The 144,179-nt window shown below is 44.5% G+C and overlaps 1 protein-coding gene across 2 annotated transcripts; it reads left to right on the forward strand.

Moving 5' to 3' along the window:
• Nucleotides 1-32,971: 32,971 nt before the first annotated feature.
• On the forward strand, nucleotides 32,972-105,208 carry LOC124552563 (homeotic protein antennapedia-like). Of its 2 annotated transcripts, XR_006967933.1 has the most exons (3): nucleotides 32,972-34,077; nucleotides 100,696-102,740; nucleotides 104,312-105,208. XR_006967933.1 is itself a non-coding variant. In XM_047126886.1 (2 exons), exons 1-2 carry the CDS (start codon nucleotides 33,267-33,269, stop codon nucleotides 100,953-100,955), a joined length of 1,071 nt encoding a protein of 356 aa, XP_046982842.1. In that variant the 5' UTR covers nucleotides 32,972-33,266; the 3' UTR covers nucleotides 100,956-105,208. The 2 variants fall into 2 exon arrangements, 1 of the variants encoding a protein (XP_046982842.1); XM_047126886.1 differs by having other exon boundaries at nucleotides 100,696-105,208.
• The last annotated feature ends 38,971 nt before the right edge of the window (nucleotides 105,209-144,179 follow it).

Below are 144,179 nucleotides of genomic sequence, written 5' to 3' on the forward strand. Positions count from 1 at the left end.
AGCGCTTAACGCTGCGCCACGACGCTGTGGAAAATTATTAATGGTAGATAGTATTTCACCGCAACGGTTTCTTTTAACTGTCGATTTTCTCGACAACGGCTGAGAAGTGCATCTTGGTGCTTTGCCACATTACACCTCTGGCCATGAGCTTTTATTATGCGCAGTATGAATCGAATCTGAATTTCACAATTGGCGGCCTCCCCTTGTTAGTACACAAATCATTTACTGTCTAGAAAGAACCGCTGTGGGATTTAGAACCGTCGACATCTCACAGGGGTGGGGTACAGAAAATGTCGTAGCTTACGACGCGCAAATAACCATAATATATATATATATTCAATATTTGAGAATAGCACCACTTAGTGGCACGCAGCAAACATTACACGTAATTTCAAACATTTACAAGACTTTTTCTCCCTATGACGCACCAGACAATGATGGACGGGAGAAACGTAATCACCTACTACTTTCTCGCTATTCAGGAAGTAAAACTGCCACATCAGAGGTGATGTTTTAATTTATTACCTGTTCACTAACTATATTCGCAAAACATTTTACAGACAGTATTCAGCTATAACACTGAATGTGGCTCCAAAGGTATGTGATTGTACGAGAAGTAGTTTAGCATGTATGGCGTTATAAACACTGAAACGCTTGAAAAATTACCGCGTCGTGCATGATGTTTTAATTTATTACTTCTGTACTTCTATCACTTTTTACAAGACATTTAACAGACGGTATGCGCATATACCATTGGGCATGTAACTACAAAGTTACGTTATTGTATGACATAGTCCAGGAGATATGGCATCACAAAGATTGAGATTCATGAAAACGAAATAGCAGAGCGAAATGCGCTGGAGGTACAGTGAAATGTGTGCACAAATTGAGTGAAATATGTCAAATATATGAGATATATGTGAAATATTTGCGACATGTCCGTATGCGGAAAAAGCCACCTGTTACAGGTCCTCGTAACCTCTGGAGTGATTTCAACGAAACGTGGTACACATGTTACTTACTATCTTGATAGAAACACTGTAGGGGTAAGAATAGGGCAACTTTCTATTGGGGTGGGATTGATAAGTTGGAGAGAGAAGGGGAGAGGAGGAGACAGACATACGGAGGGGGAGATGAAGAGATGGACACAGACAAGTTGGAGGAAGAGATGGATAGACAGAGATGGGAGGTGTAAATGGACAAAAAAGAAAGAGGAGGAGATGAAGAAAGAGAAAGACTGAGAGCGAGGGAGAGAGAGAGAGAGAGAGAGAGAGAGAGAGAGAGAGAGAGAAGAGGATGAGATGAACAGAGAGAGGAGGGAGGAGATGGAATGAGAGAGGGAGTAGGAGTAAGATAAGGTTAATTAGGCATGGTTCTAGTGGAGGTGGTGTGCCGTAGCGTTTATCCGATCTATGAACTGACTTAACCAGTTGAAAGAGACCAACAGTTTGACGTTCACTCCGAAGCATGGTTTAGCTTGTTTTTTTTTCACATTAACTGGCGTTGACAGATGTGAAAGAACTGGTAAGTGTCACATAAAAATCTTTTCACTGTTCGGTAAACGAACCGCAAATGTTTGGATCATCATCGTTGCACTTCATTACTGAGTGGTGCGTAAAGTGTCTAAAATACAGCCTCGCTTCACACGGTAGACTTCTCCTTGCAGTGAGTAAGTAGTGAGAGATTTTAAATTTGTGCGTGGCACTAGGCTCGCAGTTGCAGCACCCACCTTTTGTGTCCTGTGACGTTTCGTGCGTCCTTGCTCCGCGCCGCTTCGGGTGGTGAGAGGAATCTCGCTTCGTTGCTCCTCTGCCGACCTCCGGACATCTCCGCGATTTTTCTCGTCTTGTCTTCTAAGGTACAGCAAGTACCATACAACAGGAACACTCCTCTTGTTTTCATTATAACATTCACTCCTAAACACTGGTGCAGTGTTTACTGTCATACACTGTAGCTATCAATTTCAATTCGCAATTAAAGAGGTCGCAGTCGACTGGACTGCAGAAAGCTTCACACGAAGACACGCGCCGTAACCACGCTTGCAGAAGACGTTTCTTGATCTAGAGTAACAGAACACACAGATAAAACTTTCCGTTACGTGCCAAACTAGTGATATCGACAGTCACTTTTTGTCAAAATCTTTGGTGTACGAGAGGGTAATAATGAAGTTTTACCAGTCACCTACGTAATTAATTTTTTGTTTCTTTGCAGCCAGGAGTCCGAAGTGCTGGTACAAGTTGAAATTCCCATGCCACCGTACCGTAAGCCGAAACGAAATGGGAGAGCCCACTGATAAACTGGTTTAGACTGCCTCGAATCACAGTGGGAGACTGAAACTGTCCACGGCATCGACTCTGGTAACCTAGTAAAAATTCGCTTTTAATGGAATCTCACGGAAAATGATTTAAGTCACCGACTCCTGAGTGAATTTCAGTTTGTCATAAACGTCCATTTTCTACCGATGTCAAAGTGATCTGTTGAAGGTTCAAACAAACTAAATACGCAACTTCCTGATCGTAAGCCGAAACTAAATGGGACAGACCATTGACAAACTGGTGTACGAGATAGTATCACGCTGCCTCGATTCGTACTGGGAGATAAACTGTTTACGGCATTGACTCTGGGAACGTCTTGCGTCTTGTAACGGAATTTCACGCGAAATGATTTGAATCCGCCAATCATCACTAAATTTCACTTTACTATAAACGTCCATTTGCTACCAATGTCAAAGTGATCTGTTGAAAGTTTAAATCAACCAAATTCGTAACTTCTTGGCAGATCCACTCGAACAGTGGACCTCTGTCTTTCGCAAGCAAGTGCTATCCTGCATAACTTGCGGGACAAGCACTCTTGGAAGAAATTGACTTTGCGAAGACATGGCCTACCCACAGCCTGGGAGTTATTTCCAGAACGGTGGAAGTAAAAGTACGAGGGTGATTCTTGAGTAATGCTTGGATAGCTCCGTCCATAGAGCACATGCCCGCGGAAGCCAAAAGTCCTACATTCGAAGCCAGGTCCGGCACGCAGTTCCGACCTGCCGCGAAGTTTCATATCAGCGCACACACCCCGCTGCAGAGTGAAACATACATTCTGTAAACGAAATTTTCGATTAGGAGACAAGTCCCTGCTTCATTCGCAGCTGAAATTCGTCATTGGACGGAAGTACATCAAGGCTTTATCGGTAGGCCTCCTCTATTCCGACCGCTGATGTGGGCTTCGCAAACCACAGGACTAACTCGCCTATTAGTACCAAATTTCGAGAGAGTACTTTCGGTGAAAGGTCAGACAGCATATTACCTCCTCCCACATACGTCTCCCGACACGACCACACTGAGCGAGGTGGCGCAGTGGTTGGCACACACTGGCCTCGCATTCGCGAGGACAACGGTTCCAACCCGCATCTGGTCATCCTTATTTGAGTTTTCCATGATTCCCCTAAATCGCTTCAGGCATGTGGCGAGGTGGCTCCTTTGAAAGGGCCCCGCCGACTTCCTGCCCCAATCCGATGGGGCCGATGTTGTTAGGTCCCCTCTTCCAAACCAACCAACCAACCAAATGACCACAGCGAGGAAATTCGAGAAGTTACAGCCAATACAGATTATTTCTGACATTCAATCTTCCCGCTCCCCATTCCCGAATGGAACAGGGAAGGGGAAAACAGCTAGTGGTGTCAGAAGTACCCTCCGCCACACACCGTCATGTGGCTTGCAGATTATTGATGTAGATGTAGATGATAGTCACCGTTCCAGGTCTACAACCGACTAGACTAATAGTTTATATTGTGGCAGTACTGGAGACTGTCGGGCCACGGAAACTTTCAGTTTTCGTTTAATCTAGACTTCACATCTCAACGATGTGAAGAGCTATCAGGAACGATACGCGTTTCGGATTCTAAGTGAAACTGTAGGTCCCCTTTTCCCCGGTGAAATAGATGGGGTAGGTTATGTATGCTCAAGTCGACGAATAGGCGTCCAATCGAAAGACTTGCAGTCGGCCATTCAGCCACACGAAATTATCATCATACGCTCTGCTTGCTCACGAGAAGCTCCGAGAATACCCAGCGAAACTGAAATCGTAGACGGAAGTTATTCTTTTCGCAAGTACACCGACGCGACTAACGCACACGCAATACCACACGACTCGCACCTGAGGCCGACCGGTGAGTTGCGCAGATACAGGCAGACTAGAGCTCGCCCGCCCGACCCCGAGAGGAAAACGCTCCGATTTCTCTCCCGGCCTCTTCGTTTGAGGAAGAGGGCGGTAAAACCGCAGGTCAGCCGCTATTGTTTTGCTAGCATCTCCGCGCTCCGGTCTCGCTTTCACTCGCAACAAAACGCCCGGCCAACCCCCGACGACGCGGAAACAAGAGTGCAGAGGTACAACAGATGGGAGAGAACTGGACCGCACCCTGTGGCGGGGTCCTTTTACGCGTCGCCGGTTTGACAAGTTGCGTAACAGAGCGGGAAACAAGAGGACGGGCCGCTCCGGATTTTGGCTGAAAAGAAGTGAAATCTGTAGGTGTGAGCACGCTCCGCTGCGAACTGTTGTGTTGTGGGCCGACGCACCTGCACTGCCTATTGTCTCGCTTCCTTCCCACCGACACAATCGCTTCGCCCTGAGTCGACCACTTTCTACTCCAACGCAGAGTGGGATGCTGGAAATCTGTCGCTGCCTCGAATTCGCTAGCAACTAAAGGCGAAATGTGGAAGACCAGCAATAAACGCTGTTCATACACGTATGAGGTACAGAAGAAACACACACGTACACATTCTACATCAGCCATTTGCCATACCCCTCTGGTAAATGTACGTAGCAATGTTACTAATGGCAGCGCCACTGAACAGGTCTTCCGAAAATTACTTCGCAAAAAAAAAAAAAAAAAAAAAAAAAAAAAAAAAAAAAACGTAATAAATATTCCAAATTTCAAATCAAGAACAGTTGCCGGACTTAGAAGTAGATAACCTCGGTGCAATGAAGCAACTTAATCCACGTAGCAAAGGCAGCTCTCCCAGTCTAGATTGCATACCAATTAGTTTCGTTTCGGAGAAGGTTAAGCTGATGTAATAGCTCTATTTTTAAAAATCCTGTACAATTGTTCGCTCGACGGAACATCCGTAGCAATCGACTGGAAAACTGCTCAGGCCACCCCAACACACAAGAAAGGAAAGAGAAGCAATCAGCTGAATTATAGGCCCGTACCACTGACATCGGTTTGCCGTAATATTTTGTAACACATTCCTTTCTCGTACATTACAAAATACCCGGGAGAAAGCGATCTATTGACACGTGGTCAACACCATCAGTCCCCTAGAACTTAGTACTACTTAAACCTAGCTCACCTAGGGACATCACACACATCCATGCCCGAGGCAGGATTCGAACCTCCGACCGTAGTGGTCGAGCGGTTCCGGACTGAAGCGCCTAGAACCGCTCGGCCCCCACGGCCGGCAATAAAATGAATCAAAAAAATAAAATAGATAATTGAGTAAGTGTGTTTCTCTTACTGCTGTAACAGAATTTTTTCTGTTATTAACACTCATATATTTTAAAATCAGATTGTGGTTGGCTCTGAGCACTATGCGACTTAACTTCTGAGGTCATCAGTCGCCTAGAACTTAGAACTAATTAAACCTAACTAACCTAAGGACATCACCCACATCCATGCCTGAGGCAGGATTCGAACCTGCGACCGTAGCAGTCGCGCGGTTCCGGACTGCGCGCCTAGAACCGCTAGACCACCGCGGCCGGCATCAGATTGTGGTTGATAACGTTTCTACGCTATATTCAAAACAAACAAAATGATTTATTTCATTTGTGACTTTAGATCTAAGGTACCGTTTCTGTGACACGACGTGTGCGGTTCCTTTTTCCAGAGTTCCTTTTTGTTCCTGTGGGTCCCAGGTTTGTATCACGCTTTGTTAAGCAATTCGTGGTTACCTGAGTATTGTGTGTAGTATATTTTCATATGTTTGTTTGTTCTTACCGTATCTTACACTCGGTTATCATGCACATAACGAAACGTTTTAGGCCATTCGCACCTTGTTTATTGACAGGATAAAATGTAAATTATCTCATTAACTATATTAATAACTTGTTTTTCTTTCCGGGAAAGTATTTTTGCTTCTAGTCTTATGAAATTTCGTAATAAAATCCATTTCTGCGCCTCTGCTGTTCAATGCATTTTTTTTTAATCCCTGTCCGTGAGCACATTTCCATTTTCTCGCCACAAGGAAACCTGTGGATTTTTGTGTCTTTCGTCAAATGTTTTCCAGACATTGCTTCCGCACCGCCATCTTACACCAAATTTTTCGTGAGAAACCTGCTGGACTTGTGGTGCATCTGTCACTCCAAGCCGGCCGGACTGGCCGAGCGGTTCTGGGCGCTTCAGTCTGGAACCGCGCGAACACTACGGTCGCAGGTTCGAATCCTGCCTCGGGCATGGATGTGTGTGATGTCCTTAGGTTAGTTAGGCTTATGTAATTCTAGAGGACTGATGACCTGAGACGTTAAGTCTCATAGTGCTCAGAGCCATTTGAACCATTTTTGTCACTCCAATCTCGTAGATTTATGATGTAAGACGAACTCTTGCCATTTTACCATCAGTCAGCCACTGCTAGCCCGGTCCGCTGAACTGTTGCGTCTGGCTGTCGTAACACCGCAAGAGTCTATCCTCGACCCTGGCCGCCCAGGGAGATGACGTCAAAGGTCTTCTCGATTTGGCAGAACTTATTCACTTAACTCTCTAACGACTGCTGAGAGGCGCTCTGAACACCACGCCAGCAATTTGTTGCACAAGGCCTATGCGCCACTCGACTTTCTCCCTCATTTTTATTTCACTCCTCAATTTCTTCCCTACCTTCTCCTCATCCCCGACTCGAGTGCTGCGACTCTTCCACTTCCCGCAGCCACAATCAGCGCTAGACCGCGCACAAAACGGAAATGCGTGGGTGCTGTTAAAACTCGGCGAAATCAGTGATAGTGAGACTGGCTGGAATAGTGAGTTCCCCGTGGCGGTGCACGCGTCTGGGTGGCGACACTGGCTTACGCCGTTCGTACCGGTCCATCAAAATTATGCGAGCGTGCAGCTCTGCAAACGCCGGAAGTGCGAACAGAGTGCGCTGACTGATTTACGCGCGGGCCGCCGCTGCAATTGGCCGTTTGTCAACGTCATTGAGTCGCCGCGCACGTGTCAGTCCGCCTGCCGGCGCGTCAAAGTCCGAAAACGCCGCCGGGCCGCGCTTGTTTATTTTCTTGGCTGATATTATGTCCGCCGCTCCAATGGTCTCCCTGATACGGGCCAAGGGAGTCTACAGTGGAATCAGCGGTGGAGCTGTACCTGCTCTTCTATGTCTACTTCTGGGCTCCGGATATCCTTTTGCGAATGTGGTGGAGAGTACTAAAACGCATGCATTTCCCACGTTCCTTTGTTCGATTGTCGTACAGTGCTCGGTAGAAATGGCTGCCGGTTTACGTGCTACAGCGTATATATCTTCAAGGGCATCTCGGTATGTGATCAATAGTATCCGGATACCCCCAAAAACATCCGTTTTTCATATTAGTTGCATTGTGCTCCCACCTACCGCCAGCTACTCCGTATCAACTACCTCAGTAGTCATTAGACGTCGTAAGAGAGCAGAATGGGGCGCTCCGCAGAACTCACGGACTTCGAACGCGGTGAGGTGGTTGGGTGTCATTTGTGTCATAAGTCTGCACGCGAGATTTCGACACTCCTAAACATCTCTAGGTCCACTGTTTCCGACGGGATAGCGAAGTGGAAACGTGAAGGGACACGTACTGCACAAAATCGTACAGGTCGACTTCGTCTGTTGACTGACAGAGGCCGGCCGTTGTGGCCGAGCGGTTCTAGACGCTTCAGTCTGGAACCGCGTGACCGCTACGGTCGCAGGTTCGAAACCTGCTTCGGGCATTGTTAGGTTTAGGTAGGTCTAAGTCTACGGGACTAATGACCTCAGATGTTAAGTCCCATAGTGCTTAGAGCCATTTGAACCGTTTGAACCTGTTTCATTTGAATAAAACCAGTTAGTACAGCTGACGGTGATGTACTTACTGCATATAAGATACAGTAAAAACTTCATTTTCATGGTCGAGCGGCTGCTCATAAGCCACACATCACGCCGGTACCTACCAAACGACGCCTCGCTTGGTGCAAGGAGCGTAAACATTGGACCATTGAACAGTGGAAAAACGTTGTGTGGAGTGACGAATCAGGGTACACAATTTGGCGATCCGATGTCAGGGTGTGGGTACGGCGAATGCCCGGTGATCGTCATCTGTCACCGTGTCTAATGCCAACAGTAAAATTCGGAGGAGGTGGTGTTATGGTGTGGTCGTGTTTTTCATGGAGGGGTGTTGCACCCGTTGTTTTTTTGCGTGGCACGATCACAGAACAGGCCTACATTGATGTTTTAAGCACCTCATTGCATCCCATTGTTAAAGAGCAATTCGGGGATGGCGATTGCATCTTTCAACACGATCGAGTATCTGTTCATAATGCACAGGTTGTGGCGGAGTGGTTGCACGACAGTAACACTCCTGTAATGGACTGGCCTGCACAGAGTCCTGACCTGAATCTTATAGAACACCTCTGGGATGTTTTGTAACGCCGACTTCGTGCCAGGCCTCGCCGAACGACATCGATACCTCTCCTCAGTGCAGCACTCCGTGAAGAATGGGCTGCCATTCCCCAAGAAACCTTCCGGCACCTGACTGACCGTATGCCTGCGAGAGTGGAGGCTGTCATCATGGCTAACGGTGGGCCAACACCATATTGAATTCCAGTATTACCGATGGAGGACGCCAGGAACTTGTCATTTTCAGCTGGGTGCCCGGGTACTGTTGATCACATAGCGTATTACCGTGAATACATCAAGCTGCAACTATGAAACTTTGTGATATAAAAGTAATAGAATCCAACGCGTTGTCCTAGGCTGCTAGTGTTCGTCGGAGACAAAGGTATCGTCATGAGTGCCCCAGAGAATTGTAATAGGATAGCTCTGATTCTTAATACAGTGTACTAAAAGAGAGTATTCCATATTTGGAGAGTTGTGCAATATGGATGGAAATTAGAAAAGAAAGGTGTCCGCTAAACGTAGGCTTTCAAATATATACCTTATCACCTATGGGCACTTGCTTATGTTCTCTACTATGAACCGTATCTCTTCTACAGCAAGTTATTTGCTTTCCATATTTTGAGCGAAGGCAATATGGAGAAAAACAAGAAAGAAAATGTCCAGTATACATGGATTCTAAACTACGCACCGTAAGAGGTATGAGCATTTGCTTGATTGAAGAGATGTTTTTCACAGTACTGAACATGAACAAGTGCTCATAGCTCTTAAAGCATGCTTTTCAGAGCTCATACTTACTGGAAATTTTTCTCCTTTTCTTGCTGCATTTTACGACGTGCCAAAATATGAAATGCTTGAACCTGTTTGCCGCACCGGTACTCGAACCTGGGATCTAGCCAGTACTTAATTATTTATTTTGGCATTAGGTAACACTGACCATACAACCAGCAATAGTTACAACAGTATAAAGTTAACATAGTTTAACATTTCACACTGGAACAATAAACTGAGTTCCTACGTACAAATACAAATATCCGCACAAAGTTACAACGCATTTTTCGAACCGGATTGATACCATAAGAGTACCTGGGCCATATCAACTTACAGTTCAGATCTGTATATCAGCTTATTTTAAATCTTTTGCTATCAACTTTACAGAAGCTCTCCTCCAGGTTCGCAGGAGAGCTTCTGTAAAGTTTGGAAGGTAGGAGACGAGGTACTGGCAGAAGTAAAGCTGTGAGGACGGGGCGTGAGTCGTGCTGGGGTAGCACTTGCCCACGAAAGGCAAAGGTCCCGAGTTCGAGTCTTGGTCCGGTACATAGTTTTAATCTGCTAGGAAGTTTCATATCAGCGCACACTCCGCTACAGAGTGAAAATCTCATTCTGGGAACTAATTTCCTGTTTAGTACTTCTTGTCCATCCTTGTGTTTAATGAATGCCAGTGTTATGTAATTAAAATCTACCACGTCAGATTTATCCTCATCGCAACATTCAGAATCTGGATTTTTTAATCGGTGCTAATATGCGATGTAATAGCCGTGTCTTGGTGTCATTTATGGTGACGTTAACTAAGCTTCATACAGTCGAATCATGGTCGTGGAGAGATGTCCAATTGTATGGTCGTTAGATGTCTCTCACGCCATTCATGGTTGCAGTCAAGGTAAGCTGCATTCTTGATCGTTGGTTTGAGATCAGTGCCAGAAATTGGTGTTACTCGGAATTCGCTTTCAGTTAAGGCCCTTTTTGTTAGGCGTCGACTACTTCATTATGTAAAGTTTCACGAGGTCTTTTTATCCACATCAAGTGGTCGGCAGCGCCATTGTTATTTGCTTGTGTCATGGACTCCTTCTTACCACTTTACAGCACGACACGATGGTAGGGCAGGCGTTGCCCGGGTCAGAACATATGGCATGGGAGAAGGCAGGAGTACCTTTATAGATATGAGATGCATACAGGCATATGTCTCATTCAGCATGTTATTAATGCAGTTGTCCTGTTAGTAAGGTAGTTTGGTCGCTGTGCGTGAGTGTGGGTGATTGTGCTGCACAAAAATTCGCTAAATATGGAGCAAACAATACTCTTAGATGAAGCTAAATAATATGACTTACGCAATCCACCCTTCCTTGTGAAATTGTTTTTATTGTTCTCATTCAGGATGCAATGTTTTGGTGACCGAGTGCTCAACGCGTTTCATCCATACTGTGGTGGGTGGAAGCGGATGGTTATGGTTGGCAGATGTTTCAATATAATGCGCGATGTGTAACACTTTGTTCTGTTAGAAAAAGCCATATTCTCCATGACTTTTTGAACTTTATAGTAGTAGTGGATATACTCGCTTATACAATCCTCGCCCTGTTCCATCCATAGCGGCATTAACATTACTTTACGCAGTAACACAACGGGTCCAATGATAGTTTAGTAATATTGTCTTAACATAATAGTGTTTGAATTAGCGCATTAGCGGAATAACTGACGAAAACGCTCTGAATTATGAAAAGGATTATATTCACGAAGAATAAGCAAAATGTTTACCCCGAATCGCTGTAGTGTATGGCTCGATTATTCACTTGTTTGTTACGAGTATTTTATCTTTGAGTCTATCTGGATTTTTTCTTTGTTTCTCTCTTGATCGTCGGTAAAGAGCGATTAAAAACTGATCTATTTGATATTGTATGACGAAACCGAGCAAGAACCGTATTATGTTGGACGAATGAAACAGTAAGCGCATTTTCAGTAAAGTTCGTAATTCAGAGAGTATATAGCTTTTTCTAAGAGTATTTATTGCTCCATATTTCGTGGATTCTTGCTCGCCACATTCGCACGCTGCCACACAACCCGACCAAACTCCCTTAGTAACAGCATGGGACCAACGCCTATGAACTATGACAACTACGAGCGAGTGTCGGTGGGTGTTCATGGAGAAAAGTCTCTCACTACACACAAACACAAGCCTTTTGTATTTTGATATAGATAAAATAGGTTAAGATTTGGTATCAGATAACGTGTTATTCTTTACCTCATACAGAAATTGCTGCAAATGCGTCGCATTTTAATGTTTTCATTACACATTATTATTGTAGCCAACGGCGACTTGAAGTATAATTGGTAAATAGAGTCATACTGCTATAACACAGTTACGATGTGCGTAATCGTTGGTTGCAAGTGGTTTACTAAAAGAGCAAGAGAGAGAAGACTACGATTATAACGGGGTAAGGGAGAGAGGGAGGGAAGGGGAACGAACATAGGAAAAACGCATATGTGGGGCAGCCCGTGGCGCTACATTTGACGTTCCCGCCTCATTTGGATAGAGGCTCTCACGCGTCTGTTTCGGCCCTTCTCTGTCCTCGTCAGGAGCGCTGAAGTTCGCCCGCTAACGAAGTGCACGTGGCGCCTCCTGCCTCCCCCCTCCCCCCCCCCCCCCTACTTCCCCCTCACGTAGCGGATTCCCCTTTGCTGACAGTCACAAGATGCTTGTCAACCTTTTCCCTCGCCACAGCATTTATTTTTTCCTTGAGTTACAATAAGGAACATACATCGTAGCTGGTAAGCTCCCTGTGAGAATCATCGTTCAACATTATACAGGTTCACATTGAAAACGTCCAACTGCAAACCTGTGTGTGAACAGTTCTGCCAATATCCCTGTTTCTGATTTGCATTCCTAACAAAGCAGAAACAAGAGTAGATGCAGAAACTGGCTGAAACTGAAATACGTCTAGAACGTATTGACCAGTAATGATCATTGGTAATTTTCGTACATTTACGGAGAAGATTAATCAAGAAGTTTGCGTACTTTTCATGTTGCTCTGTTTTTGCACAAAATTTCTTCTCTGTCAGCTCGTTTCTCTGACAGCAGTATGTTTGTTTCGTCACTGCTAGTACTCCAAGTTACTCTTACAGGGTCTTTGACGAAGACTTAAATAGGACATTTGTCATTACGTTGCTGTTCCAACTACACCTGAAGGTATACGAGAGAGAATTGTCAGAGCATGTGCTCCGACAAGAGACAATTGATAAGGAATACCAGTCAATCAACGATAAGAAGATTACAGTATTGCATTGATACCAATGGTCATCACTTCGAACACCTTCTGTAAATGGACGTTCATGCCATCTTTTTGACCTTCGTTGACCGTCAAAGACCTTGCTGTTACACATCATTGGATTCGCCTCGATAGCCGCTATCAGAAAATAAGGACCAAAATACAGCATCCAATAAAAAAAAAAAAAAAAAAAAACAACAAACAAAGTTGACCTTCATATCTCTGACGCGACCCCACATAGCAACAAAAATCAACGTCATACTGTTCCATGCAGTATTTGTCCACAAACTTTTCAACTACTATCGCACTTTCGGAGTTATTCTAGGTGGCAGTAGTTAGTGACTCACCCAGTATAGTCGAATGGAGTAGCTGCATACAACTAATTTTTCAGTTACAGAAAGCAGCGTTATCCAGTACTGTAGCAAGACTAAAGTCCTTAATCTGTTTGTGAGTTTTTATAAGAATTGTTGACCACGATTTCTTTAGCTCAAGGAAGCTTCTACGACGGGCGATATGCCTTCGTTCTATAGGCGATTTAAAAGTACTCGCAGAGAAGAACGTTGCTTGTGTAGAGGTACAAGCAATTTCTGGCTGCAAACAGAAGGTAAAAATTTGATCATGTGGTTCAGAAGATAGCTAAAAAGCGTGAAACAGAAGAATTTCAGTTAGGTCTGTCACTGTAAATATGGCACTCCATCATTTGAGTATGTCTAGTACGTGATTGTTGTGAAAAAGGAATCTGAAAGATATTATTAACATGAAGTTCATTGGTGTCAGTATTTAAATGATTTAACTGGGAATCTTCCTCTAAAAGCTGACCCTCTGAAGCCAAGTAAGCCGATGATTTTTGACATATTTTTGTACACGTAGCTTCCTCAAACTCGTGAGGCTTTTCCAGAGCTTTCCCGTTCCATGGTGTCAAAGAAGCCAAAAATTTCAAGCACAAATAAAAACTTAAAAAAAAATTTCACTTCTGTATTTGTCAACATGGGTTTTATATCGCGTTTAGGAAAGTTTAGGACCAGAGGATGACCAGCATTTATCTGAAAATGAAGTCGCGAGAAGTTAATTAAAAAGTTCAAATCACTGTGAAATATCACACATTTATCGGTATGTATCCTTGCGAACTACATACAAGACGTCAATAATAATTTGGTCTGTGTTACTTCTAACTAGTGTCATTTCTGCTGTATCTTCTGCTTCAGGAAAAGAGCTTTGTAATGATGTTGGGGTTTTGTGCTACAGTTTCCCCTTTGCTGCCACTAACTCCATCTCCTCCGTCTAGCGTGGGACCTCGAACTACCCGCAGACAGGAGCACTTGGCTGCGCCTAAGAGCTTCCGTCAACGCTCCATCCCCGTGATCGAGTGGATCTTTCGGCCTCGGTTGCGTAACGTGATGCTTGCTTGTGTAACATTGCGCGAACACGTGTCGGATATCCCAAAAGGCGAAAAGTCCGCACAGCGCTGGATATCCACGACCGGTCATTCTTTCGTCGTATGATACTGCAGATGTCGTAATGGGACGAAACTTTTTCTGCTTTAAGAATATCCAGCAATCGACGTTAATAAGCGAGCCACGTCCGAAGCGCAGTTTCAGTAGCATCTGACAGTAGGAGCCGGCCGCTGTGGCCGAATGGTTCTAGGCGCTTCAGTTCGGAACCGCGCGGCCGCTACGGTCGCAGGTTCGAATCCTGCCTCGGGCATGGATGTGTGTGATGTCCTTAGGTTAGTTAGGTTTAAGTAGTTATAAGTCTCGGGGACTGATGACCTCAGTGGTTAAGTCGCATAGTGCTTAGAGCCACTTGAACTTTTTACTGTAGGATGCTTGACATAGTCGAGGTAAATGGAAAGTATTTCTTCAGCATGTCACGAGATACGTTACTGTATACAGAGTGAGGCAATGAAGACACTTGTGGTCTTTCACAGCATACCAATTCTTGAAATTGACAACGAAAATCCCAGCAGAAAATTTTCTACAGTTCGAAAGAATTGACGCTCTTTCAAGTGCTGTACGAGTGTCGCAGGGTCAAAATTTTACGGACGGCAGAGGCTCCTAAAATGAAAGCTTTGGAATTGGAATCATTAATCGTAAATGGATAGATCAGGCGGTACGACGTCTTGAATGAGCAGTGCGTAGGTGGCACTTACACCCTATTTGTAATCTGCTTGCGTTTCTATACCACCGTTGGTGAGGCTATATTGAAAAGAAACGCACAATCGTTTACCACCTGTGCGTGTTCTATTTTTTTCTGTTGATTTACATGAACAGCTGGTTGACCGGCTCTTAGCAGCATGTCTCACAGGAAGTGTGGCAAAATTTGACTCCCCGTTGCACTGCACGGGTTGAGGCTGGAAGTCGTCGCTCTGAATGGTTGCTGTGAGCATAAATTGTTAAAAAAATGGTTCAAATGGCTGTGAGCAGTATGGGACTTAACTTCTGAGGTCATCAGTCCCCTAGAACTTAGAACTACTTAAACCTAACTAACCTAACGACATCACACACATCCATGCCCGAGGCAGGATTCGAACCTGCGACCGTAGCGGTTGCCCGGTTCCAGACTGTAGTGCCTAGAACCGCTCGGCCCACCCGGCAGGCATAAATTGTCACTACAGGGTGTTAACTGGCTATGAAAATAAAAAGATGTTCATTTCAGACGATTATTACCTTATATTAAAGCTCTCAGTTAAGTATTCTCGTAGCATATGTCAGATTTTGACCCCGTATGACGGAAAGTAGTGCATCTACTTGAGTGTCATCATCCTTGGCTTTCGGTATATCATTTGTGAAAAGCGCTGGTTGTATTCGGAATCCATACTGGTTGGCGTGAAGGAGATAATTCTGTTCGAGTAACCTCATTACGTCGGAACAAGGAATATGTTCTTAGACTCTGCAACAAATGGATGTCACTGTTACAGGACGGTAGCTTCGTGGATCATTTCTGTTAACTTACTTCATGTCTATGGGCACAAACTTTTATGTCATATGTTTTATAAAACCATGTCCCAATATACTGGAGACATAGTGGCATCGTCCAATACAGTTTTTATAAAACAGATCCGAAGATTATAATAGACATTTTTGGAACAGCGATCAAAAAATTTAAAAAAAATTTCTTATTAAAATTCAGTATTGGTCGTACCACGTATGCAACAAGAACATAGGTGACCGGTTTCGGTCATATCACATGACCATCATCAGACCCATGGCATCCTTCGAAGATGGTACGTGGAGCACTCTTCTCAGCTGCTGTGATGTCAGCTGGTCTAGTTGACATCAGACCAGCTGAGAAGATTGCTCCACGTACCATCTTCGAAGGATGCCATGGGTCTGATGATGGTCATGTGATATGACCGAAACCGGTCACCTATGTTCTTGTAGCATACGTGGTACGACCAATACTGAATTTTAAAAATAAATTTTTTCTAATCCGAAGATGATCACTATCGACCGAAACCGATAGTCTGATGACAAAAATTTGTGCCCATAGACACGAAGCAAATTAAATTTACGAGGGCAGTTCAATAAGTAATGCAACACATTTTTTTTCTGAAACAGGGGTTGTTTTATTCAGCATTGAAATACACCAGGTTATTCCCCAATCTTTTAGCTACACAACACTATTTTTCTACGTAATTTCCATTCAATGCTACGGCCTTACGCCACCTTGAAATGAGGGCCTGTATGCCTGCGCGGTACCATTCCACTGGTCGATGTCGGAGCCAACGTCGTACTGCATCAATAACTTCTTCATCATCCGCGTAGTGCCTCCCATGGATTGCGTTCTTCATTGGGCCAAACATATGGAAATCCGACGGTGCGAGATCGGGGCTGTAGGGTGCATGAGGAAGAACAGTCCACTGAAGTTTTGTGAGCTCCTCTCGGGTGCGAAGACTTGTGTGAGGTCTTGCGTCGTCATGTAGAAGGAGAAGTTCGTTCAGATTTTTGTGCCTACGAACACGCTGAAGTCGTTTCTTCAATTTCTGAAGAGTAGCACAATACACTTCAGAGTTGATCGTTTGACCATGGGGAAGGACATCGAACAGAATAACCCCTTCAGCGTCCCAGAAGGCTGTAACCATGACTTTACCGGCTGAGGGTATGGCTTTAAACTTTTTCTTGGTAGGGGAGTGGGTGTGGCGCCACTCCATTGATTGCCGTTTTGTTTCAGGTTCGAAGTGATGAACCCATGTTTCATCGCCTGTAACAATCTCTGACAGGAAATTGTCACCCTCAGCCACATGACGAGCAAGCAATTCCGCACAGATGGTTCTCCTTTGCTCTTTATGGTGTTCGGTTAGACAACGAGGGACCCAGCGGGAACAAACCTTTGAATATCCCAACTGGTGAACAATTGTGACAGCACTACCAACAGAGATGACAAGTTGAGCACTGAGTTGTTTGATGGTGATCCGTCGATCATCTCGAACAAGTGTGTTCGCACGCTCCGCCATTGCAGGAGTCACAGCTGTGCACGGCCGGCCCGCACGCGGGAGATCAGACAGTCTTGCTTGACCTTGCGGCGATGATGACACACGCTTTGCCCAACGACTCACCGTGCTTTTGTCCACTGCCAGATCACCGTAGACATTCTGCAAGCGACTATGAATATCTCAGATGCTCTGGTTTTCCGCCAAAAGAAACTCGATCACTGCCCGTTGTTTGCATCGCACATCCGTTACAGACGCCATTTTAACAGCTCCGTACAGCGCTGCCACCCGTCGGAAGTCAATAAAACTATACGAGATGAAGCGCGAATGTTTGAAAATATTCCGCAAGAAATTTCCGGTTTTTTCAACCAAAATTGGCCGAGAAAAAAAAGTGTTGCATTACTTATTGAACTGCCTTCGTATTTTCGGGTCACTGTTCAATTCGTGACGATGTCACAGCCTGTGGTTTCTGTTATCTTCCCTGTAGAAGGGCGTGAACTGTACTTACTTTCAGATACTGCGCAAAGTTTTTTGACCGAGGAATCTACGGTGTATTATCGTTACAATAGGGACTAACTTAGCCTCATGTTGCGTACCGAATCTCATAGGGACTCCATCGAGCGTGGGAGGTAACTACGTATGCTGCCGGCCGATAGCTTGCTGATGTGAACATCCGACTTTGAAATATTTTACTCGTGACCTTCGGCGCTTCGAGACGACTGTCACCTTGCGGAGGTCCTTAGCGCGCCTGACTAATAACCCTCGTCCCTCGCGCCAGAGGGCCGTGGGCGCCTCGCGTCATCTACCGCGACGCTGCGCTCATCTGCCGCTTCCTGTGCCGGCGGAAACCGCGACACACGCACGTGCGTGTAGCCTCACGCACCGTGCGAGCCGGTTAGGCCTTCCAGTTCTCGCGGAAACTTCGTCCTCTGTGGCTCCTGAGAGCTGTTCCTCTACCGTGCTACAAGTCCGCGGGCCGTTCCCTACAGCAGCCGCCGCCGCGGTGAGTTGGTAACATATCGCAAGTAGGAAAAAAGTCAGTCTGCCGTAGAACTTTTGCAGCTAGTTTTGCGTTGGCGTTTTACTGTCACCTTTCTGGAGAACGTACATCTTCTCAGTGGATCTCAGAAACAACGGTCGCAGCGCGGGATTAGCCGAGCGGTCTTAGGCACTGCAGCCATGGACTGTGCGGCTGGTCCCGGCAGAGTATCGAGACCTCCCTCGGGCATGGTTGTGTGTGTTTGTCCTTTGGACAATTTAGGTTAAGTAGTGTGTAAGCTTAGGGACTGATGACCTTAGCAGTTAAGACCCGTAAGATTTCACACACATTTGAACAAAGAACGGTTGTGTGAAATCCAGCTCGCTCCATTCGTCCACGAGACCCATTATGCAGTAGATATCGAAAGCTTGGCCGATAGATATTATGACACGCACGGTGCCATATAGACAGTTACTTTTTCATCGCTCAGTACACTAATGGAATACGGCGGAAAAATCAAATTTTTTGGTACAGTTTTAGCCTCTGTCATGCAGTTTACAGTGGCTTCTGGCGTTTATAAACAAATGAGCCAAAACATTATGTCCACCTGCTTCAGGGCATGCCCATCGCCTGTCTTCCTTTCGAATTGCCCATGGTCCACCTTTGGAATGCAATATACGGGGTGGTCCATTGATCGTGACCGGGCCAAACATAAATAAGCGTCAAACGAACAAACTACAAAGAACGAAACTCGTCTAGCTTGAAGGGGGAAACCAGATGGCGCTATGGTTGGCCCGCTAGATGCGGCTGCCATAGGTCAAACTGATATCAACTGCGTTTTTTTAAATAGGAACCCCCATTTTTTATTACACGTAAAGAAATATGGATGTTTTAATTGGACCACTTTTTTCGCTTTGTAATCGATGGCGCTGTAATAGTCACAAACATATGGCTCACAATTTTAGACGAACAGTTGGTAACAGGTAGGTTTATTAAATTAAAATACAGACCGTAGGTACGTTTGAAATTTATATTTCGGTTGTTCCAATGTGATACATGTACCTGTGTGAACTTATCATTTCTGAGAACGCATGCTGTTACAGCGTGATTACCTGTAAATACCACATTAATGCAATAAATGCTCAAAATGATGTCCGTCAACCACAATGCATTTGGCAATACGTATAACGACATTCCTCTCAACATCGAGTAATTCGCCTTCCGTAATGTTCGCACATGCATTGACAATACGCTGACGCATGTTGTCAAGCGTCGTCGGTGGATCACGATAGCAAATATAAAAAATGGCTCTGACCACTATGGGACTTAACTTCTGAGGTCATCAGTCCCCTAGAACTTAGAACTACCTAAACCTAACTAACCTAAGGACATCACACACATCCATGCCCGAGGCAAGATTCGAACCTGCGACCTTTGCGGTCGGGCGGTTCCAGACTGAAGCGCCTAGAAACGCTCGGCCACTCCGGCCGGTGACTTGGTTCAGGGATTGGGAGTGGACACTCGACATAAATAACAGTAAGATATTGCGTTACTCTTTTTTTGTCATCAATCTTCTGACTGGATTGATGTGGCGCGCCACAAATTTCTCTCCTGTGCTTACTTCTTCATCTCAGATTAGCACTTCCAACCTTCGTCCTCAATTATTTGCTGTTCGTATTCCAATCTCTGTCTTCCTTTACAGTTTTTGGCCTCTACAACTCCCTCTACTACCATGGAAGTCATTTCCTGATGTCTTAACAGATGTCCTGTCATTCTGTTCCTTCTTCTTATCAGTATTTTCCACATATTCCTTTCCTCTCCGATTCTGCGCAGAACCTCCACATTCCTCAACTTATTAACATTCGTCTGTAGCGCCACATCTTAAACCCTTCGGTTGTCTTCTGTTCTGGTTTTCCAACAGTCCATGTTTCACATCCATAGAATGCTGTACTCCAAAAGTACATCCTCAAAAATTTCTTCCTCAAATCAAGGCCTATGTTTAATACCAGTAGACTTCTCTTGGCCAGGAATGCCCTTTTTGCTAGTACTAGTCTGCTTTGATGTCCTCATTGCTCCATCCGTCATTGGTTATTTTGCTGCCTAGGTAGCAAAATTTCTTAACTTCATCTACTTCGTGACCATCAGCCCTTTGATGTTAAGTTTCTCACGGTTCTCATTTATGCTACTTCTCATTACATTCGTCTTTATTTGATTTACTCTCAGTCCATCTTCTCTACTCTGTTCATGCCATTCAGCAGATCATGTAACCGTTCTTCACTTTCGCTCAGGATAGCAATGTCGTCAACGAGTCATTGATATCCTTTCACCTCGAATTTTGACTCCACTGCTTAAGTTTTGTTTTATTTCCTTCATTACTTCTTCGATGTGCAGATTGAAGAGTAGGGGTGAAAGACAACATCCCTGTCTTATACCATTTTTAATCCGAGCACTTCTTTCTTGGCCATCCACTCTTATTTTTCCCTCTTGGTTCTTGTACATATTGTATACTACCCGTCTCTCCCTATAGCTTATCCCTATTTTTCTCGGAATTTCGAATATCTTGTGCCAGTTTACATTGTCGAACGCTTTTTCCAAGTCGACTGTACGATTCTACAATTTCCAAAACAAATTCGCACGGTATTTGGGGAAACGAAGTGTCTCATTTTGAATTTTGGATCTCCAGCGGCACGCTGTGGTACTATGGCGTAGGAATTTTATTGTGTACCAGGACAGCAGAAATGTTACTTCCTGGAAAAAAAAAGGATGAGAATAATAATAATTGCGTACATTTATATTTTCGTGGTGATAACTAAAATATGGCGATTACCCCACGCAGGCGAAACTTAACTCATTTTCGTCGGCCACCGAGAATTAGGGTGCAGTCCGATCGTTCAAGAAGGAGCGGTGTGGACTCTGGCGAAGAGTATCAGGATGTGATGTCATTTCAATAGGCAAAAGAAAACAAATGTTACAAAGGTTCAGACTGCTGTCAGGGCAGTACTCGTACGGAAATAGCGCAATCGGGAAAGATGTGGGGCGAACCAGCTGGCACCCCGCAGTTCGTGTTGCGGTAGTCCCGGACGACCCACATATTATGCAGATTGCTGAGCGGTAACAGCCGCGGATCGGCCGATTGCTGGAAGCCAGCACAGGGCGCAAGTATTTCTGGCGCCAGCAGCGGTATGGCGCTCCGTCCCGCTTGCAGCTCATTTTGATGCAAATTCCGCTCCCTCTGCAGTGACTTGCAGGCAGCCGCCAAGTGCGCTGGGATTCCGCAAATAGCCGAGCATTTCCGGCTCGCTCCATGTCGGACATGTAAACGACACGGCAGGTTTCCGTGATCGCCGAAATATACTTACGTTTTCCGCTGCGCTCAGCTTGTTTTGAGGCCACAGTGGCGGCGCACCGATGCGACAGGTCTGTAGTTGCAACGACTTTATGGAGAACGGCGACTTTATTTCCTTCGAGTGAATGCGATGGATTGGAGAACTGGCGAAATGGCAGAATTCTCTGCTTCATCTGGATTTTTCTGCCGAAAGATTAGTAACTAATAGCTCTCTGTTTATCTTTTTTCGTGTGATGATCTGACTTTATCGTCTTCAGGTAGTTACTTCAACAAATATTAAGCGCAAGAGCGGAAACTTATTTATAGATTAAAACTGTGTGTCGGACCGGGTCTCGAACCCGGAAGGTTGTGTTGGTGGGCAATACGATAGGTGTGTGGTTGCAACTGTTGTATGGAGGACTGGCGATTTTGAAGGCTCACTTTCTTCGAATAAGAGGAGCTAGTTGTACAACTGGTATAGTGGCCCAATATGTTTGTTCCTTCCGATGATTATGACGTGTTATCACTAACTTGCGGCCCTCAGTTTTATTTTATTACTCATTTTTTTCATTTTTATTGTGACCTTCGGACATTATCCACTCAGAGAACCTCCATTACATGATATGCTACAATTTAAGAAGTACATCCAATCACATTCAATACACATATATAACAAAGGCTTTCGCAGAATATTTCCATTGTTTTATACAGAACAGTTAAATGATAATGCTTTTAGCTGTCAAAGAGTAACGTACATCTCTATACAATGATGTGTCATGATTAGTGAGTAGTGACTACACACTGGTGAAACGTCCCCTCAGAAAAATTAAGAACGACTCTGCTGGTAAACTTCTACGTTATTTGATTTACAAACAGCTGAGCAAAACTCAACGTACTCAAACAGTTTTCTCTTTACTTATTCAGATCATCACTAAAGTGACACACAATATTTGTTAGCACAACTCAATCTGACTTTCAATAATCCCTACAAAAGAATGGCCCTGACTAACAATAACCTATACCTTTCATGAATCATTTACCTCACAAAAATCTTTGTTACTCGAACTACTGCAATACAGCGAGCGCCAATACTGCCATCTAAATAAAAGATTCTAACTACTGAAGGCACTAACTACTGACAGGCATAGTTAGCAAATGAAAGATTTTGATAGAGAACAATCAATGTATGACATCCATCTCTACAAATTTCCTTCTTCTGGGGGACACAAGTCCAGATCGTCAGCTTATAGTAACCTCTCAAAACTCTGGCATCTCTCCCCACATCCATCACTGCTGGCGGCTCACCTCAAACTGCACAACGCTACGCGCTGTTCACATCCCACTGCCCAACACTACACAAGCGAATATTCCAACAATGAGTTCAACCAGCCACAGACAGCATACAGCGCAGTCAGCGATTTTCATACATAGCGCTACATGGCGTTACCAACATAACAACCTAAACAGCCTACTTATGCTGGTAGCGAGCTGCCTCTGCTTCAAAAAGAATAGACGTATTTTGAACGCGTATATTTATCAAACTGTAAGACAGACAATTACGTAAACGACAATATTTACGAATCTCTCAAATGTAGATTACCGATTAACAATGTGTTCTCAACCAGCGACACGAACAGTATCACATAGGTACCCGAATTCCTCCCATACTGGGGTAATCATGTCCATTGTCACTGGTGTTAGAGTAATACGGGTCCGCTGCTTCAACTCTTACTGGTTCTATGGTATTGTTTATGCATAAACGCTCTCTTTAATGAAATCTCACAGGTAGAAGTCACCGGACGTCATATCCATTGAGCTTGGAAGCCATCTGGTAAGTGCTACATCCGATGTTTAGCCTACAGTGGTTCGAATCCATAAATTGTATCAAATTTTAAAAAACTCGTTGCATCTTTTATCTACATAAAGCAACTACTTGTGATTTCTCACCCTCTTGTTGTGTATGGGCGTGTTTGGTGTCTACTCTTACAAGGGGAGGCCGCCAATTGTGAAATTCAGATTCGATTCATACTGCGCATAATAAAAGCTCATGGCCAGAGGTGTAATGTGGCAAAGCACCAAGATGCACTTCTCAGCCGTTGTCGAGAAAACCGACAGTTAAAAAGAAACCGTTGCGGTGAAATACTCTCTACGATTAACAATTTTCTACAGCGTTGTGGCGCAGCGGTAAACGCTTGGGTTTGTAATCCGAAAGTCGCCGGATCGAATCTCGGGCCATGCAACTTTTTTTTTTTAGTATTTCTTTTTTGTAATTCAAATGTATATATATATATATATATATATATATATATATATATATACACACATATATATATAATTCCCGGCAATCAGTTGCAACAATTATGCATATAATAAGTTGTTGAAAGTCGTTTGTCGTGGAAAAACTGGCAACTTCGAACATCATTATGTTTTCCGCAAACAAAGTTGTATTTCACAAATGTTATTAATTGTCTTCATAATGTTTACCACGTATAGTTAACGGAAGACGTAGAAACGATATTCCGAAACGAATTCGTATAGCGTAAATCAAACGTTCGAATTAGAATAGAGACCCCACGAACACAAATTTGCTGTGGCAGGTATGAAATATAAACTCCGTTACTCGCTCGTTACACTTGATGGACAGATGTTGAATGGGCCGAAACGAGCCGCCGCATAACAGCGTAGTTGCCTGCTAACTTCGAAAGAAGGTAGATGCTGTCCCTAGCGCAACTTAATAACATCGTCGAAAATCAGTGCGGGCGTGAGAGCTTTTGTACACCCTGTTAAACAAACGGAAAAATGAAGGCGGTACAATTGGAGAGCGATCCGCCTTCACCAACATGCATAAGCAATTCATTAATAGTATATATTTGAATTACAAAAAACTAATAATAAAAAAAAAGTTGCATGCCGCGGGATTTGATCCGGCGACCTTCGGATTACGAACCCGAGCACTTACCGCTGCGCCACGACGCTGTAGAAAATTATTAACCGTAGAGAGTATTTCACCGCAACGGTTTCTTTTAACTGTCGATTTTCTCGACAACGGCTGAGAAGTGCATCTTGGTGCTTTGCCACATTACACCTCTGACCATGAGCTTTTATTATGCGCAGTATGAATCGAATCTGAATGTCACAATTGGCGGCCTCCCCTTGTTAGTGTGATGTGGCCGATAACTTGTCATCAAGTGCGTTGCGGTCTGTCTATTTGTTTTCTTCGTATTTTATACCTTAATGCAAGGCGTTAATCGCGCGAACACTGTTCCCATATAGGTTTCACAAACGTATTATCAGCAGTCCTTACCTGCAGAAGCCCGCTATCCACCAAATGAATCGAAGCTTCATGATTGCTTCGTCCATTTCTAGACTCTTCAAAATCGTAAACACTCACATTTAGACGTCCAGAACATCCGCTATCTGTCAGAAAATAACATCGATAATTGGGGTCATTCTTACAGGCGATCAAAAACCGCGGTTGCGACATAGATGACGGTAAGACAATTAATTTGAGACACATGGTGTCGCAAATGTCGGGATACACCCCACGTATTGAACATGTGACATTACCACATGACGTACCTCAACAAACCAAGTAAAATATTCGCGCGCGACTTTATCGTGCGGGGCTCAGGGTTCGAATCTTGTCTCTTGCAGGCAGTATTTTTTTCACAGCGTTATGTTTCCATGTGTTTACATTTAGGTAAGATTTATTATTTGATTACCGGTCTTAGGGTCTCCGTAGTTCTATTGCGGCGGGCTGGAGCGGCCGAGGGGTTCTAGGCGCTGCAGTCTGGTTCTAGGCGCTGCAGTCTGGAGGTGCGCGACCGCTACGGTCGCAGGTTCGAATCCTGACTCGGGCATGAATGTGTGTGATGTCCTTAGGTTAGTTAGGTTTAAGTAGTTCTAAGTTCTAGGGGGCTGATGACCTGAGAAGTTAAGCCCATAGTGCTCCGAGCCATTTGAACCATTTGCAACCGCTGCGAGTGCGGTGAGGTACGTCATCCGGTGTCTTCACATGTTGAACATTTCTCATCCATACTTAGAGTATTTCCCGACATTTACGACCCCTTGTGTCTTATATTAAATTACTTGCCTCAGCGTGATCTACGTCGCTCCGAGGGTTTTTGAAACATTGATAAGAATCGCCCTGTATATCAGAGCAATCAAGGCTATGTAGACATATGAAGCGGAAGAGAGACATTGAAGAGGGGAAGAGGGAGAGGGAAAGAGAGAGAGAGAGAGAGAGAGAGAGAGAGAGAGAGAGTAAAGTAGGAGAGCATAAGGCTTTTTGTGTTCCGCCATTCTCCCTTCCTCTTGCTGAAGGCCAGAAATAAAGTACTGAAGCGAGGAGCGGTGTGTACCCCTTGCAGACACCCATAAATCAATGATGCGGTAGCAATATCAGTTATTTTTGGTGTAATTAAATGTCCCGGCGGCTTAGCTGAGGTCGGTATCCTGCTGTTTTATTGTCCAAGGGGAGGAACACACCGTCGAAGAGAGCGGCGGCGGAATTCTCGGCCTCCTCGTGGTTCCTTAAGGTAGTTCATCGCTGCCAGTATCCGTGTCTCACTATCGATTCGTAGCACCTCGAGGTGGCTGTCAAAATCAGGTCCAAGTGGCCGACTGTAGCTATCTATTCATGAACCCGTATCCTCCAAGATTTTAAGCGAACAAATTAAGAATTCCTTGACCTTTTCTTAGAATATTTCAATTGATGTTTACAAGTGAGTATTAACTAAGTACGTGCAACATTTATGAAAATTTTAAAATGTATCTTATGTATAATCCTATGTCTCCGTCTGCGCTAAGAGGTACTATGAGCATCGTTCAGTAAGTAATGCAACACATTTTTTTCCTCTTGCTGATTGGTTGGAAGAATGGGGAATTTAATGTAGCATGTCCGCAACTCGTGGTCTCGCGGTAGCGTTCTCGCTTCCCGGGTACGGGGTCCCAGGTTCGATTCCCGGCGGGGCCAGGGATTCTCACCTGCCTCGAGATGACTGGGTGCTGTTGTGTCGTCTTCATCATCATCATTCTTCTCCATTACGTTCGGAGGAAGGCAATGGCAAACCACCTCCGCTAGGACCTTGCCTAATAAAGCGGTGCTGGTGTCCCACATCGTCCCCTACGCTCTGCCGAACAGTGATGTACTTCATCATCATCATCATCATCATCATCATCATCATCGTGGAGTATTCGCACTTCAGCCCCTATAGTTTCATGAAGCTCCGATTGGTGACGGCGCTATATTTAGTCTTCAGAATGGTGTCTGTAACAGAGGTGCGTTCCAAGGGCTTTCATTCTGCGCGGAGGGGCCCTCCCCTTTCTCTCTCTTTCTCTTTCCCTCTCCCTCTTCAATGTCTCTCTTCCGCTTGATATGTCCACATAGTCTTGCTTGCTCTGATATACAGGGCGATTCTTGAAAAACCCGCCGGAGGTTCAAGTCCTCCCTCGGGCATGGGTGTATGTGTTTTTCTTAGCATAAGTTAGTTTAAATTACACTACCGACCATTAAAATTGCTACACCACGAAGATGACCTGCTTCAGACGAGAAATTTAACCGACAGGAAGAAGATGCTGTGATATGCAAATGATTAGCTTTTCAGAGCATTTACACAAGGTTGGCGCCGGTGGCGACACCTACAACGTGCTTACATGAGGAAGGTTTCCAACCGATATCTCATACACAAACAGCATTTGATCGGCGTTGCCTGGTGAAACGTTGTTGTGATACCTCGTGTAAGGAGGAAAAATGCGTACCATCCCGTTTCCGACTTTTATAAAGGTCGGATTGTAGCCTATCGCGATCGCAGTTTATCGTATCGTGACATTGCTGCTCGTGATGATCGAGATCCAATAACTGTTAGCAGAATGTGGAATCGGTGGGTTCAGGAGGGTAATACGGAACGCCGTGCTGGATCCCAACGGCCTCGTATCACTAGCAGTGGAGATGACAGGCATCTTATCCGCATGGCTGTAACGGATCGTGCAGCCACGTCTCCGTCCCTGAGTCAACAGATGGGGACGTTTGCAAGACAACAACCATCTGCACGAACAGTTCGTCGACGTTTGCAGCAGCACGGACTATCAGCTCGGAGACCACGGCTGCATCACAGACAGGAGCACCTGTGATGGTGTACTCAACGACGAACCTGGGTGCACGAATGGCAACACGACATTTTTTCGGATGAATCCAGGTTCTGTTTACAGCATCGTGATGGTCGCATCTGTGTTTGGCGACATCGCGGTGAACGCAGATTGGAAGCGTGTATTCGTCATCGCCACACTGGCGTATCACACGGCGTGATGGTATGGGGTGCCATTGGTTACACGTCTCGGTCACCTCTTGTTTGCATTGACAGCACATTGAACAGTGGACGTTACATTTCAAATGTGTTACGACCCGTGGCTCTACCCTTCATTCGATCCCTGTGAAACCCTACACTTCAGCAGGATAATGCAAGGCTGCATGTTGCAGGTCCTGAACGGGCCTTTCTGGATACAGAAAATGTTCGACTGATGCCCTGGCCAGCACATTCTCCAGATCTCTCACCAATTGAAAACGTCTGGTCAATGGTGGCCGAGCAACTGGCTCGTCACAATACGCCAGTCACTACTCTTGATGAACTGTGGTACCGTGTTGAAGCTGCATGGGCAGCTGTACCTGTACACACCATCCAAGCTGTGTTTGACTCAATGCCCAGGCGTATTAAGGGCGTTATTGCGGCCAGAGGTGGTTGTTCTGGGTACTGATTTCTCAGGATCTATGCACCTCAGTTGCGTGAAAATGTAATCACATGACAGTTCTACTGTAATATATTTGTCCAATGAATACCTGTTTATCATCTGCATTTCGTCTTATTGTAGCAATTTTAATGCCCAGTAGTGTAGTTTACGTAGTGTGTCAGCCGAGGGACCGATGACCTAAGCAGTTTGGTCCCTTAGGAATTCACTCACATTTGAACAGGAGCTTTCATTGAGTTTCTTTCGGCGGAAAAGCAGAACATCGCAGATATTAGTGGGCGCCTGCAGAATGTCTGTGCAGACCTGACGGTGAACAAAAGCACGGTGAGTCGTGGGGCGAGGCGTCTGTCATAATGTCGCCAAGGTCGCACACACGTGTCATACCCGTCGCACACAGCTGTGACTACTGCAGCGTTGGAACGTCCGGACACTCTCGTTCGAGATGATCGACGAATCACAGTCAAACACCTCCCTGCTTAACTGGACGTTTGTGTTGATCTGCCCATCCGAAAGGAGCTCACAAAACTTCATTGGACTCTTCTTCCTCATCCATCCTACATCTCGGATCTCGCGCCTACCGACTTCTATCTGTCTGGTCCAACGAAGGACGCACCAGCGCAAGCAGTAGGTGGATGATGGGGAAGCTACTGATGTAGCAAGACATTGGCTCCGACCTGTACGAGTAGAGTGGTACCATGCTGGCATACAGGTTCTCCCAGTGAGGTAGCGTAAAGCTGTCGCACTGAAAGAAGATTATGTTGAAAAATAGGGTTCTGCAACCAAAAGCGTTAGGAACAATATGGTGTATTTGAATCTTTAATAAACGAACCCGTTTTCCGAAAAAATGTGTCGCATAGCTTACTTAACGCCCACATAATAATCAAAACTAGAAGAAAAGATCCTGTAGTATTCTGGAAACCAGTACCCGTTGTCATGTGGAACAACCTGTCCTTTCGTTATCATTTGCCTCTTAGGTAGAAGTAGAGACTTTAGGCGGTGCTTCACGTGGTTACCACGCATCCTGCCTGACACTTCTTTCTGCCCTTCTTCACAGTGGATCACGCACTCTTCCAGATACACCTGGCTCCCTTCGGACTGCGTCACATGCATTGGTTACGACCTCCTGTAGCGTTTGCATGTTGTCGATGAATTTTCGGATCCAATGAACAGGGAGGCCATGCTACCAGGCCTCCTAGATCAGTCAATCTCCCATAAAACACTGCGTTGGATTAATTAATCGTGCAGAAATCGGTTATATGCAGTGTGTGTGTGTGTGTGTGTGTGTGTGTGTGTGTGTGTGTGTGTGTGTGTGTGTCTATCTGTCTAGTAAACATTGGCACTAAAGCGCGTACCATAAGGATACGAACGAACATTTGTTCATCTTCGATACCATAGAATACATCTCATTTACTGTAAGCTCTTTGCTTTCCATATCTTGGGAGGTGGTAATATGGACCAAAACAAGGAAAAAAACTGACCAGTAAACATAGGTTCTAAAATGCACACCTTAAGAAGTATGAGCCCTTGTTCAGTAAAAGAGGGGTGTTCCACAATAGCGAAGATAAACAGGTGCTTATAGCTCTTAAGCCATGTTTACTAGACATTATTTACATATTCTGTATAAGGAACCTGTCACTAAAGTTTGTCGGTGCTTTTTAGGTGTGTGTGTGTGTGTGTGTGTGTGTGTGTGTGTGTGTGTGTGTGTGTGTGAAAGTGTGCTGATGAGGGCGGTGGGGTACGAAACCCACTCGTTACTTGATTACGTCTTGCGGAGCCGAAAACTGCTCAATGAGTGAATAAGGAAAAAAAAAAAAACAGGCCATTTATGTAGCTGATAAGTTTTCGCTTAACGATAATCTCTATGAGGCCCGAAACAATTCCTTTATGGATGTTGCTGGTGGGAAAACAATATTTAATTGGGGATTCAGTAGTATCCATCATCCTGTATCTTAATAAAATGGTTCAAATGGCTCCAAGCACTATGGGACTTAACATCTGAGGTCATCAGTCCCCTAGACTTAGAACTACTTAAATCTAACTAACCTAAGTACATCACACACATCCATGCCCGAGGCAGGATTCGAACCTGCGACCGTAGCAGCAACGCGGTTCCAGACTGAAGCGCCTAGAACCGCTCGGTCACACCGGCCGGCCCTGTATCTTAGCAACGAGGAATTTCAAATGCGCACGCTTAATACAGCAGGAAAATAAATTTGTTATTATTGAATGGAAATGTCTGTAGGAGTTCTCTTGTGGTGTCTGTATCATACACTGATGTAATTTTGGAGATGGCTGTTCACACACACCTGATGCATTTGAAAAGTAGCATGACTCTAAAACTCTGCAGTTCCGTTCCTCAATTCCCGTACCATACACAATGTCAAGTGTCTCGCGAGTTTCTTAATGTCTTCTAATCTTCCACAGATACCATATCCAGAACATAAAAAATGTAGCGCCAAATAGTTTCTTGGAGGTGCCCAATTTGCAAGAAATCACTCATCATTATACGCACAGTGATAGAAAAAATATATAAACCTTACGATTTTTTTTTTTGCGTGTGGGAAGAAACTCAAGTATAGCGGTGTAGCGAAGGCTTGAAACGTACCTTGGTGTGCCCCAAAGGAGAAAAGACTGAGAAACGTGGCTCTGAAGTAAAGTGTGTGGAGATGGAAAGTAATTTGTAGGTTTGTAGCTGTTTGCTTTGAGACCCTCTACAATCAAAAACTATACTCAGACCACTCTACATCCTTGTACATTCGGTACCGCGATCGATTAGCAAATGATTGTGGTGTGGGGAAAAAAAAGGGATAGTTACCAGGTTTATCGTGCCAAGTAAGCTTGTTACTGGCAGCAAACGGAATAAAAATTCTGTACACACCACTGTATGCACATTGGCGGCCTGCCACAGTGCTTCGTAACAGTTAAGGCGAATGCTCACGCTTCGTCGGGAAGCGATTTATAACGATTCGGGCCATGCTGACGAAGCCATTGACTGTCGCTGCACACCCCTCCCCGTGCCCTTTGTAGCGCGTGACGCCGTGCTTTATTTCGCCTGTTTACACGCCGCCCTGACCGAAAACCTTTGAAAAGCTGAACTGGCGACCAAAGTAGGCACATTGTCGCAAGCTGACGTCTCTATTTGTCGATGGCGAAATTTCGCATCCCGCCCCGAAAACTCACCCTCCACATTTTCTCTCGTTCCCTCTCTCTCTGCCTCCCCCCTCGCTCCCTCCTCCCACTCCACCCCGGTCTCTCTCTCTCTCTCTCTCTCTCTCTCTCTCTCTCTCTCTCTCTCTCTGCCTTATCGTACCACACGAATTTGTTTGTTCCCATTCTCTGGCTTTTCCTCCTCTCCAACATTCAGTGCACACCCTCAGCACAGCGAAACGAAAGAATAAGTGAAATCATCCATACCGAAAATCCACCACCCCTGTGTCTACATTCATCTTTTGTACGCGACGTCAGAAAAACAACACACACGGAAACCAGAAAAGTCGCTCGCACCATTGCCTCTTTTGTCGTACCGTAACAGTAAAATTGGTCCCAGTATTGTGTCTTGCGGTACTCAACGTCGGCGTAGCCACGCGACTCTAGCAAAACACACTTCTCACCCTCCCCTAATTCCACACACACACACACACACACACACACACACACACACACAAACATGTGCACGGACACACATGCTGCCCACCTATTCACCATTCTCCGCCAGATTTTCGTGCCTGTCAGATTATTAATTCTCTTTTTGTTCCTTTTTCTGTGTGTTGCAGGGGCGGTGTTGGGTCAAAGCGTCTACGCTATTGGTCGCTGGCCTGAGGACTTCCGAAAGCAGCGATTCGATCTCCAGACACCCCTGCGGGCAGCAAGCTCCGGGTGCCTCGTCACACAGAGTTAAACTCGCGGTTCGCGTCGTGCAGCGACGCTTCGACTAGCACAGTAGCTGGCCGTGTATAGATATACATTCACCTATCCAGATCTCGAGATTAAGTATACTTACTACTGGGGAGGATAAATTATATATATATATATACGTGTGTACATAAAATAAATTCATCCGTCGCCGCCCCGTAGGAAAATTCGGATATATATATTATATATACGTAAATGCAAAAATTTAAAATATTTTCTCTCTCTCTTTTTTCGCACTAAAGATTATACTGCAGGTGTTTTTGTAGGACTTTTGTGAGAGGCTGAGTGTCGAGTGTCGTCTTTCCGAGAAGCGCTTTGTGTTCGTGAGCAGTGGATCAGCCCCTGAGGGGACAGTTTCGCGAGTTCTCTGGCGGGTCCAGCCTAGGAGTGTAATTGTTACAAAGTGTCAATATTAGTGCTCGCAGTTTTGGCCTGGAAGGAATAGATCGTGCAGGACGGTGATAGCGGAGCACGGCCGCGGTCCCTGAAGATGCCAGTCCGCTCGCTGCGAGTGGGGTAGAAGTGTCGACAGCCGAGAGAGAGCCACGTAACGGGAGTCAGGTTCCCCCGGGAGTCGAAGCAAGCCCGTAGCCTGGCGGTCGCCTGCACGAAGCTGTGGGGGTCCCCCACCAACTCCGCCGCCGCCGGCCCGTACGCGCCAGCCGCCGCGGACGCCGCCTCCGACGCCGCCGCCTCCGCCGCCGACGCGTCCTCCGCCGACGCGGGGCCCCGCCCCCAGCAACAGCAGCCGCCGCCGCCGCCGCTCCACCACCAGCCGCAGCAGTACCCCCAAGCCGCTGCCAAAATTTTGGTTTTCGGCGGCAGCCGCGCTGCGTCGAGTTGGGAGACCGAGGACGCGGCTGCGGGGGCGGCTGCGGGGGCGGGGGCGGCTACGGGGGCGGGGCCTGACGAGGACGGAGGCGTGCCGGGGGCGGGCGACGCGGGAGGCGGCGGTCCGGGGGCCGCCGCGGTGGCGCCGCCGCCCAAGATCTCGCCGCCGTGGTCCGACCTGTACCACAACCCCCACCACCACCAGCACGCGCACCACCACCACCCGCACCAGCTGCACCACGCGGCCGTGCAGCAGCAGCAGCACCACCCGCAGCAGCACCACGGCCAGCCGCACCAGCCGCCCCCGCCGCCGCCCCACCCGCACCATACCCACCACCACCAGCACCACCAGCACCACAACCACCACCAAGCCCAGCACCCGCACGCCCACCAGGGCTCTCCTCACCTCGACCCCAGCATGAGTTCCTATTTCGCCAACTCGTACATGCCCGACCTGCGCAACGGCGGCGTCGTGCCCGCGGAGCACCCGCACGCGCACTACGGCGCCGCCGTGCAGCAAGGCCCCGGAGGCGGCGCCGACCCCAGCTCGGGGGCGGGCGCCGCCTCGTGGGGCGGCGGCGGCGGCGGCGCCGGGGCGCAGCAGCCGCCTCAGGGCATGCCATACCCGCGCTTCCCTCCCTACGACCGTATGGACATCCGGAGCGCAGCCTACTACGGCGCGCAGCAGTCCGGCGGCGGCGGCGGCCTCGACGGCTCGCCCGGGGGCGGCGGCGGCAACGGGGGCGGCGGGGGCGGAGGCTACCGCTCGGGTTCCCCCATGGGTGGTGGCGGGCAGACCCCCGTCGTGTACGCGAGCTGCAAGCTCCAGGCGGCGGCGGCCGCGGCGGCCGCGGCGGCGGCGGGGAACGGGGGCGGGGCGGGCGGCGGGGGCAGCCCGCCGCTGGACGTGCCGCCCCACCAGCACCAGCACCACGCGCACCACGCGCCGCCCCACCTGCAGCAGCAGCAGCAGCAGCAGCAGCAGCTGTACGCCGACCCGGCGCCGCAGCAGCAGCAGCAGCAGCAGCCGCCGCCGACGCAGCAGCCGCCGCCGGTGCCGCCCCCGCACCAGCACCAGCCTCCGCTGGGCGCCGGCGTCCCGCCCCCCGGCCACCAGCACCAGCACCAGCACCCGCAGCAGCAGCAGCAGCCGCCCCCGCAGCAGCACAACGGCAGCCCCGCCAACACGCTGCCCAGCCCGCTCTACCCCTGGATGCGAAGCCAGTTCGGTGAGTGTCCCTTACCTACTTTAACGCTCTCCAAGCCATATTTTATCTTACATTAGCAAAAAAGTTAAAATACTATTTTTGACTTCTAGCAACACATTCAACACGATTTCAGATTTTTTTATTAGTGTATTTTATTTCCTAATGGGTCTATGTGGAGGGGTTGGGTTCGGTTGGGTTGTTTGGGAGAGGAGACCAGACAGCGAAGTCATCGGTCTCATCGGACTAGGGAAGGAATTCGGCTGTGCCCTTTCGAAGGAACCATCCCGGCATCTGCCTGGAGAGATTTAGGGAAATCGCGGAAAACCTTAATCAGAATGGCCAGACGCGGGATTGAACCGTCGTCCGCCCGAATGCGAGTCCAGTGTGGTCTATGTGGAGGCAGTATTTATTATCTTGTTGGTGCTCCCATCAAGTGATCTAGTTTATAGGCGCTATGTCACGAATTGCGAGGCTCCCCTCGTTGGAGGTTCGAGTCCTCCCTTGGGCATGGGTGTGTGTGTTGTCCTTAGCGTAAGTCAGTTTAACTAGTGTGTAAGTCTAGGGACCGATGACCTCAGCAGTTTAGTCCCTTAGGAATTCAACCACATTTGTACATTTTGATCTAGTTTACAGATTAGAATGCGATGGTGCCATGTGGGAACACTGGGCTTTCATGGATAATGCAGAAATATCTACAATCTCTAATGGGTCCAATTCGATTCACTGGGCTGGAAAGGGTTAAAAGAGCTACTCGTAGAGTCAATCATAACCACGAAAAAATAAAAAGAATTAATTCATCGTCACTTTTCTGCTCTATTCGCGGGTGCTTTGTGTCTCCCATTGCTTGCGATAAAGCCTTAACTGTCGCAAGGCTACCCCACGCAGCTAAAATATCCAACTTCCACAAAAATGGCTCAAATGGCTCTGAGCACTATGGGACTTGACTTCTGAGGTCATCAGTCCCCTAGAACTTAGAACTATTTAAAACTAACTAACCTAAGGACATCACACACATTTTGCCCGAGGCCGGATTCGAACCTGCGACCGTAGCGGTCGCGCGGTTCCAGACTGTAGCGCCTAGAACCGCTCAGCTACTCCGGCCGGCAACTTGCACACAAATTCACTGCATAATTCTGGCGGTATATGCACCAGACATATCGCTTCCAGCTGTAGCGAAATGCTGCCACCAACTTGACCACGGCGGGATAGACGTGGGTGACGCTGATCGGGAAGTTCAGATCCTACACAACCCATTTTTCGTGCTGTCCGCAAGCTGAAATAAAACGTGCGGAAAAGAGATTTTCGACGCTGAAAACGTTCACAAAGCGGTTCTCGAATGTCTTTGTGACGTAGTACTAGATTTCTGTCGTCGAGATCTGTACGAGAGGCAGAAAGTTCCTACTGCTGTTTATAGAGACTTGGTGACTATGTTGAAAATTGTTTCATGTATTTGTGTGACTTTGACTGGTAGTGCAGCAGTCACTAAAAGTTACTTGGCTTGCCACAATAATGTGTATCTTACTTTTTGAAGTCCCTTCGTACTAAAGCCCTTCCTTTTATTCTTGTTTCATTTCATAAAAAGAACGTAATATGACGGAGTGAAACCTTCTCGTAAACTATGAGAACGTTCAATGCGTGCATCACTTATCGCGTTTCTTCATAAAACTATAACCGCTTTTGAAGGCTACGCCGGCCGCGGTGGTCTAGCGGTTCTAGGCGCTCAGTCCGCAACCGCGGGACTGCTACGGTCGCAGGTTCGAATCCAGCCTCGGGCATGGATGTGTGTGATGTCCTTAGGTTAGTTAGGTTTAATTAGTTCTAAGTTCTAGGCGACTGATGACCTCAGAAGTTAAGTCGCATAGTGCTCAGAGCCATTTGAACCATTTTTGTAGGCTACTGGAGTAGATAACGTAATTCCAAACATCCTAAATGTCACCTTTTCACAATAAAACTCTTCCCGTAAACATGGTCTCCAAAACGCGTACATTAAGAGACGTGAGACCCTGTTCATCTTCCTTACTGTGGAAGACACTTCTCCTATTGAAAAAGGACTCATAGCTGTTTAGGTATGAAACTGTAGAACCCATGTTTACTGGACTTATTTCTTGTTTTGCTGTAAGGAACCTGTCCCACAAATTTTCTAGAAGTATTTTTGAAACACATGTACGGATGTAGACACACGTGTGTGGTTGAATCTTCTAGGAACGTAAGCTTTCAGAATATTTAACAGTAAACAACTCCGCGATGCAACGCCTGTCTTGCATTGTCTGCCACGGTAGTTCATCTGAATGCTGGTAAGCGAGCTTTCCGCGCTTACGACACGAATCTGTCACGAAACGCGCTGCTCTTATTTGGACTGTGTCTATTTTCTCTGTCTGTTCTACCCGATCAAACTGCCCGAGTGAGGAGCAGGTCCTACGAATCCACATGTACCTACACACTATACAATCAGCTTTGAAGAGTGTAGTTGAGGGTACTTAGCGTGGTACCATAGGATACAGTTTCTTCGCGTTCAATGAATCGTATGGGGCGCGGGGAGAATGACTGCTTAAATTCCGCTTTGCGTGGTGCACTTGCTCTTATTTTGTCTTCGCTGCCCCTACATAAATGATACTTAGCTCGACTCAAGAAAACCTCTATCTTCTTCACTTAATAATGATCATGAAATTTTGTAAGTACGCTTTTGAGGGGTAATTTGAGTCTACTTTCAAGAGTCTGCTTTTTCATGTCTTTCAGTATTTCTACCACACCCTCTCGTGAGTCAAACAAACCTATGACCATTCGTGCCGCCCTTGTTTGTTTTTCTTTAATATTCGCTCTTAGTCCCGGTTTGGTATGGGTCCCATATACTTCGCCGGCCGCTGTGGCCGAGCGGTTCTAGGCCCTTCAATCTAGTACCGCGCGACCGCTACGGTCGCAGGTTCGAATCCTGCCTCAGGCATGGATGTGTGTGATGTCCTTAGGTTAGTTAGGTTTAAGTAGTTCTAAGTCTAGGGGACTGATGACCTCAGATGTCAAATCCCATAGTGTTTGAAGCCATTTGAACCATTTTGAAACCTCACACTTCAGAAACAATCCAAGGTGGGGCGCACAAGTGATTTGTGAGCATTCTACTTTGCGGTTTGACTGAATTTTCACAGTATCCTGTCAACGAACCGCAATCTGACAAATCCTCTCCCTACAACAAAGCCTGTCTGATAACTCCATTTCGCATCCCTCCAGATTGTTAAACCTAGGTATCTGTGTGAGGAGTGACCCTAATTGTGACTCGTTGATATGATAATCGTAGGATGCTACGTGTTTTCTTTTTTTCCTATAGCGTGCCTAATTTTACATTTTTGTACATTTCAAACTCGTTGCCAGTTTTTCCACAATTCTGAATAGATTAAAAAAGAAAACCGGCGCACCATAAAAAATTTTCCGAATGGAATGGAATGGAATGGAAATCAGTAAGTGTAATGTACATATACAGTCAAACAAATGATCACAATTTCTACATATACATCCATACTCCGCAAGCCACCTGACGGTGTGTGGCGCAGGGTACCTTGAGTACCTCTATCGGTTCTCCCTTCTATTCCAGTGACGTATTGTTCGTGGAACGAAAGATTGTCGGTATGCCTCTCTGTGGTCTCTAATCTCTCTGATTTTATCCTCACGGTCTCTTCGTGAGATATACGTAGGAGGGAGCAATGTACTGCTAGACTCCTCGGTGAAGGTATGTTCTCGAAACTTCAACAAAAGCCCGTACCGAGCTACTGACCGTCTCTCTTGCAGAGTCTTCCACTGGAGTTTATCTATCATCTCCGTAACGCTTTCGCAATTACTAAATGATCCTGTAACGAAGCGCGCTGCTCTCCGTTGGATCTTCCCTATCTCTTCTATCAACGCTATCTGGTACGGGTCCCACATCGGTGAGCAGTATTCATGCAGTGGGCGAACAAGTGTACTGTAACCTACTTCCTTTGATTTCGGACTGCATTTCCTTAGGATTCTTCCAATGAATCTCAGTCGGGCATCTGCTTTACCGACGATTAATTGTATATGGTCATTCTATTTTAAATCACTCCTAATGCCTACTCCCAGATAATTTACGGAATTAACTGCTTCCAGTTGCTGACCTGCTATGTTGTAGGTAAATGAATAAGGATCTTTCTTTCTATGTATTCGCAGCACATTACACTCGTCTACATTGAGATTCAATTGCCATTCCCTGCACCATGCGGCAATTCGTTGCAGATCCTCCTGCATTTCAGTACAATTTTCCCTTGTTACAACCTCCCGATACACTACAGCATCATCCGCAAAAAGCCTCAGTGAACTTCCGATGTTATCTCGAATGTTATTTATATATATTGTGAATAGCATCGGTCCTACGACACTCCCCTGCGGCACACCTGAAATCACTCTTACTTCGGAAGACTTCCCTCCATTGAGAATGACATGCTGCCTTCTGTTATCTAGGAACTCTTCAATTCAGTCACACAATTGGTCTGATAGTCCATATGCTCTTACTTTGTTCATGAAACTAAAAACTAGATAATTTATTCAAGAGAAAGAGGTTCACAAATTGAGAAATTCAATAAAGCGTTGGTCCAACTCTGGCCCTTATGCAAGTAGTTATCAGCTCGGTATTGATTGACAGAGTTGTCGGATCTCCTCCTGAGGTGTACCGTGCCAAATTATGCCCAATTGGAGCGTAGAAACCGGTGGAAACTATCGCTGTGTTCGGGCGGGCACTGTATTGCCGAAATGTATGCCCAGGATGGCTAACCGTGAGGGGCAGCTAAACGGGGAGTAGAATATCGTCGACGTACCGTCGTGCTGTAAGATGACAGCCAAAGGGCTCCAGCTATGAAATGAAGTGGCGCTCCAGACCAACAGTCCGTGGTTGTGGAGCCGTATGGCGGGCGACTGTCAGGTTGGTACCCCACTGCTGTCCGTGGTGTCTCCAGACACGTTTTATGCGTGGAATCTCATTGACTGGAATACAGTCGTCTTCAGTGATGAGTCTCACTTCGAACTGAACATCGATGGTCACCGAAGACGTGTATGGAGGTTCCCCAGACAGTGGTGGGACACCAGCCCAACTATCGACGTCCATACGCCATGACAGCAATTTCCTTTCCTTAGCAGGACCCCTCTGGTCATCATCCGCCGCACCCTTAGAAGCCGGCCGCTGTGGCCGAGCGATTCTAGGTGCTTCAGTCCGGAACCGCGCGACTGTTTAGGTCGCAGGTTCGAATCCTGCTTCGGGCATGGATGTTGTGATGTCCTTAGGTTAGTTAGGTTCAAGTTGTTCTAAGTTCTAGGAGACTAATGACCTCAGAGTCCCATAGTGCTCAGAGTCATTTGAACCACCCTTAGAACGCAGCGGTGTGTCGACGATATTCTACGCCCCGGTTTGTTGCCCTTTATGGCAAGCCCCCTGGGCCTACATTTCAGCAAAATAATGCTCGACCGCACACGGCTAGATTTTCTACTACATGTCTTCATGCTTGCCAAACTCTACCTTGGCCAGGAAGGTCGCCTTGTCCGTCCCCAGTTGAGAACGTCTGCAGCATTATGGGCAGGACCCTCCATCCAGTTCGGGATTTTGACTATCGGCCGCACCAATTGGACAAACTGGAGGACATCCAAAACCTCGGTCAATCATCGCTTAGCCAAATAACTGCCTGCTTAAGGGCCAGATGGTAAATGGAGCTAACTTTTACCTAAGTGCGCATTTAAACACCAAAAACATAGGCACTGTATTAATTACCATCACCGGCTTTGCATTGATGGTGTAATAATTTATGAGTAAACTTTGCACGGAAAAGCTGCAGTATTATCCTTTTACACCTCAACATGATGTCAACCCGGTCTAATGACTGGCAATTTGCTCATAATGAAGGGAAATAGGTAGTCGCGCACTTCACCAAACGTCGAAGCGCCGGAGCTTAGTTCATATGGCTCTGAGCACTATGGGACTAAACACCTTACGTCACCAGTCCCCTCGACTTAGAACGACTTAAACCTAACTAACCTAAGGACGTCACAGACACCCATGCCCGAAGCAGGATTCGAACGTGTGACCGTAGCAGCAGCGCGGACCGGACTCACGCTCCTAGAACCACTCGAACGCAGGCCGGAGCTTAGTGTAAATAAAAAAGCACAATTTCCTGAAGTCTGTGTCACACATTTAGCCAAAGTGGGGACAAGTATATGAAATCTTTTTCGTATTTCGGGAACTGATATAATTTGTCAGTTCAAATGTGTCAAACGTTTATTTCTGAAATCAAATAAATTTTTCGCAAAAACAATCGTTTACTGTGACAGTGGACCGATTCAAAGCGGAAAATCACCCAAAACTAATCGTGGGAGGGGCAATATAGTCCACCCACGAATGAGGTTCTTTATATATACGCAACTGGCCATTAAAATTGCTACACCAAGAAGAAATGCAGATGATAAATGGGTATTCATGGGACAAATATCTTATACTAGAACTGACATGTGATTACATTTTCACGCAATTTGGGTGCATAGATCCTGAGAAATCAGTACCCAGAACAACCACCTCTGGCTGCAATAACGCCCTTAATACGTCTGGGCATTGAGTCAAACAGAGCTTGGATGGCGTGTACAGGTACAGCTGCCCATGCACCTTCAACACGGTACCAAAGTTCATCAAGAGTAGTGACTGGCGTATTGTGACGAGCCAGTTGCTCGGCCACAATTGACCAGACGTTTTCAGTTGGTGAGAGATCTGGAGAATGTGCTGGCCAGGGCAGCAGTCGAACATTTTCTGTATCCAGAAAGGCCCGTACAGGACCTGCAACATGCGGTCGTGCATTATCCTGCTGAGTGTCGCAGCGATCGAATGAAGGGTAGAGCCACGAGTCGCAACACATCTGAAATGTAACGTCTACAGTTCAAAGTGTCGTCAATGCGAACAAGAGGTGACCGAGACGTGTAACCAATGGCACCCCACACCATTATGCCGGGTGATACGCCAGAATGGCGATGACGAATAGACGCTTCCAATGTGCGTTCACTGCGACGTCGCCAAACACGGATGCGATCATCATGATGCTGTAAACAGAACGTGAATTCATCCGAAAAAAATGACGTTTTGCCATTCGTGCACCCAGGTTCGTCGTTGAGTACACCATCGCAGGTGCTCCTGTCTGTGATGTAGCGTCAAAGGTAACCGCAGCTATGGTCTCCGAGCTGGTAGTCCATGATTCTGCAAACGTCATCGTCGAACTGTTCGTGCAGATGGTTGTTGTCTTGCAAACGTCCCCATCTGTTGACTCAGGGATCGAGACGTGGCTGCACGATCCGTTACAGCGATGCGGATAAGATGCCTGTCATCTCGACTGCTAGTGATACTAGGCCGTTGGCATCAAAGTCGGAAACATGGTGGTACGCATTTCTCCTCCTTACACGAGCCATCACAACAACGTTGTGCCAGGCCACGCCGGCAAACTGCTGTTTGTGTATGAGAAATCGATTGGAAACCGTAGGTGTCGCCACCGGCGCCAACCTTGTGTGAATGCTCTGAAAAGCTAATTATTTGCATATTACAGCATCTTCTTCTCTGTCGGTTAAATTTCGCGTCTGTAGCATGTCAGCTTCGTGGTGTAGCAATTTTAATGGCCAGTATTGTACTTGTGGTCAGATAGCATACAGTGTATTGTCATGACAGTCGCTTCGATTTATCGAGCGTACGAAAAAGAGAAAGAATTTCATCGTTTCATCAAGGGTTTTTTCAAAAAGCCGGAGAGTTAGTTGGATATATCAAGGTTCGAATTAGCAAGAATGGACCATATCTGTTTTGTTCCTCTTTGTGTTCTCCTTGGCCTCTCTCTCTCTCTCTCTCTCTCTCTCTCACACACACACACACACACACACACACACACACACACAGAGAGAGAGAGAGAGAGAGAGAGAGAGAGAGAGAGAGAGAGAGAGAGTGAGATGGTGGATGGGGGGGGGGGGGGAGACGCTCAGGCAGCGTGCAGCCGCAGCACAACGTTAAGACGGTCACCTAGGCTGGCCTCCCCACACACACCACACAGCAGGATGGACAGTGGATTCGCCACGCATTCCTCGCGCCTGCACCCGCCTTGTTCTTGCGACTGCGGGGGCGAGCGGACAATAAGAGACCTCCCGTCGCAGCCGGCACCACTACAATGGCGGAGCCCCCCCGCGGACCGCCACCATTCAGATTGAGACGTCTGGCCCGTCCGAATAAATCACCCCCCACCACGCACTCCTCCCAGGTAGCTAGCGCCTCTGTTCCGCGGACAGGGAGTAATACGCGCTGGCTCCGTCGTATCCCAGCGGACTCCCTTGTCGTAACCTGGAACAACTTAAAAATCATTTCAAGTTACTATCGCTATTATTCGTTGACGTCCAGCGACTGTCATAAACAACACAGTTTTATCGCTGTAGTCACTTTTAATGTCAACATTTACTGTGGCCGTCCCAAAAGATTTTCCAGAGACCGCTACCAGCTATAATTTTTTGTTGATTTTCGTAAATTACAAAGATAACACATAATGGGTGTATATTTACTTCGTTTGTTAGTATGCTGTCCATATAATTAAAAAACAATTCATCGCTGACTTCGCTCAGATGAAGTGGATGACTTGTTGTGGTGTCTTCATTACATCCATTCTTGTGAATCCTTCGATCTTGATAACCACTGTTTACAAATTTGCAAAGGGCACTAAAAACACGTCATCACAATCAATTCTACTTTACGGTACAAACAAGGAGATATTCAAAGCATATTTTGTTCCGATTTAACTATCGATGGCCGAGCGGTTCTAGGCGCTACAGTCTGGAGCCGAGCGACCGCTACGGTCGCAGGTTCAAATCCTGCGTCGGGCATTGATGTGTGTGATGTCCTTAGGTTAGTTAGGTTTAATTAGTTCTAAGTTCTAGGCGACTGATGACCTCAGAAGTTAAGTTGCATAGTGCTCAGAGCCATTTGAACCATTTTAACTATCGATATGGCGATCGTGGTGTTATCTATCAGTTGAATATCTTCTGTACACCCTGCTGATGTATTTCTGATAAAATATATTAAAATAAGAGAGAGTGTGACAGCTTAGTCTGATAACAACATAAAAATTATTTGAAGGCATTTGTAACACAAAATCATATATAATCTTAATCTTTACGTATTTCTTTAATGTTAACTCCATTAAGTTAAAGTAGACGAGCAAATGTGATTTCTTGAAATCCGTAATTACTTCAAGGTATCGTTTTTCCACTTTTCGGCATGGATGACTATTTCCATTGCCTCTAAGCCGTACATTCCAGCTCTTCTGTAAAGTGTTCAGTGTTTTAAGATTACTCTCTATTGGGACACTGTGTCCTATTCCATCTATATGCTTGGCTATAGCTGTTTTGCAAGCGTTGTAGAATCTAAAATAGCCAGCATTTTCTTTACACCGGGTTTAAAAATTTCCCCCCTTTTGGTCATAGAACATGCACATACGGTAAGGAACAATTTTAATGTCTGCGTGTACTTTTGTTAAATCTTTTTACTTGGCTATTGCAGCCTCGAGATGGGGTTTGTAACACGAAATATGCTGTTTTAGGCAGTAATTTAAATAAATTGACAAACATTCCGCTACGGTCGCAGGTTCGAATCCTGCCTCGGGCATGGATGTGTGTGATGTCCTTAGGTTAGTTAGGTTTAAGTAGTTCTACGTTCTAGGCGACTGATGACCTCAGATGTTAAGTTCCATAGTGCTCAGAGCCATTTTTATGAATCAGACTGCAGTTAACAGAATCGATGGAGTGAAGAGGATGTAGAGGTTTAAAAAGTAATCACATAGGCTTGTAGCCTATCCGCGATGTTATTCAATCTGTACACCGAGCAATTAGTAAAGCAAATAAGGAGACATTTGGAATGAAAATTGAATATCAGGAAAAAGAAATAAACAGTTTAAGGTTTTGCGATAACAATGTTACTGTATCACAGATACGAAAGGACTTACAGGGGCAGCTGAACGGAATTGGCAATGTCTTGAAAGGAGGGTATAAGATGAACATCAACAAAAGCAAAAGTTGGATAATGGAATGTAGTCGAATCAGAATAGATGATGCTGAGAGCTTTATGTCAGAAAATAAGACACTAAGTATTGGTGTTTGGGCAGCAAAATAACTGAAGATGGCCGAAGTAGAGAGGATATCAAATACAGGCTGGCAATGAATATAAATTTTGTAATAAAGATTTAAATGCTACGAAGCCCCTTCTGAGATTCTCTCAACTGTTTCCCTGAACGTAAGTGAAACTTGGACCATTAGCAGTTCAGAGAAAAGGACAGTATATGCTTTTGAAGTGTGGTACTACAACAGGATGCTGAATGTTAGATGGGTGGATCGAGTGGCAAATGAGAACATAGTGAAGTTAATTGAGGAAAAAAGATATTTGTGGCGCAACTTGACTAACAGAAAGAATCGGTTGACAGGACGCACCCGGAGGCATCGGGAGTTTCTCAGTTTAGTAAGTTAAGGAAGTATTAGGGGTAAAAATTGTAGAGGGAGGCCAAGAGATAAATATAGCAAACAGGTTGAAATGAATGCGTGGTGCAGTAGGTGTGCAGAGATGAAGAAGTCTGCACAGAATAAACCAGTGTGGAGAGCTGCATCGAAACAGCCCCACACTGTCAAAACAGCAACAACAACAACAACAAGTTTTGTCATAGCACACGACAAGTCGGTTTCAAGCGTTTGTGCTGCGTTAGTCCGATTACGGCATACCTCGAAAATCAGTGTAACTGTCCGATAGCTGTGTCGTTTCTTAAATGTTGTGAAGATAATACCGTCAGCGTTATTTGCTGGCTTTATTCGTACGTAATCTGTTTCAGTGTTACAGTAAACTAACTTTAGGCCCATCTCTGACTGATGCTCACGTAGATATCGAGGAAATTATTACTGTAGTTTCTGTAGAAGGTCCAAAACATCGCCTATGGTGTGTTAATAGGCGTGGGCAGCCTTTGTTGACATCCGGAGCAGACTGGCATACTTAAGTTCACGGACACCTCGTAACGTGACCCAAGTGCAGTGCTCTTAACGCATGAAGTCAAAACTATGGCACTCGTTACGTAAATGTTTATAGGGTATGAAAGACAGCCCTTTCCGACAAGCCAAAAATTCATTTTATGTTCACCCCACTCTCAGATATTTACATTCATTTACGTGTCATGTTGGCCGGCCGGTGTAGCCGAGCGGTTCTAGGCGCTTCAGTCTGGAACCGCGTGACCGCTACGGTCGCAGGTTCGAATCCTGCCTCGGGTGTTGGTGTGTGTGATGTCCTTAGGTTAGTTAGGTTTAAGCAGTTCTGAATTCTAGGGGACTCATGACCTCAGAAGTTAAGTCCCATAGTGCTTAGAGCCATTCGAACCATTTTACGTGTGATGCTGACTTGGTGACGTCTTACAATAGCTGTATTTCCGTTGCAAAATTCTGCATCGTCTCTCTCTCTCTCTCTCTCTCTCTCTCTCTCTCTCTCTCTCTCTCTCTCTCTCTCTCTCTGGCTCCCGATCGTTGCCCACCTGTGGTGCATAATAATGTTTTTCTCAGTAAAGATTACTCAGTCATATAGACGCCTGTAGATGGTGTACAGTAACGCTGAAACCTGTGGCATTTGCCGGCCGCTGTGGCCGAGTGGTTCTAGGCGCTTCAGTCCGGAACCGCGCTGCTGCTACGATCGCAGGTTCGAATCCTGCCTCGGGCATGGATGCGTGTCATGTCCTTAGGTTAGTTAGGTTTAGGTAGTTCTAAGTCTAGGGGACTTTGACCTCAGATGCTAAGTCCCACAGTGCTTAGAGCCATTTGAACCCGTTGCATTTGAATAAAACCAGTTAGTACAGCTGACGATGGTATCCTTACTGCATATGAGATACAGTAACAGATGTTGTCCCAGTGTGTCCGCAAATTGGATGTATGGAGAAGTTGTGCCGTTGGAAGATTCTCACGCCGCGTACGTTCAACTCGTGCCCGGATCGCCCACTTGCAAGGGCGACCTCAGGGTCGACAACCCTCTAGGTCTGCAGATTTGGCACGCTCCTCGGGCGAAGTGAGTCGTCCCGAGGGACAGCTAAGGTAACCCGTTGTTGAAAAGACACGGCAGCGGGGGCGGACGTCCTGGAGACAAAAGCCTCCGTCGGACAATGGGGAACCCCTGGTCAATGTCCTCTTGGGGGCAGCGGCCGGGGCCACACGTCCACGCAGTGGATCGGCGCCTTCAGTCTCTTCCAGTATAGTTCCGCGCACGGGCGACTTCCCCGCGCCAAAGTATTTCTACTGCGATTTATTTGCGATTGAGTTACGCGATGACGGAACATCCATCGCCACCTACACCGCCTGGCTAACGGACTGAGGTAAGTTTCTCGAGATCGCCTAACTAACGTGGTGTACGAGCGTTAAAGTTGAGTCTATATCATGTGAGTAACGAACGACTGAGCAATCTTCTAGACATGAGGCTTTTTGCAAAATATGCTGTGGTATATCGAGAGGTTGTAACAATGGAAAATTGTACTGAAATGCAGGAGGATCTGCAGCGAATTGACGCACGGTGCAGGGAATGGCAATTGAATCTCAATATAGACAAGTGTAATGTGCCGCGAATACATAGAAAGAAAGATCTCTTATCGTTTAGCTACAATATAGCAGGTCAGCAGCTGGAAGCAGTTAATTCCATAAATTATCTGGGAGTAGGCATTAGGAGTGATTTAAAATGGAATGATCATATAAAGTTGATCGTCGGTAAAGCAGATGCCAGACTGAGATTCACTGGAAGAATCCTAAGGAATGCAATCCGAAAACTAAGGAAGTAGGTTACAGTACACGTTTTCGCCCACTGCTTGAATACTGCTCAGCAGTGTGGGATCCGTACCAGATAGGGTTGATAGAAGGGATAGAGAAGATCCAACGGAGAGCAGTGCGCTTCGTTACAGGATCATTTAGTAATCGCGAAAGCGTTACGGAGATGATAAATAAACTCCAGTGGAAGACTCTGCAGGAGAGACGCTCAGTAGCTCGGTGCGGGCTTTTGTTAAAGTTTCGAGAACACACCTTCACCGAGGAGTCAAGCAGTATATTGCTCCCTCCTACGTATATCTCGCGAAGAGGCCATGAGGATAAAATCAGAGAGATTAGAGCACACACAGAGGCATACCGACAATCTTTCTTTCCACGAACAATACGAGACTGGAATAGAAGGGAGAACCGATAGAGGTACTCAAGGTACCCTGCGCCACACACCGTCAGGGGGCTTGCGGAGTGTGGATGTAGATGTAGATGTAGACATCGGCTGGACCGTGTACCAGTCATTTAAACTTCCCACTGGTGAATGACCAGTGTTGTCATTGTTGTGTCAGTTGCGGAGACTGGTTTGACATAGCATCCCTCACTACTCTACCCTGGGCAAGCGCTTTCATCTCTGCATCCATTTGAATGCGCTTACTGTAGTAAAGGTGAGCTTGATGGTCCAGTTATAAAGTACGAGCGTAAACGCCGTAACGTCGCGGGGTCGAAAGCAGGTCCGACACCGTAACTTTGCCTTTACTCTAGGCCTCACATCTCAGTGACGTGGAAATATGTCGGGGATGACACGTGGATCTGATTGCATGTAAAAGGGTAGTTCTCCTTTCCACCGTAGCATTGTTGGGATCGGTTACGAGTGAGCAAGTCGGTGAAGTCCATTTTTCGTAACTTACAAACAGACTGCTGAACGTTGCTCTTGAGGGACTTACAGCTTATCATGCCGTACGAAATTACTTTATAGTAGTCAAGGGTCCACCTCCACAATTTCTATCTCGGTCACATTGTCCTCCATCTTCTTTTAGTCAACTTGCTTCATTTTTTTTCCTTCCTAATTCGACTCAGAACGTTTCCATTAGTTATACGATCTCTACCCACCTAGTCTTCAGTTTTCTTCTTCAGCACCTCGTCTGAACAGTTTATCGTCTGTGTTTCACTTTCGAACAAGTGTGCACGCCAGACGAACACTTAAAGACTTAAATTTGTACTGGATGTTAACAAATTTCTCTTTCTCGAAACTGCCTTAATCGCTGTTGTCAGTGTTATACCGCCTCTGTTCGATCCATCGTTAATTATTTTGCTGCCCAAATAGCAATCTACTGTTTTTAGTGCCTTACTTCCTAATCTAATTCCCTCAGCACCTAATCTAATTCCCTCATCACAGACATCCATGCCCGAGGAATCATTCGAACCGCGACCGCAGCGGTCGGGTGGTCCCGGACTGAAGCGCCTAGAACCGCTCGGCTGGCCTCATTAATAAACAAAATATAATGCAAGAGATGTGCGTTGTGTCCACATCCAATCTAACTTGTCAAGCACTTGATGTGATACGCTTCTTTCTTCTTTAGCATAAAGTGTGAAACTTTCAAAAGCGTTGATTTTCCCACGACTAATTCATTGCTTAAACGAAAAGTTGATGCACTCCGACTTATTTCGATTGCCTCTCTGCTTCAGTGATCAGTGTTATATGGTACAAGAGGTCTCCCTGTGCGAGAGTGATCGGAAACGTTGGATTTTCTTACGGCATTTTTGACGAGCAACAGAGAATTTGCTGTCGTTAGCGATGGTTTTATGAAATTTTCTACTGAACTCCTATTTCCAGAATAAGATTTTCAGTCTGCAGCGGAGTGTGCGATGATATGAAACTTCCTGGCAGATTAAAACTGCGTGCCGAACCTAGACTCGAACTCCGGACCTTTGCCTTCGCGGACAAGTGCACTACCAACTGAGCTACCCAAGCAGGAGAGCTTCCGTAAAGTTTGGATGGTAGTAGACGAAGTACTGGCAGAAGGAAGGTTGTGAGGACGTGGCGTGAGTCGTGCTTTGGTAGCTCAGTTGGTAGAGCACTTGCCCGCGAAAGGCAAAGGTCCCGAGTTCGAGTCTCGGTCCGGCACACAGTTTTAATCTGCCTTGAACTCCTATTGTATAGCCAGGTAAGATTATTCTCGGAAGCGCACACTAGCCATAGCTATGATTATCTCGGAAAAAAATACCAGGTCGGCATCATCACAGGATTCTATTAAAATTATGTGCCGGGTAATCAAAAAGTCAGTGTAAATTTGAAAACTGAATAAATCCCGGAATAATGTAGATAGAGAGGTACATATTGACACACATGCTTGGAATGACATAGGGTTTTATTAGAACCAAAAAAATACAAAAGTTCAAAAAATGTCCGACAGATGGAGCTTCATCTGACCAGAATAGCAATAATTAGCATAACAAAGTAAGACAAAGCAAAGATGATGTTCTTTACAGGAAATGCTCAATATGGCCACCATCATTCCTCAACAATAGCTGTAGTCGAGGAACAGTGTTGTGAACAGCACTGTAAAGCATGTCTGGAGTTACGGTGAGGCATTGGCGTCGGATGTTGTCTTTCAGCATCCATAGAGATGTCGGTCGATTACGATACACGTGCGACTTCAGGTAACCCCAAAGGCAATAATCGCACGGACTGAGGTCTGAGGACCTGGGAGGCCAAGCATGACTAATGTGGCGGCTGAGCGCACGATCATCACCAAACGACGCCATCTGTCGGATATTTTGTGGCCTTTATTTTCTTTTTGTTCTTATAAAACCCCATGTCATTCCAAGTATGTGTGTCAATTTTTACCTATCTACATTAATCCGTGGTTTATTAAGTTTTCAAATTTATACCGACTTTTTGATCACCCGGCATTATAGCACAGCATCTGTTACTTCTTAGAAATGGACCGGTACTGTATTTCAGACGCTAATCCCCTCTGCGTTGCGTCCACAATACGTGTACAACAAAAGCGGAATACTGATGATTGTAGAGAGCAACAGAGGTTGCCGTGCGACTACTTTCTGACTTTTAACGGACGCTGTACTGTACCCAGCTTACACACACACACACACACACACACACACACACACAAGGGAACGGTTACTCCATATACAGACGCGCACCCAGCCGGCACACCGCCGACTGTTTCCAAGTTTGATTGGCCGCCCCTGTCAGACCCGCATCCAATCTGCGCCAGCCTCGGGCCCCCGGGGGCCTAGCAACGTAATTCCATATATACATTTTTTTACTATTTTTTTTTTATTCCCGGCCGCGTTCCGTCTCTTGCAACCGCCCCGTCCCACTTGGCGGGCTCCCTATATACCTGCTGCTGCAACCCTCCTCCGCCACACACCGCACCACCGCCGCGCCGCCCAACGACTTTTTCCTGCGCTCGCGCTGCGGGGAACCCCCGCCGGGAATTGGCAGGGATGAAATTCCTCTAATTAAAACGCCTTGCTGGGTCGACGGCGGCCGGCGAGCGGACTCCGCGTCAGGAATCCACCACGGGATTGTCTTCGTTTTCCGAGCCGGCGCTCCGGCACGAACAAAAACTAAAAATAATAAAAAAAATACGGAGAGGGGGGGACAGGCAGATAGATACAACACGGAATTCGATTTAAGCCCCTCTGCGAAGCCCCTTTTGCTTTATACTTATTTTTTCCCCCGCGCCCCCCTTTCGAGTGACAGTGTTGGTAGTCCTGTGTCTCATTTGTCTGTGTGGGAGCTGACTGTCCGCTTCCCCATTTTACTCCATGTCAGTGCCTGTATGTATATGTGTGTACGTGTTACGTAGTGTGCGCGCTTTTTCCTCCGGCACAGAGCTGCCTTATTTCGACCTTGCCACTCGCAACTTTTTTGTTTTGTTTTATTGTTATATCTGACCTGCCAAATCGTTGACGTGTCCGTGTGCCTCCCTGTCGAACGGCCAACAAAGAAAAAAAAAAAACTGTTGGTGCAGTCTGATTAAAAATTGTAGTGCTCAAACGGAATGGGGGACTAGATTTTATCACTTCACATCTCCTGTAAAGTTCGGATCCTGTCTTTTCGTAACAACTCACTGTCGCCCCTTAGCCTTCAAAAAATGGTTCAAATGGCTCTGAGCACTATGGGACTCAACATCTGAGGTCATCAGTTTCCTAGAACTTAGAACTACTTAAACCTAACCAACCTAAGGACATCACACACATCCATGCCCGAGGCAGGATTCGAACCTGCGACCGTAGCAGCAGCGCAGTTCCAAACTTAAGCGCCTAGAACCGCTCGGCCACGCCGGCCTTAGCCTTCAAATACAGGAACATACGAGTATAGTGTTGGCTACTCCACCGTAGGTAAAATAACAGAACCGACACACACCCAGGATCATCCAAGTAACTGAAATACTTCCCTGGAGGCGCGATCTAGAATGGTCACCTACTCTCTCTATTTCTAAATGGAAGTCATTTTCTTCCACGGCTGTCCTTTTGTTTCGAAATAAACAGTTTATTTCATTCATTCCTGTTATTGGGCCGCCTTATTATATGAACAAACTTTGGCCGACTCTTCTTCAGGGTGACTGAGCAACTTAGTCGACCTGAAGGGGATCACTGCAAAACGGTCGAAACGTCGGTGCTGTAGTTCGTTTAGTATTTCTTAATCACGCGACCTAGTACCCGGAAGGATTTTCATTAACTTTGATACCGAATCTTGCTGGCAAAATTAAAACTTCGTGTTGGACCGGCACCGAACCTTGTACCTTTGCTTTTCGCGGGCAAGTACTCTATCGACTAACCTACCCAATTACGACAAAAGACCAGCTATCACAGGTTTACTTCCATCAGTGTCTCACGAAATATATAAATATATATGTAATATGTAAAAGGGAATGTTGTTCCTGACTGACTCACTTGAAGTTTTTACACGATACTTAAATGAACATTCGTTCACATAGATTATATATATTTTAATATATATAATACATAAATATATATGTAATGTATAAAGAGGACATGTAGTTATCAAAAATTTCTAAAAGTTTTGGACTGATTTACTTGATATTTTCACATGATATTCAAATCAATATTTGGATGGAAATAGACTATATTTTTTTAACCACAACGTTGTATTTATAGCTTGTCGGTGTATGATTATAGTAGTACTGTGGAGTGGGAACCGTCCGAAAGTCTCTAATCCTATCCATTCGCAAGTTAAAACTAAGCGAACGAGTGTCATTGAAGCTACTATCCTCAGCTGGAGAGCTGTCTCTCGTACCCTCATACCCTGTATACCAACGATCCCGATCGATTTATTCATTTTAAGCGACTGCAATTCCCTGTTAAGATTTCGTTTGCAGTAACAATAAACAAGGCTCAAGGTCAGGAAAAAGGGTAAGAGGACAGAGGAGAGGCGAGGCGAGGAAAAAATTGACGTACAGAGTGAGGAGGGAGGAGGAGTAGACGGACAAAAAGAGGAGAAGGAGAGATGGAGATGCGCAGGAGAAGTGAGGGAGGGAGGGGGGGGCGAGGACTAATTCCCATACATATTTAACAATTGCGAAGCATTGCGGGTTCGAAGTTTTCTGTGTACTCAAACCCATCAATTCGCTCTTTGACTTGACTATTAACTCATGCTATTTTCTTTTGTACGTTTTAATTATGTCTTATTTTTTTCCTATTATTATTTTCACGCTTTTTTCACCTTTTTCTCTTATTTATAAATTTCTGAGAGAGTTATGAAAACGCTCTTCATACAGAATCATCTCAGTACAAAGCATTTCGTAGATAACCCGCAGTCGCTCAGTATTGTTCCGGTGTAATATTATTTGCAACTGAAACTCTGTAATGATTTCACATCTCAACGCATTATTACTCTTGCGTAAGCGTATATGGCATAACTGAGCACTGTTTTGACACAGTCGTTCTCTAAGAAAGGTTCGAATCCTGTCTCGGGCACGGGTGTGTGTGATGTCCTTCGGTTAGTTACGTTTAAGTAGGGGACTGATGACCTCAGAAGTCCCATAGTGCTCAGAGCCATTTTTCTGTAGGGTACTTCCCATTGGCCTAGAATCGTGAAATTCGGCAAGAGGCCAGGTTTCACAGTAAAGGTAAAATGCGTAAATTATTAATTTGTTAATTATATAATACGAAAAATATATTTTTGTCATTTCTTATTCGCCTGTCTGTCCGTTCCTTAAGACCATTCTCCTCTGGAACAAGTAGGCGTATCAAATTCAAATTGACGTCACACAGCAAACCCTATGGTCTGTTGGCGGTGTAAGAAATTTAAGCTTCTAAGTATATGCGATCAAAAGATTCAGTCATTTATGTCACATATTCTGATACTTGCAAACTCACTCATAAACATTTGTAGGGTACTTCCCATTGACCTAGAATCATGAAATTCTGCAAGAAGCAAGGTTTCCAAGTAAAGGTAAAGGGAAAAGATCCGATAATTATTAATTTGTAATTATATAACAAGAAAAAACATATTATTATAGTTTTTTATCCCTCTGTCTGTCCGTTCGTCCCTTAAGACCGTTCTTCTCTGGAATAGGTTGGCGTATCAAGTTCAGATTGGTGTCACATACTAGAGTCTAAAGTCCCTTGGAGGTGTAAAATGTTTAAAGTTCCAAATCAGTGCGATCAGAAGATTCAATCTTTTATGTCGCATATTTTGGAACTGGCAAACTCACTATCAAGAGCTACAGTGTGCTTCCCGTAGACCTATAATCGCGATATTTGGCAAGAAGCAAGGTTCCACAGTAAAAGTAAAGTAAAATATCTGAAATTTGTTCAGCTGTAATCATATCTCATAAAAAATATCTTTTAGCCATTTGAACAGTCATTGCATTCACCATCCGTCAAAAGCATAACAGGCGAACATTGCTGGATGCGAACATAAACTGTAGGCTGTAGTCATCTTTCAGTAAGAAAAGAAAACAATGTTTTATTAAATATTCCCCCTCTACATATATAAACTGAAGCCCCTGCTCTTGTCTTTTGGTATGTGTGGGCTAGTCTCAGGAACTACTCAAGAGATTTTGATACGGGCTTAGAATTCCCCGTATCATTGTCTTTCTAGTATCGATATCGATAACAGGCAAAAATCGTTGTCACTTTCGATTTATAGGGTCGACGAAATACGCATAATTAAGTTTGTACTGAACCCTCGGTGCGCAAGTTCTACTCGCACTTGGACATTTCTTTCTTTTTTTGCGTAACTTTCTTTTGCACTTCTCTTGTAGTAAAATCTGGACAAGACAGATGACAGGTATCGATCAGTGTATTCAGAGGACACTAACAGAACGCTGTTACGGGAATAGCGCGTCATTTTATCTCGCATGTAGCTGAAACCGGAAATGTCTAGTACACAGTTTTCCACTGTCATCTAGAATAGACGACATAGACATGATTCTACATTCGCGAGTAAATAAGTGTTTTGACGGAATGCGTAACTGATACCAAATCTTCAGATTAGCACGTGATCTGAGCTTGGTTTTTGATGACGTCTGCTTATAATAGATGGTCACTGGGAATTCACTCTTCATTGGCCTATCGGACGATGTTGTTATCTTGCAGTCGCAAGCGAAATTATTTCCTCATAATTTTTTTTACTGCTGACAGAATACACAGTGTTGTTTGAAACTACATGGTTTTTTTTGTTTTTTATTTTTTATATCTGTCGCTAAAGGCGTTCAATTACGGGGCATTGAACTATGGAGGAAGCATTCGTGTTCTGTGCGTGTATGAGTGGATGTGGGGGACGGGTACAGGGAGCGTGTCTTTTGAACTGTAGATGATATAAGTTACTACATTCGTACATCCGTGTTCTTGTGTGTGTGTGTGTGTGTGTGTGTGTGTGTGTGTGTGTGTGTGTGTGTGTGTGTGCCCACTGCTTATTACTTAAACTATCAAACTGAATATGTTTGCTGTAAACTATCAGTTTTTCTGGCATACAAAAATGTAAGAGCTCGAAGACGACGAAATGCGTACGTGGCTTCGATAATAGAAGTACAACATACCTGCCAAAATCAATTCCTCTCATTTCTGCAAAATTTTTAGCTGCCTATTGCGAGCTGCCGCAACAGTAATTAATACGTATTGGCAAATATACTGCAGGTGGCTCATATCGTGATGTAATTTGGAATAAATCATAATTTGTGTAAACAAGAGGAAAAATTCAGTGATATTCAATTCAGCGCCAGTCGTAAAAGTACAGATTGCGTTAAATTCATTAGACATACAGAAATAAATTACCGAAGTAACATGAAATTGAAAGAAGACGTAAAATCAGTTGTAAAGAGGCTGAGAAGATGAATTAAATGTATCTGGAAGGTTCTGGGGAAATGCGACGTATTTGTGAAGAATAACTTAAGTAATACTCTCGACCTATTCATAAGTACTGATTTATTTTATCGGATCCTACCTGCAAACTTGAAGAATGAGGCCGAAGTATCTCATAAAGTTGCCGTCAGGGTTGTAGCGGAAAGATCTGATGTGAGGCTGATTTTTGAAGATGCATGAAAGGGATGCTGTGTTGAAACGCCTGCGTGATCAAACCCTGCCCTTAGAGCGAAACATGTTTTCATGAAATTTAGCAACAAAAAAAAAAAAAAAAGAAAAAGAAAAAGAAAATAGTCAACACAATAAGCACTTGATGATTTGACTATGAAAAGAAAAGGAGGAAGTTTGAAGGAAAATAAGGCGTATATTTTTCAGCAGGTGAACAAAAGTATGGACGAAGACACAAACGATTTACAGGCGAACTTCTGTTCCATCTACTCGATCCACCCTGTTTTCTTTTGAAATTTTAAACGTAGCAAGTAAAGTGTTCCCTAAAGACAAGGAATCCTTGTTGGAAGAAATAGGCGCCCCATGTCACGAAGATGATGGGATATAGGTGGCGACTTTCTAAAATGATGATGGATCCGTACGCTTCTTACAGTGGGCTTTATCTGTAACCTTGAACGTTACTCTAAAGTTAATGTAAACATGGGATTAAAACTAGACATTGGATGTTTCGAATCATTCTGCAACGCTGCGTTATTTTGGATTAGAGCTTCCCATCAGTTGTCACGCGTGAAAGCTGCAGAGGGAACAAAAGATTAATACAAGAACTACTCGTATTACGGAGTACAGAAACACTCTGGGAATTTAAATGTTGATCACTGGAAGAGAGACAATGGTTTTTTTTCTGGAGTAACACCTTTGGTGATGTAGACTGATTCCAATGTAGCTCAGCGTTTTCCACGTAAGGACTGTGAGGGAAAGATGGCAGAGATTATAACACGTGCGCTAACTCACGGATAGTAATGGTTTTGATCCCCGCCTACTCGAATGAATCAGTAGGAAGTGTTCTCCATCACGACCGGTACTGCAGACTGCAGAATATATCTGGCACAGTAAACAAATAGTTTTTTATTGATTTTGTGGGGAGAGTACGTTTTCGTTTCTTTCGTGCAGAAAAATGTGTTGTTATCCTTTGCCGCATACTTAATTTGCTATGCGCTTGTTTTTCCTTTGTAGGACGGCATTACGATGCATTACAAAAACGTGCATACCTTCGACGGAGTCGTAGGTTTTTCTGCATTTATTAATCTAGTCTGTCGTGCAGCTGTAATTTAATAGCATTCCCGTTCCCTGTGCATTCTGTCATATCTTTATCAAAACAAATCAATATTTAGCTTAAAAGTAAATGTTTCCGTACCAACTTTTTTTTGGTTTCTTACATTTATTCTGTCTGCAGTTTCGAATTTTTTGCAACCTAAAAACAGTTCGTTTAATTTCTCCTCTCCAAAAAAATTGTTAATAGTTTACAGGACTTTCATTCGCTCACATTAGCAATTATTTCGTTATAAAATAACTGAGGTCAAAAATAAGGCAAGTAATTTAACATTGTTCTTTATATTATTACGGATGTAATGATAGCTTCCTTACAGCCCGTGTTTCACCATGACAGGTGCGTAAAATGATTCCGTTTAAAAAAAAAAAAAAAAAAAAAAAAAAAAACCGGTAACCGTTTTAGAAGCTGTTCCAGGTGTTAGTTTACTTGTATAAGTACCTCAGCCTCGGACGCACAAGGAGAGACTTAGTTTTAAAATACACGTGAAACAAACTAAAATACAACAGAGTTTCTCTTGGAACTCGGTAGAGGCTAATAAATAACATGGAACATACTTTTGTATTCTCACAACTGTTTTAGTAGTTATTTCACTCGTTGGGCTTATGGCGCTCTTTGGGATTACATTTGGTCGCGAAATATCTTTTGATGAACAAGTATCACTCGCTTTCTTCGAAAAAGAAAACCTACTTTATGTACACTATGTCAGGTTGTTGACGATTTTCTACACTTAAAGAAAAGTTTGATACATCTTTTTGGCAATTTCTGCAACATTTGCTGTTAGCAGTAACTTTTATACGGCGTGCTGTGACTAGTTATTTGATGATTTGTGTAATGTAAACTGAGAAAAAATTATTGATGATTTGTGTAATGTAAACTGAGAAAAAATTATTGAATGGTAAACACTAACTACGAGTTTAACCTCATATTTTTTTGTTACGTGGTATTAATATAATATAAAAGATATGGGTTATTGGCAGTTTGAAATGCTCAGAGCTTTTACAAATGATCAAGTCTCTTCACTGCTACTTCTATAGAAAAATTGCACCGGATTATCATTTTTCTGCCAGTTTTTGCGTCAGTAAGAATCTGTCTAACTGCAACTTCGTATATTCATTTACTTGAGAAGCAGGCCGCACAGGTGTTATTGCCGCAGACGTTCTTCAATAGAGCAGATGTTAGTATATCTCGTTTATAAACTACATTTAACTTTCCAAGTAATTTTCTCCTAGCTTACTGTAATTATGGTTCTGTCTTCTCGTTGAACAACAAATTACTTGCACAACTCTACAAAAGGCGTTTTCGCTTTCTGTTTTTCGTTGCCGTTTCCCTCTTCGGCGCTAAGCTGTCCACTCACATCTCTGCGGAATGATTTGTGCCAAATATTCTCGCTTTTATTCCCCGTCGACCCGTTCCCAAATTAACCAGTCCAGAACGCTCCAGCACTAGAATATCGGAGGTGTAAAAGCCACTCTTTTTTATACCTGCCCACGAGTTGATGACCAGACCGCCTATGTGTAATGTGTAACTGACAACTCATATTTCATTTCACGTGAATAACAGTCTATGTGATGTGTGGTGCAGTTCCATGCTTGGCCAGATTTTGCAACAGCTCGTGCTGCAAAACTGGATTATCTGTGGCGATACGCAACTACGGTCCAAAATCGTAAAGGTTCTTACGAAGCTGTAGTTGATGGCTGCAAACATTTATAACTGAAATTTTGACGGAAATTTCATTGTTAAAATTTGCTCTGTTGAATAGTCGAATCTGATAAAGGTGCAATAACAGACTGCTTTTTTTGGGGGGGGGGGGGGGGTGAGGAGTGGGGGCGTGTTTCTGTTATCCGGGAAAGATAGCCTCTACAAAATGTAACGAAGATACATCAGCATTTTGAATAGGAAATATTTTATTATAATACGGGACTGTGATAATGATAAGAAGCGTGTAGTTTCTTTACCAATACACATTATTTAAACAGAAAGAAATAGCGAAAATAAAGAAAAAGTGTTTGCTTTATCACCCACAGTGCTTCGACAAGAAATACTAATCCATAACACTCCAGCAGAACTGCCATTTCAAGTAATTTAAAGGAAACAAGTGTTAAATACTCCACCTGGATTTCTATTTAAGAATTAAATTAGTTTATCTGCACTGTGAGGTGGTTTCCAGCTTACAGCGCCGTAATGAAGCGAATACTGACCACTCTCATTTTACGACAGTAATGCGCAAAACGGCACGGAAACATGAAGTAGAGGTATAAATGTAACTATAAGCTGAAAAAAGTGTTAATGGATATAAGCGGACTTGCACTCACTAGTGCTGCTATATACGGTAGAAAATGTTTATTCAGCACCTCATTTATCGGTATTCCGTGAATTTTTCACGACGCATAACTTCCTAAGGTGCAGAAGTGCGTGACATCGGATTGTGCGGAGATGATTGCAGCAATACACACACTGTGTAATAAATACTGAGCACCAATCACATTGTTTAGTTAGATTTCTCCTGACGTGCTGTTAATGATAAATATTTAGACACTACTCACATCAGAAGGAAAAACTGCTGAATAAAATGTGTTATGTGAGTGTACGGGGAAAATACTGTATAGTTCTAAAGGTTACTGGAAAAGAATTGCAGTGCACATGGGGTATCACATATCGATAATAATCAAACATCGAGTGACATTCGTTTCTTCGCTATTTCTTTGTGGTTAAATAACATGACAACCAACGCTTCTGCAACTATGGTGACGTTTCTTCGTGCTAAAATATTTTGTTTACAAATAAATGGAGTTTCATTATTCGGTAACTCCTCCTCCTTGTGTTCAATGGATACACACAAAAACTGTATGATTATAACCTGTAACAAAAATATGCTAGTAGAAGAACTGTTAAGTATTTAATCCTAAGTGGGCAAGGCACAAAAAAGCAATATGAACGTAAGGTTTAATCAATACTCACATAGAGAGCGTTGCATGAAAGAAAGACATGCTGGGTTTAAATTCAGGTTTGCAAATAAATACACATTTCTGTTACGTTGAATCTATTATTTTGATTAAAACCTTTTTCATGCAGTGATGTCTTTCCACTTGAAGTCGCTTGTACAGCAAATTTGGTTTTCCTTTGAGGCAAAAATATCCGTCCTCATTGAAAACACGTAAGCAACGTTTTGTGTACTTTAATACTCTGGAGCCAAGAGCTACATGTAAACAGACAATCAGTGCAGTGAATTTAAATTGGTTTCCTTGTTGTGGCGTTGTTTATTGCATTAAATGGTTGGAGGAGAAAATAAATTACAACATACTTCGTTCAGTCCTAAGCAGGCACGTACAATTGATATTCAGAATGCAAAATAATTAGCCCTGATCCGATAAAACAATGTAAAGTACTGTTGGCTGATTCTAGTAGGTGTGACGGTAAAACAGAAACAAATTTGACATTCCATTCACAGAAGTTTCTACTCTCTTGACCTTAAAGCACCATTATTTGTTGCTGTAATGGGATTCATTATTATGACAGGCGATATATTAGCTATAAACGTAATTGTAACAAATTCTTTTAAAGTTACTACGTATACTATTAGAGATGTTAGTACAAACAGGTTTTTACAAGTGGTCGCTTCATTTAAATTCGACTTTGTGAGTGGTCTCTTTGTGTTACAGATTTTACTAATATACGATAAATCCCCTGTCTTTTTATAACTACGTTACTGAAAAATTAATACTCAAAAGTCAAGTACATTCCATTAATGTCGTCACGTAAAACAATGCATTTTTAAACTGCATTTGCTCAGAAGTTTCTCGACTAACGTCCCATGTTGAATCACATTTTGTACATGCAGTTTCACTGGTACTTTAACAGATACTACGTACAGTTAAGTAGTGAGCAAATACGCGAAAAAAACTGGTAAAATGGCTAATAATATCCACTGACATCGCTTATTTTACGAAAACATTGTGACGTTATGATCCAAAATGACAGCTGTTAAAACCCTAACACACAACTGGAAAACAGACTACGTAAATTCATTAAGCCCTCTTTCCTTAGGCAACGCGCAAAGCAATACCAAAATCCTAGTAATTGAAGTAAATGTTCTCCTGCTAACTGACCAGAGAGTGTTTAAATCGTCCAGGAAATGAACTGATGGTGTAGATGAAACACTTTTCCTCATTTTCACACGCTATAGCAACTGGGTTAGGTGTCTGCAGATTATGGTACAGCTTTTCACACGAAGCAACAGATCTGCTGTTTAATTCTTCATTCCACTCTCCCTATTTACATTTGGTAACCAGTTTGCTATAGGTTGCTTACGAACATTTTAAGCACACTGTTCATATTTATATATTTTTTTTATTTGGACACTACGGCGCTGACAGGAGACAACTATGAAAATTCACGAGACGTCACCACTTTTTTTTCCGCGTTATAACGTGACAATCACCATACACCATTACAGAAAAGCAGGAGAACCACAAACGAAGTTTTTTTGGTAATTTTCTAAGATTTCACGCAACTTTCCAACACTACTGTAGACTTAGCCACCCGTTCACTTCTGCCCTCTCGCGACCGTTCGTGTGAACTATGTTTACGACGACTCTCACTTTTGATTGGTCTACTGAGTTCGTAGAGAAAGGGGGGTAGGAGCACCGGAGAGAGCAGTGTGGAGGGAGTTGAAGGGGGGAGGGCGGGGAGGTGGAAGGGGGGAGGGGGAAGAGTCTGAGAGAGAGAGAGAGAGAACCGTGGGACAGAGACAGAGAAACAGACGTTAGGAGAGAGACAGCACGAGGTTTGTGTGAGAGAGAAGGAGAGAGCCGAAGAGATCAAAAATAGGGAGAAAAAACACAAAATTCCCCTGTGGCGGGGGCGCTAGCAGGGGGTCGGGGTGGAGGAAGAACTGGCCGCGCTGGGGACCCATGGGATTTTCGGGAGTGCGGGGGAGGGGGTGATGGAAAAAGTGGGAGGGAGAGATGTGGTCATTTTTCAGACGTCGCTTTTCTCGTCGCTTATATCCATCACAGTGCACAGTACTTCGAAACTGCTTCCTTCCCTTTCCTAGCATATCGCCAGCTTTGTTTTTTCGTATTTTTATTTCCTCTGTCTTACAAGTTTTCAGAAAAAAAGGAGAAAGCGTGCTGGTGGAATTGAAGAAACACACAGCGAGCTCAGTCGTGAGAAAAGGATTTGTAATTCATGTTATTGGGTAGAAGGCATGATGTGATACTCCTTCGTGTTAATGTCAGCAATGAAGAGGTTGGTCACGGGTGCACCGAAATTTTTCCCTTAGCTCAACTCACGCAGTTACGCCCTCCTCAACCTACGGCTAGGTTGCAATGGACAGAAAGGCGGGCAATGCTGCTGAGCAACGATTTTTATCATTTCCCGCATTTGCTACCGAGTAGCCCTACGTATCAGCTACGATCGGAAGCAACCAACAACCACGTTCGCTTTTACAGCGTACAAGGTTTCAAGAAGAAGTGGTCAATACTTAGGGATATGGTAGGAATGATCGTTCGAAGCAAACAAGTCCAGTAAACGTGGCTTCTAAAGTACATACTCTAAGAGCTATGAGCACTTCATCATCTTCGACACCATTAAACAAATACTTTCCGCTGCAAGCTCTGTGCTTTCCATGTATACAGAGGTTAGTTAGTTATAGGTTCCACGGATGATTTTGTACGATAGATGGTAACAATGCGGAATGAGTCAGTTTACATTCACATCGCAAATTACAAATTAATCTGAACATGTGGTTTCATTCTGAACTTTTCTAAGCTTTTCTTTTTCTTTGTTTTTCTATAAAGGAAAAAAGGTATACAGACGGGGGTTAGAAATTCCTACCCACTCCTTTTACACATTACTGTAACATAGATTCTTCTACAATGCAGAAGGACTTGTCAAGGACAAACTGTTTCAGGCTGTTTTCAAATTTTACTTTGCTGTCTGTCACACATTTTATTTCTCAGGGTAAGTGATCAAAAATGTTTTGCAGCGTTGTGTACTCCTCTTTGTGCTAAAGACAATTATAATGTGGAGAAATGAATTTCATTATTCCTTCTGGTATTGTTATTATTTATGTCATTGTTCCTTTTGAACTGCAGTTGATTATTTACAAAAAAATGGCTCACGTGGCTCTGAGCACTATGGGACTTAACATCTGAGGTCATCAGTCCCCTAGAACTTAGAACTACCTAAACCTAACTAACCTAAGGACAACACACATATCCATGCCCGAGGCAGGATTCGAACCTGCGACCGTAGCGTTCTCGTAGTTCCAGACTGAAGCGCCTAGAACCACTCGGCCACTTCGGCCGGCGATTATTTACAACAAACTGCATGACGGAATATATATATACTGTGAATCGGTAGTCAGAACGTCCAACATTTTAAACAAAATGTCTATAATATAATAGTGTGTGAGCACCATATATTATTTTTACATCACATATTTGCGCAATTAAGACTTTCTTTCTTAAATATGAGTTACCCGAACATTATTCCATATGACATTATTGAATGAAAGTATGCAAACTATGTCAACTTACTTATTTGTCTCTTCTCAAGATTTGCAATGATCCTAGGAACAAATGTGGCCGAACTAAGTTCTTGTAGGATCTCCGATTTGTGCTTTTTCCAAATTTGAATTCTCATCAGTACGGACACCTAAGAATTTTGAAGTTTCTGCCCTATCTATTATTTCCTCAGCATGCGTTTCACTTATCATCGGTTAGTACCCCAAAGTGTACAGAACTGTGTGTGTTGTGTCTTCTGAAAATTGAAGGTGAGACCATTCCCAGATAACGAATCAATGATACTTTTAAGAATTTTGTTTACCATTTCTTCTGTTTCTGTGTGTGTGCTTGGATTGATCACAATACTGGTGTCATCTCCAAGAAGAATTAATGCTGCTTGTTGTCTATCTGGTGGAAGATCATTTAAATATATGAGGATCAATAGTGGACCTAAGATTGAGCTATGGGGAACACCATAAGTGATTTCTTCCCAGTTAGAATTATGTCTTCGGACTATATTTGTTGAATTGCTAAGTAGAACTTCCCGCATTCTTTTGGTTAGATATGCTATTATCTATTAGATCGTTACACATCAATACTATAAAACTTCAGTTTATGTAGGAAAATACTGTGACTCACACAGCTGGTGGTATAGACCAAAACAAGAAAAATTTGTCCAGTAAACACCGTCTCTAAAGCGCATATCTTACGAGCTCTGAACATTTGCTCGTCTTCGTTACTGTCTTCTCTTTCTATTGAATAGTTCTTAAGGTATGCATTTTAGAGCACATTTTTACTAGACATTTGTTTTCTTGTTTTGACCCGTACTAGCGCCTCCCAAAATTAGGAAAGCAAAGATCCTGGAGTAGAAGATATTTGTTTCACAATACTCGAGGCAAAGAAGTGCTCATAGCACTATAGAGACCATGTTTACTCGACTTTTTCGCTTCGGATGATCTTTCCTGTCATATCCCTGAATTCTTTGACGTCCTATATACAGATAAGGGTCTCTCAGTTTTGAGAAGTTATTCAGAAATTTTTATGATTTGCAATACCATCGCAATTAGCAGTAACAGTGAGCCATTTAATGCTGATTTTAATTCTCTTTAATCTCAGTGCCGTACCAGGTCACCAACCCCATCACCCGCCAGTTTGGGTTTGAAGTATCAACAGTCTAAATGTCATACTGCCGTGTTTCTGGACGTACTGAATGTATTCCGCATTTGATTTTAATTGAAATCACCTTGTTGGCATAATAGTGTTTATCAAATGACCTTTTTCACATGTTGACATTCAGATTTGAAGATAGTCATCACAGAGGGAAATCGGTAACTAAGTGATATACGTTTGCAGTCAAGCACTGGGACTAAAGAGAATTAAAATCATCATTCATAAATTCATGTTAAGCAATATTTTTTTAATTGAAATCGGACTAGTGAATGGCCTTTCCTTGCATAGACGAAAGCAACCCCAAGCTGAGACTACTTGTATTATCAGCCACATTCCGCAGTTCCCACGTCATTCCTCATTCGCGATAGGCATACGAGAAGTAAATCTAAGTGGGAGACTGAAAAATGCTACGTACTACATCTGATACGGTAGATACGAGGCTGCTCGCATTGTCAGTTAACTTTTTGTTCCGGTGTACTACTATGAGACTGTTTTGCGAGGCTTGCGCCGTATCCTTGCACGGCGACATACTTACTCAAACTCGTATTAGCTCAGCGGCAGTGAAAAATTTCTTCATTTCAGAGGTTTCTACTATTCAAAACATGTCTAAATCACGCTTTCCGTGCGCCTGTGCTTTCCAGCCTGGGTTCGAGAACACGTCCGTAGTAAACTGCTCTCCCATTGTTACTGAGTTCATCAACTTTGATGAAATTTGTCACATGGTAAGAACAGAGTTCAAGATCCGAAAAAAGTAGAGAACTGATGTGCCGTTAAAAGCCACTTAGTAATGGAAGTGGTCTCACTTTCTTGTCAGAGGCAGTATACACAAAACGTAATTTCTCGAATTCTATAAGCAGCAAATCTTGTTGGTTATGTCGCTTGTAACCATTCGTCATCTTCGTGAGCCCCCATCGTTCACTATGCTGTCTAGTATCCGCAGTAGCATTTACTGCGTGAGTAGACGTCCACCGTTTGTCATGCGACGAAAAACGCTCATTTTGTGTGAAGAACGTCGTATGAGCTTCGTTTCGACACTAATTGCTGTCTCAAAGTATCGTGTTAGTTGTCTTTCATTATTTAGTCTTCCGTCATCACCATTTTAAAAGCGACAGGTTTCGATGACATAGGTGGAAGGTTGGATCAAAATGAATGGGGTATTATTGTAGTGTAAAAGGGTAGATTGGAGAGAACTTATAAACATGTCAACAAAAGGCGTTCAGTTATCTAACTTACTCGGCCAATAAAAAGCCTACTACTGGGGAAGAAGTCTGTGGAAAAAGTTCAAGGGAGTAGCACCATATAGAAATGAAGCTCAACTAGTGGGGAAACCGAAGCAAAAGAAATTGGAGTCATTTCAAATGTGCTCTGTGGAAGGAGGAAGCTAGAGATAAAGTGAGTAGATAAGGTGCGTAATGGAGAGATGTTAGACTTGTGGAGAAAGAAATGTATTGTACATTAATTTCAGAAACTGACATATGTTGATGAGATCTGTATTATAGAGTCACAGAGTACCTTGTTTTGTGAGTGATAGGGGAAGCTGAGGGGAAAGCTACAAATCGGCTAGCATGGCATAAAAGGTAACAGAAAGAGTGATGAAACTAAAAAAAGAAAAAAAAAGAAATGGACATTTTTGAAAGGCAGTGCTCCAAAACTGTGATCTAATGCAGGAATGGCATTATGACTAACAGTTTCAGCTACTGAAGTAAACAGAGTTATTGATTGTCGATTTCAGGCTACATGAGTATTTTAAGGTAGGTGAAAGTTATTTAATTCATTAGCTGGAGGTATTCATAATGTCATCCCGGAAATGTGAAATCACTGAATCATTTATGACCCCGGATCTCTCTGCTCACAACTGTATGTTTATGGCGAAAAATGTGAAGTAAACATTTACCACGCGCTTTTCTGAATATAATTATAAATTCACCTTTGTGTAGCACAGAACTTTCGTGTATCTGCACTTTATGAGTATTTACTCACCTTGTTCCACGTTCTGTTTAGCATGATAAAAAAATAAACATCTCTCACGACAAAATTGTCCCTCCTTTGGATTACTACCTCACTCTGCTAAACTGCCTGTCTTCAAAGGCCACAGATTTTCCCATAGACGAATAATAAAGTTGCCGAAAATAAGGAAATCAAGTGTTCACATACAATAAAATGACCAATCACGGTAACAGTTCGTATGACAAATTTTGTGAGGGTGAAAATTAGCAGTGTTCCCTAATGACTCTGTCAAGAAAGAGAAGAAGATACTTCTTCAAAAATGCGATCCAGTAAAATCAAGTTAGGAAACGTCAGTTGCCAACTGTCCTCAGCTCTGAGATAACATATTTGGATGTAGTAAGAAAATTCGTAACAACTTACCATAGGTCAACCATCTTATAAACAAATTCTCTCACAGATGACGTAATGCGTCGTATCATTTCTCATTAAGAGACGGAATCGTTCCGTCACGATAACGGCAATTTGTTCCTACGAAAGCAGAGTTTGTTTGATGAGACGAAATTTTCAAGATCAACAGTTACTATGAAGAACTTCAGTCTCTGTTAAACCTGAATCATGGGTGTAGATTATATGGTGGGACATCCTAATGAAACAGCCACATCTTTGCATAAATGGAAGTATTCAGTATTATTCATAACAATATAGCCGTAAATGTAATATTTTAATAATTTTCCCAATATATATAATAAACAGCAAAAGTACTAGTAAAATTCCAACCTCTAAGACTAAAAAAATGGTGAAGAATGATAAGTCATGAAACACATCATCTTCATGGTTGACCATACAAGCTTTCAGTCAATATAGGAATTCGAAATCATCTTTTTCCCTCTTCCAAGGGTGCCCGACGTATTTCCGACAAATCGGTTTGGTATAATATAACTATTTTCACAGTTTTCTGTCTTCCATTCGTAAGAAGTGCTCGTATCAGTAATTTTATTTTTTTCATTAATATTAAATTTCTTTAATTCCTGGCTGACACGAGTTTCTCATATCGTATGTGAGGGTCCCTAAGGGTATTTCTAGACGTCTTAGGAATTTCACTTTCGCCGTTTCGTTGATTCTCTTCTTCTGGTCTTCACAGCCCAACCCCTACATCATAAAACTGTTATAAAATTTGATTTGCTAGGATATCGTTGAAGAACAGAGAAATAAGTTAAATAAATTTCAACTGTTATGATATTGGCGCTACGAACGGGACGCTTGCCAGACGAAATAAGAAAAGACAAACAAATTATATTTTATAAACAATAACAACCACATAAATTGTTAGCGCCGCCTTATATAAGGTATAACCTCAAGTCCGATTTGCAAGTTACATTTAAAACCCAAGTTAACAGTACTATAGACACAAAAGAATTCACCGTAAACAGTCATATTGGTCGATACTTTTCTTAGTAAGTCGCATTTCGAAATTATATCTTTAGTCTCTGGCTATGAAACACATTTCATTTGAATATTTGACTCTATGCCACATCCCAAGCGCATAATAAATGAACGCGTCCCTAACTCTTTACAACGGAAAGAAATTTAGTAATACTCATATGTACTTCCAACGGGAAATAGGTTTCCATAATCGCAGCTATTTATCGAATTATTCTTCGTACTGTGTAGACTTGAGTAAGAAAGAAACCTATGGGGGATGAGTTGGTGCATTCAGAATTTTCATTTAAGTGACGTAGGAAGTGTTTCATTATGTTAATTTTTCTCATTTTGAGAGAGGAGAACTGGAGGACGATATATTTAATAGTTAAAAACAGTTCAGCAGCAAAGGTCGCATAAAATATTTTATTTGTTTAAGCCATACGGTTTCAACAAACTATGCTGCCATCTTCGGGTCTTAAGACCTTTTGTTGTGAAACTTGTTCATTTTACGCTCACCTCTCGCACAAGATGTCAAGTAGATAAAAATAGCACATTTAGCAATGACAGACCTTTTATAATATGATAATTTTGCCCACCTGACATCTTTTGCATGAGGTCACCGTAAAATGAACCTGTTTCACAAAAAAAGATTTTAAGACCTGAAGATAACAGCATAGTCTGTTGAAACTGTTTGTCTTACATATATATAAAAAAATGTGATCTTTGGTGTTGAATGGCTTTTAACAGTTTCATTATGTTACCTGAGTAATAAAAAATTTGTTGGAAACGCTTTGTGATGCATACGGCACTAGCAAACAGTGCAAAGTCTATGTTTCTCTACTTTAAACTTACCTGGGATCCTCAGTAATATAGGTAAGTTTCTCACATCATCATACACTGGAACTACAGCAAAGTGGCATGTACATTGTATTGCAAGGATTCTAGAGTGAGAACAGTGGGGTGAAGAAGGATAAAACTGAAAATTAGAGCAGAAACACAGTTGAGATAAACGATTTCTTTATTTCTGAAATTACAGCATTATCCGTGACAGATATTATTTTCGAAAATATTATGTACGAAATTCTGGGTGCACGTTGAAACGTTGATATTACAGTGCTGTAGAATTGAGTGTTTTAGAAGAGAGGGAATACGGACATTTCTGAAAAATTCTGCCCAAATGAACAGCAGAATGGGTTGGCCACGTGGCTTCACTTTTCATGCGCACTTTGCTTGTCGATGTTGGCAAGCGTTATACGTAGACGTTGTGGAAGGCCTATCGGTTGATCAGCAATGTGGGACACAAAATTTTTCAAAACGAAGACTTTAAGAAAAAAAGCAAGAAAATTTATTAAATGGCACAAGCTCGAACGCTAGTAACAGCTGTTACAAAAAATTACTTGTTATATGTGTAGTTGTGACTACGTGAACATTTTGGATGCTCTATAGCGAAATATATTAAAACGGAATGCTGCTGATGTCTTCATGACGAGTACCTAACAGAAAAGTATAACATTCACTGTAAGTAGCTAGAAACATTCTTATAGGAAAAGCCACTCACGTACATCTGCAAATCGGTCTAGCCTCTACAAGCAATGTTCCTCGGATATTGGCAAATAGTAGACCTAATACGCACTGCTGTGTGAAATTAAGTTTAGTAGAGCAGTGATAAAATAAATAACTGCATTGAAAATTCGACCAGGGCTTTCTATTAATTCGCAGGCAAATATTACAAACACGCTGCTGCCCCAGTATATAGACTGCCTCATTTGATTTGTAGCTACCAATATTAATCCTTTGAAATGGAACTGCAGAATTCGGTGAGTAGTCATTGCTCAGAAAATGATTTAGATCTGGATAAGGCTTCGATAAATAAGCTGTGAACTATTCTACAGGTTCTAATTCTTAATAGGCTTCTAATAGAATTGAAACACGTGACTAATGATCTTAAGATTTTCAAGACATAAGTTTAAAAGCTTTCTTGTGGCACTTTTCGTTTATCTTGTACAGGAATTCCAAGTAATTGTATGGAGAAATTATGTGCAGTGTAATATCTATATGTACATACGAGTACTAATATTTTGGGTTTCGAGACGAGTCAGCATTCTGTTAAGTACATATGTTGCGATTACTCGAGCATTCAAGTAGTTCTGACCTACACATTATGACAGAATCTGTAAAAATGAAGGTTGATTAAACCTGTGTTACTTAATTAAATGATTAGTTACTACATGCTAGTCAACGAAGAGAGACATGTATTTAGCATCTGATGTATGTATTAAACTAGCGTAATGATAAATCTGCTGTTAGATTACACGGACTTAGACAGTTAACCTAGGAGACAGTTATTAGTGTTCGAAAATCCAGAAATTTACTTCAAAATGCAATAATTTTGTTGTCACACCTTCGCATTCCGCAGAAGCGTGTTTCAAATCTCCTTCCGGTCACCCAAATTTTGACTGAATACCGGAATTGTTTCTATGAAAAGCACACAGTCAATTTATTCCCCCAGTCCGGTACTCGCATATCTATAGAGAACTACTCGTCACCAGGATGTTAAAGCCTGAACTTCTATACTCCTTTCTTACTCGTCGTATGCTTTGTATAAAAATGTAACCGTTCTCTTTCGCTGTGCAGCCTCGCATTAAATCTCGCTGAGAGGTTAGGCAGTCTATGTTCGATTTAAACTGTCGCTACGAACCATAAATATCACTTGCAGCATCAGAAGTATGTTTCCGGCAACGTTTCATCGCGAAAAGCTTGCTTTATGGAAGCGAACGGTGTATAGCCGTGATAATAGTCGGTAATGTATAGTGATATTTCTAACGCGGTACGCTGTGAACGAAACCAGCCAAGCCAATGGACGGAAAGCCCACGCTGTTGAATATGTGCATATTGCGGACAGATATGATCTGACGCGTGCGGAAAAAAAAGTACTGAAGTGTGTTACCGAACCTGCCCTTGAACCGTGCTGTGATAGAGACGTGTGCAGCAAAATGATTTCATGAATAGAGAAATTAAACAGCCGGCTGAGAACTGAGAGCGCCTTTCACTTGCCGTATTCACAGTTTTATTCGAAGTGCGCGTAGATTTACAACATACCGAGCGTGTGAAAAACAACATGCTCCCTTCACAGTTTTGGAGTAGGCGTTCTCCAATCTCCAATGACGAAAAGTTTTCAGTTGACTGTCGTATCGACGCCTACTACAGAAAATATATCCATGCGGAATAAAGGATCAGACATGCGATTGGAATGAGGGTGTGTTGATAGGAAGAAAATCTTATCAGGTCAGTTCTCAATAGACACGTACAGGCCATTTCGAGACTGAACCAAAGTGTTTCAGGGACATTCGGTTGGAAAACTCGACAACGTTGTACAAAGATAAGATCTTAAGTTGAAGGTCGTTTACATAGGTTAAAATGCACTCCTTTTTCTAAGTATCCATCTTTTATGACACGGTAAGGCATATTCGTGTAACACTTTTCTAGTGAGTGCATTCCATCCCTGAACCATTGTTAAGGAAGGTTTCACAAAGATCCATGTACGTCAGCCAGAACTTATACATTCGAATCAACACGTGTTCCAGATACCAGTATCGCTAGATGTGGCAATAAGTCAGACGGTGCCAAACGTGCTGAGAAAAAAGCGGTGTTTAAATTTTGTATACTTCAAATCCCTATTTGTCCTTTGCCGAAATACCTTTGTTGACAGGTGTATTACCATGATGAAAAGTCTTCTTTTTTTTCTCTCTTTAAAACCGAGTCCTTTAATACAGTCTTTTTTCATCCAGTTCTTCTGGATGACTTGCACAGTATCTGCGAGCCAGTTTATGAGAAGAGGACTGATGTCTGAGAGGATTATAGTTCGAACTCCCATGTGTCTTTCTAGATTTAGAATTTTTTCAATTTATTCACTTACGGAGAATGCCGTGGTTTTGTTCCCCTAACGGGACTGTTATCAAGCCAGGTCGTAAGTCAATCCAGGTCGTAAGTCCTCTGAATAGTTTAAGCAGTCTATCACGAATTCATCTACATGTGAATCTACATTATTACTCTGCAGTTCACAAATAAGTGTATGGCAGAGAGTTCTTCGAACCTCCTTCAGATTATTTCTCTACCTTCACTCTCTAACGGCACGTGAGAAAAATGAACGCTTAAATCTTTCTGTACGAGATCTGCTTTCTCTTATTTTTTTTGCAATGACCATTTCTCTATACCTAAGTTGGCGACAGTAACATATTTTCACATTCGGAGGAGAAATTGGTGACTGAAATTTCGCGGAAAGATCTCGCCGCAACGAATAACTCCTTTGTTTAAATGATTCCCATCCCACCATATCTATGAGACTCTCTCCCCGATTCCGCAATAGTACAAAATGAGCTGCCCTTCAATGAAATTTTTCGATGTCCTCCGTCAAACCTATCTGTTAAGGATCCTATACCGCACATCGGTACTCTAGCAGAGGACGAACAAGCGTACTCTTTATTAGATCTGTTACATTTCTCAGTGTTCTACCAGTAAAACACAGTCTTTGGTTTGCCTTGTGATCTTTCCAACCTACATTGTTCGTAATTGTGATTCTCAATCACTTATTCGAACTGACAGCCTTTATATTCGTGTGATCTATCGTGTAATCGAAATTTAAAGAATTTATGACAGACGTCGTGTGGGTGGCATCGCACTTTTCCGTACTGTGAGAGAATTGCCACCATTCATATATAGTAACTAAGTCATTTTGCTATTTGCTTTGGTGTTGTGATGACTTTACTAGACGGTAAATGACAGTATCATCTGGTAACAATCTAAGAGGGCTGCTCAGATTGTCTCCTAAATCGTTTATATAGATTAGCGACAACAGAGGACCTACAGAATGTTCGGAAATTCCCGTTACAAACTTCTAGCACTTGTAGAGAGGACTGAGTATATAATATTCTGAATAGGAACCCATGTCCTGAAACGTACCATGTCCAGCCGCACAACTGAAGCGGTACTCCATAGGCACGGAGTTTGATTAGAAGTGTATTGTGAGGGGCAGTGTCAAAAGCCTTCGGGAAATCTAGAAATGCAGAATCAATCTGATATCATCTGCCAATGAATAAGTGAATAAAGAGCTACTTGTGTTTCGCAAGAGAGCTGTCTTCTGAATCCGTTCAGACAGTGAGTCAATACACCGTTACCTTCGAGGTAATCCATAACGTTCGAACACAGCATATGCTCCAGAATTCTACTCCTGTGCCAACCTCTTCGTCTCATAGTAGCACCCGGGTTCCCGGGTTCGATTCCCGGCGGGGTCAGGGATTTTCTCTGCCTCGTGATGACTGGATGTTGTGTGATGTCCTTCGGTTAGTTAGGTTTAAGTAGTTCTAAGATCTAGGGGACTGATGACCATAGATGTTAAGTCCCATAGTGCTCAGAGCCATTTTTTCAGAGTAGCACTTACACAGAATTTCCTTAATTATTTTTTGGCTGTATCCCAGTTACTGTCTTCCCCAAAAGGTTTTGATAGCTACGGCTCCCTATAGTTCCAAGGACGCTTTTCTGTCCCGTCTCAACATACGTTCTATTTTCTTCTTGTCTCCGTTCTCGAATTATTGCTTTCTCGCCTCATCATTTACCATCAGTCCACTTTACTTTCAACATCCTTTTATTGCACGACACATCAGACGATTCAATTCTCTTCTGTTCCAGTTTTTCCACAGTCGATGACCTGTTGCCATGCAATGCTCTTCCCCAGAAGTACTTTCTCAGACAATTTTTTCCCCAAAACTGAGGCCGATTTTTGACGCTAGTGAGCAAAGGAAGTCAACGTGGAACTGCCGTGCGCGTGGACCGGGTACGGCCAGGGAATTTTCCTCGGCAGGATAATTGGAAGGGGCTACACTCAATCTCATGAGGTAGTTGAACCGAATAGTAGCGGCTCTAGGCCACTAAATCTGGAAGCGGCCTGCACACCTGCATACTGCATGAAATGACACCACTGTCAGAGGAAGACACGGCGGTCGGTCGGTGACCTTGGGCCTGCCACGCCCTGCGGGCGGAGTTTGCGTATTAAAAGTCTTGTTTTAGCATAAAAGTCAATTTTACTGGTTCTAGCCTGCTTCTAATGTCCTCCATCCTCCGACTGGTATGTATTATTTTGCAAGATAACAGAATTCCTTCACTTGTTCTACTTCAAATGGCTCTGAGCACTATGGGACATCTGTGGTCATCAGTCCCCTAGAACTTAGAACTACTTAAACCTAAGTAACCTAAGGACATCACACACATCCATGCCCGAGGCAGGATTCGAACCTGCGACCGTAGCGGTCACGCGGTTCCAAACTGACGCGCTTAGAACCGCACGGCCTGTTCTACTTCGTGAACTGCAATTTTGACGTTAATTTAATAAGCAGTCTCATTTTTGTTGCTTCTTATCACTTATTACTTCCGCCTCTCTTGGTCATTTGACTGCCCATTCTACTCAAGTATTGTAGCTCTTCCTCACAGTCATAATAGCAGTGTCATCACCGTGTCTCATCATAGATATTGTTTCACAGTGGATTCACATTTTTCACTTCTCAAAAACTTTTTTTTATTAACTTCGTTGCATATGGACTGGACAATATGGGAGAACGACTGCATTCCTGTCGCATGCCGTTTTTCATCCAAGAATGCTTTTCACGATCCTCATTGTTCCTTCTTTGTTGTTGACATATTTTGTATTACCCATCTTTCCATACAGTCTGTACATACTTTTCTTATTATTTCAAACATCTCGCACCAGTCACGTGGATTAACACTTTTTGTAGTTCGACAAATCCCTCAACAGTTCTTGAATTTTCTTACCTCTTTCTCGCCTCCATTATGAAACGCAATGTTAGAGTTGCCTCTATAGTGCCTTCACAATTCATAAAGCCTACGTACTACATAAATACTCTCACTGGTCAGATGAGTCCTGATTTCAGTCGGTAGGAGCTGGCCGTGGGGTTCGAATATGGCGTAGACCCAACAAAATTGGAAATTGGCGATAAGGACCCATGGGACCAAACTGCTGAGGTCATTGGTCCCTGGGCTTACACACTACTACTTATTCTAACTGAAACTATCTTACGCTAGGGACAACACACACACACACACACACACACACACACACACACACACACACACACACAGATGCCCGAAGGACTCGAACCTCCGACGGGGGCAGCCGCGCGAACCGTGACAGGACGCCTGAGACCGCGCGGCACCCAACAAAACCGAGGACCCAAGTTTTGTCAAGGCACTGTAGAAGCTAGGGTGGCCTGTGTTTACATTGAATGGACTGGGTCCTCTGGCACAATTGAACCGATCATTGACCGGACGTGGTTATGATCTCTGCTTGGAGACCATTTGCAGCTATTCATGGATTTCATGCTGCCGAACAACGACGGAATTTTTATGGACAGCAATGGGCCATGCCACAGGACCACAACTATCCGCAATTAGTTTTAAGAACATTCTGGGCAATTTGAGCGACTGATTTGGTCACTCATCGAACATTTATGGGACATAATCAATAGGTCAGTCTGTGTAGAAATTCCTCCACCAGCAACACTTTCACAATTATGGATGGCTTTAGAGTTAGCACGGCTCAATATTTACGCTCTGGAGTACCAACGACTTGTAAGAGTCCATGCTACATCAAGCTGCGGCACTACGCTGGGGAACAGGAGGTTCGAAACGAAAAAATGGTTCAAATGGCTCTGAGCACCACGTTACTAAACATCTGAGGTGATCAGTCCCCTACAACTTAGAACTACTTAAACCTAACCAACCTAAGGACATGACAGACATCCATGCCCGAGGCAGGATTCGAACCTGCGACCGTAGCGGTTGCGCGGTTCCAGACTGAAGCGCCTATAACTCCTCGGCCACACCGACTGGCTGCTCGAAACGATATTAGGAGATATCCCATGACTCTTGCCAAAAAAATGTGTTCAAATGTGTTTCAAATCTTATGGGACTTAACTGCTAAGGTCATCAGTCCCTAGGCTTACACACTACATAACCTAAATTACCCTAAGAACAAACACACACACCAATGCCCGAGGAAGGACTCGAACCTCCGCCGGGACCAGCCGCACAGTCCATGACTGCAGCGCCTAAGACCGCACGGCTAATCCCGCGCGGCTAACTTTCGCCATCCGGTGTACTGTTACATCTACAATGACGTGACCTGAAACTTTTATCTACCATTCCGCCCCTTCCCCCCTCCCCCTCCCACACCCGTGTTGGGGAGATGACAGTCCCACTAATCACAATCGCATTTCTCGAATTCTGCCCTTTCACTGGTCCCGTTTAATTTTCCTGCTGCCGAAAGCGTTACGAGGGAGGCATTTGCGATCGACCACGACACTGTGCGTGCGCGGTGGGTGGCGAGGCGCAAGAGCTCCAGACACACCGCATCAGATGCTGTGCGCTGACCGCGTAAGCACGACTCTTGACGCCCCTCGAGATTTCTGATTACCGGTTGTGAGCTAGCGGCCACTTGCCAGAGTATCACTTACGGTTACGTGGACTCCCGCGGTCGCTGCAGCTAGCTATCAGGAGATCGGTCATCCTAAGACGGCCGCTCTCTTTCTGTGAGGTACATCGGAGATCACTTCTGTGTCTGTGCGTGACTCCCCACCCAGGACAAGGAGCAACGTTCTGTTTGGCAATAAACTTTCCGTTCCAGTCGCAAACCTAGTGGCGCATCGTATACGGGTGCACTTTTTTTAGTCTGATGTCAACGAAACTTTGTATATCTATGCAGCATCGGTAGGTACGTAAATGATTAAGAGTTGCAGTTGCCTGTGACAGGTAGAAAGGTCACAAGAGTGCATCAGTGTTGTTCGGGTTTAGTGTTGTTAGCAGGCCTGTTAGCGTATATAAGGGGCGTGAGCAGCTTCAGTGATCACTGTGGAGGACACGGACATGCTGCGTACTTGTACGAGACAACGTTATCAGCACCTGACACACCTGGAATGGGGCCTCATGGTGGTTCTCCATTTGGCCAGCTGGTCGACTTATGCGATTTGTGGGGTTATCGGGTCTGACTGTGGTCTAATGTAAGACTACATGTGAACGCGGAGCAGGCAACAGTCATCATCAAGGTTCTGGTGGACCACATCTGGCTACTGCAAGTGTGTGCATCTAGCACATACTAACCTCTTCACATGGGTGCCTGGCATCCAAAAACACCTAATGAACTCCCTATAACATTCTGTGTCATGCCACCCCATTGGGCCCGCATCTCGTGGTCGTGCGGTAGCGTTCTCGCTTCCCACGCCCGGGTTCCCGGGTTCGATTCCCGGCGGGATCAGGGATTTTCTCTGCCTCTTGATGTCTTGGTGTTGTGTGCTGTCCTTAGGTTAGGTTTAAGTAGTTCTAAGTTCTAGGGGACTGATGACCATAGATGTTAAGTCCCATAGTGCTCAGAGCCACCCCATTGGTCAGAGCCTAGTGGTAGCTGGAGTAGGGAATAAACATCCGATACAGAGACTGGTGTCAACAAAAATGGCTTCCTCATCTTCGGTAAGGATAGAAGCTGACGTAATGTATTGAAATGTATGGCAAGGCTGGGACTCGAACCCGGGTCTCCTTGTTACTTCGGAGCTGTGTCAGCCACAATACCCTGGTGACGTAACAGGTAACACATCTGCCTAATAAGCAGTACACTCAGGCTCAAGTCCTGGTCATGGCACGAATTTTAATTAATTACTTTTGCTGCTAGCTTTACCAAAGATAAAGTTGGGATTCAGTATCACTCAATGAAAATTTAATCCCGTCAGGTCAGCAGATAGGCTGTGCCTGAGATACAGTTAGGGAGGGCGTCAGACTAGGGCTGTGTTAGCGACAATACCAAGGTGATGCAATGGATAATACATCTGCTTAGTAATCAGGACACCTGGGTTCAAGTCCTCGCTTTGGCACAAATTTTAACTCACTACTTCAGCTTCTATCCAAGTTGAAGATAATGCTGAGACTCAATATGCCTCCAGGAAGTTTTAATCCCATCAGATCAGCAAACGGCTGCGTTTGGAGTGAGGCCGTGACGGGGAAACATGGACTGCTGTTGAATAGCACTGCATTGCATTCAGCGACGAATCGCGATTCTGAGTAACCCTCCAATTTCCATGACTGACGTGTATGTTGTTAAGCATTGGGGAGGTCACATTCTTCCAATGTTTTGTAGAGGCCCAGTGGTGTTACTCTTGGCGTTATGGTGTAAGGAGCCATCGGGTCTATCTCATGGTCATGGCTGATAGTGACTGAGGGAAATCTGATGGCACAGTGGAAGGCTACGGACATCCTGTGTTCTTAAGTGTTACCTCTCAAGCGACAGTATCCTTATTCCATTTTCCAACGGGACAAGGCTCGTGCACACATGAAAAGTGAACTCTCTGCTTCATGTTGACATGCTCTCATGGCCACCACGATAGAACACGTCTGAGACCAGCTCGGGTGTCACTTCTGTCCCACTGTCTGAGATATCAAAGACCAGTTCCAATAGTTCTGCACCAGTTTGCTATTCGAAGAGGTTAAAACGGCGTTATGACAGCCTTCCCAACCGAATCAGTGGACGCATCCAGGCTAGAGGGGGCCAGCGTGATATTGATTAAGTGGACTTAAATTGCAAAGTTCTTTCCAAACTTTACTCGGTGTTGTTGAAATCACTGACATCACATACCCTCTCAACCTGTGAAGTTTCATTTCATTTCCTCCTCTCTATCTCGATGATTTTTTTTTGTTATTTTAGGCAGTATAACACACCCGAGGAAACATGTTGTATTGTATTGTACGTTAAACGGGGACCTAGAAACGACGGAGAGGCTCCGTCCCCGCCGCAGCCTCAGTGGTCCACAACCCCACGACGACTACCGCAGTCCACTCCACCCCTCCGCCGTCTCCCACACCGAAACCAGGGTTATTGCGCGGTTCGGCCCCCGGTGGACCCCCTCAGGGAACGTCTCACTCCAGACGAGTGTAACCCCTATGTTTGCGTGGTAGAGTAATGGTGGTGTACGCGTACTTGAAGAACTTGTGTGCGCAGCAATCGCCGACATAGTGTAACTGAGGCGGAATAGGGGGAACGAGCCCGCATTCGCCGAGGCGGATGGAAAACCACCCAAAAACCATCCACAGACTGGCCGGTTTACCGGACCTCGACACAAATCCGCCGGGCGGATTCGTATCGGAGACCAGGCGCCCCTTCCCGCCAGGAAAGCCGTGCGTTGGACCGCACGGCCAACCGGGCGGGCCCGTGGAAACATAGATTCTGTTCCTCGCAGAAATGAAATCATTATCAAGGCTAGAGACAGTACTGCAGGATACTGGCGTGATGTCTCGTGAGGGCGATGAGCTTTTTATCTACTATGCTTGTGTAGCGACAAAGTTATTAACAAACGTAATGCCATACCATTTGCGAGTGGTTTAGATTCAGTAAAAGTGCAGCCTAGAAGGGATATCTTTGCGCAGTGTACACGACGGACGTCGGCATAAAGCAGAGGCGAGCAAAACATGGACGGAAGGAAAGTGAGAGGGCCATGTAGACGAAGAAAACAGCCGGCGGCAGTAATAAGCGGACTGTGGGTCCCTGGCCGGAGAGCCCATCCATCTTGGTCATCCCAGGCAGCGGTCAAAGCAGGTGCCGTTTTTTGTTAATACTATTTCCTCATCGCGTGCCCGCCCAGCCTCACTGAGTACAGCGCGTTGGTTCGCTTCACGCAGATGTCTGCGTCTCTCATGACGCGGTCATTGGCTCCCTCCGTTCTTCCCTCTCAAGTTTTGACACTCAGTCTTATTTTGTAGGAGTTCCATCTTGCATTTTCTGCTTTGTCACTAGTCCTATTTCCAATGAAATACTGTCGATATACAGAGTGTTCAGAAATACCCGTTACAAGCTTCTGGAATTTGTACAGGGGAAGTAGTACATAATATTTTGAATAGAACCCCATGTCCGTAAACGTCATCCAACGATTACCTGAGCCCCCATCTTACTGTTACTCGCTCCTGTGAACGAGAACGCGTTATGCAGATCGTGGTGCCTCTCGTGTCCATCTAGAAAAGATAACCTGAAGATGCATAAGTAAGGCGAAACGCCTCGTTGAAAAATAAAAAACTAAAATTGCAACCAAGACTGTTTTTAACCAGTACGCTACAGAGCGTCGAAATTATAGGCATCAGCGCCTGTATACATATAAATCATTCTTGAAAGTTTGTAATATACCCGCTCCAGGACAAGCTGCACCATGTTATGATAATACCAGCTGGCGACAGTGCTACAACCTGAACTGCCACCATTGGTCCACTTACCACACTAATATTCGCTGATGTGTGCCGGAAGGACTTCGCTTCTCATACTGCGCATTCGCACAGGTCACTTTCTTCTTATTGTGTCCCTCGCCCCTTTTACAGAGAACACCTCGTAGCGCGACAATAGTATATGGGATGATTCGTGTTCCATTCGCGTATGGAACACACGACATCATAAAAGCCTCTTTGCACGCTGCAGCTAGTATAATATTGTCTTCGCAGCCTCCGCGAGACTAATAACCAGGACGCTGTAGACTCGCACTATATTGTTCGCTTGACACTGAGCAGCGTTCTGACCGGAAATCGTTCAGGAATGTACTGTTCCGATATCCACAATTTGAAAAATGTGCGGAGAATACTAAATCTGAAGCATTACCTCTCACCACGGACTACGCAGGGGCCGACGGCCTTCATTCAAGTACCGAGAACAGCAGCGTTTGAGCACAATTGTCAGTGCTAACAGACAAACAAAACTGATTGAAATAACCACAGAAATTGGCGTGGGACGTGCGACGAACGTATCCGATAGGACGGTGCGGCAAAATTTTGCATTAGTGGGTAAAGGCGGCGGACGACAGTCGCGAGTGCCTTTGCTAACAGCTCGACATCGCCTGCAGCGCCTCTCCTGGGCTCGTAACCGTATCGGTTTCACCCTACAAACTGGAAAATTGTGGCCTGTTCAGATGAGTTCCGAACCCAGTTGGTAAGAAATGATGGTAGGGTTCGTCGCGGGGACACCACGAAGCCGTGAGCCAAAGTTGTCAACAAGGTGCAGTCGAAATTGGTGGTGGTTCAATAATTGGGAGGTCTGTGTTTACATGGAATGTACAACGTCCTCTGGTGCAACTGAACTGATCATTGACTGGAAATGGTTCGGCTACCTGGAGACCATTTCCAGCCATTCGTGATGTTCATGTTTCCAAACAACGATGGAATTTTTGTGGATGATAATAGGCCATGTCACCGGTCCACAGTTGTTCGTGACTGGCTTGAAGGACATTCTAAACAATTCGAGTGAATGATTTGGCCACTCTGGTAGCCCGACATGATTCCCATCGAACATTTATTGGACGTAATCGACATTTCAGTTCGTGCACAAAATCCTGCACCAGCACAACTTCTGCAATTATGAACGAGCTGTAGAGGCGGCGTGACTTGATATTTCTGCGGGTGACATCTAACGACATGTTGAATCCATTTCACGTCGACTTGTTGCACCACGCAGGGAAAGAGGAGACTCGACAAGATATTAGATAGCATTGTCATACAACACTGTATGTTCACTCTTCAGGATGAAACAGTAGCTTATAATTGCTGTTGGATGTGCACTGAAGGTGCTGGACTCCTTGATGATACCTGTATCATTATTAACGCAAAGCTGAAACAATTTTTTTTTTTTTTTTGGTCATCAGTCTACTGACTGGTTTGATGCGGCCAGCCACGAATTCCTTTCCTGTGCTAACCTCTTCATCTCAGAGTAGCACTTGCAACCTACGTCCTCAATTATTTGCTTGACATATTCCAATCTCTGTCTTCCTCTACAGTTTTTGCCCTTTACTGCTCCCTCTAGTACCATGGAAGTCATTCCCTCATGTCTTAGCAGATGTCCTATCATCCTGCCCCTTCTCCTTATCAGTGTTTTCCACATATTCCTTTCCTCTCCGATACTGCGTACCTGATCAGTCCACCTAATGTTCAACATTCGTCTATAGCACCACATCTCAAATGCTTCGATTCTCTTCTGTTCCGGTTTTCCCACAGTCCATGTTTCACTACCATACAATGCTGTACTCCAGACGTACATCCTCAGAAATTTCTTCCTCAAATTAAGGCCGGTATTTGATATTAGTAGACTTCTCTTGGCCAGAAATGCCCTTTTTGCTATAGCGAGTCTGCTTTTGATGTCCTCCTTGCTCCGTCCGTCATTGGTTATTTTACTGCCTAGGTAGCAGAATTCCTTAACTTCATTGACTTCGTGACCATCAATCCTGATGTTAAGTTGCTCGCTGTTCTCATTTCTACTACTTCTCATTACCTTCGTCTTTCTCCGATTTACTCTCAAACCATACTGTTTACGCATTAGACTGTTCATTCCGTTCAGCAGATCATTTAATTCTTCTTCACTTTCACTCAGGATAGCAATGTCATCAGTGAATCGTATCGTTGATATCCTATCACCTTGAATTTTAATTCCACTCCTGAACCTTTCTTTTATTTCCATCATTGCTTCCTCGATGTACAGATTGAAGAGTAGGGGCGAAAGGCTACAGCCTTGTCTTACACCCTTCTTAATACGAGCACTTCGTTCTTGATCGTCCACTCTTATTATTCCCTCTTGGTTGTTGTACATATTGTATATGACCCGTCTCTCCCTATAGCTTACCCCTACTTTTTTCAGAATCTCGAACAGCTTGCACCATTTTATATTGTCGAACGCTTTTTCCAGGTCGACAAATCCTATGAAAGTGTCTTGATTTTTCTTTAGCATTGCTTCCATTATTAGCCGTAACGTCAGAATTGCCTCTCTCGTCCCTTTACTTTTCCTAAAGCCAAACTGATCGTCACCTAGCACATTCTCAATTTTCTTTTCCATTCTTCTGTATATTATTCTTGTAAGCAGCTTCGATGCATGAGCTGTTAAGCTGATTGTGCGATAATTCTCGCACTTGTCAGCTCTTGCCGTCTTCGGAATTGTGTGGATGATGCTTTTCCGAAAGTCAGATGGTATATCGCCAGACTCATATATTCTACACACCAACATGAATAGTCGTTTTGTTGCCACTTCCCCCAATCATTTGAGAAATTCTGATGGAATGTTATCTATCCCTTCTGCCTTATTTGACCGTAAGTCCTCCAAAGCTCTTTTAAATTCCGATTCTAATACTGGATCCCCTATCTCTTCTAAATCGACTCCTGTTTCTTCTTCTATCACATCAGACAAATCTTTACTCTCATAGAGGCTTTCAATGTATTCTTTCCACCTATCTGCTCTCTCCTCTGCATTTAACAGTGCAATTCCCGTTGCACTCTTAATGTTACCACCGTTGATTTTAATGTCACCAAAGGTTGTATGCTGAGTCTGTCCTTCCGACAATCATATCTTTTTCGATGTCTTCACATTTTTCCTGCAGCCATTTCGTCTTAGCTTGCCTGCACTTCCTATTTATTTCATTCCTCAGCGACTTGTATTTCTGTATTCCTGATTTTCCCGGAACATGTTTGTACTTCCTCCTTTCATCAATCAACTGAAGTATTTCTTCTGTTACCCATGGTTTCTTCGCAGCTACCTTCTTTGTACCTATGGTTTCCTTCCCAACTTCTGTGATGGCCCTTTTTAGAGATGTCCATTCGTCTTCAACTGTACTGCCTACTGCGCTATTCCTTATTGCTGTATCTATAGCGTTAGAGAACTTCAAACGTATCTCGTCATTCCTTAGCACTTCCGTATCCCACTTCTTTGCGTATTGATTCTTCCTGACTAATGTCTTGAACTTCAGCCTACTCTTCATCAATACTATATTGTGATCTGAGTCTATATCTGCTCCTGGGTACGCCTTACAGTCCAGTATCTGATTTCGGAATCTCTGTCTGACCATGATGTAATCTAATTGAAATCTTCCTGTATCTCCCGGCCTTTTCCAAGTATACCTCCTCCTCTTGTGATTCTTGAACAGGGTATTCGCTATTACTAGCTGAAACTTGTTACAGAACTCAATTAGTCTTTCTCTTCTTTCGTTCCTTGTCCCAAGTCCATATTCTTCTGTAACCTTTTCTTCTACTCCTTCCTCTACAACTGCATTCCAGTCGCCCATGACTATTAGATTTTCGTCCCCTTTTACATACTGCATTACCCTTTCAATATCCTTATACACTTTCTCTATCTGTTCATCTTCAGCTTGCGACGTCGGCATGTATACCTGAACTATCGTTGTCGGTGTTGGTCTGCTGTCGATTCTGATTGATTCTGATTAGAACAACCCGGTCACTGAACTGTTCACAGCAGCACACCCTCTGCCCTACCTTCCTATTCATGACGAATCCTACACTGAAACAATACTGGTACTAAAATAGTGCCCTGAGGTACTCCTAAATATCTTCTTCAGTAGATATAAAAGTTGAGTTGGTGTTTGGTTACTGAAGGGAACTTTTTGATCTCGCCTACAGAAACGTTACTGGCCCCACCATAATGCACTGAGGTATTCTCTGTAGATGAGGCAACAATGTCTTCAGTAGATATAAAAGTTGTATCAGCACCTTGGCTACTTATTCTCGCCTATAGAAATAGTATTGGTCCTAACATAAAGCCCTGAGTTATCCTTTGTAGATGATGCAGCAAGCTAGTTATAAATGTTAAATTGGTGCTTTGGCTACTGAGCCAAACTCCTTGCTCTCGCCTACGGAACCTCCTTCCCTTTTCCTCTTCGGCCCCCAACACGCCCTCCCCTTCATCGCCCCCTACCGCTGGCGCCAGAACCCCTCTGCCTGCGGCGTGTTCGCTTCCTTTGCCGTCTGTACTCGTGCGCTTCTTTTTGTTTCTCATCCCACCGGGGCGCTCAGGACTGTGCGTTTGATGGTTTCTTAATTAACCCCTGAAACATACGTCTGTCTGACGGACGGGGCACAACTGGAAACCCAGGAAGAGCGGCGGGCGGCGGTAATTTAATATGTGCCCGAGTACCTGCCAAGATCTCTCCCTCTCCCTCTCCCTCTCTCTCTCTCTCTCTCTCTTTCTCTCTCTCTCTCTCTCTCTCTCTCTCCTTCCTTCCTCCCTCCCTCCCTCCCTCTCCGCCCCCCCCCCATCTCTCTATCTTGTTTTCTCTCCGTCTCGTTCTTTGCAACTCCCCGTCACTCCGCGGGCTTGAAGTAATGCTCAAGGGCAAGAGGCACAGCTGTTAGTTCTAAGGAGATTTTAATAGGCAAAAGCGATCAGAAAGGGAACTATCCTGATTTAGAGCTATCTGCAGAGGCGGCTAATTGTTCCGGCGGCGTCGATCAAAGGGCACAGGGTACTCTAAATTTGGCGTCCATCTCGATGAACCCATCTTCGACGCTAACAGCCTGTGCTGAAGTAATTTAGTGAAAGTTGACAGACTTGCTGTATCTTCAGCCGAGGTAACTCGAGTTCTTTTTGTTTGCCAGACCTGATGGGTGACAGTTGTTCAGACAATCCACTCGCTTTTCGGAGGACGACGTTTCAAATCCCCGTTTGGACATCGAGATTTAGGTCTTCCGCGATTCCTTAAATCGCTTAAGGGGAGCCGGAGGTGCCTATGCTGCCCATGTTAAAATCACTAAGTTTGAGGAACATTTATGAATAAACTACCAAATAGAAAAATTTGAATTTTTGTTTACATATAGAGTGGTTTAGTATTGCAGTTATGACAGAGGGATTTTGGAGTATCTTTTCTAGTTTCCTTCCAATTATTATTTTTTTATTAATGACCCAATTTTTTTTACAAATAATTACTTTATAATTAAACTGAAATGAAACTACTGAACATATTGCCAAATAGCTGTGTTACAATGTAAGTTTGACCACTAGGAGTGCTGTATAAAAATTTCATCTCTGTAGCTTGAGTGGATTTTGAGAAAATGTTCCATATATTCGAAAAATTCTAATTTACGGGAAATGGCTATCAAAGTTTCTCAATACATTCCTGCACTATAGGATTGATTATCAGGGTCTTCTTCTTCTTCATCCTCCTAAAGCTTCCTCTTCTGTCTTCTTTTCTGGCCTGTTGTTCCATCATACTTCATATGCCTTTCTCTTCTTTCTGCTCCTCTTATCCTTTCTCTGTCAATATTTCTTAGTGCTCGTACAGTGTTCACCCCAGCTGTAAATCCTAATGCCTTCAGAACTTCACACTTCCCACTGTTCCCTTGGTTGTATGTTGCTATTGCATCATAAATACCAAAGTGCAGAGTTTTTATGCTTACAAACACCCTTTTAGGAATCACTTTCCAAATCAAATTGTTTACGCTCTCAATAGGATTCTGCGTCTTTCCATGTAGATGTTTGTGTAACAATTCTGGCTGTGCTAAGTCATGAAAAATATCATCACTGTCAATAACATATTCACGAAATCTGTCACTGCCACCAGTCAGCTTCTTGCTAGAAGATGTCACAGGGCTATGGCCGGCCATATGTTGCTTAGCAGAAGAACGCACTGTTTCAGTAATTGTAGTATCCCAACTTGGTATCAGTGTTAATTTTCTTTTACCTACGTTCTTCCTCTTCTTGTATACACGGTTACTAAAACGTGGCATCGTAACCAGAACAACGCTTTACACAAGTAGTATAACACTACCAACAACAGACGCAACACTGAACTAATTCGAAACGGTAAATAGCAAAGAGACGATGTTCCGCGCTCTTAGCGCTTCATTTGTCACAGAAAACAATGTAGCCAACCCTTGCACACTCGCTGTATGCGTAACATAAGGCGCTGTATGCGTAACAGGCCGAGAAAATCCCAAGCAGTTCGCCAGGAAGTCACGAGAGAGTGTTAGATGCATTCAGCGCCCGCCCATTTCCTCTGCAGGCGTGGGGGAAAATGGTAATAACTCCACTTCCAGGGCGAGTAGAACAATAATTCAAAGTTTTCGGTAGCAAAAAAAATCGTAATTTTTTGGATTTGACCACCTCCGGCTCCCCTTAAGGCGATTGTCGGGATGGCTCTTTTCAAACGGAAAGGCAGGTTTCTTAGCTCATCCTTCCTCGATCCATAAGAGCTGATGGTATATTCGAGTGTCGCGCAGACCCCACGAAGCCATGGTCCCGAGTAGTCAACAAGGCACTGTGCAATCTGATGGTGGTTCCATAATGGCAAGGGCTGTGTTTACATGGACTGGACTGTGTCCTGTGGTCCAACTTAACCGATCATTAACTGGAGACCACCTGCAGCCATTAATGGACTTCACGTCCCGAAACGACTATCTTATTTTTATGGATGTCAGTGGGCCATGTCACTGGGCCACAGTTGTTCGCGATTGGTTTCTAGAACATTCTGGACAATTCGAGCGTATAATTTGGCCACCCAGATCGCCCGATATGATTGCCATGGGACGTTTATGGGTCAAAATCGAGAGATCATTTCGTGCTCAAAATCCTGCACCAGCAACACTGTCGCAGTTATGGACGGCTATAGAGGCAACATGGTTCATATTACAGCAGGGGCTTCCAAAGACTTTTTGAGACCATGTCACTTCAAGTTGCTGCACTACAGTGGACAAAAGCAGACCCGATACAACATCAGTGTACTAACTGGCAGCCCCATAACAATGCGATGGAACATAATGCTGTCCAATTACAAGATCAGTGGTAAGTTCGTGGATCATGTCACATCGTTAAGTATATGCGATATAAAATGCTTGAAACCAGTAGTGAGGAAAATCAAGTGGGAGAATTGACAAGATGTAGTACTTCTACAACGGAAACCGCTCTCTAGACGCTATTGTTGGAACCAGTTCTAAATTATTGCTCCAGCGTTTGGAGTCCTTATCAACCGGCCATGACAGTCTCTCGGTCTTCCTCTGCCATCTTCATCTTCCCACGCCACCACTCTTCCCTAGAGTTCCAGATCAACTGTATTTTGATACCTCTTAATGTGTCATCTCAACTTGCTACTTCCTTCAGTCAAGTTATACCATAAAGCTTATCCCCGCACCCTGTTTCACTCAGTACATCTTCATCTACCTACCCGACTTCGGTAACCTTTTGTAATACATCATTTCAGTAGCTTCTGTTCTGTTCTTCCTCGTTTCGCTACAATACTGGCACAACAGACTTCATAACACCTAGCTTTGTATTTTTTTGTTGACGTATTTCTTAGTTTTCAGAAAATCTCTTGTTACTAATTGTCAGTCTGCACTTAGGACGGTATAGTCTTAAATTTTGCTTCCGCCAGTTACATTGCTTTCCGTTAGCACACTTCGCCAATTACTTCCGACTCCTCATTTCCTAATCTAATTCCTCCATCATTGCCGTTATCGTTGTTTCACCTTTGTTGATATATCTCTTTTCAATCACTGCTTACTCAACGTAAAATTTTAATAACCCGAGCATAGTCTACAACCCTGTTTCTCATCTTCCTCAATTAGTTCCACTATTTCATATCCACTGACTCTTATAACTGCAGTCTGGTTGCTCTAAAAATTGTGGATAGCGACTGGGTAACAAGAAGGAAGTCGAAAAATGTTTACCCTGGCTGTTCTTCTGCTGAAATCTGTCTTCATTTACACACATACCATGGAAACTCGTGGTATATTGCTCCTGGAAGGTTGCTTTCGACCATACTACGTTTAAACCAGTATCTGGTGGGATCGGAGGTCAATAAACATATGTCGAGGCCAGAAAGTAATACCATATTTAGCGAAAGTGTTTGCCATGATCATTTCAGGAGAGATAGTATGGTACATAGTATACAATCTCAGTTGGAGGTAATGAATTATTTACGATCGGTTTCAGTTGGCAGCCATCCGTTTCAAATCTGAAACAGCGATGAAGCTATCACTATGTGACAGACTGATTGCTTCATCACCGTTTCGAGTCTGATAAGGAATACTCACTCTCGAAAACACGTCGTCAATAAACGATAACTTTTTGAGAAAGTGATAACTTCATCACTAAAACTTAGATGATAGATGCCTTTAATCGAAAACCGTTCGTCAATAAATCGCAACATGCGACTTGCTGTAGATCGGTGTCGCCATGCAAATATTATGCTGGAGAAATCCCACTCGTGTTTCGACAAGACTGCGTGGTGAGTTTGTGTCGTTTGAACCCTATGTCAACTCTGCCGAAAGAGACCATGCTTCACCCTCAGCGGCGCCTGTGCAAAACTTTTTAATTAACGCCAATTAAGTGCGATACGTGCCCCGAAACAATTACGACGGGTAATTATCTGATAGCTGCGCGTAGCCTTCGGACGCTTCTAATTAGCCGCTATTCCGCACGAACGGCATCGCCCCACAAACAAACAAACGACTGTAAGAGCTCACGCCGCTCGACACATGAGCGAATCTCCGTACATCGGAGTCACATTGTTTTAGGATCCTAGCACTTCTTGCTAAGCGGGCAGCAATACTTTAAAATGTTCCGCCAGCTTCTAATTCGAGAGTCGTTTCTGAAGGAGGGAGAGAGAAGAAAAAAAACCGCATTGTTCCTCAGTCTGTACACTGACCATGAACCCAATAAAGTTAGAAAGTAAAGGAGAGGAAGAAAAAATTAAAAGATTAGGTATTCGTTTTATACATTCAAAAGTCCAATGGACATATTTAATTTGTAGACAATTGTATCCTATTGCGTTAAAGGCATTTTCTGACGATTTCTAATTACTTTTTGAAGCTGTCCAATCAAAGTCTGCTTGTCGTCTCATTTGGTTATACGTTAAGATGTCTGAATTTATAGAAACCGTTCTTCTTTCTTTCTTTCACTGGTGCCATGTCCGGCGCTGACGCAGGGTCGACATTGTTAGAAACGGATTTGGCAAGGTTAGGATGAAGGGGTGGCCGGATGCCCTTCCTACCGCCACCCCATACCCCCATGGGATGGAATCAGTGTACCCCAGCTGCCTGCGTCTAGGGTAATTCATGGAATAGTGCGAACGTGTTCAGATGTCGGCGAGTCGTTTAACTGAGGCGGAACGTGGGGACCAGCCCGATATTCACCTAGCGGGATGTGGAAAACTGCCTAAAAACTACATCCAGGCTGGCCGGCACACTGGCCCTCGTCGTTAATCCGCCGGGCGGATTCGATACGGGGCAAGCGCGCCTACCTGAGTCCAGGAAGCAGCGCGTTAGCGCTCTCGGCTATCCTGGCGGGTCAATTTATAGAAACAATGTTTGAATATACAGAATACTGCCACACCAAAAGAACGTGAAGGTTTTTCGTATGATCCGGCTTGTATTCAGTTCCTCTAGATCTTTCCTGGCGTTCATGTGCCACGTTATTCTTGTTCACTGGTGTTAGAATTTTTGGATATATCTTTCGTACATTTGGAATTTTTCATTCTTTTACGTGGCCCTAGGATCAGACTCTGCGTTTGCGCGTTGTGCCTGTATTTGTTATTTTGATTTTTTATGGTGATCCAAATGGTTCAAATGGCTCTGAGCACTATGGGACCTAACATCTGAGGTCATCAGTCCCCTAGACTTAGAACTACTTAAACCTAACTAACCTAAGGACATGACACACATCCATGCCCGAGGCAGGATTCGAACCTGCAACCGTAGCGGTCGCTCGGTTCCAGACTGAAGTGCCTGGAACCGCTCGGTCACAACGGCCGGCTATGGTAACCCCTTTTTATATAATTTGGCCTGTATATTGCGTGAGATATTTCCTTCTTTTCTTTCTAATTCTGCTCGTAAACACGTCTCAGAGAGGCTAAGAGACTCAGATGTATAAGGGGACACTGGTTTTGCGACAAGGTTGATGATGAAATTTGGTATCTATGGAGCGCTTTCTGTTCTAAATGTCTCGTGTAGTTTGGAATGCTATTTCCATCTATATGGCTCTCGCTTTAAAGACTCCTTCATCTAACCCATCCATTCGCTCAGGTATTTAAAGCTATTCACGTGTTTTATAGTTCCGTTGCCGATGTACAGTGATAAGCCATAACATTACGACTACCTACCTAGTAGCCGGTATGTCCACCTTTGGCACGGATAACAGCGGCAACGCATGGAAACATTAAGGCCTTTGTAGGTCGCTGGACGGTGTTGGCACCACATCTGCACACACAGGTTACCTAATTCCCGTAAATTCCGGGAAGCCATCATGTTCAATCACATCCAAGATGGGTTCGTTGGGGGTCCAGATCTGGCGAGTTGGGGGGGGGGGGGGGGGCTAGCACATCAAACGGAACTCGCCACAGTGTACCTCGAACCACTCCATCACACTCCTGGCCTTGTGACATGTCGCATTATCTTGTTGGAAAATGCCACTGCCCTCGGAAACATGATCGTCAAGAAGGGGTGTACGCGGTGTGCAACCAGGGTACGATACTCCTTGGACGAGCTCGACTGGACACATGGATGCCGACGTGAATGTTCTCCAAAGCATAATGGAGCCGCTGTCAGTTTGTCTCCGTCCCACAGTACAGGTGTGAAGGAGCTGTTCCCCTGGCAGACAACGGATTCGCGCCCTCCCATCGGCATGAAGAAGAAGGTATCGGGATTCATCAGACCTTGCAGCGCTATGCCTCTGTGCCAATGTCCAGTGCCGACGATCACGTGTCCACTTAAGTCGTTAGTTGCCGATGTCGTTGTGTTAACAGTTGGACAGTCACGTGTCATCGGTTGTGAAGATCCATCGCTAGGAGTGTAGGGTGCTGTGTGTGTTCAGAAAAACTTGTACTCTGCCCTGTATTAAAGTCTGGTGTTAGCGCCGCCACAATTCACAACCTCTCCTGTTTTGCGAGTCTGCACAGCCTATGAAGTCGGACATCTGTGATGAGAGGTAGCCGCCCAACTCCACGACTTCTGGACGTGGTTTCCCCTTGGTTTCGTCACGTGTTGGAGATAGTCAGTCACTACGGCACTCATCGAACATCCGACAAGTCGCGCAGTTTCCGAAATGCCTGTGCCCAGCCTCCGAGCCATCACAGTCTGCCCTCGGTTAAACATAGATCGCGCGCCTTCCCCATTCGCCAGGTGAGGCTGCTATCGCCTGGATGGGTTTATATTGATAGCAGGTCGGTGGTCTTAATGTTGTGGCTGATCAATATATGTAGCTACAATATACAACCAGTCGTTCACCGGCCGTTGTGGCCTTGCGGTTCTAGGCGCTTCAGTCCGGAACTACGCGGTTGCTACGGTCGCAGGTTCGAATCCTGCCTCGGGCATGGATGTGTGTGATGTCCTTAGGTTAGTTAGATTTAAGTAGTTCTAAGTCTAGAGGACTGATGACCTCAGATGTTAAGTACCATAGTCTTAGAGCTTAGAGCCGTTTGAACCATTTTGAACCAGTCGTTCTTTGAGTTGGTGCGATTTTCTGTATCATTGACTACCACTCGAACCGCTGCAGCCCCATCATCAGATGGAAGTCTCACAGAATATCATGTTCCCGTAACACTATCCTAACTTGCTTGTCATATCAATGATACTCACGAGGGGACCTTCTGGGAGGTGCATCGAGTTATGAGCTCCCACTTCGCCTGCTTATAGTGTGGGTAGGCACTTTTAACACCGTAATATTGTAGGTGCCAATGCGGCCTCGTTTTTGAAATATTGCCTGTTAAAGTTTGGGCAGCTCTTTACATACAGAAAAGTTTCACTATTGTGGACAGTGAGCGAGTAGCCGAATGCCGGTACGGTAGTTCAGCGTGTTCGGTCAGAGAGCTGGTTGGCCTCCGTAATAAAAAAAAACTGAGTGGAAGGATCAGCAGATGAACTATAATGGATGTCATGTGACGTCCGCAACGACCAACCCCCCCCCCCAAAAAAAATTAAAAAATAAATAAAAAAGTGGCAAGCGAGCGAGACTCCCGTCCAGGCGACCCTGGTTCCGAGACCCTTCTATGCTACTTTTGTTTTCGCGACGCTAGATCCATCGCAAAAAGTTATATTCCATGACGTCAACGCAGTGGCGTTTCCTGCGGACTTGAGAAAATACAGATGCGACTGCGACGAAAATGAATGTGCATTCGTACAATTTTCGTGGTGTCAAAAGAACAAATGTTTTAATTGTTTTTTATAACAATGCTCTGAAAAGCTAATCGTTTGCATATCACGGCATCTTCTTCCTGTCGGTTAAGTTTCGCGTCTGTAGCACGTCATCTTCGTCGTGTAGCAATTTTAATGGCCAGTAGTGTATATTGGAAGCTGAGGGTTGGACTGGTGTGGGCGGACGTGGCTGTACTGCCTGAGCCGGAATGGGGGCGAGAGAGCTGGTGATGCTGCCACGGGGGAGGGGATAGGGGGAGGGACTGGCAGAGGCGACTCACAAACGGACAGAGCCTGCCTGCCGCTGGAATGTGTTTGAAAAGCGCCGTTTGTCTTCATCACGGCGTGACGTAAGCCGGGCCCACTGCCCCCCCCCCCCCCCCCCCACCCCTCGCTACCTCCGCTCTACCGGCAGCGAGTGGCCGACGCAGATACGGCAAGACGCGGCCACCCGCCGTGACGTCACACTCGCGGTCCGGCCGCGTAAACTGTCACACTGGTGCCCGCGACGCGACGGCATAATCTCGTTACGTGTCCGCGGTCATCTGCAGCGCGGTGCGACGTCCCTCGGTGGCACCTGGCCAGCCCCTGCGAGTTTGCAGCGACTGTGGCGGGTGCGCTGCGCGCGCTAGATAACGAAGTTACTGCGATCCTATACGGCTGGCCCCACCCCTGTGTCCGCATCTCGCAACGGATTCGCGTGACAGCCGCGGACGCACGCTGCTCCAGCAGACGGTTGCAGCCCCATATACCTGGATCACGATAACAAACGGATTGACGGCTGGTGGTTTGCAGGACAGCTACAGCGTGACAGTTATTGAACTATTTGAAATAAAATCATTATTCACTGAAGAGCCAAAGAAACTGGTACACCTGCCTGATATTGTGTAGGGCCCCCGCAACACGACGTGGCGTGGACTTGACTAACGTCTGTAGTAGTTCAAAATGGCTCTGAGCACTATGGGACTTAACATATGTGGTCATCAGTCCCCTAGAACTTAGAACTACTTAAACCTAAGTAACCTAAGGACATGACACACATCCATGCCTGAGGCAGGATTCGAACCTGCGACGGTAGCAGTCGCGCGGTTCCGGGTCTGCAGTAGTGCTAGAGGGAATTGACACCATGAATCCTATAGGGCTGGCCATAAATCTGTAAGAGTACGAGAGGGTGGAGCACGTTGCAAGGCATCCCAGATATGCTCACAAGGGAACGTCCCCATCGCACCCCCCTCAGATTTAGTTATAAGTTGGCACAGTGGATAGGCCTTGAAGAACTGAACACAGATCAATCGAGAAAACAGGAAGAAGTTGTATGGAACTATGAAAAAAATAAGCAAAATATACAAACTGAGTAGTCCATGCGCAAAGTAGGCAACATAAAGGAAAGTGTGAGCTCAGGAGCGCCGTGGTCCCGTGGTTAGCGTGAGCAGCTGCGGAACGTAAGGTCCTTGGTTCAAGTCTTCCCTCGAGTGTAAAGTTTACTTTCTTTATTTTCGCAAAGTTATGATCTGTCCGTTCGTTCATTGACGTCTCTGTTCACTGTAAAAAGTGTGTGTTTCGCGACCGCACCACAAAACCGTGCGATTAGTAGACAAAAGGATGTGCCTCTCCAATGGGAACCGAAAACATTTGCTGGATTCCTACTACCCACGGAATACATCTCACGTATTTAATGCACTCTCGTCCAAAGTGCCCGCATCTCGTGGTCGTGCGGTAGCGTTCTCGCTTCCCACGCCCGGGTTCCCGGGTTCGATTCCCGGCGAGGTCAGGGATTTTCTCTGTCTCGTGATGGCTGGGTGTTGTGTGCTGTCCTTAGGTTAGTTAGGTTTAAGTAGTTCTAAGTTCTAGGGGACTTATGACCACAGCAGTTGAGTCCCATAGTGCTCAGAGCCATTTGAACCATTTCGTCCAAAGTAGCGAACAGTCAACTGGTAGCCAGGGAGCCCCGTTAGCAGGATACTCCCTCTTCCGTGCGCTGTAGTCGACTGACGTCGTGTGTTTCGATGTTTGTTTAGGTGTAGCGTCCCCATAGTACGGCGCAGTTACCTCGCATCGGACGGATGGACGGACGGACGGACAGATAATAACTGTCTGAAAATAAATAATTAAACTTTTCATTCGAGGGAAAACTTGAACCAAGGACCTCTCATTTCGCAGCTGCTCACGCTAACCACGGGACCACTGCGCTCCTGAGCTCACATTCTCCTTGATGTTGCCTATCTTGCGCATGGACTACACAGTTTGTAGATTTTGCTTATTTTTTTCGTAGTTCCACACAACTTCTTCCTGTTTTCTCGATTGATCTGTGTTCAGTTTTTCAAGGCCTATCCACTGTGCCAACTTATAACTAAATCTGAGGGGGATGCGATGGGGAGGTTCCCTCGTCAGTAATGTTCATGTCTGGGAAGTCTGGTGGCCAGCGGAAGTGTCTATACTCAGGAGACTGGTCCTGGAGCCACTCTGTAGCAATTCTGGGCGTATTGGGTGGCGCATTGTCCTGCTGGAATTGCCTAAGTCCGCCGGAATACGCAATGGACATGAAGATGCAGATGATCGGGCAGGATGCTTACGTACGAGGTTAATCCCAAAAGTAAGGTCTCCTATTTTTTATATGTACATAGACCTGTCTATTTCGACAATGGTTTGCATCAGTTTACAGCTTGAATGTTTAGCTATTTTCCGACATAGTCACCATTTCTATCGATTCATTTTTGTAAACGCTGTGGCAGTTTCTGTATGCCCATGTCATACCAGCTCGCCGCCATGCTACTCAGAAAGTGAAGAGCGGACAGAGGGGCCTCAACCAGGCTGACATTCCTCCACGTATAGATATGTGGGTTCAATAACAACACCTGTACGCGGAAGGCACCAGAGCAGACACGAAGGCCACTGCGCGACAACCTCCTCCAGCGTGACCGCGCTCGCCTATAAATAGTACAGGCCAAAGAGTCAGCTGCAGTAAACACGTGAGTCGGTCGTGTTACCAACCTACGGTTTCTAAGTACACCGAAGAGAGAACTCGCAATCGATAGTGGGTACACTACGGGCGGGAGTTCAAACGAAAGAGCTTCATAAAAGACCAACCATGAACAACCGCGGAAAAACGAAATAGAAGCGAAGCAATAAAAGACAGCAACGAGATGCTATAGCCCGATCGCGCCCAAACACTATCGATTACCAAAAATATTGGCTCCACACGACGCTCAGGAAGCGAGCTGTGGAAAGATGGAAGTACACACGGCTCAACGACCTCTTTCAAACTGAGTGAGGCGTTGGTTTGATTCCCAATCTTGGTACAAGTTTTCACTCGCCACTTCAGTCTATATACAAGAAAACATGTCTTTATGGGACCAGTGAAGTCTCTGACAGTGCGTCATTTCATTTGTATAAGTACCTGCGCCTGGGTTTCAGGCTGGCTTCTCCATGCTGAGGTGCTACTCCAGAACATGGAGAGCCTCAGCAATTCTGTTCGTGTGTAAGGAGAAACTGAAAGAAGACAAATGTTGATGGTGTTAGGACAGCAACCAGCCACAAATTTACTTTCAGTTCCTTTATTCAATGGGTACCGTTACCGGTTTCGAATCGTTGTGATTCATCCTCAGACGGTTTACACGCTTTCTTTATGACATGTGGTGTGTTTTTTATAGATTAATTGTCGTGGAACGTCGGTTTGGAGTGTTTGTTTCCATAACATTCGTCAAACAGATGTAAATGCATTCCCACTGCATTCTTATTGTTGCACACGTAAATTGTTCTCACTGAACGCTTTAGATTTGTCACTGACACATACATGTATCAAAACATGTGGTGCGTGGTAGAAATCTTCTCGTTGACAAATCTAAAGTGTTCAGTGAGAACAATTTACGTGTGCAACAATAAGAATGCAGTGGGAATGCATTTACATCATTTTGACGAATGGTATGGAAACAAACACTCCAAACCGATGTTTCACGACAATTAATCTGTAAAGAATAAAGAAAGCGTGTAAACCGTCTGAGGATAAATCAAAACGATTACAAACCGGTAACGGTACCCTTTGAATAAAGGAACTGAAAGTAAATTTGTGGCTGGTTGCTGTCCTAGCACCATCAACATTTGTCTTCAAACAACAGCCACGGTGTCCATGTCATCATGTGACAAAATTGAATTTCAAGAAGACTGGGGAGGCAGTGAGAATCTTGTTCGAGGAGGGAGGCATGCCAGGATAAACGGTGCCGTTATATGAACCGCTGTGTCAAGGTGGCTAAGTGGCTAATGCACCTGCCTAGTAAGGAGAAGACCCGAGTTCGATTCACGGCCTTGGTACTAATTTTTACTCTCCGTTTCAGTCTACGTACATTAAATCATACTTTCTTTTTACCACATCATCTGGTTTAATGCAGTGCATCCTGTAACACATTATAAACTAGTAAAAGTATTAATATCAGCAGTAACAAATTTTTAAACATACGGTGTGTAGCAGCTTATTTTGGTTTGAGCTACCATGAGCTTCGATATCAGGTCCGTTGTTGTTCGTCTAACATTAGATGCAAGAACGTGTATGTTTGCTAGAACTGCATTCTTGCTATCCAGTTAGAACGATGGGGAGTCGAAGACTGACAGAATCATGATACGTAGCGGAAATATGAAGAAAGAATTGAAAAGTTGTAAGGTTGTTAAGGGAGAAACTACCTACCGCAAGATTCAGTACTGCGTCCAGATTTTTCCTCTACCACTAAACGAAACTGTAGGGACGCTATATCACCATTTCTGCCGTTCAGTAAACATACTAACGAGCAAGTGGGAGTAGCTGAAAACTGAGACAATGATGGTGCACCGTGGAAATGTGAAAGGGGAATGTAAGAGGTGGAGAGGTTGTTAAGGGAGTGGACTGCAATTACGAGTGGCCGGATGGGCGGCTTTGTTAATCCCTTCGCCCCCCGCGCTGCGCAGTTGCTGTGTGTCTAATTGGCGACCAATCGGGGAGTGGGCAGTAATTGCGTGTCAGCCACCTGGGTGAGACGCGGCCGACAGATGGACGAAGACGGACGTCCGAGGCGGCAACGCAAAAGGACCAGCAGGGGCGGCCGGGCGGCCTAATGGAAAGGAGGGAACTCCGAAATGGCTGGCTGGTTCCTGTGCAGCGTGCGGTGTCTGGCCTCACTGATTACCGACACCCACTGCTACGAAAAGCGAGCCCGGTATAAAAAGACAAGCGACTTCTAATCAAGCTGCGGGCCTATGGGGTATCGTCTCAGTTGTGCGACTGGATTCGTGATTTCCTGTCAGGAAGGTCGCAGTTCGTAGTAACAGACGGCAAATCATCGAGTGAAATTGAAGTGATATCAGGTGTTCCCCAGGGAAGCGTCCTGGGACCTCTGCTGTTCCTGATCTATATAAATGACCTGGGTGACAATCTGAGCAGTTCTCTTAGGTTGTTCGCACATGATGCTGTAATTTACCCTCTAGTAAGGTCACCCGAAGACCAGTATCAGTTGCAAAGCGATTTAGAAAAGATTGCTGTTTGGTGTGGCAGGTGGCAGTTGACGCTAAATAACGGAAAGTGTGAGGAGACCCACATGAGTTCCAAAAGAAATCCGTTGGAATTCGATTACTCGATAAATAGTACAAATTCTCAAGGCTGTCAATTCAACTAAGTACCTGGGTATTAAAATTACGAACAACTTCAGTTGGAAAGACCACATAGATAATATTGTGGGGAAGGCGAGCCAAAGGTTGCGTTTCATTGGCAGGACACTTAGAAGATGCAACAAGTCCACTAAAGAGACAGCTTACACTACACTCGTTCGTCCTCTGTTAGAATATTGCTGCGCGGTGTGGCATCCTTACCAGGTGGGATTGACGGAGGACATCGAAAGGGTGCAAAAAAGGGCAGCTCGTTTTGTATTATCACGTACGTAATGGGGGAGAGAGTGTGGCAGATATGATACACGAGTTGGGATGGAAGTCATTAAAGCAAAGACGTTTTTCGTCGCGGCGAGATCTATTTACGAAATTTCAGTCACCAACTTTCTCTTCCGAATACGAAAATATTTTGTTGAGCCCAACCTACATAGGTAGGAATGATCATCAAAATAAAATAAGAGAAATCAGAGCTCGAACAGAAAGGTTTTGGTGTTCGTTTTTCCCGCGCGCTGTTCGGGAGTGGAATGGTAGAGAGATAGTATGATTGTGGTTCGATGAACCCTCTGCCAAGCACTTAAATGTGAATTGCAGAGTAGTCATGTAGATGTAGAAGGACTGTTGCAGACGAAAGGTGACAGAACACTTCCAGGAGACTGAAATTATTGTAAGATCGAAACAGCACAGTCATTTTTATAAGTTACAGAAAACATTTATGGTAGGAATAAAAGCTTCATTTGTAGGCTTCAATCACGTTCGTATATTGTCGCAGTCGGTCTACAGCATTACCTGTTAGGGCTCAATCCATCATCAGATTCTTTTACATGAAATGAATGAAGAACGTCAGTGTGATTAGAATCAGACAGTTCATAATAACACAGTTCCAGACGGGTTAAAACTGTACGTGCCATACCGGGATTCTTCTCCCGTTAATCAAAAGTGGTTCAAATGGCTCTAAGCACTAAGGGGCTTAACATCTGAGGTCATCAGTCATCTAGACTTAGAACTACTTAAACCTAACTAACCTAAGGACATCACACACATCCTTGCCCGGGGCAGGATTCGAACCTGCGACCGTAGCACCAGCGCGGTTCCAGACTTAAGCACGTAGAACCGCTCGGCCACCGCGGCCGGCTCAGATCAGTTACCATTACAAAATCATCTTAATTAAATACAGCGATAAATTGAAACTTTACATTTGAAACATAACATTACACCTGCTTCAGTTTAACAAAGTAACCAGTATCTGCTCCTGCGCCTACGCGCACACCAAAGATGATAACCTAAGCCTGCGATAGAGCTTAAAACATTGGCGCCCGCTCACATATAACAGCTCGAGAGAAAGATATGGCACTATTGTACAATCGATTAATACTCAAATAACACTTTTCAATCTATATCCGCCATGTGGCATATGCCATCATCGGATCAAAATCGGCGTCATTTTTCCAGGTGTATCAGTTTTTTTCAGGCAGTGTAACTTACAGATTGCGAATGGGTACGCTGCGTAAAATGATCCGTTTACTTTTTTTTTTTTTTTTTTTATCGAGTATTGAAGCATGTGGTACTTCGTAGTTAGAGTTACGTTTTATATTCCTGATCCGTCAGAATATGGCAGACCACCTTGTAGCTGTTTTTAACAGTTTTCACTTTATACTGCTCTGATGGATGTGTGAGATGAGCTACTTTTTTCAGTTTTTGGAGTCAAAAGAAGCCGTTGAACCGTGTTTTGAAGCTTGTGGTCGCTCATAAGAAAAATAACCGTTTATATGCGTCTAGAAAGAAATGTTCACTCTACAGCGGAGTGTGCGCTGATATGAAACTTCCTGGCAGATTAAAACTGTGTGCCAAACCGAGTCTCGAACTCGGGACCTTTGCCTCTCGCGGGCAAGTGCTCTACCAACTGAGCTACCCAGACACGACTCATGTCCCGTCCTCATAGCCTTAATTCCGCCAGTACCTCGTCTCCTACCTTCCATACTTCGCAGAAGCTCTCCTACATACCTGATAGAGCACTTGCCCGCGAAAGGCGAAGGTCCCGAGTTCGAGAGTCGGTCCGGCACACAGTTTTAATCTGCTAGGAAGTTTCATATAGCGGACAATCCGCTGTAGAGTGAAAATTTCATTCTAGAAACATCCCCCCGGCTGTGGTTAAGCCATGTCTCCGCAGTATCCTTTCTTCCAGGAGTGCTAGTTTTGCAGGTTCGCAGGAGAGGCTTCTGTGAAGTTTGGAAGGTAGGAGACGAGGTACTGGCGGAATTAAAGCTGTGAGGACGGGGCGTGAGTCGTGCTTGGGTAGCTCAGTTGGTAGAGCACTTGCCCGCGAAAGGCAAAGGTCCCGAGTTCGAGAGTCGGTCCGGCACACAGTTTTAATCTGCCACGAAGTTTCATATCAGTTTTGATCTGCCAGGAAGTTTATATGCGTCATTTGCGGAGACTGTGTTGTCACAGGTTGTCTTTACAGCTGCTTTTTAACACTGTCCAAGATACCGGTAAGAGGCAGAGCCTCATCACACGGCACCTGTTCCTGTGTTGCAGAGCGCAAGCGCGGCCGGCAGACGTACACGCGCTACCAGACGCTCGAGCTGGAGAAGGAGTTCCACTTCAACCGCTACCTGACGCGCCGCCGGCGCATCGAGATCGCGCACGCGCTCTGCCTCACCGAGCGCCAGATCAAGATCTGGTTCCAGAACCGCCGCATGAAGTGGAAGAAGGAGAACAAGTCCAAGCCCGACGCCGGCCAGAACGGGGACGGCAACGCCGGCTCCGACATCACCCCGCAGACGTCGCCCCAGTGAGCGGGCCGCGCGCCCACCACCCTCCGCCACGCACCTCCGGCCTCCGCACAGAGGAATTCGCCGGAAGGACTCCCTCCCTCCCCCCGCCCCGCCCCGACCCCTCTCAGAAGCTGTTCCCGCAGAAAAGTATTATGACGTCCACCCTCATGTGCCCCCGAGAAATTTTGTGGCTGTCCCTCCCCCATAACCCCCATACATCGTTAGAGAAAGGAACCTTTTTACTCAGAGCGGCAGCCTTTTTTTTTTTTGCAATTACACAGCTGTGCGTGCGAGTGTGTGCTAAATTATATATATATACATACATATACGCGTATAGTCACTATATTTAAGAAAGCAGCGCTTGAAGGGTAGCAAGAGGAGACAGTGAACAAAATTTGAAAATATATATATATATATTATAAATGTGCTAAAATTTTGACAAGTCCAATGTAAATAGTCACTAAGCATATATTCAAACTGTTTTCTGTGCGTTTCTAGACGTGTGCGTGTAAGCGCTTTTAAATTAGGAACTTGGCTGTAAATTGGATGTGGCGTTTATGGAACAATTTGTTTTCAGACGCAAGCTCAGACGAAGAGGAACGTCGACACTGTAGCTCAAAGGATGCTAGCAGATTCAACCTCTTCAGTTAACAACCTGGGCATATGGGAGGCACATCCCAATTTCTTTTAATGCATCGCATCTAAGCTCACTGTCATACATTTCATAAAATCCGTGTAAAAAAGAGAGGAAAAAATCAAAAGAACACACGATTTCAGCATCCAAGTAGAAAAGCAAGTATAATAACAAGCTTAGTATCACGAGCTAACTTTATTCTAGGAAAAACAAACGACAGATGTGCTTGTGTTAACAGTAGATGAAACGCTACAGTAAATGTTGTCACAACCTTTTTGCCACATGCCAATGTGATGCAGCTAGAAGAACCTATCCCTTTTACAACTGAACGCTGAGAATACGTTTTGCATTGCCCCCTTTTTTTTAAAAAAAAAAAGAGAGAAAAAATGAAAGTGACTTCTTCAGTGGAGCGACTGACTGTTTTTGATCTGCCAAAATGTGACGAAAGAAGAAGGGTAACCATGTGTTGTAGCGAAACACACGTTTAGCGCTCTGACTGTAATGCGGTCTCCGTTAAAAACCTCAGAAATGAGATTTTTTCGAAGAGAGGAAGACCTACGAGAGAGTCCTCTAAGTGGATAATTGAAAGAAGGCTGCGTGGTTGGTCTGCGCAGATCTCCGACAATTTCATGACTAGTCGCAACGAGCGATGAATGTGTGCAGATGCGCCGCCGATGGTCCAGTATTTTCAAGCTTTGAAAGTGCTTAGCTGTGTGTGTGTGTATGCGTGTGCATCGAAGCTCTGCAGTGTTATCGTATTAATGTAGGAGGTAAAGAAAAATTGCGAGCATCGTATTACTGGTGATCAGGAAGTGAGTTAATCGAGTGAAAGTTGCCAAAAGTGATGTTGCTAATTGTTTCCTTGGTCGTGTGGCAGTAGTAATGTTTCGCCCAGTTATGAGAGTCAACACCATCGTTCCCTGAAGGGTCGCTGCCATCGCCAGTCTGCAACCCCAAAACGTCCTGCCCATCTTCAGCGGGAGAGAGGTCCATCTACATTGCCCTCCCTTCCCCCCCAACCCCCCATCCCACGTACGTGCAGGAAACCTCTGGGCCATGAAACGTCTACACGACACCAGTCTATGAAGTGGCAGATCAGAAGACATTGAGGTTCACAGGCGTACGCCGTACCGTGTAAGAACAGACAAGCTCTGCAGACTTTCGTCGGAAAGGTCAGTGAAAGACTATGAACATTGCTGGCTGGATCGTTCATTTTTAATTTTTCTTTTTCAATATGTGATAAAGACGCTTTTAACTAGTTAGTAAGGACATTTCTAAAAATGCTAAAAAAATACATGTTAGAGTTCTAGAATGTAGTGTTCCAAGAGATATTATTCAGTCTGATACCACACGTGGAGGAACTTTTGTGGCTACCAGTTTTATTAATAAATTTTATTTTGCTCCAGTAAATGGAAAAAATATACGTTCCTAATCGCCTGTACAGCTGTACAGAGTAGGTCCACAATGCCCTCCATGGTGCAGGCTGGTTAACATCTGTTGGAATGGATAGTTCGTGTTGAGCAAAATTTTATTTTGTAGTCTATCTATCTCTATGCCCCATGAGATGGCTCTGTGTCAATGTCCCTTGCTGTCCCCAACCCACCAGTTGACCATTTCATTTGATGTCTGCTGGTGTGACAACCTTAAAGCTACCAAAATAGTGGAGAGACTTACATGCAGAGATTATAGAAATGTTGGTTCCGAGCCTAACTTGGAATATTATGGTTAGATGACACGTGTAGAGTAAGAAGGTGATATCACCTCACTTGTGAGGGCTTCGCGTATTGTAGTTGAACAGTACCTCAGCTCTGTTTTTGAATTTTCTAGAGGTCAGTTTGTCAGTAGAGGGGGGCACCTTTATCCCCATACATATTATTAAATGTGCAATATAAACTATGAAATATATATAACTATATACAAGGAAAGATTTATCGTATAGTTCATTACATGTGAATGCATAGAACGACTAGCTATTAACTCGTAAGTTTTACACTACTGTATGTGAATACCAGCTATGATGGTTGAGCTTACAGACAAGAAAAAGGGGGAAATTCGAAAGGTATTCTTGATTTTCCAACAATAACACCTGTAGAATGCGTCACGTAGAAAGCAAGAGAACAAAGTATAATATAGGTATCGATATAGAATACCATTTTGCACTATGTTATGTTATTGATTTTGTGACTAAACGCGTTTATACCAAAGCTGAGATAAATTATTTTTATTTTCGTTCATTGTTAACTAGGAAAAATATATAATTTTCCATTATTGTAAAATTCCTTGGCTCAGTTACCAGAGGCCTCGTAATATATAAACCATGAACATATTTTCTAATTAAAAGATATAATAACTTCCTGTGTGTTTATATCTCTCATAGAGTTTCAATGAATCTTACATCAAAAATTTCAGTTTCGCTATTCGTTAACACTTCAATAGATTTTTTTTTTTACATTAAATATATACATTTCATGCAAAATTATCACAATGAATTGACAAAAGGAATAATTTGTGGACATTCAATTTTAAAGAAACCAAATCGCTATTTTGTATACAAAGGCAAAAAGGCAACATTACATCAATATAATGAAACTAGGGACTTACATAATTAAGGTATAAAAGCTTATTAAAGTATATACATTATATTTCAAAAGGAATAAAAATCGGTATTTGTTATAATAGGAGGAATGCTGGGACCCCTCCATATGAAATTGTTTGTGATGAATTGTATAATTTCTTTTTTCAGATGAACAAGGAAACGATATACGTAAGAAGGAGTCTGTAACAAAACTTGCACACACTTTTTTGTGTAAGATTGAAACTGGTATACGTAATATAAAATGACGTAAACTATTTCTGGTCCTATATGAAACTGTAGAATACGTCTTTATACACCAATGGAATAGCATACATATGTTTCGTACAGAAGTTTTGAGTGTTTCGATAGGTTTAAACTAATTTATAGCAAGAAATATGTGCTGTGCTAAAATACGTACTACTGATATTAACAAAAAAGAACACTTTTTTAAGAGGAAGGTATTCTCAGAACATATTTCATATTCCATAGAAAGTAATGGAAAGTATTTGTCTTTACTATTAACCATTGATGTGTATTTGTTAAAGTCTACACACTAAAATTTGGGACAACCGATTCAGAGATTATTGTATCAATTCTGCTGAAAACACCACAGCATCGGTAGTCATCAAATGAGTGTTGTTTGTCGATTTATTTTACTTGAATTCATTATTGTAATTCATCGTAATTTTTGTATGATAAGTATTGTTTCGAAAGAATGAGAATATCCTATATAAGTATACATACATATATAAACAGTCACATCGCGTTCAATATTATTATATAGTATATTAAATTGAAGTAACTAAACATAAATATTCACAGAAGTTCGAACACTTGAGTCTTGCGGTTCAATTTCACCAGAAGAAAACAGTACTACTATTCATTTCTCAGACATTATAAGTAAGCATTAAACGTTGACTGTAGTTTGTGAAAATTACATAAAACAATTCAGAAATGGGTCCTTGTAACTTTTCGTAGTGTAAAGATATATTTAAAAGTCTTGTGCGTGTGTGAGTTAATTTTTTGTAGTTAACTGTACAAAAGTAATAATAATAAATTAATATAATAAACAGTGTCAGATATGTTTTTTATACTTCACACATAATACAGTAATCAGGTTCCAGTTTCCTTCCACAAATCTCTTAAGGACCATGTCTTTACAAACATCTTCCAAACAGGTGCAAGCCACAATTAATGATATAATATTGAGTGCAAAAACATAAAATGCTGCACTGAAATTACAATACGTTTCCAGAGAAATTACAAAAAGCTCCAATTTATTGATAACATAAAACACCAATTTAGTACTTACACACTCACTGAATGACAGAGGTCTCAGGAAGTGCAACAAAACAAACTGAAAACAGTCTTGTTACACAGTAACACAGTATTTGTTGGAAACAAAAAAAAAACAAAAAAAAAACACAGACTGCTTATAATAGAAGGCGTCGAAACAACTACAAGGAAACTTTTCATATTTTACTCAATCAGGTTCAAATCAATTGAACTGTAGCTTGAGTGTAGTACTAAGAAATTGCTTTTGTGTCAACACATTACAGGTTTTCAGGTATGGTGAAGGACTGTGTGTTAAGGAAAATATACTAGCACAATGCTGTAACTGAACATTTTATTAGCAACCTTACATCACTGAACAATTTATCTGAATGCCCTCAGACACAGAATATACTTATGCAGTCTGCATTACTGACGAAAATACTTAGTTAATGTAAGCTGTCAGTCCACTTAAGAAATGGTTCAATTTCTTATTTCTGAGTCCAGCAGAAACTTGAACTAATTTTACAAACGTATTTTCTCTCAGTTTCTGAATGATACACATGTACAACAAGAAAAAAAAGATATAGAAGTTAGAACTGACACAAACTCACTGGAGTACTAGAAATCGACATCAGCTTGAATAAAAATTTTGCATCGTATTCTTAATGGCACATTTGAATGAGAAGAAGATGGGTGGAGTGACAGGAGTTACATTTTTTATCCATAGTTTTGAATAGACTTACGGGCAATCGAAGTAGGTATACTTCCCTAGAAGGGTGCTAAACCACTGTCCATTTTGAACGGCTCATTGTATCAAGGAATTCCTAAAAGCTGAGGTGCATTTGTCATCATACTGATCTATGGCCACTCACTGGCCGTTCACAACTCTTTAGGCATTGATGCAGGAGATCGAAGGTATGCCCAACCATCGAAGGTCACCACAGTAATGTTCCATACCTTTTACGCCAGGAGAACTATAGGGTCAACTGTATGTCATCATATGCACAGAGAATTCTAAAAATAATTCTGATGTGATATGGGAGAAAAACACACATAATTTGAGAGGACAATGCAAGTGAATGAATGGGTGATGTAATTTGATAGTTCTTACAACTGCTCAAAACTGGGGGCTCAACGGGTCATGAGCCAGAGGTCCCAAATTATTCAACGGAAACTATTCACCCACCGGTCCATTGCCATAGATATGAAATTATTCCGTTCGAAAGATCAATCCATTACTTCACATTCATTTAGACATACGTGTACCCTACCATCAGTGAGTCGCAGCGTTTTTGGGGGGTCACCTTCCTAGGTCGCAAGGTCCCTGCTCAAGCATTAATTCTTGCCATTGGGGCATCTAAAGCGCAGTCAGAGAAGGTTCCCTAGGTAGAAGGCTGCTTCTTTGCTGAAGGCCTGTATCCATGGTGGATGAACTAGTGAACTATCATTTTTATTAGCTGGGACTGTAATTGATTTAAGAAATGACCCAGAGCCCTGCATGCCCTCCTTATAATCTCTGTTCTTACTGATCAATTTACAGGGCAGGCATGCAAACATATGTGGTCTTTCCATTTATTCATCCACTTGTTGTTGTTGTGGTCTTCAGTCCTGAGACTGATTTGATGCAGCTCTCCATGCTACTCTATCCTGTGCAAGCTTCATCATCTCCCAGTACCTACTGCAACCTACATCCTTCTGAATCTGTTTAGTGTATTCATCTCTTGGTCTCCTTCTACGATTTTTACCCTCCACGCTGCCCTCCAGTACTAAATTGGTGATCCCTTGATGCCTCAGAACGTGTCCTACCTACCAGTCCCTTCTTCTTGTCAACTTGTGCCACAAACTCCTCCCGAATTTCTATTCAATACCTCCTCATTAGTTATGTGATCTACCCATCTAATCTTCAGCATTCTTCTACAGCACCACATTTCGAAAGCTTCTATTCTCTTCTTGTCTAAACTATTTATCGTCCATGTTTCACTTCCATACATGGCTACACTCCATACAAATACTTTCAGAAACGACTTCCTGACACTTAAATCTATACTCGATGTTAACAAATTTCTCTTCTTCAGAAACGATTTCCTTGCCATTGCCAGTCTACATTAGATATCCTCTCTACTTATTGGATGGGAAACACCAGTATGATAGTCACCGGAGTTCCCTGGGTGACAAAGTTGTTGTTGACAATCAGTGAATTAGCAAGTGTCCTGTACTTTACTCCATTAGCCTACTCATTCAATAACCAAGATAGCCAATGCGAATCATTGTAATCTGCCATAACCATTGAGCATAACGTCACTTATTTTACTTGATTCGATGTCCTGGTGTTGGACCAGTGACACAGAGACCACAAACCCTAATGACCGTTAGGTTTCGGAAGTGGGGTGTCCCATGTGTCTGGCTGTGTTAAGATTCTCTCACATCTCTTATCTTGTCCAGCCTTGGCGCAACTGTCATTCAGACGACACTTCAATAACCCATTTCATTCTCTTAGGCAGTATCAATGTTCTCGTCCAACACAGCTTCTAATTCAATTGCTCATCAGTGGATTATTTATATGGGAAACATCCCACAATTTAAACAATGTAAAGGCATAGCTCTTGGAAGATGAAAGCCATTATACTAAAATTCTTTTGGGTTTGAGGCCACTTCATGCTGCCTCTGTAGCTTTCCATAATTGCGAAGGTGTTACCGGTGCAGTGTTTAGTGCACAACCTCGCCCCTCGATTATGTCCCTTAAATGTTCGATGGGATCCATGTCGGGCGATCTGGGTGACCAAATCATTCGCTCAAATTGTCCTGAATGTTCTTCCGACCAGTTGCAAACAACTGTGGCCTGTTGACATGACATCTTTGTTTGGGAACATGAAGATCATGAATGTCTGCAAATGCTCTCCATGTAGCCAAATATAACTACAGTATTTCCAGTCAATGATGGGTTCAGATTGAGCAAAGGACCTCGTCCATTCGTTGTAAACACAGTCCACACCATTACGAGCCACCACCGGCTTGCATAATGTCTTGTTGACAACTTGGGTCCATGGCCTCGAGGAGTCTGCGCCACGCTCGAAATCTACCATCAGCTCTTACCAGCTTAAATCGGGAATCGTATGGCCTGGCCACGATTTACCAGTCGTCTAGGATCCAACCGATATGGTCACGAGCACGGGAGAGGCTCAGTGGGTGATGTCGTGCTATTAGCAAAGCAACTTGTCTGCTGCCATAGCCCATTAACGCCACATTTCGAGGAACCGTCCCAACGGATACATCCATCGTAGGTCCGATATTGATTTCTGCGGGTATTTAATGCAGTGTTGCTTGTCTGTTAGAACTGACAACTGTACGTAAACGCCGTTGCTCTCGGTCGTTAAGTGAAGGCCATCGGTGGGTCGTTAAGTGAAGGCCATCGGTGGGTCGTTAAGTGAAGGCCATCGGTGGGTCGTTAAGTGAACGCCATCGGTGGGTCGTTAAGTGAACGCCATCGGTCTCTGCATTGTCCGTGGTGAGAGGTAATGCCTGAAATTTCGTATTTTCGGCACACTCTTTACACTGTGGATCTCGGAATACTGAATGCCATAACGATTTCCGAAATAGAATGCCCCATGCGTCCAGCTCCAACTACCATTCCGCATTCAGAGTCTGTTAATTACCGTCGGGCAGTCATGATGACGTCAGAAATCTTTTCATACGAATCACCTGAGCACAAACATCTCCGCCAGTGCATGGCCCTTTTATACCTCGTGTACCCGATATTACAGCCATCTGTAATATGTGCGTATCGCAATCCCTTTACTTTGTGACCTCTATAATTACAACTGGATCAGATTATCATTAATACTTCCTCAGTTACTAAAACCCAAAGGCCTTTGTGGAACACCCTGTAGTGTACCTGTAGTGAACAACCACTGCTTGAGAGGTTTTTACTTTGCAATTGATCTTTCCTATCTGACGGGTTGAACCATAATCAGTCAGCTCAGTCGCTGTTGACAAACATTTGAGTTATCGCAAACTACTTCTTTTCTGTCAGAAGGCAAACATGTTGGAACTCTCTCGCAGCTTTGGGGAGCGACGAGCAGAAATGTTGTGAGCAGTGGCAGGAATGAAAGCAGACGTGCGTGCACTCATTAGAGTTCATCTTACTAAAGGAAACGCAAGAACAGAATTAGAAACAATTAAAACAGCAGCGCTTATAATATGATATGATATGATATGATATACAGAAAGAAAATTACGGCCAAATTTGCTAACGAAACTGAAATGACGTTAGCGAATGTAGAAAGAAGAAGAATGAAAAATTCGTTACAATACAATATAGATACGGGACATATTTACCAAAAAACAAGTAACACATTTCGTAATACTAAAACTGAAATAATATTTGCACAAAGAATAAAGTAGGAATTTACAGGATACACAGAACAGACACAGCTTAAAAATATGACCGGTGGGGAATACGTACCATTAAATGTACCGAATGTGACATGTTCTACATCCGACAAACACAACGATTGTTTACTAAAGGTACGAAGAACATATTAATAAATGTGGAAACATCTCCATATTTAGTATGAACCTTCAAGAGAATCTACATTCTACAGTAGACTAAGAACTAGTCTTTCCATACTTCATTGAGTCGAAGAAAAAAACTGCATGAACATCTTACCATTACACGAAATAGATAAATCTACACATATTTATCAAATATATACCAAATAACATTTTAAGAACAAACAGAAGTTGAAAATAAAATGTATTGATAGCTTTGACAAAATTCATATCAGTGATAGACGATTCAAGAATTAGAGACAGTACTGAATTTATATATATATATATTTGCAGCATCTGGAAGTCATTTTTTGGGTAGGAGAGACTGGGGGAGTACCGAGATATCTCACGAAATTTTTTTGTTCTGTTTTGAAACCTGTCACTTCCATGGAAAAATCAATGGCATCCTGTGTTACCCTTGAATGTTAGGCGCATAGCTGCTCCAGACAATTTGGAAAATATAATATCTTTGAAGGTATTTAAACATTTTATAAACATTTGCCCCGGATGCCTGGGTAATATCGACACACTTACAGTTTTATACTAAATGCATGAAATAAAGACAGGATTAAATTCCTCTTCCAAGAAGGGTTATTACCTGTACTTGTATCAAAACACATACGTATCATGTTTTTCGAAAATGATGTTCAGGGTGGAAGAAAAAAATATAAATCAACACCAGCTTTATTGAAACCTAGAACCCTGTTGCTGATGATTTTCTTAAGCGCATTTTAGGACTTTTCTTTTTAAAACCAGAAACCCAATCTACTCCAGTCATTTTGGTAATTTTATCGAAATTGTGCTGGAGGACCAGCTTTACCGTAAGATCATAGGCAATTCGCCGCAATTCAACCAGGCAAATGGCATAGAATAACTGCGTCAGATTAGTCACATGGTTGACTAATTCTTGTTCTTGTCCTTGTACCAGAGGAAGGTTTCTTATCTGAATATGATTTTAATCAGTAATAAAGTATAATATTTAGTATGTTCAGCTCCTTTTGGGACGCGTGTTACTTATCTCCCTGGCTTCACTAAACTTAATGCGTTTCTGTAGAGTTCTTTCAGTCCATTGAAGCTTCTTATTTGCTTTTTCTTGTCGTCGCCATTCGAAATTAGATCTAAGATCTTACTTCAGTGTAAAAAACTTTTTTTCTGTAGCCTAGAGAATGGGGAAATATCGGCACCCTATCGACGTTGCCACCCGTTCTTCTGTCGCCATCACCCCACTCAGACATCATGGCAGAGAACAGAGTTTAAAGGATTTGCAGTTGCTGGGAAGGTTACAAACCCTGGCGGCGAAAACAGTACCAAAAGTCATAGCAGCTTCAACAAAAGCAAGAAAAAAATTAAACAATAAAATAGTTTCTTGTTGAAACTGTTACAATCTGTGCTAGCGTTTTACTGTCAGGTAGCTAGGTAATGCCGAAGGGAGCGAATTTTTCAACTGTTAATTTGTGAAATAAAGTGTTTATTTCAGAATAAAGTGAAGGGTTACGCCTGGAAAATAAGTTCCTTCAAGAAATTCACAGCGCCTGAAGACATGTACATCTCAAAGGCTATATAGCTACAGTTTTCTCTTCTGTCAAAACTGCGCTCGAAATTTTCTAGCAGGACGCAAAACCACGCCTGTGGTCAACTGCTCGTTCACTGCCACTGGGGAAATCAAGCAGATCTGAACTTGGCACAGCGTAAGGACACTGAGCATGACCGACAAAGAATGAATTCACCACTAGAAATAGCTCTTTACAAAAGCGAGCAGTCACAGTTCTTCTTCAGATACATACATACACCACAAGCAACCGTATGGTGCGTGGCGGAGCGTATCCTGTACCACTACTACTCACTTCCATAAATAGAGCGAGGGAAAAATGTCTATATGCCGCCGTATGAAACCCAGTTTATTTTATCTTACCTTCGTGCTCATACGCAATCTACGATGGAGGCGGTAGGATCGTTCTGCATGCAGCTACAAATACCGGTTCTCTGTATTTTCTCAATAGTGTTCCTCGAAGAGAACGTCGCCTACCGTCCAGCGATTAGCATTTGAGTTCCCAAAGAATCTCCGGAATACTTGCGTGTTGTTTGAACCTACCGGTAACAAATCTAATAACCCGCCTTCGAACTGCTTCGATGTCTTTCTTTAATCCGACCTGCTACGGATCCCGAACACTCGAGCAGTACTGAAGAACACATTGAGTTAGCGTCCTATTAGCGGTCTCCTTTGCAGATAAACCACGCTTTTCCAAATTCTCCAAATAAACCGACATCGACCATTCCCCTTCCGTAGAAAAATCAGCATAAGCTCGTTGCATTTCATATCTCTTTGTGACGTTACGCCCAGCTATTGAAGCGACTTGACTGTGTCGACCAGGCCATTACAGGTTTGTTCTTCAGAATGAGATTTTCACTCTGCAGCGGAGTGTGCTCTGATATGAAAATTCTTGGCAGATTAAAACTGTGTACCGGACCGAGACTCGAAATCGGGACCTTAGCCTTTCGCGGGCAAGTGCTTTAGCAACTGAGCTACCTCAGCACGACTCACGCCCCGTCATAACAGCTTTACTTCCGCCAGTACCTCAATACCTCGTCACCTACGTTCCAAACTTTACAGAAGCTCTCCTGCAAACCTTGCAGAACGAGCGCTGCTGAAAGAAAGGATTTTGCGGAGACATGGCATAGCCACAGCCTGGGGGATGTTTCGAGAATGAGATTTTCACTCTGGGTGAGTCGTGCTTGGGTAGCTCAGTTGGTAGAGCACTTGCCCGCGAAAGGCAAAGGTCCCGATTTCGAGTCTCGGTCCGGCACACAGTTTTAATCTGCCAGGAAATTTCAGGTTCGTTCTTGCTATTCATCCGCATTAACTTACATTTGTCCACATTTAGAGCTAGCTGCCATTCGTCACACCAACTGGAAATTTTGTCTAGGTCGTTTTGTATCTTCCTAGAGTCACTGTACTTCGACTCTTTACTGTTCAGCGCAACATCATTACCAAACAACCGCAGATTGTTTCCCACCCTGATCGCAAAATCATTTACGTGTGCAGGGAACGACAGTAGGTCTGTCACTCTTCTCTGTGGCACTCCTGACGATGCCATTGTCTCTGACGAACACTTGCCGTCGAGAACAACATATTGGGTTATATTACTTACTAAGCCTTCGAACCACTCACGTATCTGGGAATGTATTCTACATTCTAGTACCTTCGCTAACAGTCTACAGTGCGGCGGCGTCTCAAATCCTTTCCGGAAATCAAGAAAGACAGAATATTCCTGTTGCCCTTGATCGATAGTTCACAGTACATTCAAATGGTTCAAATGGCTCTAAGCACTATGGGACTTAACATCTGTGGTCATCAGTCCCCTAGACTTAGAACTACTTAAACCTAACTAACTTAAGGACATCACACACATCCATGCCCGAGGCAGGATTCGAACCTGTGACCGTAGCACTCGCGCGGTTCCGAACTGAAGCGCCTAGAACCGCTCGGCCACACAGGCCGGCTCTTGACAATAACTTGGTTGGTTGGTTGATTGGTTGGTGGGTTGATTTGGGGAAGGGGACCAAACAGCGAGGTCATCCGTTCGGTTCCATCGGATTAGGGAACGATGGGGAAGGCAGTCGGCCGTGTCCTTTCAATGGAATCATCCGGGCATTTACCTGAAGCGGTTCAGGGAAATCAAAGAGAACCTTAATCAGGATGGGCGGACGTGGGTTTGAACCGTCATACTTCCGGATGCGAGTCCACTGCGCCACCTCGCTCGGTGGCAACAGCTTGACAAAATTTCTTGAGGTATGCCATATCCTTGGCCACTCATTCACGATCAGATCCAGTACAGCTGCCAAGTTTCGAGAAAACTTGTTGCTATGTTTCACCCGCCGTTCTAAACAGACCCCTTACATCAGTAGTGTGTGTGGATAAGCTGAGAATGTAGGTGTGACGTTGGGCCTGCAAGATTAGTCCTCGCAGTTGTGTTGACTGCTGTGTCCGGCTGGCGTAGGAGTCACAGCAGCTGCCTAGCGAGCAGGAGACCCCAGAATCGAATATTATTCTGGCACAAATTTTCAGCTTTCCCCATTGGTATAAATCAGTGCCCACTTACTGCTGAGGTCTTTAATTGCTTTGTGTGTTGATTCATACTGGCTGTGAGGTAAACAAAGAGTCGGGTCTTTGGGACATTTCCGAGGGACACAACATACACTGCTGGCCACCGTAAATGCAACACCCTGAATGAAGCATCCGAATCAAGTGAAATTTACACCATGGGTTTGCAGCGATGAGATATGCAACTGATTAGAATTTCAGCGCAGACGCACATCACGCGCGCCTGTGGCGCCACCTCATAGCGCCATTTAAGGCTTGGCGATTTCCACGAGTGTACGTTCGGCACGTGTGTTTACCTTGTGGTTGTTTCACAAGACGATCAGTTATGCCTCGTAGACAACAGCGAACATCGTTTGATCAAGTATCCGAGCACAGCACAGCACAGCACATTGCGTCTGTAACGCATCATCCAGTGTCTGCGCGTACCATTCGACGCCGTTTACAGCAGAGTGGTCTGTCCGCAAGACGTCCATTGCTTCGTCTACCATTGACGCAGAACCACAGACGTCTCCGTCGCCAATGGTGTGATGACAGACGGATGTGGACGGCAGAATGGAATGACGTTGTCTTTACTGACGAGGCACGCTTCTGTCTGCAGCACCACGATGGTCGGATTCGAGTGTGGAGACACCGTGGAGAGAGGATGCTGGACAGCTGCATTATGCACCGCCACACTGGTCTTGCACCGGGTATTATGGTATGGGGCGGTATTGGATATTACTCTCGCACGCCTCTAGTACGCATTGCCGGTACTTTAAATAGCCGGCGCTACATATCCGAGGTGCTGGAGCCAGTTGTCCTTCCTTACCTTCAGGGCTCGGCCACAGCCATATTTCAACAGGATAATGCGCGACCACACGTGGCACGCATTGTCCAAAGGTTCTTCGTCAATAACCAGATTGAACTGCTTCCCTGGCCGGCTCACTCTCCGGATCTTTCGCCGATAGAAAACATGTGGTCCATGGATGCTCAACGAGTGACCCAGATTACATCCCCAGCTGCCACACCAGATGATCTTTGGCAACGTGTGGAAGCTGCTTCGGCTGCTGTACCCCAGGAACACATCCAACGTCTCTTTGACTCAATGCCGAGACGTGTGGCAGCGGTGATCTCCAACAATGGCGGCTACTCTGGCTACTGATTCTGGCAGGAACCACATGTCACAAACGTCTGTAAACGTAATCATTTGATACTTGGTCAACATGTTATCTACAAAATAAATTTTGTTGTGCTACCTCTTGTCTTTCTTGGTGTTGCATTTACGGTGGCCAGCAGTGTATATACAAGATAATTAGGGTTTTGTGTCTTGAACTACACAGATTTTATATGCTTAAAGTCAAATATTTAACACATAAACTCATTCGTAATCAGGTGCTGAAACTGTTTAAAGTATTAGGGGTTCTAGGAGGGTGACCAACTCTGCCGTGTTTTCCGGGATCTTCCGTATTATAGAATTTTTCTTTATCCTCCGGGCTCCCTTACTGACCGCCTGTGTCTCCCGTATATTTCGTCAGTGATCACTGATACGAACAGTAGCCCCTTGAAGTGCGATTGATATTTCGCAAGGAAATCAAGAATGTGTCAGGTTCCTCAGAAATAGGTTTTCATACTGTCAAGTATAGTACCAGCTACAGAAGTATGGACTGTGCAAAAAGAATTATCACCGAGCGAGGTGACGCAGTGTTTACCGCACTGGAATCGCATTCGGGAGCGATTCAAACCCGCGTCGTGCCACTCTGAATTAGGTTTCACGTGATTTCCCTATACAGCTTCAGGCAAATGCCGGGATGGTTCCTGTGGAACGCTACGGCCGATTTGCTTCCCCGTTCTTTCCCACTCCGATGAGGCCGATGACCTCGTTGTTTGGTCCCCTCCCCCCAAATCAAACATAGAACCGAATAAATTATCGCACGATGTTTAGCTTAACTCTGATTTTGAGATGTAAACAAGCGCTTTTAGGGTACACATAATATACTGAACCGTCCGCGGTGTCCGAGCGGTTCTAGGCACTTCAGTTCGGCACCGCGTGACTGCTACAGTCGGCCGAGCGGTTAAAGGCGCTACAGTCTGGAACCGCACGACCACTACGGTCGCAGGTTCGAATCCTGCCTCGGGCATGGATGTGTGTGATGTCCTTAGGTTCGTTAGGTTTAAGTAGTTCTAAGTTCTAGGGGACATGACCACAGCAGTTGAGTCCCATAGTGCTCAGAGCCATTTTAACCATTTTTTTGCTACGGTCGCAGGTTCGAATCCTGCCTCGGGCATGGATGTGTGCGTTCAACTTAGGTTAGTTAGGTTTAAGTAGTTCTAAATTCTAGGGGACTGATGACCTCAGATGTTAAGTCCCATAGTGCTCGGAGCCGTTAGCAAATATACTAACGGAAAAAATCGTAACAAAAATAATTAATGTAGAGTAATGAAACTTTGGGAATACGTTTGTCCAGTTAACATATTTACGTGATTGACATTGCAAGTTCATAGGTTAATGTAATTGAGACATAATTCATTGCAAATGTGATTTGCTGGTACATTAATAGCCGGTCTAACCGCCAGAATGTTGAATGCAACTATGAAAACATACATTCATTGTGTTGTAGAGGTGCCGGGTATCAGATTGAGAGGTAGAGCCCCATGTCTGTCGCACTTGATCGGTCAGTACAAGGACGTCTAATGCTGTTTGTGGGTGACGCTGGAGTTGTCTCATATGTGCTCGACTGGAGAGGTCTGGTGATTGAGCAGGCGAGGTGATCATATCGACACTCTAGAGAGGGTGTTGGGTTACAACAAGAGTATGGGGGTGAGCGTTATCCTACTGGAAAACACCCATTGCAATTCTGTTCATAAATGGTAGCACAACAGCGCGAATCACCAGATTGAGGCACAAATTGGCAGTCAGGAAACTTAGGATAACCACAAGAGTGCTCCAAGCTCACATACGAAATCGCGCCCCAGACCGTAACTCCAGGTGTAGGTCCAGTGTAGACGTAGACAAGTTGGTTGCAGACCCTCAACAGGCATCCTAAACAACAGATTTTTGGACAACATGGTTGTGGGGAGAAGCAGCAATTAGTATGATTAAACAATAATTGAAAAACAGTCTCAATCGCATTTACACTCCTGGAAATTGAAATAAGAACACCGTGAATTCATTGTCCCAGGAAGGGGAAACTTTATTGACACATTCCTGGTGTCAGATACATCACATGATCACACTGACAGAACCACAGGCACATAGACACAGGCAACAGAGCATGCACAATGTCGGCACTAGTACAGTGTATATCCACCTTTCGCAGCAATGCAGGCTGCTATTCTCCCATGGAGAAGATCGTAGAGATGCTGGATGTAGTCCTGTGGAACGGCTTGCCATGCCATTTCCACCTGGTGCCTCAGTTGGACCAGCGTTCGTGCTGGACGTGCAGACCGCGTGAGACGACGCTTCATCCAGTCCCAAACATGCTCAATGGGGGACAGATGCGGAGATCTTGCTGGCCAGGGTAGTTGACTTACACCTTCTAGAGCACGTTGGGTGGCACGGGATACATGCGGACGTGCATTGTCCTGTTGGAACAGCAAGTTCCCTTGCCGGTCTAGGAATGGTAGAACGATGGGTTCGATGACGGTTTGGATGTACCGTGCACTATTCTGTGTCCCCTCGACGATCACCAGTGGTGTACGGCCAGTGTAAGAGATCGCTCCCCACACCATGATGCCGGGTGTTGGCCCTGTGTGCCTCGGTCGTATGCAGTCCTGATTGTGGCGCTCACCTGCACGGCGCCAAACACGCATACGACCATCATTGGCACCAAGGCAGAAGCGACTCTCATCGCTGAAGACGACACGTCTCCATTCGTCCCTCCATTCACGCCTGTCGCGACACCACTGGAGGCGGGCTGCACGATGTTGGGGCGTGAGCGGAAGACGGCCTAACGGTGTGCGGGACCGTAGCCCAGCTTCATGGAGACGGTTGCGAATGGTCCTCGCCGATACCCCAGGAGGAGCAGTGTCCCTAATTTGCTGGGAAGTGGCGGTGCGGTCCCCTACGGCACTGCGTAGGATCCTACGGTCTTGGCGTGCATCCGTGCGTCGCTGCGGTCCGGTCCCAGGTCGACGGGCACGTGCACCTTCCGCCGACCACTGGCGACAACATCGATGTACTGTGGAGACCTCACGCCCCACGTGTTGAGCAATTCGGCGGTACGTCCACCCGGCCTCCCGCATGCCCACTATACGCCCTCGCTCAAAGTCCGTCAACTGCACATACGGTTCACGTCCACGCTGTCGCGGCATGCTACCAGTGTTAAAGACTGCGATGGAGCTCCGTATGCCACGGCAAACTGGCTGACACTGACGGCAGCGGTGCACAAATGCTACGCAGCTAGCGCCATTCGACGGCCAACATCGCGGTTCCTGGTGTGTCCGCTGTGCCGTGCGTGTGATCATTGCTTGTACAGCCCTCTCGCAGTGTCCGGAGCAAGTATGGTGGGTCTGACACACCGGTGTCAATGTGTTCTTTTTTCCATTTCCAGGAGTGTATAATTATTATACCGCCAACCAGTTTCAACCCGACGTAGGGGTCGTCATCTGGGTGTTTTCACCATTGGTAGACTGCTGGTGACTGGTCGACTGTGATAGTTTCCTGCCGTTATGTAGACAGGAGTGACAACACCAGCAGTCGACCAATGGTGTAAACGCCCAGAAGATGACCCCTACGTCGGGTTGAAACCGGTTGGCGGTATAATAATAAAAAATGCGATTAAGACTGTTTTTTAATTATTGGCCCTAAACAACACATGGCTATCACTGGCATCGAGGCAGAAACAGCTTTCATAAGAAAACAGAACAGACCTTCACTCCACTCTCCAATGAGCTCTCGCTTGACGCCACTGAAGTCGCACATGGCGATGGTTTGGGTTCAGTGGAATGCAAACCACAGGGCGCATGTCTCGGAGCTGCCCCTGCAGTACATGATGTCTGACAGTTCGCTGTGTCACTGTAGTGCCAACTGCTGTTCAAATTGCTGCTGCAGACGCAGTCAGAGCCATACGCCGAGCACGATGGTCTTCAATCTCGGTAGTGTCACGTGGTCGGCCGGAACCCGGTATTATTTCGACCGTACATTCTCGCGACCACCGCCGACAGAAGTCACGCACAGTGGCTACATTCCTGCCAAGTCTTTCTGCAATATCGCAGAAGGAACATCCAGCAACTACTAAACGAACTCATTCGAACTCAGTGAGGTGCCGACAATGGCGTCTTTGTCACCTTGAAGGCATTCTTGACTAACATCAACTCGCCACGTCCAGTCACAAAGCTAGCTAACGCTCGTGACTGTTTCAGCGTGTATTTAAAGCAAACCTGATTTGTGTTCTCGTAGTGGTACTACTAGCGCCACTCCCGTGTGACCGCCGCGAAACGGATTAGACTTCATCTTTCAGACGCAGAAACACGCCTACCAACTTTCGGTTATGTCGCACATCTCCTCCTTGGTGGTACAATTTTTTTCCCGTCAATGTACACTACTGGCTGCTAAAATTGCTACACCACGAAGAAGACGTGCTACAGACGCGAAATTTAACCTACAGGAAGAAGATGCCGTGATATGCAAATGATTAGCTTTTCAGAGCATTCACACAAGGTTGGCGCCGGTAGTGACACGTAACCCGTGCTGACATGAGGAAAGTTTCCAACCGATTTTTCACACACAAACAACAGCTGACCGGCGTTGCCTGGTGAAACGTTGTTGTGATGCCTCGTGTAAGGAGGAGAAATGCGTACCATCACGTTTCCGACTTTGATGAAGGTCGGATTGTAGCCTATCGCGATTGCGGTTTATCGTATCGCGACATTGCTGATCGCGTTGGTCGAGATCCAATGACTGTCAGCAGAATATGGAATCAGTGGGCTCAGGAGGGTAATACGGAACGCCGTGCTGTATCCCAACGGCCTAGTATCACTAGCAGTCGAGATGACAGGCATCCGCATGGCTGTAACGGATCGTGCAGCCACGTCTCGATCTGAGTCAACAGATGGGGACGTTTGCAAGACAACAACCATCTGCACGAACAGTTCGACGACGCTTGCAGCAGCATCGACTATCTGCTCGGAGACCAAGGCTGCGGTTACCCTTGACGCTGCATCACAGACAGGAGCGCCTGCGATGGTGTACTCAACGACGAACCTGGGTGCACGAATGGCAAAACGTCATTTCTTCGGATGAATCCAGGTTCTGTTTACAGCATCACGATGGTCGCATCCGTGTTTGGTGACATCGCGGTGAACGCACATTGGAAACGTGAATTCGTCATCGCCATACTGGCGTATCACCCGGCGTGATGGTATGGGGTACCATTGGTTACACGTCTCTTTTCGCATTGACGGCACTTTGAAAAGTGGATTTTACACGTCAGATGTGTTACGACCCGTGGCTCTACGCTTCATTCGATCACTGCGAAACCCTACATTTCAGCAGGATAATGCACGACCTCATGTTGCACGTCCTGTACGGGCCTTTCTGGATACAGAGAATGTTCCATTGCCGCCCTGGCCAGCACGTTCTCCAGATCTCTCACCAACTGAAAACGTCTGGTCAATGGTGGCCGAGCAACTGGCTCGTCACAATACGCAAGTCGCTACTCTTGATTAAATGTGTTATCGTGTTGAAGCTGCATGGGCAGCTGTACCTGTACACGCCATCCAAGCTCTGTTTGACTCAATGCCCAGGCGTATGAAGGCCGTTATTACAGCCAGAGGTGGTTGTTCTGGGTACTGATTTCTCAGGATCTATGCACCCAAACTGCGTGAAAATGTAATCACGCGTCAGTTCTAGTATAATATATGTGTCCAATGAATACCCGTTTATCGTCTGCATTTCTTCTTGGTGTAGGATTTTTAATGGCCAGTAGTGTATTACCGTCTCTGTAAGTATGCTTGTTTGTCGCTGAGCAGCAAAGCTACGCTCTTAAGAAGCTCTTAACGTCAGTTGAAGTTTTTGGATTCGGTTGTTAGTTGCCTCATGTATATCAATATAAATTACGGCTGATAATTGCGTTCTGCATTAATATTTCATTTGGACCACATGCTGCCTGCGGGTCAGAATTTGACGTATATTGCTTTAAAGGATCGTGTGTGGAGACTGGTCAGGAGGCAGGTCCTGGTTACCTCATACTGCGGTCAACACCATCAAGCTGTACAATTTTCTTGATAACTTCCTTACTTTTCTTCTGGGTAAAAGCTGCTTGGGGTGATGAAGATACGATGGTCTTTCCAAAAGAAATGCACACTATTTTTTAAAAAAATACGTGTTTTATTCTACATGTTTGAAAGTTTTACAGTGTGCAGATTCATCCTTTAGGAACAGTATTTTCATTTCTACCCATAATTTCCATCCCTCTCAACTGCCTTACGCCATCTTGGAACCAGCGCCTGTATACCCGCACGGTAAAATTCTGGACCCACCTCTTGGAGCCACTGTTTGGCAGCGTGCACAAGGAAGTCATCATCTTCAAACCTTTTTCCACGAAGGGAGACTCAGTTTCCCAAAGAGATGATAGTCACATGGAGCCAGGTCAGGACTGTAAGGCGGGTGTTTCAGTGTTGTCCATCCGAGTTTTGTGATCGCTTCCATGGTTTTTTGACTGACATGTCGCCGTGCGTTGTCGTGCAACAGCAAAACATCCTGCTTTTGCCGATGTGGTCGAACACGACTCAATCGAGCTCGAAGTTTCTTCAATGTCGTCACAAATGCATCAGAATTTATGGTGGTTCCACTTGGCAATGATGTCCACAAGCAAGAGTCCATCGGAATCGCAAAACACGGTACCCATAACGTTTTCAGCAGAAGGTGTGGTTTTGAATTTTTTTCCTTGGGTGAATTTGCATGATGCCATTCCATTGGCTGCCTCTTCGTCTCTGGTGAAAAATGACGGAGCCATGTTTCATCACCTGTCACAATTCTTCCCAGAAATTCATCTCCACCATTCTCGTACTGTTCCCAAAGTTCGCAGCGTACCGTTTTTATTGTTTCTTTGTAAGCCACTGTCAACATCCTGGGAATCCACCTGGCACAAACATTTTTTAACGCCAACACTTTCAGTATTCTGCAAACACTTCCTTGCCCTGTCCCAAAGTAGAGTGACAATTCGTTCACTGTGATGCGTCTGTCAGCAGTCACCAATTCGCTAACTCTCTGCACATTGCAATCCGAAAACAAAGGAAGTAGGTTACAGTACGTTTGTTCGCCCACTGCTTGAATACTGCTCACCGATGTGGGATCCGTACCAGATAGGGTTGATAGAACAGATAGAGAAGATCCAACGGAGAGCAGCGCGCTTCGTTACAGGATCATTTAGTAATCGCGAAAGCGTTACGGAGATGATAGATAAAGTCCAGTGGAAGACTCTGCAGGAGAGACGCTCAGTAGCTCGGTACGGGCTTTTGTTGAAGTTTCGAGAACATACCTTCACCGAGGAGTCAAGCAGTATATTGGTCCCTCCTACGTATATCTCGCGAAGAGACAATGAGGATAAAATCAGAGAGATTAGAGCCCACACAGAGGCATACCGACAATCCTTCTTTCCACGAACAACACGAGACTGGAATAGAAGGTAGAACCGATAGAGGTACTCAAGGTACCTTCCGCCACACACCGTCAGGTGGCTTGCGGAGTATGGATGTGGATGTAGATGGTCTGGAGTGTGTGCAGTACGAGACTTGCCTCAATATTGTCGTGCCCGCTTTCATCACGTAACCTGCTTGCCCACCGACTAACTGTACTGCGATCGACAGCAGCATCTCCATACACCTTTTTCAACCTCTTGTGGATGTTTCCCACTGTCTCGTTTTCACAGCACAGGAATTCTATGACAGCACGTTGCTTCTGACGAACGTCAGGTGTAGCAGCCATCTTGAAGACATGCTGCGACGGCGCCACTCACGGGAACTGGTTGAACTAAGTTTGAAAACAAGCGGGAAGGATCTATCTACACACTGTAAAATTTTCACACATGCAGAATGAAAACTGTACTTTTTCTAAAATAGTGTGCATTTCTTTTGGAGTGACCCCCGTAGATGGGAGATTGTACCTGGTGAGATTCGCAATATTTTCCGGGTAGGCACGTTCAGGCTGTCGAGTTCAGATATCTGCCAGTGATTGCACTAAACTCCACGCGAAACGTAGGGATTGTAGAAGTAGTGCTGAGGTGCGGGGAGCATTGCCAGCCCTCTAGGCCTGCGCCATAGGCGACATCCGGCCGCCTCCACGCCGTGGGTCCAGCGCGGCCCTCTCGCAGCCAGGGGTGTCCACCACGCCGGCCACTGCCTGTCGGCTTCGCCGCCCCGCTTTCCAACCCCCGTCTTCCCTCGCAGCCATCCGTCCGTCCGTCCTGCGCCCTCCTCCTCGACTTCCTCTCTTTCGTTTTTCGCGTTCCTCCCCGTCCGCGCTTCCGCCAGAGGGGAGAAGCCGGGCCTTCCAAGATGGCCTCTCCTCTCTGCGCGTATTATTATTGGCTAATACCGGGGGTTGGGCCCCGCCTCGCCCCGCGCTGACGGCGCTGATGTATCGATTCTCGCCGCCGCCCCAGGTCGACCTCTCGGTCGCGCCCCGATGTTCGCCCTCCGCCGGTCCTCTGCTCCTTACGCACGCATTACGCCCGCTCTCTCTTCGCCTGGTCTACCGGGATGTGGGGTGCGCACTATCGCCTAGTCGACACTAAATCACTCGCTATTTCTTCATTCTACATCCATAATCTGCGAAGCACTTTGAAGTGCAAGGCAGATGGTATTTTTCAAATGGTTCAAATGGCTCTGAGCACTATGGGACTCAACTGCTGAGGTCATTAGTCCCCTAGAACTTAGAACTAGTTAAACCTAACTAACCTAAGGACATCACAAACATCCATGCCCGAGGCAGGATTCGAACCTGCGACCGTAGCGGTCTTGCGGTTCCAGACTGCAGCGCCTTTAACCGCACGGCCACTTCGACCGGCATGGTATTTTTCAGTCGAGCCCTTGTTATGGTTGACGATTATTATTATTATTATTACAGCCGGCCGGAGTGGCCGAACGGTTCTAGGCGCTTCAGTCTGGAACCGCGAGACTGCTACGGTCGCAGGTTAGAACCCTGCCTCGGGCATGGATGTGTCTGATGTCCTTAGGTTAGTTAGGTTTAAGTACTTCTAAGTTCTAGGGGACTGATGACCTCAGCAGTTAAGTCCCATAGTGCTCAAAGCCATTTCAACCATTATTATTATTATTATTACATCAGTTTTAGAACACCTTCCTGCTTTGTCAGATCCCCAATTCCATGGTCTCGTATCGTCCCATTAATATTCTTTTAACTCTCTTGACCTCATGTTTATAATTCCGTCTTCTTTACTTTCCTCTGCGTTCCACTTTTTCTGTGGTCCGGTCCTATCCACAACATATTCTTCTTACGGGATTTGGATTCATCCATCCGTTTGACATGGCCAACATATATTGTTTCCGTTCTATGTTGCTGCTACTGGCCCTTCTACACCAATTCGTAACCGAACTTCTTTGTCGCGTATTTTCTCTCTTCTAGATTTTCCCAATAACCGTCTCAATACATCCGTGTTCGTAGCCAACTCCCCCTTCTTATTGTCTGTAACTCTCCATGATTCTGCAGCGCACAACAAGAAACTCTTTTTATTAGAGTATCATACATAATAATATATTTGACACGCCAGGAAAGCAGCGTACGCTATTATGCGGCTTCCGGGGTTCGGGGAGCCGCTCTGGCCCCAGATCGAATCCACCCTGGGGTGTGGACTTTAGGCGGTTTGCCACATCCCACTATGTGAATACCTGACTGCTGCCCACGTCCAACCACAGAATTCACCACATTTAGAAAATATTTGCACACTTTCACGTGAGATAACACACTGTGTGTGTGTGTGTGTGTGTGTGTGTGTGCAGCGCGTGCTGGCCGGTATGACCGAGTGGTTCTAGGCGCTTCAGTCTGGAACCGCGCGACTGCTACGGCCGCAGCTTCGAATCCATCGGACTGCCACATGGTGTAGCATAATTAATCACTCCACATCACTCGTTTCGAGCCAACCATTTTCCAGTGACATCGCTCTTTACATTCCTTCACGCGCCATTTAGCAATGACTACAGAAATGTGTGGTGTTTGGGGAGTTGCTCGACAACTGTATCCCATTACTACGCGTCTATGGTCACAAATTTTTTGTGGTCAGACTACCGGTTTCGATCTATAATGACCATCTTCAGTTCTGTTTCATGATAACATTTCATAATATACTGGAGCCATAGTGGCATCGGCTCCAGTATATTAGGACATGTTTTTATAAAGCAGATCTGAAGATGGTTATTATACAGCGAAACCGGTACTCTGACGACAAAAAAATTTGTGACCATAGACGTGTAGTAAAAGAAATTTATTCTATGGTAGGGTCCCTGTTCAATTCGCGACAACGCCTCAGCTTCTGTACGCCATTCTTTGGTTCAAATGGTTCAAATGGCTCTGAGCACTATGCGACTTAACTTCTGAGGTCATCAATCCCCTAGAACTTAGAACTACTTTAACCTGAGTAACCTAAGGACATCACACACATCCATGCCCGAGGCAGGATTCGAACCTGCGACCGTAGCGGTCGTGCGGTTCCAGACTGTAGCGCCTAGAACCGCTCGGTTACTCCGGCCGGCTACGCCATTCTTTGTGACTCTCTACACACTGTCACTGTGCTGCTCGACTTTGATAGCAATAATATTTTGAAGAATCAGCCTCAGTTGTGTAAATTTTCTGGTCTTTACCAGGTTTCGGCTAAATTAACCTAGCCTTCTTCAGAAACATAAAGTTACTATAACATGCCGTTGCCAAACGACCGCGTGGTGAAGAGATGCCGGGGCTGGCCTTCAGTTAAGAAGTTTTAATTCGACATGGTATCAGGGTACTATAGGTCTTAATTTTAATGTTGACTGTGCCTTACTCTGGCATGTTATAGTAATTTTACGTTTCTGAAGAAGGCTAGATTAATTTAGCCGAAACCGGGTAAAGAACAGAAAATTAGCTCAACTGAGGCTGATTCTTCAAAATATTAGTCTATCACAGTTGCTGACGGGGCTACAATATGCTAAAAATTCTTTCTTTGACAGCATTTTGCAGAGTGATGCCTTCCAGTGATTTTTCCCAATTTTTGGCAACCATTCCGCATAATGGTCGGCCATCCTCGATCTTGCTTTAGTTGTGGTTGTTCATTCGCCTTTTCCATTTCACAGTCTCACCACCTAAGATCGACGCGTGCAGCTAAAGAGGGGCTGAAATCCCCGTGATGGATTTGTTCCTCAGGTGACTTCCAGTGACTCGTTCACGTTGACTGTGACTGGCCCCTTCTAACCGGCTCATTCTGCTCTTTCTCTAGTGACAACACAGTATGCCCCATCTCCTTTTATACTGTTGGATCCGCCTTACGTGACATCTAGTACTTATGCGGCTTTTTCCGACAGCACATCATTATAAATGGTGTTTCAGTAACAGTGCGGAACAATGTGACATAGAAATGCTCCACTGAACAATTTTAGTTGGGCAACCTGGCGTTGGAGAAGCCAGCTTAGCGAGATTTGGAAGTAAACTTGTCTATCGCTTTGTCTAGCATTACTGCTTTTACAGCTTATTTGCAACCAACGTGCGTACATATTTACACTTACTGTGCTGTTTGTTTACATGTACATTCTTTATTTCCTGCAAGGTAACAAGGAGGACGAGCCTGATTACTAGGAAGTCATGATGCAGGTATTGTTTACTTTACTCGTCCATAAGGTGGCTCTGTTGTATTTTCATTGAAACATGTCAGAACGTTGAATCAACGACAGACCCATTCATTACTCAGTGATATTCAAAGACATACAGTACAATACGATGAGGCAGTGCCGGTTCAATATTTCCTCGTCATTGTGTTGAAAGAGGAGGTCCTGTTCCATGGCCTGGATCCTCTTGATTATTTCCTATGGGGATATCTAAAGTCACTTGCATGTGAGACTCAAATGGATACGGAGATGGAGTTAGTTGCCAGAATTGTAGCTGTGATTCGAAACACACCAGAGATATTTGTCAAGATGTATCAGAATACTGTTCGGCGATGTCATGCTCGCTTTGAGGCTGATGGCCGTCACTTTCAGCACATTTTGTAAGATACTGTGCAAATGGTACGTTCAGCGTGACAATGGCGGTATTTCCAGTTAAAAGTGATGTAAATAAAAAAGTACAGAGTTATGTGATTTTATTCCTGTTATCTTCTTAAGCTGACTTCTCCGATCCCAGGTTCCCTACCTCAAAATGGTTAGTGGAGCATCCTCTATGTCCCGTTAAACTTTTGCACTCTCTTACGGTAACACCCTCTAAATATCTGCATCACCTGCGAAAGATCTAGGGTAGCTGTTGATATTGGTTGGCCTTTGTGGCCGAGTGGTTCTAGCCGCTTCAGTCTGGAACCTCCCAATCGCTACGGTCGCAGGTTCGAATCCTGCCTCGGGCATGGATGTGTGTGATGTCCTTAGGTTAGTTAGGTTTAAGTAGTTCTAAGTTCTAGGGGACTGATGACCTCAGATGTTAACTTCCATAGTGCTCAGAGCCATTTGAACCATTTTTGTTAATATTGTCTGCCACGTCATCAACATTTCTGAATCGAGTTACAAATTTGGTTTCATGCCCACAAAATCGTGCTTTGGTTAGTAAAAAAACCCATCAAAAAATTGCAGTCGCTGTCAGGCATTGTCCGTAAACGACACTACCATACTCAGTGTGCTGTTCTCTCGCGAAAACTGTTACAAAATTCGGTCACCGTAAGAATGAAATCAGTACGACATGAGTTCCCAGCAGCGAATAGGATACCGTGGGTTGTCGAGCACGCATATAATTGCAGATTGTAAATGCTTTTGGTGCCAGACTGACACGAACACGTTTCATAACCTCGTGTCGACTCATTTCTGATGTGCGTCGACACTTCTAATTAAGCCAGAACCGGAGCACGATTCCCTGCGGACTCTACTACAGCACTCCGGCTGTTTATTCGCAAATCGCGCCGGCCACAGACACCCTGTTTGGGGAGATCCCTAAGCGGCTATTGCAAGCTGCTGTATTCGATCTGAAGCCGACATAGTTGCGTTTTTACACAAGGCCCCTAAATCCCACAACACTTGCCGCTGCTCACACACACACACACACACACACACACACACACACATTCACACCTCCACCTACACACGATCTGCGAGTACAGTGGACTTTTTTTTTTGCTTGTTTGTTTTCTGATTTTCCATCAACACGAGTACATCGCCCGGAGACCATTCGGTTTGCAGAGGTCAGTCAGGCAATTCTCCATAATGGGCAATGCCACACTTGGGGATCGGCACCAATAAAACGATTAATCGCCCGCCACGTACGTTCAAATCGAAACCGTATCATTTGGGAAGCCGTCGCGAACGCTTAATCAGTCAGCTGTGGAAACAGGGGCCAACAATATAGCTTGCCGTGCTATCCAAAGCTAGTGCTCTCTCTCTCTCTCTCTCTCCCCCCCTCTCCCTCACTCGTGTGTGTGTGTGTGTGTGTGTGTGTGTGTGTGTGTGTGCCCGAACTGGCTGGGAAGGCTATGTAGCGCTTCGAGCAAATCATTGGGCGATAATTGCTGTAAACCGCTCGCCGCTGCGTTGATAGGGCGGTATTCCATTTGCGTAATCAAACCATTGTGGCGTAGAGGATGAGAGGGAAAAAAAGAAAGGACGGGTGCAAAAGAGAAAAAAAATTTCCAGCGAGTACCTTCGGTAAGCAAAGCGATGCTAAATTAGCGCTCGCACACAATTAGTTCTACGCTGTCAGATGAAGACTACGACCATCAAGTTTACCGAGTCTTAGACTCTTTTGATAATTTTTATTTTGGCTGGAGCCAGTCACGGTAAAATTTTTTGGATGGTGCTGCCGCCATTTGACTGTAAAAACTTTTATTTTATTGGTCTGCGATCCAGATTCGGCCTTAACCCATTTTCAAGTACAAAAACTTACTTATGTGAAAAGACATCAGACTGGTAGGAAATCCAAGTCCTTGTCGAAAAAGCATATCTCGTCATATAGGACAGATCTGTCATTAGTAAATGTGAAAACATCTCTAAAACGCCAAAATGTATTGTAGACTTTAATTTCTCGACCCTATAGCACAGCTGTTGTATGGAACTGCTAACCAATAAACATCTGCATTCTCCACAAGTACCTTACGATGCGTGGCGGAGGGTACATTGTACCACTACTAGTTCCTCTTGCCGGCCGGTGTGGCCGTGCGGTTCTAGGCGCTTCAGTCTGGAACCGCGTGACCGCTACTGTCGCAGGTTCGAATCCTGCCTCGGGCATGGATGTGTGTGATGTCCTTAGGTTAGTTAGGTTTAAGTAGTTCTAAGTTCTAGGGGACTGATGACCATAGATGTTAAGTCCCTTAGTGCTCAGAGCCATTTGAACCACTTAGTTCCTCTACCACTCGCAGATAGATCGAGGGAAAAGTACTGCCTCCGTATGAGTCCTAATTTTTTTTATCTTATATAAATCGAAGTCGACAATTCGCCTTCCCTACCACAATCCTCAAATCGTCGTTCCATTTCATACAGCCGCGCAGCGTTGCGCCCAGATATTCAAACGATGTGACTGTGTCAAACAGAACACTACTAAGGATGTTTCCGAATATTACCGCTTTTTTTTTTTGCTACTCATTGATATTAACTTACATTTTTCTACATTTACAGTCAGCTGCCTTTCATCACACCAACTATAAATTTTCTCTAGGTCATCTTGTATCCTCCTACAGTCGCTCATCTTCGACACCTCCCTGTGGGCCACAGCATCATCCGCAAAAAAACTGCAGATTGCTGCCCAAACTGTTCGCCAAATCATATTTTGCCCTTAAAGAGCGCATTTGGACTAAACTACATGGCCAGTTCCTTTTGCTGCCTTCCTTGCTGCCCAAACTTCCCTCATTCGCTCACTGTGTTTCTGTTTCCGGCCCTCTGTCCATGCTTCTTGTCGGCTTTGTGCCTTCGGCTTCATCTTGATTGCCTTTTTGGTTGCCCATATTTCTTTCATCTTCCGGCTGTGATCTTGCTTGCGTTCTTCGGTAGATTTTGCGCCTGTTCGTTTGTCACAGTGTATCTCATGTAGTTTACTTTTCTTAATGATGTTTCTGAATTTTATTCTGTCGTTTGTTGTGTCTGCTGTTATGTTGACTTGGTCCAGGTCGTATTTTACCTCTGCCACCCATTTGTTGTTTCTAGTGGTTATCCAGTCAAAGATCTGTTTGGTCGATCTGTGTGATGACATTCTGTATAGGTGTCCATAGAATTGTAGTCCGCGTTTTCTAATCTTTTCTGGGACTGTCTCCGTATGTTTGTATAGTTTATCTGTAGGTTTCTTGATCCATATTTCATTGTTGTTAGTTGCGCCAAATATTTTCCTAAGTATTTTCCGTTCTACTTTTTCTATTTTCCTGATACATGTATGCCCTATGAGTAGTGTGGTCTCTGCTGTATATAATGCCTCGGGGAGCACCACCGTGTCGTAGTGGCGTAATTTGGCTTTTTGTGAGATATACTTCTTGTTGTAATGATTCCACTGCAAACTGTTATAGAGGGTACGAGCGTACGGAACAGGCCCCCAGATGTGCAGATGTGTGACTGGTTCGAAGACACTTAAGTAATAGAAGCCAGTATGTTGTCCTCGACGGCGAGTGTTCATAGGAGACAGGAGTAACATCAGGGGTGTCCAGCGAAGTGCGATAGGACCGAGAGAGAGAGAGAGAGAGAGAGAGAGAGAGAGAGAGAGAGAGAGAGAAAATAGCAACTGTCCTGCCGCACTTCCCTGGGCACCTCTGATGTTACCCCTGTCTCCGATGAACATTCGCCGTTGAGTACAACATACTGGCTTCTATTACTTAAGAGTCTTCGAACCAGTCACACATCTGGGGGCTGTTCCGTACGCCCCTATCTTCTACAACAGTCTGCCTTTCGGAAATCTAAAATTATGGAATCTGCTTGATCATGTGAGAATAGTGCAAGCAGAGGTTCGCACGATCGATGCTTTTTAAAGCCGTGCTGATTCGCGGACATGTGCTTTTTAGCCTCTAAGAAATTTCTATATTCGAACTCTGAATAGGTTTTAAAATTCTACAGCAAACAGATGTTAAGATGTTGGTCTGTAACTTTGCGGGTCCGTTCTTTTACTCTTCTTGTATTCAGGAGTCACCTGCGTTTTTTGGAAACTAGTGCTAAGTTCTTATGGGACCAAACTGCTGAGATCATCGGTCCCTAGGCTTACACACTACTCAATCTAACTTAAACTAACTTGCGCTAAGGACAACACACACACGCATGCCGGAGGGAGGACTCGAACCTCCGACGGGAGGAGCTACGCGAACCGTGGCAGGATGTCTAAGACCACGCGGCTAGCCCGCGCGGCCTTCGTTTTTCTTCAGTCACTTGGCACTTTGTGATTGCCTACATGAATAGATATGCTTTTTCGGCAGGGACTTGTATTTCGTAACAGTTTGATATATTTTGACAAATAACTAACTTTTTGTGCTTGAATGTGCGCTAAGGTTCAAATGGTTCAAATGGCTCTGAGCACTATGGGACTTAACATCTGAGGTCATCAGCCCCCTAGACTTAGAACAACTTAAACCTAACTAACCTAAGGACATCACACACATCCATGCCCGAAGCAGGATTCGAACCTGCCGGCATGGGCTAAGGTCAAAATGTGGATTATACAACAATAAAATACAAATTATTACAGTCAAAAGGCAGTAGCATCATTCAAAATGTTAAACCGTTTTATTTTTCAAAACCGTGTGTTGTGGAGACTGTTACAGACAGCTAAGTATCACTGAAGAAGAGAATATAAACATAAATCTGTCTGGGTTTGGACAAAAATGTGGATACAGAGTGGGCAATGCAAATGCTGATATTAGCCAAGTCTGCAGATTGCGCTGCTGCATTTGGACAGGAACGACACCTGTGCAAATTTCGTCAGTACATTTTTGCAAGTGTCAGTCGTGGTCAAAATACGTTTTGTATAGTTGTCAATCTAGTACGCTGGACGCCCTGAACGTTTCACTCTGTTCAGTAACACATATGTACTCATACAACATAGACACATATACACAAAATTTTAATTTTTGGCAGGGATAGCATTCCCCCTAGAAATAAACTGGTATGTTTCCAACCCCCGGTTCCGACCAAGGTTTTCGGGAAGTTTCTCTTGGTTATAGGGCGTATGCCAGAACTGGTAAGCCCCTACCAGTTATTCCCGATTATGATCCCTCATTTGACCCACTATCACCTTGTCTGATATTTGGCTGCTCAGAAACGCGAGTCTATCGTAGCCTCGGTCTCCAATAGCAAGCTCCACTCCTAGGAATAGAGAACGAAAAGAGCAAAATATATAAATAAGTTATAAATATATATGAAGATGTTATCTGTTCTTCATATAAGTATAGTTAAGGCTCACCGGCCATTTCACCATCTTCTTCTGTGCGGATGCACAAACAGTGCCCGAAATCTTGAGGGAATTGGCAAAAAGCCGCGATTAATGAGTATAAAGGGCGGGGGCACTACGAATATAGTGCGGCACAATAAGTTGAGAATGTGGGTCTCACGGTAGGCGTGCCAGAGATAAGTTGAGAATGTGGGTCTCACGGTAGGCGTGCCAGAGATAAGTCCCTGCAGTCCCACTATCCTCTGCGTCCTCGGTGCCTCAGATGGAGCCGCCACGGTAACTCAGCGTGTTCGGTCAGAGGGTTAGCTGCCCTCTGTAATAAAAAAAAAACTGAGTTAATGGGTCAACGACGAACTGAAACGGGCGTCTTGCCACGTCCGCCCCGAGCAGATACAACGAACGAAAACAAACAAAATGAGATTAAAAGAAATGTATAGAGCGTCTGCCATGTAAGCAAGAGATCCCGGGTTCGAGTCCCTGTCGGGGCACACATTTTCAACTATAGCTGTAAGTTATGTCGGAACTAAATGAAATCGACAGTGGGTACATTGTTGGTGCTCGCATTGTGGACAGCTGCGTAAGCGAGGTAGCTGAGTGTTAAGTGTTTCAAGAGGCACCGTATGGAAAATTTAAACCGCAAACAGGGAACACAGAAAAACATCATTTGCTAAGACACAACCCGGACGAAAGTGTGTTGAGTGATTGTGACAGACGGTCGTTGAAGAGGACTGTGACGAAAAATAAGAGCGCAACCGTTGCAAAAGTCACTGCAGAACTGAATGTCACACTCGCGAACGTTACCAGCACCAAAACAATGCGAAGGGAACTCCATGAGCTGGCAACTGCACGGCAAGCTGGAATTCCCCAAAACCATTCATCATTGGTACAAATGCCCGTTCCTGGTGGTGCTGAAGCCATAAAACATGGACTATGGAGCAATGGAAGAAAGTCGTTTGGTCGGATGAGTCTTGTTTGACACTGTTTCCACCTTCTGGTCGAGTTTACGTCCCAAGTGTGAAGCGTGGGCAGGGGTTTGGACATGATAGGGGCAACCATACCGTGGTATGCCACATGCCCCGTGGTTACGCTGCAAGGGCCGGCCGCGGTGGTCTAGCGGTTCTGGCGCTGCAGTCCGGAACCGCGGGACTGCTACGGTCGCAGGTTCGAATCCTGCCTCGGGCATGGGTGTGTGTGATGTCCTTAGGTTAGTTAGGTTTAAGTAGTTCTAAGTTCTAGGGGACTTATGACCTAAGATGTTGAGTCCCATAGTGCTCAGAGCCATTTGAACCATTTTGATACGCTGCAAGGTCGCAGAGTATTATGTGACCATTTTGGCTGGTCAGGTCCATCCTGTGGTACAATATTTGTTCCCCCAGTGATGGTGCCGTAATCCAAGACCTCAAGTTCCATTTTCACACAGCTCGCACCGTCTGGGACTGGTTTTGTGAACACGAGGATAAATTGTAGTATCTCCCCTAGCTATCATAGTTAAAAGCGATACTGGTATTTTTCTGTATTTATTCGGTTTTGCTTAAAACAGGTGCTTTTTTATTTTTTACTAATACCGAGTAAAGAGCAGAAACGAAATATCAATTAGCCTATTAGCAGCAGTGCTAAAATTTTTCGGTTTTAAATAAACCTTTTCTAAAAAAAAAAAAAAAAAAAAAAAAAAAAAAAAAAAAAAAAAAAAAAAAAAAGCAAGTAATTTTTTATTCGTAAAACTTGCCTTAGCTTGAAGTACTGCGTCATTATAGAAATTTGGAAAAGTGATTAGTGCTGTTTAAATAACAACGTCGACAGAAATTAGCAACAAACACATGGCATAAAAATTGCTACAGCATTGCTGAGAGATTAACGTCCGTATTGACGTGTGTCACGGTTTAAGGTCCCCCCCCCCCCACGTGGACTGTACGGTAGTTTCTCGCTTTCGTCGCCAGACATCCGTTGTATTGCAGAATGGCATCAACGCTAGTCTGGAAATATTTTTACGAAGTGGCGTAGCAATGAAGGACAGTGCTTCATTTGCTTTAAAAGATTAAATATTTCTCTACTGTTTCTGTGAAATGTAAAAGAGGAGCCGGCCGCGGTGACCGAGCGGTTCTAGGAGCTTCAGTGCGGAACCGCGCGACTGCTATGGTCGCAGGTTCGAATCCTGCCTCAGGCATGGATGTTTGTGGTGTCCTTAGGTTAGTTAGATTTAAGTAGTTCTAAGTTCTAGGGGACTGATGATCTCAGATGCTAAATCCCATAGTGCTCAGAGCCATTTGAACCATTTCTGTAAAAGACGAAGCAAATTATGGTGACAGCAATACATTAAAATCTTAACGACTTAAGATAATAACAATAGAAAGTAGTGAATCTGTTGCCTGTGTCTATATAATACGCTTATATGCGCTTGTTCCCCGTGAAAATGGTCCGATCATCTAGATGATCCGAGTTCTTCAATCTCAGTTTCCTCCCTTTAGGACTATTCGCAGTAACCAAATAGAGGTATGATCCCCGACGACAACATAATTTTTGAGCGGAGTGGCATAATATTAGAATCAATAGCAGAATACTGGCGAATTTTTTGTAGTATTCAAGCCCGTTACCACTTTTCGAGAGAAGCAGTGATAGGTGGACAGTGTATGTCCAAAATGGTTCAAATAGCTCTGAACACTATGGGATAACATCTTCGGTCATCAGTCCCCTAGAACTTAGAACTACTTAAATCTAACTAACCTAAGGACATCACACACATCCATGCCCGAGGCAGGATTCGAACCTGCGACCGTAGCAGTCGCGCGGTTCCAGAGTGTAGCGTCTAGAACCGCTCGGCCACAACGGTCGGCGACAGTGCATGTTTTCTTTTATTTACCCACTTAATTTAATAGTTTATTTCTGCGTGTCTTGAAGCTGAGAGAGTCAAAAAATATCTTTGTTCGATTTCTACGGTTATTGCAGAAAATAATACGGAAAAAGACCGAAAATCAGTTACTTCAGAAACCGGTTATTTTCAGGTGTTTTAACAACTGGGCCGAAAAACAAACGGATACAACTGAAAACCGGTTATTTCAGCGATTATTGCCATCTCCGCATCGGAGATACCCATACTGTAGTCGGAGAAAAAGGAAGTAAACAAGCATTTGCATTACTTTGTACACCCCTTGTATGCTTCTGTTTCCCGATTGTCGACCCGCGCGGTACAGGTGGTCCAACATACTGTCTCTCCTATAAACATCCACGTGGTTGCCCTCTGTATTGAGAAGCATCCCGTAGGTGTTGTATACATAGGTGTAGAGTGCGTCGTGGCGTACAGTACATAAAAAAGTAGTGTTGGTGGTGTTGACACCGAGCGACAAGTGCCCCAGTGTTGCGTCTGGCCCCAACAGCAGGTGGAGCAATAACGCCTGAGCTACGACCGGCCTTGGCGCATTTACGCCGGACATTTGCCGAGGCCGTTTTAAATGCCTCCTCCCTCCTCCGTCTCTCTCCCACCGCCTCGACCACCGCTCTCTCCCTCTCTCCCTCCCCCCCCTCACAACCTGCTCCTTTTCCTCCTCCTCCGTCGCTCTCTAGCGGCGCGGCCCGCTGCGGCGCTTCTCCCGGCGTCTGCCGGGATCAGAATGTTTATGGCGGTCATAAAAGTGTAAGCAAGGCTTCCCTTCCCTGCCCCCTCGCCCCTCGGCCGCTTAAAGAACAGCCCACGCGACGCGCGGGCGGCCAGATAGGGCAAAACACCCCATAAAGTTGGCGGCGGACAGTTACGGCTCTTTAATAGCCGCCCTGGCGCTGTGTAGCGGCCGCCGCCACTACTGTACTCCACACAGCTGGCCGCGTAGTAGGGCTGTCCAAGGCGCGCCGCACCGCACCGCCACGCGTGGCGCAGCCTAGTCTGCTGAATCAACTCTGAACTTTTTATCATCGAGAGGATTTTTAACTTTTTTTTTTGTCATGAGTCTACTGACTGGTTTGATGCGGCCCGCCACGAATTCCTTTCCTGTGCTAACCTCTTCATCTCAGAGTAGCACTTGCAACCTACGTCCTCAATTATTTGCTTGACGTATTCCAATCTCTGTCTTCCTCTACAGTTTTTGCCCTCTACAGCTCCCTCTAGTACCATGGACGTCATTCCCTCATGTCTTAGCAGATGTCCTATCATCCTGTCCCTTCTCCGTATCAGTCTTTTCCACATATTCCTTTCCTCTCCGATTCTGTGTAGAACCTCCTCATTCCTTACCTTATCAGTCCACCTAATTTTCAACATTCGTCTATAGCACCACATCTCAAATGCTTCGATTCTCCTCTGTTCCGGTTTTCCCACAGTCCATGTTTCACTAACGTACAATGCTGTACTCCAGACATACATCCTCAGAAATTTCTTCCTCAAATTAAGGCCGGTATTTGATATTAGTAGACTTCTCTTGGCTAGAAATGCCTTTTTTGCCATAGTGAGTCTACTTTTGATGTCCTCCTTGCTCCGTCCGTCATTGGTTATTTTACTTCCTAGGTAGCAGAATTCTTCAACTTCATTGACTTCGTGACCATCAATCCTGATGTTAAGTTCCTCGCTGTTTTCATTTCTACTACTCATTACCTTCGTCCTTCTCCAATTTACTCTCAAACCATACTGTGTACTCTTTAGACTGTTCACTCCGTTCAGCAGATCATTTAATTCTTCTTCACTTTCACTCAGGATAGCAATGTCATCAGCGAATCGTACCATTGATATCCCTTCACCTTATATTTTAATTCCACTCCTGAACCTTTCTTTTATTTCCATCATTGCTTCCTCGATGTACAGATTAAAGAGTAGGGGCGAAAGGCTACAGCCTTGTCTTACACCCTTCTTAATACGAGCTCTTCCTTCTTGATCGTCCACTCTTATTATTCCCTCTTGGTTGTTGTACATATTGTATATGACCCGTCTCTCCCTATAGCTTACCCCTACTTTTTCAGAATCTCGAACAGCTTGCACCATTTTATATTGTCGAACGCTTTTTCCAGGTCGACAAATCCTATGAAAGTGTCTTGATTTTTCTTTAGCCTTGCTTCCATTATTAGCCGTAACGTCAGAATTGCCTCTCTCGTCCCTTTACTTTTCCTAAAGCCAAACTGATCGTCACCTAGCGTATTCTCAATTTTCTTTTCCATTCTTCTGTATATTATTCCTGTAAGCACCTTCGATACATGAGCTGTTAAGCTGATTGTGCGATAATTCTCGCACTTGTCAGCTCTTGCCGTCTTCGGAATTGTGTGGATGATGCTTTTCCGAAAGTCAGATGGTATATCGCCAGACTCATATATTCTACACACCAACGTGAATAGTCGTTTTGTTGCCACTTCCCCCAATGATTTTAGAAATTCTGATGGAATGTTATCTATCCCTTTTGCCTTATTTGACCGTAAGTCCTCAAAAGCTCTTTTAAATTCCGATTCTAATACTGGATCCCCTATCTCTTCTAAATCGACTCCTGCTTCTTCTTCTATCACATCAGACAAATCTTCACCCTCATAGAGGTTTTCCATTGTATTCTTTCCACCTATCTGCTCTCTCCTCTGCATTTAACAGTGCAATTCCCGTTGCACTCTTAATGTTACCACCGTTGCTTTTAATGTCACCAATGGTTGTTTTGACTTTCCTGTATGCTGAGTCTGTCCTTCCGACAATCATATCTTTTTCGATGTCTTCACATTTTTCCTGCAGCCATTTCGTCTTAGCTTGCCTGCACTTCCTATTTATTTCATTCCTCAGCGACTTGTATTTCTGTATTCCTGATTTTCCCGGAACATGTTTGTACTTCCTCCTTTCATCAATCAACTGAAGTACTTCTTCTGTTACCCATGGTTTCTTCGCAGCTACCTTCTTTGTACCTATGTTTCCCTTCCCAACTTCTGTGATGGCCCTTTTTAGAGATGTCATTTCGTCTTCAACTGTACTGCCTACTGCGCTATTCCTTATTGCTGTATCTATAGCGTTAGAGAACTTCAAACGTATCTCGTCATTCCTTAGTACTTCCGTATCCCACTTCTTTGCGTACTGATTCTTCCTGACTAATGTCTTGAACTTCAGCCTACTCTTCATCACTACTATATTGTGATCTGAGTCTATATCTGCTCTTGGGTACGCCTTACAATCCAGTATCTGATTTCGGAATCTCTGTCTAACCATGATGTAATCTAATTGAAATCTACCCGTATCTCCCGGCCTTTTCCAAGTATACCTCCTCCTCTTGTGATTCTTGAACAGGGTATTCGCTATTACTAGCTGAAACTTGTTACAGAACTCAATTAGTCTTTCTCCTCTTTCATTCCTTGTCCCAAGCCGATATTCTCCTGTAACCTTTTCTTCTACTCCTTCCCCTACAACTGCATTCCAGTCGCCCATGACTATTAGATTTTCGTCCCCCTTTACATACTGCATTACCCTTTCAATATCCTCATACACTCTCTCTATCTGTTCATCTTCAGCTTGCGACGTCGGCATGTATACCTGAACTATCGTTGTCGGTGTTGGTCTGCTGTCGATTCTGATTAGAACAACCCGGTCACTGAACTGTTCACAGTAACACACCCTCTGCCCTACCTTCCTATTCATAACGAATCCTACACCTGTTATACCATTTTCTGCTGCTGTTGATATTACCCGATACTCATCTGACCAGAAATCCTTGTCTTCCTTCCATTTCACTTCACTGACCCCTACTATATCTAGATTGAGCCTTTGCATTTCCCTTTTCAGATTTTCTAGTTTCCCTACCACATTGAAGCTTCTGACATTCTATGCCCCGACTCGTAGAACGTGATCCTTTCGTTGATTATTCAATCTTTTTCTCATGGTAACCTCCACCTTTGCAGTCCCCTCCCGGAGATCCGAATGGGGGACTATTCCGGAATCTTTTGCCAATGGAGAGATCATCATGACACTTCTTCAATTACAGGCCACATGTCCTGTGGATACACGTTATGGGTCTTTAATGCAGTGGTTTCCATTGCCTTCTGCATCCTCATGTCGTTGATCATTGCTGATTCTTCCGCCTTTAGGGGCAATTTCCCACCCCTAGGACAAGAGAGTGCCCTGAACCTCCATCCGCTCCTCCGCCCTCTTTGACAAGGCCGTTGGCAGAATGAGGCTGACTTCTTATGCCGGAAGTCTTCGGCCGCCAATGCTGATTATTTATCAAAATTTAGGCAGTGGCAGGGGTCGAACCCGGGACTGAAGACGTTTTGATTATGAACCAAAGACGCTACCCCTAGACCACGGGTCTTTTTAACATACATATGTCAAATAGATTCAAATGGTTCAAATGGCTCTGAGCACTATGGGACTCAACATCTGTGGTCATCAGTCCCCTAGAACTTAGAACTACTTAAACCTAACTAACCTAAGGACATCACACACATACATGCCCGAGGCAAGATTCGAACCTGCGGCTGTAGCGGTCACGCGGTTCCAGACTGACGCGCCTAGAACCGCACGGCCACACCGGCCGGCTGCCAAATAGGCTATATATTTTTTGTTATATACACTCCTCTGGTATATACCTGCTTAATGGCTTGTTTTTCCGGTTTTGGAACGAAATAATACATCACTGGTTCAATTGGCTCTGAGAACTGTGGGACTTAGCAGCAGAGGTCATCAGTCCCTTAAACTTAGAACTACTTAAGGGGCGTAGGACGTCAAACGGGCCGTCTTGGACCGGGAGAGACACCACAGAACATTTTAATTTCCACTGTCTATACTTTTACGAATAAATTCATAAAACTTTATCAGCACGACCAGCAAGGTTTCAGGATCCACAATCATAGCAGTGGAAGTTCAAAAAAATAACAAAATATATTTTTTTTACATGTGAAAGTTCATTTTTTCACTTCTATTGGCTGCGTTTGTTGCTATAGGTACAAGTTTCTTCAGAAGTAAGAGAGGTTCTTCGATGAATTTTGCACAGCATACAAACCATACTTACAGGTGTACAAAACTCTAGAAATTATTTAATTTATGAAAAAATTAATGTGCTGTTACATTTTAAACGTTGTTGTTGTAGTTGTTGTTGTGGTCTTCAGTCCTGATACTGATTTGATGCAGCTCTCCATGCTTCTCTATCCTGTGCAAGCTTCTTCATCTCCCAGTACCTACTGCAGCCTACATCCTTCTGAATCTGCTTAGTGTATTCATCTCTTGGTCTGCCTCTACGATTTTTACCCTCCACGCTGCCCTCCAGTATCAAATTGGTGATCCCTTGATGCCTCAGAACATGTCCTACCAACCGATCCCTTCCTCTAGTCAAGTTGTGCCACAAACTCCTCTTCTCCCCAGTTCTATTCAATACCTCCTCATTAGTTATGTGATCAACCCATCTAATCTTCAGCATTCTTCTGTAGCACCACATTTCGAAAGCTTCTATTCTCTTCGTGCCTAAGCTATTTATCGTCCACGTTTCACTTCCATACATGGCTAGAGTCCATACAAATACTTTCAGAAACGACTTCCTGACACTTAAATCTATACTCGATGTTAACAAATTTCTTTTCTTCAATAACTCTTTCCTTGCCATTGCCAGTCTACATTCTATATCCTCTCTGCTTCGACCATCATCAGTTATTTTGCTCCCCAAATAGCAAAACTCCTTTACTACTTTAAGTGTCTCATTTCCTAATCTAATTCCCTCAGCATCATCCGACTTCATTCAACTACATTCCATTATCCTCGTTTTGCTTTTGTTGATGTTCATCTTATGCCCTCCTTTCAAGACACTGTCCATTCCATTCAACTGCTCTTGCAAGTCCTTTGCTGTCCCTGACAGAATTGCAATGTCATTGGCAAACCTCAAACTTTATGTTTAGAAAAAACTCCAATATTACAGTTAATTATCTCAATTTTTACCACAGTTTTTAATATATTTGGAAAATTCTAGAGTTTCATACAGCTGTAAGTATGGTTTGTATGCTGTGCAAAATTAATCGAAGAGTCTCCCTTACTTATGAAGAAAAGTGTACCTATAGCAACAAATGCAGCCAATGGTAAGTGAAAAAATGGTGAAAGACAAATGTAAAAAAATAAATTATTTTCTTATATTTTTGAACTTCCACCACGACATGTGTAAATCCTGAATCCTTTCTGCTGGTCATTCTGACAAAGTTTTATGAGTTTATTTTTAAAACTACAGACAGTGGAAGTTAAAAATTCCTGTGGTGTCTCTCCTGCTCCAAGTCGTTCCGTTTGACGTCCTACTCCCCCCCCCCCCCCCCCCTTAAACCTAACTAACCTAAGGACATGAAACACATCCATGGCCGAGACAGAATTACAACCTGTGACCGTAGTAGTGTTGCGGTTCCGGACTGAAGCGCCTACAACCTCTCGACCACCGTGGCCGGCTACATCACTGATGCTGCGTATCATGGATCACACAGTTTGTTGGTAGGTTTCTGGAGGCATGTGGCACGAGCTGTCTACGCGCAGGTCATGTAATACGCACGAACAATGGTCCGTTTGTTTGCGTACACAGTGATGGCCCCCCATGGCGACCCAGATGGGATCCATAGGATATACTTCGGGTGAATTTTGTTGCCGAGACATCAACGTGAATCCGCTGTAACGCTCCTCAAACCACTGCAGCACGGTTCTGGCTCCGAGACACGGACAGTTATACCACTGAAAGATGACATCGCCACTGGGTAAGACAACAAGCATGGTGGTTCGCAGCTGTTAGGGTGTCCTCGATTACTACCAAACGTAGAAGAATGTCTTCCATGGAGTGATATTGCTCCCATTAGCCTGCGTTCGTGGCGCACTGCACGTTTCGAGCCTCCGTTCACTTCGATGACGGCGTTTGTGGAGGCGATCATCGACCGAGTGTGGCAAAAATGTGATTCACCTGAAACGTCGACACGTTTCCACTGATTGACAGTCGGATCCCGATAGTCCCGTGCCCACTATCATCGTAATGGACGATGTCGTCGAGTCAACATGTGAACACGTAGGGGTGGTCTGCTACGGATTTCCGTGTTCAATAATGTATGATGAACGGCGTGCTCAGAAACACTTGTGCGTCAGCCAGCATAGTTCTCTTTCGGCAGATCACTATCTATCCTACTTTACAGAGCAGACAAGTCTCCAAACACCGTCTTCTGTGAAGAGTTGTGGATGTCCTACTATTTAACGGCTAGGAGCAGTTTCATTGTCCTCCTACCTCATTCTGCAGATGCTCACGACAGTAGCACGTGAACATTCGATCAGCATCGCGGTTTTCGAGGCACTCGTTCACAGGCTCTGCTTAATAATGACATGCCCTTTGTGAAAGTCGCTTCTCTCAAAGAACTTCCCCATCAGCAGGCCATGTGCCCCATCCTTGTCTGATCCGCTTACATTCTTTTACTACCCCGTCATGTAGCCGCAACACAACCAGGCGGCATCGAACGACGCAGCGGGCAGCGGCCATAATGCTTTGGCTCACCAGTGTATATAATGAAACCGTTATGTAGTAGTTACAAATATGCTCCTACGTTATGTTTTCTCATGTTGTTCTCTTTTTTCTGATTAGAAATAACTCTTCTAGCACAACCCTAGTGAGGTTAAAATATCATTTGGTGTTACGACTCCCCATGTGGCTACCGATGTATAAGGTTCTGAAGATGTGTTCATTCGGTCCCTGTACTCTAGACGGCTGGTTTCACTCGCACTTTTCATAGTGGATTCAACATGTTTGTTTACAGTGTGTAGTTTTGTCAACTGTCACTATGTGTTTATCGTTCGTCTTTTGTTTGGTGTGTGTGTCTGTGTGTCATGTTCCCTCGTTGGTAGTAAATGAAATGAACTGCCTTTCATTTACTTCCAAACACGGAACATGCCTCCATCAATAAGTTCAGTCCTTGCAACTAAATGAATGGCTGAATGCCAGACGAGTTTTCTTCTTAATTTTAGAAAAATATTAATTAGTTTATAATAAGAGGATAATCATAAAGTTTTATTTATCACCTCTAAAAAGCAAAGTAAAGGAATCAAATGTTTGGTTGGATGTCAAAACAACGGGAAAGAACGTGAACGATTATGGGTAAAGGGCCCCTAATGCGGTGGTTGACTGTTGTTTCGGTTCTTAGCAGAGTATTTTATACATTATGAATGACGCTGGTGTAATTTTCTACAATATTTGTTATTTATGTCATAGACCGGATTTCGGTTCTTACGTCAACATCAGGGACAACAACACATGTTTATCTCTGTTCGTGGCGATGGCGTAACAGCCGAAAATCGGTTTGTAAAATAAGTGACAAATATTATAGAATATTACGCGAGTATTCTGTTTGTTTTTATCCGTATTGTCAGTATTTATTGAACAGTGCAAAAATATTGTTAGTCCGAGATTAATACTGACAGTTTGCACAATATACCGTAGAAGACAAGAAAGTCTTAAGAAACTGATTCTCTTTCAATATATTGTGTTATATATTGTGTTCCCGCTGGGAACGAGAGAAATACAGTTCGCCCCGAAAGGAAATTGTCGCGCAGAACTGAAACAAGTAAATGGCAGAAATTAGTAAGTGGGCTGAAAGATTTACGAGTATATGGAAGCACAATGGGGTACTCAGAAGAAATGAAATTCTTGATTGCTCAGAAAACGCCAGAT

Source organism: Schistocerca americana, chromosome 10, assembly GCF_021461395.2.
Source record: "Schistocerca americana isolate TAMUIC-IGC-003095 chromosome 10, iqSchAmer2.1, whole genome shotgun sequence".
Taxonomy (NCBI): Eukaryota; Metazoa; Arthropoda; class Insecta; order Orthoptera; family Acrididae; genus Schistocerca; species Schistocerca americana.

Bases quoted from the DNA above. Each gene is read 5' to 3' on its own strand.
- LOC124552563 (XM_047126886.1), top strand. From the start codon at position 33,267: ATGAGTTCCTATTTCGCCAACTCGTACATGCCCGACCTGCGCAACGGC. The intron at 34,078-100,695 runs GTGAGTGTCCCT...CCTGTGTTGCAG, and splicing joins CTGGATGCGAAGCCAGTTCG to AGCGCAAGCGCGGCCGGCAG.